Below are 144,179 nucleotides of genomic sequence, written 5' to 3' on the forward strand. Positions count from 1 at the left end.
ATTCCAATGGTTAAAAACAATTCTAAATTTCCAAGTACCCAATATATTTATAGTGTTCTGGCTGAGACCAGGTGCATAAAAAGCAGGCCAAAAATACTAAGTAAAAGTTTATGGAATTGTTACATTAATAAGTAAAATGAAAGTAGAATATTGTCAATTCATATGTTTTAATCTAACATAATCATAGAAGAATTGTACACTTTGAACTGAAATGGTCATGAACTGAATATCATGTCCAATTTTCAATTTCTAGTGGGGAAAATGATTTCTAGTGGCAAATGATTTCCATCATGATGATATGACTTATCCAAGACTACAAAAGTAATGATAGACATACATAAATGTTAATTCTATTAAAGCAGAGGAATTAAGTAGGCCATAACTTTTATGTCAAATAAATTAATCACTTAGAGATAATTTAGGCAGTGTGTATTTGTTTAAGGTGTGGTTTCTGACTATAATGGGTATATGGAAATAAACTATCTACTGAATATATTTACATGGCTGAAAATATACTTAATGTATGAATTTTAACTACACTAATTTGGAAAATGTGATCATTAATAAAAGGCTAATATGGTGTATTTCCTCATATACCTTAAATCACATAATATAGATAGGTGTGATGCTGAATTACTTAATTTATTCAGTTGTGCTAGCTTTCATGTTGAAAAAATACATTAATTTATACAACTGATATTTATTTATTAATATATATTAGAAAATAACTCCATTAGGTACTATGGTTATAAAATATATAAATCCTGTTCCTAGTTCTTAAATTCCTAATAGCATGTGTTTTTTTTGTTTGTTTGTTTTAAATGAAATATTTTATTTTTCAAAATGTGAGTTTATTTAGTGAGTGAATTAATATTTAAAGGTGTAAAAGAATACAAATTTCAAAGAGATACATTGATAGAAATGTCTGAATTAGTTCCTCTGATGAAACTAGACAGGTTTTCATAGATCTTTTTTAAATTTTTATACAATTTTTATAGGTTACTTTTCATTTACAGTTATTACAAAATATTGGTTATTTTCCCCGTGTTGTACAATACATCCTTAAACCTATTTTACACCCAATAGTTTGTACCTCCCTCTCCCCAAGCCATCTGTATATTGTCCCTCCCAACTGGTAGCCACTAGTTTATTCCCTATATCTGTGAGTCTGCTTCTTTTTTGTTATATGCACTCATTTGTTGTATCTTTTTTTCTTAATTAGTGTAAATTTCTGACTTCCTTCCTCAGAATTACCACAACAAAAGACCACAATCATGGAAATAAGAATAACTGAGCTGAAGTCTGGGAAACAGACTTTTTTTCTTGGAAATGTTGTAATGAGGAGGTAGTTTTTTCAGACTACATATGTAGATCAGAGTACAATATGGGAAATAAACTTCTAATTCTGCCCTTATTTCTTTCCTACCTTGTTTTAGGGTATTCAGAGCTTGTCTTTCAAGTCATATCTCAGCTCTCTGTTTTTAGAACAGCAGAGGGTTAAAATCAGGACAATTCAGAAGCCTGGTCAAAATGAGAAGCTGAAAAAATAAATTGTGGACTGACTAGTTTTGGAATGTACATTTCCCACTTCTAACACTCTCTAAACAAAAAGCTGAGGAATCTAATCATGGACAGTGATTCTTACACTTGGATGTACATTGAAGTTACCTGGAAAGTTTTTAAAAAAATCATGCAAAACTAAAAATGAGACTAATTAAATCAGAATCTCTGGATGAGATACTGTTATCAGTATTATTTAAACTTCCCCAGAAAGTTTCCTGGCGGTCCATTTGTTAGGATTGTGTACTTTCATTGCCAAGGGCCTGGGTTGAATCCCTGGTCAGGGAATTAAGATCCCACAAGCCACACAACCCAGTCAAAAAAAAAAAAAAGAAAAGAAAAAAGAAAAGAAAAAGTCTTCTTCATATAGTTCCAATGTTCATTGGAAAATTGAGAAACACTGAAAAGAAGTACTTCTTCTTAATGGTGTTTCTCCTTGGGAGACAGTGTAAATCTCCTTCCAAAGAACTTGTTCTGTGATATGAGGAATAATAAATAATGTTTCTTCATGCTTGTAGTTCTCTACCCCTTGTGTTATTTTAACCTAGCACTTTCTTTGTGGCTATATTCTTGATGCAGACTGCAGTGTATCCTTTGGTCCTTACCTAATTCTCACTGCAAGAAATAGGAGCTTACAAATAAATCTCTAAACTATCTAAGGAATAATTTTATTTCAAAAGAAATCAGCAAACAGGATCAATCACAGATTCAGTGAGAAGAAAATGTTTTGTAACTTATGAAGGACAAATAATAATAAAACTTCATATACTAAACACAATAAAAAAGATACATATACTAATACTATCATCTACAAACTGCAAAAGAAAAATAATAAATATAAAACCAAATTGCATAGAGCAAAAACAGAGCTGAACTAACACAGTAGATAGGGTAATTAAAGAATGTTTGCCCATGGAAAACAAATTGGAAAATTAGAATATCACAGTGAAAAATTCTTGCAGAAGTATCAAGAAAAGATAAATCAATAAAAATTATATAATAGAAATAAGGAGAAATAAAATGTAAGGTAGAAGTTTTAATATCTGGATTATAAGATTTATAAAGTGAGAGAAAATAAAAACTTGGGACTAAGAAATATTTGAATAGATTGTATAATTAAATGTCCCAGAATAAAAAAAAAAAAGTAATATACTTGTAATCTTTCAAAGTTAAAGACCCTTTAAAATGCTAAAGAGGAGATATAAGGAACATTTCAGAGCTAGATACCCATAGTAAAATTTTAAATTATCAATGACAAAAAAATTATAAAATCACAGAGAAGAAAATAATACTTCCATTAAAAATAAATCAAAATTATAAGATTTTTCAGTAACAATACTACCTAAATGAATGCAAATTGTATAAATATACGATAATAGAATTTTAATAGAATTGTTATTCAAATATGAGCTTATATTAAAAGTATTCTCAGGCATATAAGTCTCAGAATATCTGACATATATGAACAAATATTGGATAGCAATTTTGCATATTTTTACAAGAAAAGAAACATTCAAGAGATATTGGAAGAGATATTTGAAGTAAATTGATCAAATAATTTTAAAATATTTACTGTTATACTAAATATAAGCTGAGATCATTGAAAAAATACATAATAACCTAAAAAAATTTCTAATAGTATCAACCTGTATCAGTGGCAGGGAAAGAACAAAGGATGTAAGAGTATGCTAATTTCTTTTCTGGTGTGTAGAAAGAAATAGACAAAGATTTTTAAAACTGAAAAAGCAATTGGTATTACCTAGTAAAGTTAACAATGCACATACCCTGATCCAACAATTCCTTATCAGATGCACACTCTAAAGAAGCTTTCATATGTTTACCAGGAAGCCTGTAAAAGGATGGTTTTATAAATACTGTTCCCAATGGCAAGACACACAAAAAAGCACAAATGTTAGATTATATAAATTCATCCCATTTCATTCATAGAGTTGAAAATGATAAAGCTGTGAATAAATGAAAAATAAATACTACCTTCAGCAGCATAGATAAGTCTCAATAACATAATATAGAGAGAATAGAAAACAAGTTGCAGTAGAATAAGTTTAATATGATTTTATTTCAAAAATGTGTAAAGCTAAATATTATATTGTTTAGAGACATAAATGTAAGTGGTAATGCAATGGATAAAATTTAAACAAAATTATGGGATAGGATTACTACTGAGGAATGAGGAAGCTATACTCCTTCAAAAAGAGGGTACTTCTAACAATAATGACAAAAGTTTATTCCTTGGGATAATTGGTGTTTATTAATTTAAGTTAGGATGTATTCTATCACATGTATTTTAAATCAGTTTAATGAAATACATGGAGAGATAGTCTTTGGAAATACATTCAAAAGAAGAGGGTGAGTGAGAAAAATATAATAAAAATGTATAAAATGCCTATCTATTTTTTAAGTAAGGTTGGCTCAGTAGACAGTAATTGAAATTTTCTTCTTCATTTACAGGGGTAGACTATGGGCATTCAGTGTCACATTCATTTTACTGGATCACTATAATTTAAGAACACAAATAAAGCAGTTTTCTTTTACTACATTCTGAGTCTGAGTTTTGGGGCTCAGATTGGAGGTATGTACTTGGGACACAGTCAAAGGTTTACAAGTTTCCCAGTTAGAGCCATCTATGGCTATTGGCCAGGAAAGCCACCATCAATAGACCAGTGATCTAAAATGTAAACTAAATCTTAGGAAATTTTCTCCAGGCTACATTGTTGGATACTGTACATATATTTACTGTACTCCCTGCATATACTTATTATTGCTTATCCTACTTATTATAGCTTAGGTAAGATAATCATTGTTTTCATAGATTTTGGAAGTGTGCTCTTTTATTTTTCCACAATTTTCTAGGACATGTGTAGAGGAAAATAAAACAAAATCACATATATAATAATCTTTTAAATTAATGTTAAAAGACAAATTAATCTTCCTAAACCAGAGTAGGTTAGTAAGAGATTAAGATCATCAAGGACCTTAATCTTTTTTTTTTTTTCACTGTACACGGGCCTCTCACTGTTGTGGCCTCTCTCGTTGCGGACCACAGGCTCTGGACGTGCAGGCTCAGTGGCCATGGCTCACAGGCCCAGCCGCTCCATGGCATGTGGGATCTTCCCAGACTGGGGCACGAACGTGTGTCCCCTGCATCAGCAGGTGGACTCTCAACCACTGCGCCACCAGGGAAGCCCAAGGACCTTAATCTTTAATTCAATATTGAATAAATTGCATAGAATGAATAAATTAAGCTTTGAAAATTTTTATATCATCCAAAATGTTTCCTTAGGATATTACTACACTAATTCCTACAAAAGTTAGAGATTAAAATTATTTTGAAATCAATTTTACATTAAAATAACATGAAATTTAACCACAAACAATGCTTTATTGAAAGGATTTTATTTTCATGAATTAAATGTCATTTAGATATTGATTATGTTTATAATATAAAGTTGAGCTTTAACTGACTTCAAAAATGACTATTGACAGGGAGAGTCATGTGTATATATGTAACCTATGCTTAAATTTTAGAGATGTTGGAATATAGAAAAGTTATCAAGCATACATATTCTGTAATGGAACAAGCACAGCTAGAGGAATCACAACATTTGACCATAGTGTTACAAGTTTAAATACATTAAACTAAAGTGGAAATAATAGGGTTGTGTGTGTGTGTGTAGTGAGAATGATGGAAGAGTGGGGAAGTTGCAAATAAATGGTTGCCCATCATGTGTAGATTACTAAATTTTCTAAAAATTACTAATAAATTATTAATTAATGAAAACAAATTTAACTGACACAAGAGAATACTGTAAGCATTTTTTTGCCCTGTGGTTTATATTCATCAAATGATAAAACTGTGAGGTGACATCAATGAGAATAATAGAATAAAGCAGTCCAAAAATACTGTCTTCCATAAAAGGAACAAGAACAATGGAAAAATGACAGAATCAATGTTTTCAGAAATTCTGGAAATTAATTAAAGTCTTGAAGCAATCTGGGGAGAATTTATCAAGGAAAACCTTAGTAAGAACAGCAAGGTTTAAGGCATTTTACCTTGACATATTCTCATCCCCTCAACCCCAGGTAAATAGTAACTTGAAAATCAAAAGCAGTAGGTGAAAATCAACAGCCTTGCCACTGATGGAGCAGAATGGGTTAGTACTACCTCAAAGCCCCATTTCCAAATAATTGTTATTATTTCACCCTTTTACTTGTCTCCTGCATGACCTCACTTCTGTTAGTCTTTACTTGACTGATTAGATCTTGACTAATACAACAACATTTTGCCAGAAGACATATGTTGAATATAATTAGAGGCAACTGATTTAGACCATGGTTGCCTGAGATGGCAGATAATTGGAACAAACAACTGATCAGTCCAAAAGCTTAATAAAAAATACCATGTACTGAGATATTCATCAGGGGCTTTCAAACATCTGAAATATTCCTGAAAATCTAGAAGTTTATGCACGTTAATAGATCGGTGCTTTTTTTTTTGTTTTGTTTTGTTTTTTACTACCTTTATTATGCAAAAAGAGTTAGGATGCAATCATGGAATGGATTCTCCCTCAGATCTTCCAAATGGGAACAGCCTTGCTGACAATTTGATTTAAGACGTCTGGATTCCACAACTGTAAGATAAAAAAAAAAAAAAATTCCTCTTGTTTAAAGCCATAAAGTTTGTGGTAATTTGTTATGGCAGCCCTAGGAAACTAATATAGTAATTTAGAATATATACAAAATTATGTGAATTAGATAAAATGATATTAAATATATTCTTTTGAATTTTTGAATTTTATTTTATTTATTATGTTATAGAGCATGCTGTTAATAGTTATCCATTTTATACATATTAGTGTATATGTCAATCCCAATCTCGCAATTCATCACACCACTCCCACCACCACTTTGCCCCCTTGGTGTCCATACGTTTGTTCTCTACATCTGTGTCTCAATTTCTGCCTTGCAAACTGGTTCATCTGTACCGTTTTTCTAGTTTTCACATATATGTGTTAATATATGATATTTGTTTTTCTCTTTCTGATTTACTTAACTCTGTATGACAGTCTCTAGATCTATCCACATCTCTACAAATGACCCAATTTCATTCCTTTTTATGGCTGAGTAATATTCCATTGTATACATGTACCACATCTTCTTTATCCATTCATCTGTAGATGGACATTTAGGTTGCTTCCATAAACTGGCTATTGTAAGTAGTGTTGCAATGAACATGGGGGTGCATGTGTCTTTTTGAATTATGTTTTTTTTTTTTCTGGGCATATGCCCAGTAGTGAGATTGCTGAGTCATATGGTAATTCTATTTTTAGTTTTTTAAGGAACCTCCATACTGTTCTCCATAGTGGTTGTATCAATTTACATTCCCACCAACAATGCAAGAGGGTTCCCTTTTCTCCACACCCTCTCCAGCATTTGTTGCTTGCAGATTTTCTGATGATGCCCATTGTAACTGCTGTGAGGTAATAGCTCATTGTAGTTTTGATTTGCATTTCTCTAATAATTAGTGATGTTAAGCAGCTTTTCATGTGCTTCTTGTCCATCTGTATGTCTTCTTTGGAGAAATGTCTATTTAGGCCTTCTGCCCATTTTTGTTTTGGGTTGTTTATTTTTTTAATATTGAGCTGCAGGAACTGTTATATATTTTGGAGATTAATCTTTTGTCCATTGATTAATTTGCAAATATTTTCTCCCATTCTGAGGGTTGCCTTTTCATCTTGTTTGTAGTTTCCTTTGCTGTACAAAAGCTTTTAAGTTTCATTAGTTTCCATTTGTTTATTTTTTGTTTTTATTTCCATTACTCAAGGAGGTTGATCAAAAAAGATCTTGCTGTGATTTATGTCAAAGAGAGTTCTTCCTATGTTTTCCTCTAAGAGATTTATAGTGTCCGGTCTTACATTTAAGTCTCAAATCCATTTTGAGTTTATTTTTGTGTATGGTGTTAGGGAGTGTTCTAATTTCATTCTTTTACATGTAGCTGTCCAGTTTTTCCAGCACCACTTAAGGAAGAGACTGTCTTTTCTCCATTCTATATTCTTGCCTCTTGTACCATAGATTAGTTGACCATAGATGTGTAGGTTTATCTCTGGGCTTTCTATGCTGTTCCATTGATCTATATTTCTGTTTTTGTGTCAGTACCCTATTGTCTTGATTTCTGTAACTTTGTAGTATAGTCTGAAATCAGGGAGTCTGATGCTTCTAGCTCCATTTTTATTTCCCTCAAGACTACTTTGGCTATTCGGGGTCTTTTTTTTCTCCCTACAATGTTTAAGATTTTTTGTTCTAGTTCCATAAAAAATACCATTGGTAATTTGACAGGGATTGCATTGAACCTGTAGATTGCTTTGGGTAGTATAGTCATTTTCACAATGATGATTCTTCCAATCCAAGAACATGGTATATCTCTCCATCAGTTTGTATCATCTTTAATTTCTTTCATCCATGTCATATAGTTTTCTGCATACAGGTCTTTTGTCTCCCTAGGTAGGTTTATTCCTACATATTTTATTATTTTTGTTGCAATGGTATATGGGAGTATTTCCTTAATTTCTCTTTCAGATTTTTCATCATTGATGTATAGGAATGCAAGAGACCTTCTATGCATTATGTTTGTATCCTGCATATTTACAAAATTTATTGATTAGCTCCAGTAGTTTTCTCGCAACATCTTTAGTTCTCTAAGTATAGTATCATGTCATCTGCAAACGGTGACTGTTTTACATCTTCTTTTCCAATATGTATTCTGTTTATTTCTCTTTCTTCTCTGATTGCCGTGGCTAGGACTTCCAAAACTATGTTGAATAATAGTGGTGAGAGTGGACATCCTTGTCTTCTTCCTGAACTTAGAGGAAATGCTTTTAGTTTTTCACCATTGAGAATGATGTTTGCTGTGGGTTTGTCATATATGGCCTATATTATGTTGAGGTAGGTTCTCTCTATGCCCACTATCTGGAGGGTTTTTATCAAAAATCGGTGTTGAATTTTGTCAAAAGCTTTTTCTGCATCTACTGAGATGATCATATGGTTTTTATTCTTCAATTTGTTAATATTGGGTATCACATTGATTGATTTGTGTATATTGAAGAATCTTTGCATCCCTGGAACAAATCCTACTTGATCATGGTGTATGATCCTTTTAATGTGTTGTTGGAGTCTGTTTGCTAGTATTTTATTGAGAATTGTTGCATCTATATTCATCAGTGACATTGGTCTGTAATTTTCTTTTTATTTATTTTATTTTTTTTTAGGATCTTTGTCTGGTTTTGGTAACAGGGTGATGGTAGCCTCATAGAATGCATTTGGGAGTGTTCCTTCCTCTGCAAATTTTTGGAAGAATTTAATAAGGATGGGTGTAAGTGTTTGGTAGAATTCACCTGTGAAGCCATCTCATCCTCGATTTTGTTTGTTGGAAGATTTTTAATCACAGTTTCAATTTCATTACTTGTGATTGGTCTGTTCATATTTTCTATTTCTTCCTGATTCAGCCTTGGAAGTTTATAGCTTTCTAAAACTGTGTCAATTTCTTCCAGGTTGTCCATTATGTTGGCATAGAGTTGCTTGTAGTAGTCTCTTAGGATGCTTTGTATTTCTGTGGTGTCTGTTGTTACTACTCCGTTATCATTTATAATTATATTCATCTGAATCCTCTCCCTCTTTTTCTTGATGAGTCTGGCTAGTGGTTTATCAATTTTTTTTATCTTCTCAGAGAACCAGCTTTTAGATTTATTGATCTTTGCAATTGTTTTCTTTGTTTCTCTTTCATTTATTTCTGCTCTGATCTTTACAATTTCTTGCCTTTTACTAATTCTCGGTTTTGTTTGTTCTTCTTTCTCTAGTTCTTTTAGGTGTAATGTTAGATTGTTAACTTGAGATGTGTGTTCTTTCTTCATGTAAGATTGTACTGCTATAAACTTCCCTCTTAGAATTGCTTTTACTGCATACCATAGGTTTTGGACCATCCTGTTTTCATTGTCATCTGTCTCTAGGTATTTTTTATTTCTTCTTTGATTTCTTCAGTGATCTCTTGGTTATTTAATAACATATTGTTGAGCCTCCATATGTTACTTTTTTATGTTTTTTTCCCTGTAATTGATTTCTAATCTCATAGCATTGTGGTCAGAAAAGATACTTGATATGATCTCAATTTTCTTACATTTACTGGAGCTTGATTTGTGACCTAAGATGTGATCTATCCTGGAGAATGTACCATGCACACTTGAGAAGAAAATGTAATCTGCTTTTTTTAAATGAACTATCCTATAAATATCCATTAAATCTATCTGGTCTGTTTTTTTCATTTAAATCTTCTGTTTCTTTTTTTTTTTTTTCATTTTGGATGATCTGTCCATTGAGGTAAGTGAGGTGTTAAAGTCCCCCACTATTATTGTATTACTGTCAATTTCATCTTTTATAGCTGTAAGCAGTTGGCTTATGTATTGAGATGCTCCTATGTTGGGTGCATATATATTTATAATTGGATTGATCATTCTTCTTCTTGGATTGATCCCTTGATCACTATGTAGTGTCCTTCCTTGTCTCTTGTAACATACTTTATTTTAAAGTCTATTTTATCTGTTATGAGTATTGCTACTCCAGCTTTCTTTTGATTTCCATGTACATGGAATATCTTTTCCATCCCCTTACTTTCAGTCTGTATGTTTCTCTAGGTCTGAAGTGGGTCTCTTGTAGGCAGCATAGATATGGGTCTTGTTTTTGTATCCATTCACTGAGCCTGTGTCTTTTTGTTGGAGCATTTAATCCATTCTCATTTAAGGTAATTATTGATATGTATCTTCCTAATACCATTTCTTAATTGTTTTGGGTTTGTTTTCATAAGTCCTTTTCTTCTCTTGTGTTTCCCACTTAGAGAATTTCCTTTAACATTTGTTGTCGAGTTGGTTTGGTGGTGCTGAATTCTTTTAGCTTTTGCTTGTCTGTAAAGCTTTTGATTTCTCCATCGAATCTGAATGTGATCTTTGCTGGGTAGAATAATCTTGGTTGTAGATACTTCCCTTTCATCACTTTAAATATATCTTGCCACTCCCTTCTGGCTTGTAGAGTTTCTTCTGAGAAATCAGCTGTTAACATTATGGGAGTTCCCTTGTATGCTTTTGTCTTTTTTCCCTTGTTTCTTTCAATAATTTTTCATTGTCTTTAATTTTTGCCAATTTGAATACTATGTGTCTCGGTGTGTTTCTCCTTGGGTTTATCCTGCATGGGACTCTCTGTGCTTCCTGGACTTGGGTTGCTATTTTCTCTCCCATGTTAGGGAAGTTCTCAACTATAATCTCTTCAAATGTTTTCTCGGGTCCTGTCTCTCTCTCTTCTTCTTCTGGGACCCCTATAATCCGAATGTTGTTGTGTTTAATGTTGTCCCAGATGGCTCTTAGTCTGTTTTCATTTCTTTTCATTCTTTTTTCTTTATTCTGTCCCACAGCCATGAGTTCCACCATTCTATATTCCAGGTCACTTATCCACTCTTCTGCCTCAGTTATTCTGCTATTGCTTCCTTCTAGTGTATTTTTCATTTCAGTTATTGTATTGTTCATCTCTATTTGTTCTTTAATTCTTTTGGGTCTTTGTTAAACATTTGTTGCATCTTCTTGATCTTTGCCTCTATTATTTTTCTGAGGTCCTGGATCATCTTCACTATCAATATTCTGAATTCTTTTTCTGGAAGGTTACTTATCTCCACTTCATTTACTTGTTTTTCTGGGGTTTCATCTTGTTCCTTCATCTGACACATCACCCTCTGCCTTTTCTTCTTGTCTGTCTTTCTGTGAATGTGTTTTTTTTTCCCACATATTCCAGGTTTGTAGTTCTTCTTGCTTCTTCTCAATCTGTGCTCTTAAACGGAACTGTACTCATGCTTAGAGAAACCTGAAAAGTCCCTAAATTCTTACCTCTGGCTTATTTTGAGGCTCTGTACACTGACAAAGTAAATCTATGGAAGAATTTTAAATTGCTTGGCTGAGTGTTGATGGTGTGCTTCAACAAACACACTGAGACCCTCAGTTTCTCAGAGACTCATTGATAGCAAGAATTTAATGAAATCCTTGTCCCTTCACTAGCTGGCTACTAAGCTAATTGAGAGATTTTTAGTGACCACACATGACATAGAATCTACAGTTTAGAGAATTAATTCATAAAGTCACTAGAAAAACAAAACAAAAAAAAAACAACAAAGCACAACAATAGAAAATCTTGTCCAGACTATATAATCTGTTTCTAGAGGTACAACATTATAGTATTTTAAATGTCCAATTTTCAAGAAAAAATAATAAAACACAAAGAAACAAGAAAATATAGTTATATATAAGGACAAATTATAAATAATACAAGCCATCAGAACAAATACCTGGGAAAGCCCAGATAATGGACAATCTATACAAAGACTTTAAATCACCTATTTTAAGTATTAACAAACACCAAAGGAAACCATGTTTAGAGAAATAAATTATGTATGAGAATATATCACTAAATAGGGAATATCAGTAAAGATATAGACATTATAGAAAGAAACAAAATTAATGTTATGTACGTTGAAATGTAGGATGAAAGAAATGACTTTATTAGAAGCTCAACAACAACTATGTGCAGACCAAAGATAAAATAAATAAATATTAGAATGAAGATCAGTTCATATTATCTTATATGAGGAGTAGGAAAAACAAAATAGAGTAAAGGAAATGAAAGGATTCTCAAGACCTGGGGGAAATACTGAAGCATAGCAATCTATATAAATTGGAAGTCTCAGTAGAGAGGAAATAGAAAAAGAGTCAGGAGGATCATTTGAATAAATAATAGCCCCAAATTCCCAAATTTAATAAAATATATTAATTTACACTTCCAATTAGCTCAATGAATTCCAAGTAGAATAAATACAAAGAGATCCACACTTAGACATATCATAATCAAACTTTGTCAAAAGACAAGAGAAAATCTTGAAAACATCAAGAGAAAAGCAACTCATTGTTTAAAAAATATTCTCAGGATGATTAACAAAGAACATTCTATGGGAAGGACTATATGTTAGTCAATAAAAACAAGTATTAATAAATGTAAGGGAATGAAATTAGACAAAGTATGTTCTCTAATCACAATTAAATTAAATTAGAAATAAATAACAAGGAGATATGAGAGATTCACAGACATATAACATTAAACAACACTCTTCTAAAGAAAAATTATAATAAAGAAAAAATGACAAAAAAATTATAAAATAGATATTAATGAAAATGATAATACAACATGGCAAACTTATGTGATACAGCTGGGCAGTATTTATAGGGAAAATAATAGCTATAAAAACCTAAATTTAAAAGAAGGAATGTGTCTAATTAATAATCTAAACTTCTTACCTAATTATCTTAAGAAATTATTTTTAAAAAGCAGAGTAACTAAAAATCAAGAAGAAGGAAGGAAATAATAAATAATAGAATGTAAATAAATAAAATACAGAATTAAAACAAATAATAAATAAATGAACAAACACAAGTTGATTCTTTGAAAAGATTAATAATATTAAAAGAATCTACCTAGACAGACTGAGCAAAAAGTCAACAAGACTCATATTACTAAAATCAGGAATGAAAGACAAAACATTAGTATCAATGTTACTAAAAACAAGAATTATAAATACAATACACTATGAAAAATTATATGATAACAAATTAGGTAGCCTAGAAGAAATTAATATATTCCTGTAAAGACCCAAAGTACTTAAATGGACACAAAATAAATGTAAAATTTGTATAGACTTATAACAAATAATGAGTTTGTATTCATAAAAAAAAGTTATTCCATGAATAAAAACATAGAACCAGGTGATTCACTGTTGAATGTAACCGAATATTTAAAGAAAAATGTTTTAAAAACTTTTTCCAAAAAAATATAGAATGGGAGGGAAGATTTCCCAACTCATTCATTGAGGCTAGTATTACTCTGATACCAGAAACAGAGAAAGACATCACAAGAAAGGAAAACAAGGAACCGGTATCCTTCATGAATATAGATGTCAAAATACTTAACAAAATTCTAACAAACTAAATCCAAGGACATATAAAATGGCTTATACACAATGACCAAGTAGGATTTACACCAGGAATGCATGATTAGTTCAACATATATATGAAAAAAATGAATAAAATATGCCATATTATTAAGATAATGAGAAAAAATACATGACCACCTCAAGTTACATCAAAAAAAATAAAAGCATTTGGCAGAATCCAGCATCTTTTCATTACAAAAAAAAAATAGAAGGAAACGCCTTTATTCTGATAAAGTGTACATAAGAATACCCTCACTAACATATTACCACATGGTGAAAGACTGAAAACCCTTTTTCTAAGATCAGGAACAAAACAAGGGTGTCTGCCTTCACCACTTTTATTTGACATTGTGCTGGAGATTCTACTCAGGATAATAGAGCAAGAAAAAGACATAAAATGCAAACAGATAGGAAAAGAAGGTGTAAAACTCTCTCAATTTTCAGATGCCATTATTTTGTACATAGACGATCCAAGGGCATACACTAAAAAAATTATAGCTAGCACAAAAGTTCAACAACTCTGTGGGATACAAGATCAATATATAAAAATCCATTCTGTTTGTACATACTAGTAATGAAAAACCTAAACATAAAATTAAGAAAATATTTACAATAGCAGCAAAAGAGTAAGATATTTTAGAATATCATAACAAAAAGTGAAACACTTGTACACTGAAAACTACAAAGTACTGTTGAAAGAAATTAAGGAAGACTTGAATAAATGGAAAAATCCCATGTTAAAGGTTTGGAAATGTAGTGTTGTTAAGATGGCAATATTCTCTAAATTGATCTACAGTGTCAAAGCAATCTCTATCAAAATACCAGGTGAATGTTTTGCAGAAATTGACAAACTGATTATAAAATTCATATAGAAATGCAAAGCACCCAGACTAGTCAAAAATTTTTTTAAGAAGAAAAATGTTGGAATACACTTACAATTTTCCTATTTCAAAACAATACAAAGATACATTTATTATGACTGCATTTTACAGAGATGAAGATAGATACAAATAACTTGTAAGTATATGAAGAGATGCTAAATAACATTACTCATTTGGAAAATGCAAGTCAAAACTATGAGACACCACTTCACACCTATCAGGCAGGCTATAATAAAAAAAGACAAAAACAAATATTAACAGGAATGTGGAACATTGGATCCCTCATACACTAATGGTAGAAATGGAAAATATTCCATCTGCCTTGGAAAACAGTTTTGTAATTCAACAAAAATATTAAATGAAGAGTTATCATAATCCAGCAATTCTACTCTTAGTTATACACTCAAGAGATATAAAAACACTTGTGCATGCAAAAATGTGTACCCAAATGCCCATGGAAGCATTAGTTACAATAACAAATGTGCAAACAACCCAAATGTCCATCAATTGATTAATGGATAAGCAAGGTGGAAAATAAAATGGAGTATTATTCAGCCACATAAAATGATAAATTAAATGTTACAAAATGAAAGAACCTTGAATAATATACTAATGAAATATATCAGATAACCAAGGTCACATATTGCATGTTTTCATTCACATTAAATGTCCAAAATAGGCAACTTTATACAGATAGAAAATAGATTACTAGTTTCTAGGGGAAGGTGGGAGTGGAAATGGGGTGTAACTGCCTGTGGGCTGGGGATGATGAAAATATTCTGAGTGTAGATAGTGGCGATGATTGCAAAACTTTGCAAAAATAAGAAAAAAATCACTTAACTGTACACTTTAAAGATTCAATATTATTGTATGTGATTATTTTCCCATTAAAAATGGGAAAAAGATCTTGTGACTGCCAAAAGAGAATGGATTCTTAAGGTGATTTTTTCTTAAGCTATTTGAATGGTATGTTAAATGATCTACACTCTCAGAGGCAATGCAGGTAAACAATTAATGATGATAGGCACTTACATCTAATGATATTGCCAGTAATTAACCATTGCTCAGTTTTCCAGTTACAGTTGTGGAGGGAGAAAAGGAATACATTTTTTTTAATTGCAAATCAATAAAGACAATGAAGTACTAAATTACCCCCAGAAAGACTACAACATGCCCAAACACAAGGCTCTGGCATTCTTTTCCAGTTTTTCCTTTGATTTTATCTATCTAAATGTCATATCTTCTCCAAACCTCAAAAATAAAAATTAGATCTTTTGGAAGAGTACAGGAAGGTGGTATATTTAAGGTGGTGATATGAGCTGATTTGAACATATACAATTTTTATATATGTGGTCAAATTCCTTCAAACAATGGTAAAATATTAGAGTTTTTCTAGTACTAATATGTAATCTCTAACAGTAAGATATTTAAAAATAAAATAGAGAAGATAAATCATTCTTAAGCCTTTTCTTAAGGGTTGTCTCAATATCTCATTTAATGGATGAAAAGAATATACAATATGACTAGAATTAATTAAACTAGTCCTTACAGAAGAATTTCAGACATTCGTTGGAACTTTTAATAAGCTGAAAAACTAACTTAAGAATAGTATATATAGTATTAGGTATTAGTTAAAATGAATTTCAAGAAATACCTAATAAAATAGTGATTTGGAATCAATGTTTTCAATCCACAAGGTTTTAAGAGAGACTATTTCTTCTCTATTGATGTATATATATTTTGTATGTTTTTTTAATCCATCTACAACATAGTCTCACACAATATTTGTCAGAAACACAAAAGATGTCAAAACAAGAAAACATTGTTCAACAGTGTAATACCTTTTTATATGAAACTCTACATTCATTGGATTATGAACTCTTTCATATGTATGTATATACATATATATATATATATAGATATGTTTTCAAATAAAAATCAAAACAGTACCACAAGGATATCTGTGTACATGCCTTTGTACTCTTAAATCTGTGAATGATTCATATTTTTCATTTTCTATTAAACAAAGTTTTTTTTTTGTTTGCTTTTTTTTTTTTTTTTCGTCTGTATGCGGGCCTCTCATTGTTGTGGCCTCTCCCGTTGTGGAGCACAGGCTCTGGACGTGCAGGCTCAGTGGCCATGGCTCACAGGCCCAGCTGCTCCACCGCATGTGGGATCTTCCCAAATTGGTTCATGAACCCGTGTCCCCTGCATCGGCAGGTGGACTCACAACTACTGCACCACCAGGGAAGCCCAATCTGATTTCTCATATCTTCTCATCTGGTGGGAGAGACAGATAACAACATTTTGATGAGAAATGTCATGAAGAAAAATAAACCAGGTTAGAGAGGAGAAAAAGTGAATGAATAAATTAATGAATGAAAATCATGTGTATATTATGGTGTTTGGAGAGACAGTACCCTTTGCATCTCTGTGTTTTTACCCTTTTTGCCAGTTATGGCAGATTGCAAGCCCTGACTGCTTGGCTATTTATCTGATTTGTCTCTCAAGGTTGAGAGCTGAGGTAATGTTTCTACCCTACCTTGAAAAAAGAGCAGGCTTGCTAACTGACTGCTATAAAAGTAGTGGATTCCCCAAACTCAGTGCTCCTCAGCTGTGATGCAAACTCTCTGCTTGTGTAGCATCCACCTGGGTTTATCATGTTGTCCTGTGACAGACTGGGACAAGAAGGACCAATGTAAATATGCTGACACTTATGCTCCTTTCTGTACTGTGAGCAATAGAAAACTATTGTTTCATCCCTGAGACTCTCCTGTGTTCTACGGGTATACATGAAATAATAACAAGTTAGCTTAGCTTGTAAACTGAGTAAAATCAAATCCCAGACCTAAAGTACACAACTCAAGCTCGGTCATCAGGAGGATTTCCTTTCATCACTGTCTAGAACTTTAGGTCCTTAAGGACTGAATTTTATCTCTTGGAATAATCCTTACAACTATCTGCAAGTTCAATACTGTATGGTTGAAAGCACCTTAAAATGTTATTCTTAATTTCTAATTGGGCAGATTCCCAAATAAGGAATAAATTAATTAATTGGGCAGATTCTCAGTTAAGATTTTTTAAAAATATTTTTGCCTAGAAAGAGAGATAGAAATGCAATTGTATACAGACTCCTAGACTGTGACTAATGGCTGTAGAGTCAAGGATTTGGATTATCAATGGAGAAGAGTGAATATCATCCAAAGACAGTATTCTTTTCTAGGGAAAGGCTTAGTATGTTTTTGATTGCATGATGGGAAGTTGTATCTTGTAAGTGGAAGCATTCATTTGTTATTGTTTATATTTGGAGATTAAGTACTATTTAAAAAGAGATGTGTATGAGTTCCAAATTAGCAAGGAGTAGGCTGTGTGTCAAATTAGCTTGGCAAAACTGTGTTTCCCAGACTCCCGTCCTTAATATGTCTGGATAGAATGAGCTATAAGACATATATTCCTGTAAGTGTTGGAGGACAAAAGGGAATCAATCAGCACCATTTGGTAGCACACACACCTCCCAGTTACCCAGACAAACACTACTATGTTTCTATGAAGGGATTTTAAAATTATTTTAATTGCTTTTTTTAATAAATATTTATTTATTTATATTTTGGCTGTGCCCAGTCTTAGTTGTGGCACACAGAGTCTTCATTGCCACGTGTGGGATCTTCCTTATGGCATGCAGGATCTTTAGTTTCGGCATGCAGGCTCTTAGTTGTGGCACGCGGGATCTAGTTCATTGACCAGGGATCAAACCCGGGCCCCCTGCATTGGGAGTGTGGAGTCTTAACCACTGGACGAGCAGGGAAGTCCTTATGAAGGAATATTTTTAAAGTGAAAGTAAAGTCCCTAATCAGTTTACAGGCATTGCAGATATTGCAGATTTTGTTCCAGACCACTGCAATACAGTGAGTCACGTGAACTTTTTGGTTTCTCAGTGCAAATAAAAGTTCTGAATATATGATATTGCAGTCTATTAAATGTATAACAGCATTATGTCTAAAAATGTATATATCGTAATTAAAATATTTTCTTGCCAAAAATTGATATCCATCATCTGAGCCTTCAGTGAGTTGTAATCATTATAAAATATTACCATCAAAGATCACAGATTGCTATAAAAATATAATAATAATGAAAAAGTTAGAAATATTGTGAGAATGACCAAAATGTGACTCAGAGACATAAAGTTAGCAAATGCAGTTAGAAAAAATGGCTCTGATAGTCTTGCTTGATGCAGGTTTTTAACAAACCTTCAATTAGTTAAAAAAAAAAAAGCAATATCTGTGAAGCACAATAAAGCAAAGTGCAATAAAATGAAGTATGCTTGCATGTTAAATTAAAGAGAGAGATTATCCTGGGTGTACCTGTTTTAGTTAGTTATAAATTACTAAAAGTGTGATTAAGCCCTCCTCAGAGAGAAAGAGATGGACTCTCACCTGTTATGACAGCTTTGCCCCATAGCTGTGTGCTTCCATTCTGGTCTAGATCTTTCCAATTTGGGGCTGGATTTTGATACCAAAAGTGATTCCAAAGGAACAGAACTTTAAGTATGTTTTATTATAAATTTTCTGGATTTTCTGGAATTGGTTTTCTTAACTGATTCTATCTAAAGACAATAATGGCCCTGTTTCCAGTCGTAAAGAGAGAATTGATAGTACATGGTGTGATATGATAAAGGAGTTACTCAAAGTATTGCTTCTGGATACCTGTAACTGATTACCTATAGAAGAAGAGGTTCATATGAGGCTTTTAAAAGAGAGTCTAGAGGTCCAAAATGAAGGAAATCAAAGAGACTGAAACAGTATAGATGTTTTTCTGTTGGATTTGAAGGAACACCCTATTATGTTTTGGAGAGGGACACATGGCAGGATCTCTGAACCTCTTGGATTTAAGCACTTCGTTCTTATAACTAAGAAAATAAAAAAGAAATGGAATATTGCTGGCAATGTTTGAACGTTAAAGAGACCTCCAAGCTTCAGATGGAATTGTATTCATTTCCAAAATGTTGATTTCAACCTGATGAGACTGTAACTGTGAAACAATAAATTTGTATTATTTTTATTTTAAGCTGTTTAGTTTGGAATAACTGTTATACAACAATAGAAAACTAATATTAAGGATGATATCTAGGTGTTATTAATCAAATATTATATACATGATTAGAGCAATCATAAAGTAAAAATATATATACAGAAAATAAAAATGCATATGATACATATGTATTAGCAGAGAAAGACAAGAGCAAAAAAAAAAAAAAGCAGAGCAAAGAAAACATGAACTATTCATATTTTCTCCTCCTGGCCAAGGAAAGAAATTGCATTCCCCAGTGACTTGCAGTTGTGTGGGGGTTATGTGGCTGGGTTCTGCTCAACAGAATATAAGAAGAAATTTTATATGCAATATCCAGTCCTGGCCACAAAATATATTTTGAAATTTACCAAGTCCCCGTGATGGAAGAATAACACATTGTAAGGCCTCTAGAACTCTGGATCATTATTTGTAACTCTCTGTAGTTCATTCTCAGCTACAAAGGATTTGGGCTTGGGGAACGTATAGCTTCTAGCTATGTTAAGCCACAAAGAGTTGGGATTGTTTGTTGTAGAAACTAGCATTAATTTATCCAACCTTCTTCTGTATATGCATGGTACCTGAAAGACAGAATGATATATAAAATCTGATTTTTAAATTTAAAAGCCTGAATGAAATACAGGTATTCCATTTACTAGATATGGGGCTTTGGACAGGGTGTTATGCAATTATAAAAATGTATTTGCTAGAATATTTTTCATTCTCATTTTCCTTCTCCTTCCACTCCTTTTCTTCCTCTTTCTCTTCTTAGGCCTCCCCCTCTCCCTTTCTCTCACCATTTCCTTCCTCTTCTGCTTCTTCTCCTTCTCTCCTTTCCTCCTCCTTTCTTTTCTTCCTCCACAATTTGTTCTATTTGTATTTGTCTGTGTAAGTTTTACCGACTTACCTAATTTCACTGATTCTTTTCTCAGTGATGTCAAGGTTTGTAGGAGCCCATGAATAAAATTTTCATCTCCGTTATACTTTTGTTGCTTTTGTTGTCACTTGCAGAATTACTATTCAATTATTTCTCAAATTTACCTTTCCCTGTTGAAATTTATCATCTGGATATGTGTGTTATTTACCTTTTCCTTCAAAGCTTTTAACATATTATTTGTTGTTATTTTTAATTCTCTATTAGTTCCATCATTAGTGTCATATCTGAGTCTGGTTCCAATTATTACCTTTTTATCTTTTTAGCCCAATTGTTTGTACTTTCTCATATGCTTCCTTTTTTTTTTCTCTTGTCTTGAAAACAAAACATCTTGTAGTAGAGAGTAGATAATGGGATTTTTTTAATTGACATGTAATTCACATATCAAGTAATTTATTCATTTAAAAAGTATAATTTAGTGATTTGTGTTAGACACACAGCTTGTTCAATCATCACGTCTATCTAATTCCAGAATATTTTTATCACTCTAAAACTACCAGACACATTAGCTGTCAACATTTCCTCCTTTATGCTGCCCCTAGAAATCAATAACCTACTTTCTGTCTATTGATTTGTGTATTCTGGACATTCTATATAAATAGAATCACATAATATGTGTCTTTTTGTGTCATGTCTGTGAGTATTTCATCTCTTTTTTTTTTTTTTTTTTCATTACGCGGGCCTCTCACTGCTGTGGCCTCTCCCGTTGCGGAGCACAAGCTCCGGACGCGCAGGCTCAGCAGCCATGGCTCACAGGCCCAGCCGCTCTGCAGCACGTGGGATCTTCCCAGACCGGGGCACGAACCCGTGTCCCCTGCATCGGCAGGCAGACTCTCAACCACTGCACCACAAGGGAAGCCCAGTATTTCATTTCTTTTTGGGATTAATTAAAATGTGGTTTAATTATCCATTTTAATTTAATATCCACATTTTAATTATCCATTAGACTACTGATAAGCCCTTGGATCGTTTCCACTTTCTGGCTAATATGCTTAATGCTTCTCTGAATACATGTACACATTTCTTGTATACAACAGGTGGACACACGTTTTCAATTATCTTGGGTATATGTCTAGGAATGGAATTTCTGGGTCATATGGTAACTTTTTCAGTAACTGTTGCAGTTGCACCATTTTATGTTCCCATTAACAGTATATGAAAGTACAAGTTTTTTCCATATTCTTGTCTTTTGTTTTGTATAATCTCTTTTACTTACATTTCCAACTGAATTTTCACATCATTTTATCAATTTCTGTAAGAAAGACAGCTTGGATTTTTTAGGCAAATTCATAAACATGCAATATCTTTCCATTAATTTGTCTTTAATTTCTTTCAGCAGTGTTTGTAGTTTGTATTGTATGAGTTGCATTTTATTTGTTGAATTTATTCCTAAGTATTTTATTATTTTGATAGAGTTGTAAATAAAGGTGTTTTCTGACTTCATGTTCATAAGTTCATTGCTAGGGTATAGAATTATTATTGAGCTTTAAGTATTGATCTTCTATCCTGCAACCATACTGAATTTAACTCTAATATTGTTTATACTTTTGAAATTTAATTTAGCATTTATTGTCATCTGAGTGGTCACATATACATAAAAAACACTTTTCCTTGCTATATGATTTCATCCTTGTGTTAAGTATTTGCACATCATGAAAATGTTTCCCATAGCCTGGAGATCTGAGGTTGCCTTCTTGAAGCAAAGCTCTATTAGGTGGAGTTTTAAGTACAAAGGACTCAGCTCACACCAGTTATTTAATTTCACCATGTACTTATAGATTAGAAATTACTAATAGCTTCTTTAGTGTATTAAAATCTATGATTTTTTAAATCAAAGTGTTCATTTCAAAAAAGTATTCATATGTGTTATTACTGTATCATTGGTTTGAATGAGAAACAGCAGTTATCAATATTTGTATTCCTACCAGCAGAAAATTCAGCTTTTTAATAATTAATGTTTATTACAATTTATTTTCACATTTAGTAACCTAATTTAAAAGACTAAAAATGTGTGTAGCTACATTCTGTAAACTGAATATCTTCCAGGATATCAAATGAGAAACATGAAATTCTGGAGGCATTTTCAACACCATTTTATTATTTCACCTTATATAAGAGAATATCTACAATTTCTCAAATGAGGTAATGAGAATGAAAAGCAATCATCCAAGCAGACATGTTTTAAAATGGCAGCTCTTGGGCCTCCCTGGTGGCGCAGTGGTTGAGAGTCCGCCTGCCGATGCAGGGGATACGGGTTCGTGCCCCGGTCTGGGAGGATCCCATATGCCGCGGAGCGGCTGGGCCCGTGAGCCATGGCCGCTGGGCCTGCGCATCCGGAGCCTGTGCTCCGCAACGGGGGAGGCCACAACAGTGAGAGGCCCGCATACCGCAAAAAAAAAAAAAAAAAAAAAAAAAAAAATGGCAGCTCTTTTGCAAAAGAGATGTTCTAAAGATGTATGTCGAAATAAGGTAAAATCTTAACATAATGAGACTTAGGAGAGCTTAGTCTGAGAATGCATTTCAGAAAAATGTTGGCTGAGATACAATGAAACACATCTTGAGTTTTAATTTTAGTATAGATTTAGACTAGATCATACTGCTATTGCAAAAATCACCCACTGAGTAATACTACTTTGTGTGCTCCACAATCACCATCATCCCACAAAGTGCGGAAAGGCACTGTTTTTTTTTAGATTATTGAACTTTCATTTTTTCACACCTCCTTCACATGCAGCTGGAGTGGCTTAAAGTCTCAGTAATAGGTTTGACTCATTGCTGCCGCTATAAAGACTTGGCTTTCATATTTTTAGATTTTCACTAACAGAGATAAAACATATTAAGAGTTCATATATTTTAGAAGGCATTTTATAGTATTATTGATCTTTTAAAATATTCATTTATGTTTATTTAAATTGTCCTTCCTTGGAAGCAAGAATGATCAAGTAAATTATTATATTGTACATATCATTAAACTTTGTATATATGTGTACTTATACATACATTTTAAATTTAATATGCTACACATATATACTTCTATGTTATGTTATATATATATATATACATATATACAATAGTGTATATATACATATACATATCAATGTCTTATATATATGTTCATGTCTATGTGTGCATAAATAATTTTAACTTCCAAGGTATGGAATCAATTTGAATTTAAATCTAGTAGTAAATAAATATTAATCAAATATATTATATCCTACCCCAATCAGCTACAAGTCTACATCTATATATATATATATATATATATATATATATATATATATATACACATAAGAATTAACACAGTGAATAAGAAAAGTATGTTTTTTCTTTTTTATCACAACTTATTAACACCATAATCTGTAAATATCTGTCAAAGTTATGAATGAATAGGATAATCAAGGTACAAAGTTAATGCTTATATTTTTCTCTTCCATAAATGAGCTTATTAATATGCAGATTTTGTGTCTTCTGGAAGCATTCATAATTTATCTTCTACAAATTATTGTGACTGCAGACTTTCTTAGCTAATAATTTCATTTAACATTAAATTTTCATTCCTGTTTTAGCACCTATATACAAATATTAAAAGTAAAACTGTACTGGGAGAATGTGCTTTTAACTATTTATTCTAGAAAGTACTAACTTCTTTGTATAATAAGCCTAAACTACAATATTTTATTAGGTTAACATCTATGAGCTAGATTACATTAGGATATTTTCTGTAATCTGTAACTTCTACCATATTATTTCATATGAATTATTTTACACATGAATTCATATATTGAAGTATTTTATAGGTGCCCTACGCAGGTGGTATGAAGCACTGCCATGAAAAATTAGGTTCAAATGTCAGAACTAATGATACCACACACTCACCAAGAAAGTATGAAGAGATTACTCACATGTAAGGTTTCCTGGGCTCTTAAGCTGCTCTGAAAATGATTTGAGAGAGCAGGGAAGGGCAACTGGCTTTGGCTCTTATTGCAGTTACAGGGCGGGGCTGACCTGAATTCAGTTTGTAGGGCCTTGAATAGTTTTAACTTCCCACAGGTGCCAAGGAGGGAGCACTCAGACTCTCTTACCAGCTTACCTAGATGTGGGAAAGAAGGGCAAAAAGGAGTGATGGGGCTTAAAGTCTGTCAGCAGTCAAATATCAAAAATGGAGTCAGACTCTACTACAATGTGATATAAATTAACTATCTGCAATAAAGTATTATTTACCAAAAACAGAAAACTCTTTTGAATTTAACTACAAAGAACATTCTTTAAAATAGCTACTAACTCAAAATATATAATTATATTCTTTATGATGAGTAATATAGGATAATTTATGGATTCCATGCATCATATATTAAGCGAATTTAGTTGAAGAGATTTATCACTGTAAAACTCTGTTTTTAACATAGACAATATGTCTGTCTTGTTTGCTGCCAGTCTGCTTGGCATTTTCCAATTTTCTTAAGCACCTCTGTGTTTTGTCTTTAGGAAATAAAATTTTATTATTACAGTTTCTTACAGGGTATCATCATCAAATGGATTTTTACTCTTATCTATGTGGCTTCCTTTCAAAGCAGATGGTAACACCATGTGCATTTTCTCTTCAACCTAAAATTATTTTTCTTGTCTTTTCATGTCTTTCATAAACCTCCTAATAGGATAAAACATTTGCTTTACCTGATGGATATTCACAGTGATGTTTCTGCTTCTTCAAAGTATGCCAAACATATCTTCCAGGCAGTGTAAAAAAAGAAACAAAAAAACATAAATATTATCCAGATTATCAGAGTTACTTTATTTATTCATGACTTTTTTCTTTTGCAATTTGCAAAATGCATTATATGTAACGTGGCTTTTTATGATCCTACCCTCCTTAATTAGGCTGTCAAACATAGGTTGTAGGATTGATATGTTTATAAATGCATGAAAATGATAATAATCATAATTTTAATGAATCTGAACAAATTATTTATAGTAACATGAACAGTTAAATTAGTAAAAACTGTCAAAAGACACACTTAGAGATAATTTTACCATACTCTTATTCTTATGAAGTTACCATTTCTTAAAAATATTTCTTTCATAACATATATCCATATACATTTCAGAAAAAAAGTCAAGGAGATATTATTCACTTAGACCTTATGTTGTTAATAATAATAATTCTGTATTTTTAATCAGCACTTCACCTGAATTGTCTCTAATTAGTATGAGAGAACTAATACTGATAAATTTTAGATTAGGAGCAGGTGTCACTGAATTATCCTTTGTTCCTTTCCTCAGGGAGAGGAATAATTGACTAGACATGGAAAAGACTAAAGACAGTGACTTTCTAAGCAGGGGACTTCAGGACAATGTTCTATTTGAATGCCAGGGAAGATAGCACTGGTGAAAAAGTCCTAAATTTACATACAGAAAGTAGTCCTTTAGTAGATAAAATGGCTATTTGAGAATAGAGAAGGGAAGGACACTGGTTAAGATTATTAACAAGAAGATTCTGACAACCAATGTATGAGATCAGCCTAATATTATTCAATAATCAGAACCACAGAAGGAAAATTCTCAGTATCATTTATGCTAAACAGAAGGCTCTTCACTCATATTTCCATTTCACTCCTATCTCCCTAAAAAAGTGCTGTAACAGATATGTTGGGTGAAATGGATCTAGTGTCTAACTGAACCTAAATATTTCTATAATTTGTTAGATTTTATCACCATCATGGGGAAGGGTGGTTTTAAGAACTTAACAATTCAGTGAAAGAAATGAAGACAGACAAATTGTTTTCTTTTTCTTTCTTTCTTCTTCATTAATCAAGCACCATTTTAAATGGGAATATTTAGGGATTTCAAGTTAGAATTTCAAGTTAGAAACATAATGGAATTCTGCCTAAAAAGAAACAATTAAAATAGACATTTAGCAATTTTTCCTCCAAGAACACACTACCTTCTTCAATTAGTCCTTTTCCATTCATATAGTTTCCAAAGAGCTAATGGTTTCACGTATGATACTCATCCTGTGACTTACGTTAATTGGTCCAGGGGTCAGCAATACATAAGAAGGCTGGGATATTAATTTGTTTTCCTCAGATTTTGGAACATGGATTTGATAGTAACTTTTTTAGTGTTTCATTATGAGGTAAATATTTTGGGAATGATTGAAATTTATTTTTCTGACATGTGCTCAAAGTCAGAGGAAAAATGGATGAAAGAAACAATTAGTTTAGAAGTTTGAAAACAAGATGATTATCAAAGTAGAGATATGTATTAATATTGGGGTAGGAGGATAGAAAAATATAACCTGACTGATTAAGTAGAAAATTATTGAGTGGGCAGTATTCTGGCCAAATTTTAAAGGATACATACACTTTCGCTGAAGAAACAAGAGAGGACAGAGAACAAACTATTTACCAATATAGAAAAGTTTGATAAAATACTGTATATTCACAAGTAGTTCAGTATTGTGGGAACAAGAAATATATTTAAATAAGTGACTGGAATTAAAGTCAGATAGGTAAAGAACTCTGACATTATAAGTGGACCTCTATGGGAAGTTAAAAAAAAAAATCAATACATTTAACTTGAAATGAGAAATGACATAAAAATATTTCATGTGACTAATACCATCTTAAGGTCAAGGATTAAAAATGGTGAATCCTGAAACTGGGAGACTAGAAATGAGGCTTTTGAAATATTCTAGAAAGAGATAATTTTCCTTTAAATAAGTAAGTGATTTGGGAATAGAGAGGAGGATGGAATATTATAAACACTTAGAAAGTTATAATTTGGAGGTTTTATTACTTGTTTGTGTGTAGGATATAAGATGAGATAATTGGTATAATATTCATGATTTGGGTGCTAAAATTTTAGAAAAACTTGTTTCTAACCATGAGTCTAATGTTAGACACATATAACTTAGTAGTTGCTAAGATTTCCAAGGTAATTGTAATGTACTTCTTTCATGCTTATAACATGTGAGTTAGAAATTTGTAACAACTCTAACTATAGCAACCTTGCCACAATGACATTTGTGACCAGATAATTCTTTGTAGTGGGGGGATATTCTTTATATTATAGGATGTTTGGTATCTTCCCAGGTCTCAACCCACAAGGCGCCAGTAGCTCTGCCTTCTGGTGTGGTAAATAAAAATGTCTATAAGCATTGCAAAATGTCCCTTGCAGGGAGAAGAAAAATCATCCCTGGTTGGGAACCACTGAGTTAGAGTAACAGCATAATTCGTAGGCATGTGGGTAATTGTTACATGGTGACTATAGAATAAGAAAAGAATAAACCAAAAGGCAGAACTCTGAAAACCATGGAATGGTAAAGAGCGGTGTCTTTGTTCAGATTACTAAAAAAAAAAAAAAAAAAAAAAAAAAAAAAGGCATAAACTGGGTGTTTATAAATAGCAAAAATATATTATCGTTGTATTCTGTCTTCCTTTCTATCCCCAAATCATTTACTTATTTAAAGAAAAATGATCTCTTCTAGAATATTTCAAAAGCCTCATTTCTGGTCTCCCAGTTTCAGGATTCACCATTTTCAATCCTTGACTGTAAGATGCTATTGGTCATATGCAATATTTTTATGTCATTCCTCACTTAAAGGTAAATGTAGTGATTTTTTTTTTTTTAACTTCCCAGAGGCTGGAAGTCCAAGACCAGAATGCCATTATGTTCAGGCTCTGGTGAACACCCTTTTCCGGGCTATAGACTGCTTACTTCTCCTTATATCCTTATATCCTTACATGACAGAAGGGACAAGGGAGCTGTCCAGGGTTTATTTCCTAAGAGCACAGTTCCATTTATGAAGACACAACCCTCATGAAATAATCACCTCCCAAAAGTCCACTTACTAATACCATCACTTTTGGCATTAGGTTACAACACATGGATTTTTAGAGGAACACAAAATTTCAGATCATAGCACCAAGGAAAGAGAATCTGAAAGATGACTGGAAACAAGCAAATATTTAAGCATGAGGTGGTTGAAGACAAAGTGATAACACAAAAACCAAAGGTGAAGAGAGTCAGCAGTATGCCAAAAAAAGGAATTATATAAATATTAAGTTAGAGATAAGACTCTTCTAAGAAATATTTTTAATGAAAGTATAATTTCAAAAGTACTATGTTCATATCTTTCAGTCTCTAGATGTGATGACGGAATTTCATGTGAGGAGGTAACCAGTGTTGCAAGGGAGGAATAATTTTCAGGAATCACATGATCATTTTTACGCCTTGAAATGCTTAAATTATAATGTTTAGTTACTTTTAGCAGCATTTTAAAATTCTAAAATATGTATTTCCTATAACAAGAATAATGCTAGTTAATAATATACTCAGAAACAAGTGGGAGGAAATCATAAACAGCTTCAGTGAACAGCTAGGTAGTATATAAAAATAAGTGGATTTTTTTGAAATGTTGAATTAAATTTTAAAGAGAAAATAACTACAGTTGAAGTGTATAAGATAGAAGTATTTTAGGTATCAACTTTACATTATAAAAGGCATAGCTTTGAATATTTATACTTCATTTAGTAGAATTCATGCAAGTAGGTCTCTCAGAAAGAAATCCAGAAATATTTCAGTATAACAAATGCATTAAATAACATTTGAATATGCATTTTTGCACTATGCTTTGTAAGAATCAATTTTATTGTTTTAAGACAATAGTAGAAAAATGATTTTCTAGACAAACTACCAAAAAAAAAAAGACAAAACTAGTTAGATATCTTGAACTCCTCTGTTCATAGGGGACAGTGAAGCAGTGGGAACATGAAAACTTGCTGTAAAACAATCTCCTCTGATACGGAAAAGGAGTGGCCCCAGTAAAGACTTTGGTGTCTGTCTGTTTATTTGGCACCAAGCAGGACATGAATCCCAGTTTCCTCCGTAGCACCCACCCTTTTTAAAAAATAAATTTATTAATGTATTTGTTTGTTTGGTTTATTGTAGGGTTTTTTTTTATTATTTTAAACTGACTTTATTCAGATATCTAAATAACATTTGAAGGAGGAATGTGAAGTTGATAATGTAGAATGTGTGGCTCCCATTTTAGTATTTCTGATGGAAAAGGCAGAAGAGAAATTTAACAAAAAACAGCATAATGGGAGCTCTCATTGTGACGCTATTAGAACACATGCACAGAACTTTCTCTAATCAAAAACACACACACAAAAAAAACTATTTTAGAGAAAATCTTGTAAATATACAAAAGTAGACACTAAAAGAGAATATTGAACCCCCTTATATTCATCACTCAGCTCAACAATTATCAACACATGGTTATTGTTGTTTTAACTATATATCTACTTCATCACCCTTTTCCAGATTATTTTTTTAACATCTCTATTGGAGTATAATTGCTTTACAATGGTGTGTTAGTTTCTGCAGTATAACAAAGTGAATAAACTATACATATACATATATCCCCAAATCCCCTCCCTCTTGCATCTACATGCCACCCTCCCTATCCCAGCCATCTAGGTGGACACAAAACACTGAGCTGATCTCCCTGGGCTATGTGGCAGTTTCTCACTAGCTATCTATATTGCATTGGTAGTGTATATATGTCCATACCACTCTCTCACTTCGTTCTAGCTTACCCTTCCCCCTCCCTATGTCCTCAAGTCCATTCTCTATATCTGCATCTTTTTTCTGGTCCTGCCCGTAGGTTCTTCAGAACCTTTTTTTTTTTTAGATTCCATATATATGTGTTAGCAAATGGTATTTGTTTTTCTCTTTCTGACTTACTTCAGTCTGTATGACAATCTCTAAGACCATCCAACTCACCACAAATAACTCAATTTTGTTACTTTATATGGCTGAGTAATATTCCATTGTATATATGTGCCACATCTTCTTTGTCCATTCAGCTGTTGATGGACACTTTGGTTGCTTCCATGTCCTGGCTATTGTAATTAGAGCTGCAATGAACATTGTGGTACATGACACTTTTTGAATTATGTTTTATTCAGGGTATATGCCCAGTAGTGCGATTGTTGGGTTGTGTGGTAGTTCTATTTTTAGTTTTTTAAGGAAGCTCCATATTGTTCTCCATAGTGCTTGTATCAATTTATATTCCCACCAACAGTGCAAGAGGATTCCCTTTTCTCCACATCCTCTCAAGCATTTATTGTTTGTAGATTTTTTGATGATGGCCTTCTGACTGGTGTGAGGTGATACCTCATTGTAGTTTTGATTTGTATTTCTGTAATGACTAGTGATATTGGGCATCCTTTCATGTGTTTGTTGGCTTCTTTGGAGAAATTCCTAATTAGGTCGTCTGCCCATTTGGATTGGATTGTTTGTTTTTTTGATATTGAGCTGCATGAGCTGCTTGATATTTTGGGGATTAATCTTTTGTCAGTTGCTTCATTTGCAAATATTTTCTCTCAGTCTGAGGGTTGTCTTCATCTTTTTAATAGTTTTCTTGGCTGTGCAAAAGTTTTTAAGCATCATTAGATCCCATTTGTTTATTTTTGTTTTTATTTCCATTTCTCTAGGAGATGTGTCAAGAAGGATCTTGCTATGATTTATGTCATAGAGTGTTCTGCCTATGTTTTCCTCTAAGAGTTTTATAGTGTCTGGCCTTACATTTAGTTCTTTAATCCATTTTGAGTTTATTTTTGTGTACGGTGTTAAGGAGTGTTCTAATTTCATTCTTTTACTTGAAGTTGTTGAGTTATCCTAGCACAACTTATTGAAGAGGCTGTCTTTTCTCCATTGTATATCCTTGCCTTCTTTATCAAAGATAAGGTGACCATATGTGCGTGGGTTTATCTGACCATGTGTGTGTGGGTTTATTTCTGGGCTTTCTATCCTGTACCATTGATCTATATTTATGTTTTTGTGCCAGTACCATGCTGTCTTGATGACTGTAGCTTAGTAGTATACTCTGAAGTCAGGGAGCCTAATTACTCCAGCCCCATTTTTCTTTCTCAAGATTACTTTGGCTATCTGGGGTCTTTTGTGTCTCCATATGAATTGTGGAATTTTTTGTTCTAGATCTGTGAAAAATGCCATTGGTAGTTTGATAGGGATTGCATTGAATCTGTACATTGCTTTGGGTAGTATAATCATTTTCACAATGTAGATTCTTCCAATCCAAGAACATTGTATATCTCTCCATCTGTTTGTATCAATTTTAATTTCTTTTGCCAGTGTCTTATAATTTTCTGCACACAGTTCTCTCACCTCCTTATGTAGGTTTATTCCTAGGTATTTTATTATTTTTATTGCAATGGTAAATGGGAGTGTTTTCTTAATTTCTCTTTCAGATTTTTCATCACTAGTGTATAGGAATGTGAGAGATTTCTGTGCATTAATTTTGTATCCTGCTACTATACCAAATTCATTGATTAGTCCTAGTAATTTCCAGGAGCATCCTTCAGATTCTCTATGTATAGTATGATGTCATCTGTTAACAGTGACACTTTTACTTCTTCTCTCCCAATTTGGATTCCTTTTATTTCTTTTTCTTCTTTGAGTGCTGTGCCTAAAACTTCCAAAATTATTTTGAATAATAGTGGTGAGAGTGGGCAACTTATTTTTGTTCTGGAACTTAGTGGAAATTGTTGCAGTTTTTCACCACTGAGAACAATGTTGGCTGTGTGTTTGTCATATATGGCCTTCATTTTACTGAGGTAAGTTCCCTCTATAAGGTTTTTTATTGTAAATTGGTGTTAAATTTTGTCAAAATATTTTCTGCATGTATTGAGATGATCATATGGTTTTTATCCATCAACTTCTTAATATGGTGTATCACATTGATGGATTTGGCTATATTGAAGAAACCTTGCATTCCTGGGATAAACCCCACTTGGTCATGATGTATGATCCTTTTAATGTGCTGCTGGATTCTGTTTGCTAGTATTTTGTTGAGGGTTTTACATGTATGTTCATCAGTGATATTGGCCTGCAGTTTTGTGTGTGTGTGTGTGTGTGTGTGTGTATGTGTGTGTGACAATTCTGTCTGGTTTTGGTATCAGGGAGATGATGGCCTTGTAGAATGAGTTTGGGAGTTTTCCTCCCTCTGCTATATTTTGGAAGAGTTTGAGAAGGACAGTTCTTAGCTGTTCACTAAATGTTTGAAATAATTCACCTGTGAAGCCATCTGGTTCTGGGCTTTGGTTTGTTGGAATTTTTTTTTTTTTTTTTTTTTTTTTTTTGTGGTACGCAGGCCTCTCACTGTTGTGGCCTCTGCCATTGTGGAGCACAGGCTCTGGATGCACAGGCTCAGTGGCCATGGCTCACGGGCCTTACCACTCTGCAGCATGTGGGATCTTCCCGGACTGGGGCATGAACCCACGTCCCCTGCATCGGCAGGCGGACTCTCAACCACTGTGCCACCAGGGAAGCCCTGTTGGAAGATTTTTAATCACAGTTTCAATTTCAGTGCTTGTGATTGTTCTGTTCATATTTTCTATTTCTTCCTGATTCAGACTCAGAAGGTTGTGTTTTCCTAAAAATTTGTCCATGTGTTCCAAGTTGTCCATTTTATTGTCATATAGTTGCTTGTAGAAATCTCTCATGATCCTTTGTATTTCTGCATTGTCAGTTGTTACTTCTTTTTCATTTCTAATTCTATTGATTTGAAGCTTCTCCCTTTTTTTCTTGATGAGTCTGGCTAATGGTTTATCAAAATTGTTTATCTTCTCAAAGAACCATCTTTTAGTTTTATTGGTCTTTGATATTGTTTCCTTCATTTATTTTTTCATATATTTCTGATCTGATCTTTATGATTTCTTTCCTTCTGATAATGTTGGGTGTTTTTTATTTATTTATTTATTTATTTATTTATTTATTTATTTATTTATTTATTTGTTCTTCTTTATGTAATTGCTTTAGGTGTAAGTTTAGGTTGTTTCTTTGAGATGTTTCTCCTTTCTTGAGATAGGATTGTACTGATATATACTTCCCTCTTAGAACTGCTTTTGCTGCATCCCATAGGTTTTGGGTTGTCGTGTTTTCATTGTCATTTGTTTCTAGGGTTGTTTTTATTTCCTCTTTGATTTCCTCAGTGATCTCTTTGTTAATTAGTAGTGTACTGTATAGCCTCCTTGTGTTTGTATTTTTACAGTTTTTTTCCCATAATTGATATCAAATCTCATAGTGTTATTCTTTGAAAAGTTACTTGACACAATTTCAATCTTCTTAAATTTACCAAAGCTTGATTTGTGACTCATGATATGGTTTATCCTGGAGAATGCTCAATGAGCACTTGAGAAGAAAGTGTATTCTGTTTGTTTGTTTGTTTTTTGATTCAATGTCCTATAAATATCAATTAAGTCCATCTTTTTTAATATATTATTTAAAGTTTGTTCTTCCCTATTTATTTTCATTTTGAATGCTCTTTCTAGTGGTGAAAGTGGGGCATTAAAGTCCACTACTTGTGGACTTTAACTTGTGTTACTGTTGATTTCCCCTTTTATGGCTGTTAGCATTTGCCTTATGTATTGAGGTGTTCCCATGTTGAGTGCATAAATATTTACAATTTTTATATCTTCTTCTTGGATTGATCCCTTGATCATTATGTAGTGTCCTTCTTTGTCTCTTGTAATCATCTTTATTTTAAAGTCCATTTTGTCTGATATGAGAATTGCTACTCCAGCTTTCTTTTGTTTACCATTTGCATGGAATATCTTTTTCCCTCCCCTCACTTTCAGTCTGTATGTGTCCCTAGGTCTGAAGTGGGTCTCTTGTATTCAGCGTATATACAGGCCTTGTTTTTGTATCCATTCAGCCAGTCTATATCTTTGGTTGGAGCATTTAATCCATTTACATTTAAGGTAATTATTAATATGTATGTTCCTATTAACATTTTCTTAATTGTTTTGGGTTTGTTTTTGTAGGTCTTTTCCTGCTCTTGTGCTTCCTGCCTAAAGAAGTTGCTCTGGCATTTTCGTGTACAGATGGTTTGGGTGTGATGAATTCTCCTCGCTTTTGCTTGTCTTTAAAAATTTAAATTACTCCATTGAATGTGAATGAGACTTTTCTTGGTAGAGTAATCTTGGTTGTAGGATTTTCCCTTTTATCACTTTAAACATGTCCTGCCACACCCTTCTGGCTTACAGAGTTTCTGCTGAAAGATCAGCTGTTAAGCTTATGGGGATTCTGTTGTATGTTTTTTGTTGCTTTTTTCCCTGGCTGCTTGTTTCTTCTTTCTTTCTTTTTTTTTTTTTTTTTTTTTTTTGTGATACGCAGGCCTCTCACTGTTGTGGCCTCTCCTGTTGCAGAGCACAGGCTCCAGACACACAGACTCAGCAGTCATGGCTCATGGGACCAGCCACTCCGTGGCACGAAGGATCTTCCCAGACTGGGGCACAAACCTGTGTCCCCTGCATCGGCAGGCAGACTCTCAACCACTGTGCGACCAGGGAAGCCCCCTTGCTGCTTTTAATATTTTCTTTGTATTTAATTTTTGATAGTTTGATTAATATGTGTCTTGGCATGTTTCTCCTTGGATTTATCCCATATGGGACACTTTGTGCTTCCGGGATTTCACTGACTATTTCATTTCCTTTATTAGGAGAGTTTTCAAGTATAATCTCTTCAAATAGTTTCTCAGTCCCTTTCTTTTCCTCTTCTTCCTCTTTGACCCCTATAATTTGAATGTTGTTGTGTTTAATGTTGTCCCAGTGGTCTCTGAGACAGTCCTCAATTCTTTTCATCCTTTTTTCTTTATTTTGCTCTGCAGTAGTTATTTCCACTTTTTAATCTTCCAGGTCACTTATTTGTTCTTATGCCTCAGTTATTCCGCTATTGATTCCTTCTGGAGAAATTTTAATTTCATTTATTGTGTTGTTCATCATTGTTTGCTTGCTCTTTAGTTCTTCTAGTTCCTTGTTAAACGTTTGTTGTATTTTCTCCATTCTATTTCCAAGATTTTGGATGATCTTTACTATAATTACTCTGAATTCTTTTTCAGGTAGACTGCCTATATCCTCATCATTTATTTTCTCTCATGGGTTTTTACCCTGCTCCATCATCTGCTGTGTATTTCTCTCTCTTCTCATTTTGCTTAACTTACTGTGTTTGGAGTCTCCTTTGTGCAGGCTGCAGGTTTGTAGTTCCCATTGTATTTGGTATCTGCCCCCAGTGAGTAAGGTTGGTTCGGTGAGTTGTCTAGGCTTCCTGATGCAGGGGACTGGCATTTGTGTTCTGGTAGATGAGGCTAGATCTTGTTTTTCTGTTGGGCAGGACCACATCTTGTGGTGTGTTTTGGGGTGTGTTTGCGTGGCCCATTATGAAGCCTCTCTGCTAATGGTTGGGGTGTTTTTTCTGTCTTGCAAATTGTTTTTCATGGGGAGTTCAGCACTGGAGCTTGCTGGTCATTGAGTGGAGATGGGTCTTAGCATTGAGAGAGATCTCTGGGAGAGTTCTCACCCATCGATATTACATGGAGCTGGGAGGTGTCTGGTGGACCAATGTCTTGAATTCGGTTCTCCAATCTAAAAGGTTCAGGCCTGATATCCAGCTGGAACACCAAAACCCTGTCAGCCACAGAGCTCAGAAGAAAAAGGAGAAAAATAATAAAGAAAGAAAAAATAAATAAATTAAAATAATTAAAATAAAATATAAAAATCTTATTAAAATAAAAAGAAGTAAGAAAGAAAAGAAAGAGGAGAGCAACTAAACCTATAAACAAATTCACCAATGATAAAAAGCACTTAAAACTATACTAAAAATATAAAAATGGACAGACAGAATTCTAGAACAAATGGTAAAAGCAAAACTACAGTGACAGGCTTCCCTGGTGGCACAGTGGTTGAGAGTCCCCCTGCTGATGCAGGGGACACGGGTTCGTGCCCCAGTCTGGGAAGATCCCACATGCTGTGGATCAGTTAGGCCTGTGAGCCATGACCACGGAGCCTGTGCTCCGCAATGGGAGAGTCCACAACAGTGAGAGGCCCATGTACCAGAAAAAAACCAAACCAAACCAAAAAAAAAAAAAAAAAAAAACTACAGTGACAAAATTACACAAAGACACATACACACTCATAAAAAGAGAAAAAGAAGGAAATATATATATATATATATATATATATATATATATATATATATATATAAGGAAGAGAGCAACCAAAGCAATAAACAAATATACCAATGAAAATAAACTCTAAATATTAAATTAAGATAAACATAAAATCAGAAACAAATAGATGCAGAAATCAAACCCCAGGTCAGTGGTTGTTCCCAAAGTCCACTGCCTCAATTTTGGGATAACTGTTTACCTATTCAGGTATTCCACAGATGCAAGGTACATCAAGTTGATTGTTGAGATTTAATCTGCTGCTCCTGAGGCTGCAAAGAGAAATTTCCCTTTCTCTTCTTTGCACAGTTCCTGGTGTTCAGCTTTAGATTTGGCCCCACCTCCACATGTGGGTCACCCTCTGGCATCTGTTCTTCACCCAGACCGGAGGGAGTTAAAGTAGTAGCTGATTAGGGGGCTTTAGCTTACTCAATCCAGGGGGGAGGGAGGCATATGGAATGCCACTCAAGCCTGTGGTGGCAGAAGCCAGAGTGATGTTCCACTAGCCTGAAGCACACCCTGTGTTCTCCCGGGGAAGTTGTCCCTGGATCATGGAACCCTGGCAGTGGCGGGCTGCACATTCTCCTGTGAGGGGAGATGTGGATGGTGACCTGTGCTTGCACACAGGCTTCTTTGTGGCTGCAACAGCAGCCTTAGCATTTCATGCCCGTCTCTGGTGTCCATACTGATAGCTGCAGCTCATGTGTATCTCTGGACCTTGTTTAGGTGATGTTCTGAGTCATGTCTTCTAACTCACACCAAAACATGGTCTCTTGCTTCTTAGACAGTTCCAGGCCTTTTCTTGAACTTCTTCCCAGCTAGCTGCAGCACACTAGCCCCCTTCAGGCTGTGTTTTCACAGCTAACCCCAGTCCTCTCTCTAGGTGCTGACCTCCAAAGCCTAAGCCTCAGTTCCCAGACCCCATCGCCCAGGTGGCTGAGCTGACAAGCCTCTCAGGCTGGTGAGTGCTGGTCTGCCCTGATCCTCTGTGTGGGAATCTCTCTGCTTTGCCCACTGCACCCCTGTTTCTCTGCTCTCCTCTGTGGCTCTGAAACTTCCCCCCTCCTTCCTCCCGTCCCTGCCAGTGAAGGGGCTGCCTAGTGTGTGGAGAATTTTTCTCCTTCACAGCTAGCTCCCAGAGGTGCAGGTCCCACCCTTATTCTTTTGTCTCTGTTTTTTGTTTTGTTTTGTTTTTTTCTTTTCTTTTGCCCTACCCAGGTACATGGGGAGTTTCTTGGTTTTTCGGAAGTCTGAGTTCTTCTGCCAGCATTCAGTATGTGTTCTATAGGAGTTTTTCCACATGTAGATGTATTTCTGATGTATTTGTCGGGAAGAAGGTGATCTCCATATCTTACTCCTCCGCCATCTTGAAGGTCTCCCCTGTTTATTTATTTTCATTATTGGCTGTGTTGCATCTTCGTTGCTGTATGCAGGCTTTTTCTATTTGTGGCTAGCTGGGGCTACACCTTGTTTTTGTGTGTGGGCTTCTCATTGTCATGGCTTCTCTTGGTGCAGAGCATGGGGTCTAGGTGTGCAGGCTTCAGTAGTTGTGGCATGTGGGCTCAGTAGTTGTGGTTCTCCGTCTCTAGAGTGCAGGGTAAGTAGTGGTGGAACACAGGCTTAGTTACTCCGTAGCATGTGGGGTCTTCCCAGGCTAGGAATCGAATCCATGTCCCCTGCATTGGCAGGTGGATTCTTAACCACTGCACCACCAATGAAGTCCTCTCATTAGCCCCCTTAATCCTACTTGAAGCCCTCACTGTTAGATATTGAAAGATGTATCTACTTCAAATTGCCTGGCTCTCCTCTACACATTTGGCCACATTCTCTTTTTAGTATTGACAGCTTATGGGAAAAACATATTGTGTACAACTTTCCACCTTTTGCCAATGAAATAAGTGACTATCTCATAAGAAAAAAGTGTTTGTTTACCTTTGTAGTAGGCAATCCACCATTTTAATTACATTTTGTGGGGAAGGGAGGAAGCTATATTTTTAGTTTGGTTTATAAATATTATTTTAAAATAAATATGCTTCCAGGGACTTCCCTTCCTGTCCAGTGGTTAAAACTCTGTTCTTCCACTGCAGAGGGCATGAGTTTCATCCCTGGTAGGGGACTAGGATACCACATGCCACGCCACAGAATCAGAATCAGGCTTGATCCTTGAATCAACCCTACTCCCTTCCCACCTTTAATAGAGGAATCAGAGGAAAGTTTCCCTGGACCAAAAAGACTCCCCAAAACTATTATTTCTCATGCTGGAATCCTGAAACCACCATTCCCATTTTAAGTACTTAATAAAATTTGTAGGGTACATTCAGTTAATTGTGGCAGATGCATGTATATATTGACCTCCACTGACTATAAAATGCCACTAAATAAGTAAATAAGTAAGTAAATAAATAAATAAATAAATAATCTTCCAACATTATTTACATAATGTTAGGATAAAGAAGTAGTACATAATTTAGTTTCTATACTGAAAGTTTCACATTTCTGGGACACCTAAAGACCTATATTTTTATTTTTTTAAAACTGTTTAATTGCAGTATAATTGCTGTACAATGTTGTGTTTGTTTCTTTGTTGTGAATCAGCTGTATGTATACATATATCCCCATATCTCCTCCCTCTTGCATCTCCCTCCCTCCCACATTCCAAATTCCACCCCTCTAGGTGGTCACAAAGCACAGAGCTGATCTCCCTATGTGATGCATCTCCTTCCCACTAGCTATCTATTTTACGTTTTGTAATGTATATATGTCAATGCTACTCTCTCACTTTGTCCCAGTTTACACTTACCCCTCCCTGTGTCCTCAAGTCCATTCTCTATGTCTACCTCTTTATTCCTGATCTGTCCCTAGGTTCATCAGAACTTTTTTTTTTTAATTCCATATATATAGTGTTAGCACATGGTATTTTTTTCTCTTTCTGACTTACCTCACCCTGTATGACAAATTCTAGGTCCATTCAACTCACTACAAATAACTCAATTTCATTTCTTTTTATGGCAGAGTAATATTCCTTTGTATATATGTGCCACATCTTCTTTATTCATTCATCTGTCGATGGACACTTAGGTTGCTTCCATGTCCTGGCTATTGTAAATAGTGCTGCAATGAACATTGTGGTACATGACTCTTTTTGAATTATGGTTTTCTCAGGGTATATACACAGTAGTGAGATAGCTGGGTGGTATGGTAGTTCTATTTTTAGTTTTTTAAGGAAGCTCCATACTGTTCTCCATAGTGGCTGTATCAATTTACATTCCCACCAACAGTGCAAAAGTGTTCCATTTTCTCTACATCCTCTCCAGAATTTACTGTTTGTAGATTTTCTGCTGATGGCCATTCTGAGTGGTGTGAGGTAATGCTTCATTGTGGTTTTGATTTGCATTTCTCTAAATATTAGTGATGTTGAGCATCCTTTCATGTGTTTGTTGGCAATCTGTATGTCTTCTTTGGAGAAATGTCTGTTTAGGTCTTCTGCCCGTTTTTATATTGGGTTAATTATTTTTTTGATATTGAGCTGCATGAGCTGCTTGAATATTTTGGAGATCAATCCTTTCTCAGTTGCTTCACTTGCAAATAGTTCCTGCCATTCTGAGGGTTGTCTTGTTATCTTTTTAATGGTTTCCTTTGCTGTACAAAAGCTTTTAAGTTTCATTAGGTCCCACTTGTTTATTTTTGTTCATCAGTGATATTGCCCTGTAGTTTTCTTTCTTTGTGACATCTTTGTCTGGTTTTGGCATCAGGGTGATGGTGCTCTCATAGAATGGGTTTGGGAGTGTTCCTCACTCTGCTATATTTTGGAAGATTTTGAGAAGTATAGGTGTTAGCTCGTCTCTAAACGTTTGATAGAATTCACCTGTGAAGCCATCTTGTCCTAAGCTTTTGTTTCTTGGAAGTTTTTGAATAACAGCTTCAGTTTCAGTGCTTGTGCTTGGGTTATTTATATTTTCTACTTCTTCCTTGTTCAGTCTCAGAAGGTTGTGCTTTTCTAAGAAGTTGTCCATTTCTTCCAGGTTGTCCATTTTTTTGGCATAGAGTTGCTTGTAGTAATCTGTCATGATCCTTTGTATTTCTGCAGTGTCAGTTGTTACTTCTCCTTTTTCATTTCTAATTCTGTTGATCTGAGTACTCTCCTTTTTTTTCCATGATGTGTCTGGCTAATGGTTTATCAATTTTGTTTATCTTCTCAAAGAACCAGCTTTTAGCTTTATTGATCTTTTCTATTGTTTGCTTCATTTCTTTATCATTTATTTCTGATCTGATCTTTGGGATTTCTTTCCATCTGCTCACTTTTTTGTTTGTTTGTTTGTTTTGTTTTCTTCTTTCTATAATTGCTTTAGGTGTAAGGGTAGGTTGTTTATTTGAGATTTTTTTTTGTTTCTTGATGTAGGATTATATTGCTATTAACTTCCCTCTTAGACCAACTTTTGCTGCTTCCCTTAGGTTTTGGGTCATCATGGTTTCATTGTCATTTGTTTCTTGATTTCATCTTTGACTTTTTCAGTGATCTCTTGTTTATTTAGTAGTATATTGTTTAACCTCCATGTGTTTGCAGTTTTTACCATTTTTTTTCTTTCTTGTAATAGGTATCTAGTCTCATAGTGCTGTGGTTGGAAAAGATACCTGATATGATTTCAATTTTCTTAAATTTACCAAGTCTTGATTTGTGACCCAAGATATGGTCTATCCTGGAGAATGTTCTATGAGCACTTGAGAAGAATGTGTATTCTGCTGTCTTGGATGGAATTTCCTATAAATATCAGTTAAGTCCTTTTTGTTTAATATGTCATTTAAAGTTTCTCTTTCCTTATTTATTGTCATTTTTGATGGTCTGTCTTTGGTGAAAGAGGTATCTTAACATCCCTTACAATTCTGTGTTTCTGTCGATTTCCCTTTTATGGCTGTTAGCATTTGCCTTATGTATTGAGGTGCTCCTATGTTGGGTGCATATATATTTATAATTGTTATATCTTCTTCTGGGATTGATCCCTTGATCATTATGTAGTGTCCTTCCTTGTCTCTTGTAACATTCTGTATTTTAAAGTCTATTTTATCTGATATAAGTATTGCTATTCCAGCTTTCTTTTGATTTCCATTTGCATGGAATATCTTTTTCTAACACTCACTATCAACCTGTATGTTTCCCGAGGTCTGAAGTGGGTCTTTGTAAAGAGCAGATATACGGGTCTTGTTTTTGTGTCCATTCAGCCAGTTTGTGTCTTTTGGTTGGAGCATTTAATCATCTTACATTTATGTGATTATCAATATTTATGTTTGTATTACCATTTTCTTAATTGTTTGGGTTTATTTTTTTAGATCTTTTTCTTCTCTGTGTTTCCTGCCTAGAGAATTTCCTCTAGCTTTTGTTGTAATGCTGGTTTGGTGGTGCTGAATTTCTTAGCTTTTGCTTGCTTGTATAGGTTTCAATTTCTCCAATGAATCTGAAAGAGATCTTTGCTGTGTAGTGTAATCTTTTTATAGCTTTTTCCCTTTCATCACTTTAAATACGTCCTACCACTCTTTCTGGCTTGCATAGTTACTGCTGAAAGATCAGCTGTTAAGCTTATGGGCCTTTTTTTGTATGCTATTTGTTGTTTTTCCCTTGATGCTTTTACATATTCTTTGTATTTAATTTTTGATAGTTTGACTAATATTTGTCTTGGCATGTTTCTCCTTGGATTTATCCCACATGGGGTTCTATGCCCTTCCTGGATTTGATTGACTATATCCTTTCCTATGTTAGAGAAGTTTGAAATTATAATCTCTTCAAATATTTTTTCAGACCGTTTCTTTTTCTCTTCTTCTTCTGGGACACCTATTATTCTAATGTTGGTGTTTTAATATTGCCCCAGTGGTCTCTGTGACTGTCCTCAGTTCTTTTCATTCTTTTTTCTTTATTCTGCTCTGTGGTAGTTATTGTCACTGTTTTATCTTCCAGGTAACTTATACGTCCTTCTGCCTCAGTTATTTTGAAACCAATTCCTTCTAGAGAATTTTTAATTCCATTTATTATGTTGTTCTTTATTGTTTGTTTGCTCTTTAGTTCTTCTATGTCTTTGTTAAACGTTTCTTGTATTTTCTCCATTTTATTTCCAAGATTTTGGATCATCTTTACTGTCATTTCTCTGAATTGTTTTTCAGGTAGACTGCCTATTTCCTCTTAATTTGTTAGGTCTGGTGGGTTTTTACCTTGCTCCTTCATCTATTCTTTGTTTTTCGGCCTTCTCATTTTGCTTAATTTACTGTGTTTGGGGTCTCCTTTTTGCAGGCTGCAGGTTCGTAGTTCTTGTTGGTTATGTTGTCTATCCCCAGTGGCTAAGGTTGATACAGTGGGTTGTGTAGGCTTCCTGGTTGAAGGGACTGGTGCCTGTGTTCTGGTGTGTGGGGCTGGATCTTGTCTTTCTGATGGGCACGGCCAAGTCCTGTGGCCAAGTCCTGTGGTGTGTGTAAGTCCTGTGGTGTGTCTGTGAACTTAGTATGACTTTTGGCAACCTCTCTGTTAACGGGTGGGTTTTTGTTCCTGTCTTGCTAGTTTCTTTGTGTGTGTGTCATGGGGTGTCCATCACTGGGGCTTGCTGGCCGTTGGGTGGAGGTGGGTCTTAATGTTGAGAAGTAGATCTCTAGGAGAGCTCTTGCCAATTGATATTATGTGGGGTCAGGAAGTCTCTGGTGGTCCAATATCCTGGATTCAACTCTTTCATCTCAGAGGCTCAGGCCTGACACCTGGCCAGAACACCAAGACCCTGCCAGCCACATGGCTTGTAAGAAAAGGAAGAAATAAAAGAAAAGAAAAGAAAAAAAAAGAACCTATAAATCCGAAACCAAATGTTAAAAGTAAAACTAAACAGACAAAATCACACAAAGAAAAATATAAACATACATTCATAAAAAGAAAACAACCAAAGAATAGTCAGTGCCCAGGAAAAATGGTAAAAGCAATCCTAAAGAGACAAAAATCACATAAAGAAACATACTAGTATACACTCAGAAATAGAGAAAAGGGGAAAAAATGCAAAATATTAAAAAATAATAAAAGAAAAAAAAGTAAATTAACAAAATCAATAAAAAAATCCATGAATAATAACAAGCACTAAAAACTAAACTAAGATAATACAAAAACCAGACACAAATCAGATGCAGAAAGCAAACCCCAAGTGTACAGTTGCTCCCAAAGTCCACTGCCTCAATTTTGGGAATGTTCATTGTCTATTCATGTATTCCACAGATGCAGGGTTCATCAAGTTTATTGTAGGGATTTAATACGCTCCTCCTTAGGCTGCATGAAAAATGTTCCCTTTGTCTTCTTTATTTGCACATCTCCTGGGTTTCATCTTTGATTTTGGACCCACCCCTCATTGTAGGCCACCCTCAGACATCTGTTCCACCTCCAGACAAGAGGGGGTTAAAGCAGCAGTTGATTAGGGCTGTCTTGCTCACTCAGGCTGGGGATAGGGAGGGTTACAGTAGTCATAATTGGAATGAGGCGTGAGCCTGCACCGGCAGAGGCCAGCTTAACATTGCAACACTGTGAGTCATGCTCTGTGACCTCCTGAGGACGTTGTTGCTGGAGCTTGGGACCCTGGCAGTGGCATGCTGCACAGGCTCCCGAAGGGGATGTGAGTAATGACCAGTGCTTGCACACAGGATTCTTGGTGAAGGCAGTGGCAGCATTAGTGTTTCATGCCTGTCTCTGTGACAGCTGATAGCCATGGCTGATGCCTGTCTCTGGATCTTACTTAGGTGGTGCTTTGCCTTCTATGGGTGCACAAAACAGGAATCCCCTCTCCTCGTGCATCCTGAAACAATTGTCTCTTGCCTCTTAGGCAGTTCCAGACTTTTTCCCTGACTCCCTCTTGGCTAGTTGTGGTGTGCTAAACCCCTTCTGGATGTCTTCATGCAGCCAACCCCAGTACTCTCCCTGGGATCTGGCAACCAAAGCCCAAGCCTCAGCTCTCAGCCCCCACACACCCTGGTGGGTGAGCAGACAAATGTCTCAGGTCAGTGATTGCTGGTCAGCACCAATCCTTTGTGCCGCAATCTCTCCTCTTTGCCCTCTGCACCCCTGTTGCTGTGCTCTCCTCCATGGCTCTGAAGCTTCCCCCACTGCCCAGCCCCTGTCCCCATCAGTGAAGGGGCTCCCTAGTGTATGGAATATTTTCCTCATTCACAGCTCAGTCCCAGATTTACAGGTTCTGTTTCTTTTCTTTTGTGTCTGTTTTTTTTTTTCTTTTTCCCGACCCAGGTATGTGGGGATTTTCTTGTCATTTGGGAAGTCTGATATCTTTGCCAGAATTCAGTAGGTGTTCTGTAGGAGTTTTTCCACATGTAGATGTAATTTTGATTTATGTTTTGGGAGGAAGGTGATCTCTACGCCTTACTCCTCTGTCATCTTGAAGGTCCCCTCTCTAATGTCATTTAAAGCCAAGTGAACATTTTATTCTCTTATAGTCAGCTTTCCTGTTCTAACATAATACAGAAGTCTATTGATTCATTATAACACATTAGATTTACGAAGTTTAAATCATGGAAATGCTGAAAGAAACTAAGATTGGGATATTAATTAGACTGGATGAATACAGTAAATTCAGACATGTAAGGAATTATGACAGATATGTAATTACCAAAGAAATGAAATGGAGAATATGAGTGCCAATGTATGAGAATGACTATTTCACTCCACATATGAATACTTAGGGATATTTGAATAACTGTTGAAATAGTTTTGTATTTTTTTATTTTAATTTTGGTTATGGGTTATACAGGGCAGTATTACATGTTATTTAACCATTTTATGGTTTCTCTCTTTACCTTCTTTACCTAATACCTTCTTTTTTTCTTTAAAAAGTTTGGTTTGTTTATTTATTTATTTATTTATTTTACATCTTTATTGGAGTATAATTGTTTTACAATGGTATGTTAGCCCCTTCTTTATAACAAAGTGATTCAGTTACATATATACATATATTTTCATATAATTTCCCTCTTTCATCTCCCTCACTCCATATCTCAACCGTCTAGGTGGTAACAAAGCACCGAGCTGATGTCCCTCTGCTATGCGGCTGCTTCCCACTAGCTATCTATTTTACGTTTGGTAGTGTCTATATGTCCATGCCATGCTCTCACTCTGTCACAGTGTACACTTCCCCTTCCTCATATTCTCAAGTTAATTCTCTAGTAAATCTCTGTCTTTATTCCCATCTCGCTCTTATGTTCTTTATGACAATTTTTTTCCCTTAGATTACATATATATGTGTTAGCATATGGTATTTGTTTTTCTCTTTCTGACTTACTTCATTCTGCATGAGAGACTCGAGGTCCATCCACCTCACTACAAATAACTCAATTTTGTTTCATTTCATAGCTGAGTAATAATATTCCATTGTATATATGTGCCACATTTTCTTTATCCATTTATCTGTTGATGGACACTTAGGTTGCTTCCATGTCCTGGCTATTGTAAATAGAGCTTCAATGTACATTTTCGTACATAACTATTTTTGAATTATGGTTTTCTCAGGGTACATGCCCAGTAGTGGGATTACTGGGTCCTATGGTACTTCTATTTTTAGTTTTTTTTTAATGAACCTCTATACTGTTCTCCATAGTGGCTGTATCAATTTACATTCCCACCAACAGTGCAAGAGGGTTCCCTTTTCTCCACAACATCTCCAGCATTTATTGTTTGTAGATTTTTTGATGATGGCCATTCTGACTAGTGTGAGATGATATCCCACTGTAGTTTTGTATTGCTTTTCTCTAATAATTAATGATGTTGAACATTCTTTCATGTGTTTGTTGGCAATCTGTATATCTTCTTTGGAGAATTGTCCATTTCGGTCTTTTGCCCATTTTTGGATTGGGTTTTGTTTTTGTTTGTTTGTTTGTTTTTTTGATATTGAGTTGCATGAGCTGCTTGTAAATTTTGGAGATTAATCCTTTGTCAGTTGATTCATTTGCAAATATGTTCTCCCATTCTGAGGGTGGTCTTTTGGTCTTGTTTATGGTTTCCTTTGTTGTGCAAAAGCTTTGAAGTTTCAGTAGATCCCATTTGTTTATTTTTATTATTATATTTTTTACCTCCATTTCTAAGGATATGTGTCAAAAGGATATTGTTGTGATTTATGTAATGGGGTGTTCTGCCTATGTTTTCCTCTAAGAGTTTGAAAGTGTCTGGCCTTATATTTAAGTCTTTAATCCATTTTGAGTTTATTTTTATGTACGGTGTTAGGGAGTGTTCTAATTTCATACTTTACATATATCTTTCAAGTTTTCCCAGCACCACTTTTTGAAGAGGCTCTCATTTCTCTACTGTATATTCTTGCCTCCTTTATCAAAGATAAGGAAACCATACGTGCATGGGTTTTTCTCTGGGCTTTCTATCCTGTTACATTGTTCTATATTTCTGTGTTTGTGCCAGTACCATATGGTCTTGATTACTGTAGCTTTGTAGTATAGTCTGAAATCAGGGAGCCTGATTCCTCCAACTCCGTTTTTCTTTCTCAAGATTGTGCTGGCTATTCAGGGTCTTTTGTGTTTCCATACACATTGTGAATTTTTTTTTCTAGTTCTGTGAAACATGCCAGAGGTCCTTTGATAAGGATTGCATTGAATCTGTAGATTGCTTTGGGTAGTCGAGTCATTTTCACAATGTTGATTCTTCCAATCCAAGATCATGGTATATCTCTCCATCTATTAGTATCATATTTAATTTCTTTCATCAGTGTCTTATAATTTTCTACATACATGTCTTTTGTCTCCTTAAGTAAGTTTTTTTTCCTAGATATTTTATTCTTCATGTTGCAATGATAAATGGGAATGTTTTCTGAATTTCACTTTCAGATTTTTCATCATTAGTGCACAGGAATGCAAGAGATTTCTGTTCATTAATCTTGTATCCTGTTCCTTTACTAAATTCATTGATTAGCTCTACTAGTTTTCTGGTAGCATCTTTAGGGTTCTCTATGTATCATGTCATGTCATCTACAAACAGTGACAGTTTTACTTCTTCTTTTCTGATTTGGATTCCTTTCATTTCTTTTCCTTCTCTGATTGCTGTGGCTAAAAATTCCAAAACTATGTTGAATAATAGTGGTGAGAGTGGGCAACCTTGTCTTTTTCCTGGTCTTAGTGGAAATGGTTTCAGTTTTTCACCATTGAGGATGATGTTGGCTGTGGGTTTGTCACACATGCCTTCTATTATGTTGAGGAAAGTTCCCTCTATGCCTACATTCTGGAGGGTTTTATCATAAATGGGTGTTGAATTTTGTCAAAAGCTTTCTCTGCATTGATTAAGGTGATCATATGTTTTTTTCTCCTTCAATTTTTAATATGGCGTATTACATTGATGTCTTTGCATATATTGAAGAATCCTTGCATTCCTGGGATAAACCCCACTAGATCATTGTGTATGATAATTTTAAAGTGTTGTTGGATTCTGTTTGCTAGTAATTTTTGTAGGATTTTTGCATCTATGTTCATCAGTGATATTGGCTTGTAGTTTTCTTTGTGACATCTTTGTCTGTGTTTGGTGTCAGGGTGATGGTGGCATCATGTAAAGAGTTTGGGAGTGCTTCTCTGTTTTATTTTGGAAGAGTTTGAGAAGGGTAGGTGTTAGCTCTTCCCTAAATATTTGAGAGAATTTGCCTGTGCAGCCATCACATCCTGTGCTTTTGTTTGTTGGAAAATGTTCAAACACAGTTTCAATTTCAGTGCTTGTGATTGGTCTGTTCATATTTTCTATTTCTTCCTGGTTCAGTCTCAGAAGTTTGTGCTTTTCTAAGAAGTTGTCCATTTCTTCCAGGTTGTCCATTTTATTGGCATAGAATTGCTTGTAGTAATCTCTCATGATCCTTTGTATTTCTGCAGTGTCAGTTGTTACTTCTCCTATTTCATTGCTAATTCTATTGATTTGGGTCCTCTCCCTTTTTTTCTTGATGAGTGTGGCTAATGGTTTATCAATTTTGTTTATCTTCTTAAAGAACCAGCTTTTAGTTTTATTGATCTTTGCTCTCATTTCCTTCAACTCTTTTTCATTTATTTCATATGTGACATTTATGCTTTTTTCCTTCTCTTTTTTGTTTGTTTGTTTTTGTTCTTCTTTCTCTAATTGTTTTAGTTGTAAGCTTAAGTTGTTTATTTAAGATGTTTCTTGTTTCTTATTGTACACTTGTATAGCAATAAACTTCCCTCTTAGAACTACTTTGGCTGCATCCCATAGGTTTTGGGTTGTCGTGTGTTCACTGTCATTTGTTTCTAGGTATTTTTTAATTTCCTCTTTGATTTCTTCAGTGATCTCTTGGTTATTTAGTAACGTATTGTTTAGCCTCCATGTGCTTGTATTCTTTACAGATTTTTCCTGTAATTGATATCTAGTCTCATAGCGTTGTGGTCAGAAAAAAGATTCTTGATATGATTTCAATTTCCTTAAATTTACCAAGGCTTGATTTGTGACCCAATGTATAATCTATCCTGGAGAATGTTCTATGAACACTTGAGAAGTATGTGTATTCTGTTTTATTATTTTTTTTTTGGATGGAATGTTCTATATATATCAGTGAAGTCTATCTTTTTTAATGTATCATTTAAAGCTGTGTTTCCTTATTTATTTTCATTTTGGATGATCTGTCCTTTGGTGAAATTGGGTGTTAAAGTTCCCTACTATGATTTTGTTACTGTTGATTTCCCCTTTTATGGCTTTTTGTGTTTTCCTTATGTATTGAAGTGCTCCTATGTTGGGTGCATGAATATTTACAATTGTCATATCTTCTTCTTTGATTGATCACTTGATCATTATTTAGTGTCCTGCCTTGTCTCTTGTAATAGTGTTTATTTTATAGTCTATTTTGTCTGATATAAGAATTGCTACCCCAACTATCTTTTGATTTCCATTTGCATGGGATATCATTTTCCATTCCCTCACTTTCAGTCTGTATGTGTCCCTAGGTCTGAAGTGGGTCTCTTGTAGACAGCATATATATGGGTCTTGTTTTTGTATCCATTTGCCAGTCTATGTCTTTTGGTTGGAGCATTTAATCCATTTATGTTTATGGTAATTATTGATATGTATGTTCCTATTCCCATTTTCTTAATTGTTTTTGGTTTGTTATTTTAGGTCTTTTCATTCTCTTGTGTTTCCTTCCTAGAAAATTTCCTTTAGCATTTGTTGTAAAGCTGTTTTGGTGGCGGTGTATCCTCTTACCTTTTCTTGTCTGTATAGGTTTCAATTTCTCCATCAAATCTGAATGAGATCTGTGCTGTGTAGAGTAATCTTGGTTGTAGGTTTTTCTCCTTCATTACTTTAAATATGTCCTGCCACTCCCTTCTGTCTTGCAGCCTTTCTGCTGAAAGATCAGCTGTTAACCTTATATGGATTCCCTTGTGTGCTATATGTTGTTTCTCCCTTGCTGCTTTTAATATTTTTTTCTTTGTAATTAATTGTTGATTGTTTGATTAATATGTGCCTTTGCATGTTTCTGCTTGGATTTACCCTGTTTGGGACTCTCTGTGTTTCCTGGACTTGACTAACTCTTTCCTTTCTCATATTAGGAAAGTTGTCAACTATATTATCTTTCAAATATTTTCCCAGTCCTTTCCTTTTTTCTCTTCTTCTTCTGGGACAATTATAATTCGAATATTGGTGCGTTTAATGTTTTCCCAGAGGTCTCTGAGACTATTCTTTGCATTCTTTTTTTTCTTTATTCTGCTCTGCAGTAGTTATTTCCACTATTTTGTCTTCCAGGTCACTTATCCGTTCTTCTGCTTCAGTTATTCTGCTATTGGTCCCTTCTGGAGAATTTTTAATGTAATTTATTGGGTTGTTCATCATTGTTTGTTTGCTCTTTAGTTTTTCTAGGTCCTTGTTAAACTTTTCTTGTATTTTGTCTATTCTATTTCCAAGATTTTGGATCATCTTTACTATCATTATTCTGTAATTTTTTTTCAGGTAGACTGCCTATTTCCTCTCCATTTGTTAGGTCTGGTGTGTTTTTACCCTGCTCCTTCATCTGCTGTGTGTTTCTCTGTCTTCTCATTTTGCTTAACTTAATATGTTTGGGGTCTCCTTTTTGCAGGCTGATGGTTCATAGTTCCCGTTGATTTTGGTGTCTGTCCCCAGTGGCTGATGTTGGTTCAGTGTGTTGTGTAGGCTTTCTGGGGAGGGGACTAGTGCCTGTGTTCTTGTGGATGATGCTACATCTTGTCTTTCTCGTGGCAAGTCCACGTCTGGTGGTGTGTTTTGTGGTGTCTGTAGCGTTATTATAAATTTACGCAGCCTCTCTGTTAATGGATGTGGTTGTGTTTCTGTCTTGCTAGTTTTTTGGCATAGGCTGTCCAACACTGTAGATTGCTGGTTGTTGAGTTAAGCTGGGTCTTGGCTTTGACATGGAGATCTCTGGAAGATTTTCACCCTTTAATATTAATTGGAGCTGGGACGTCTCTTGTGGACCAGTGTCCTGAAGTTGGCTCTCCCACCTCAGATGCACAGCCCTGACACCTGGCTGGAGCACCAAGAGCGTTTCATCCTCTTGGCTCAGAATAAAAGGGAGAAAAATAGAAAAAAAGAAAGAAAGAAAGAATAAAATAAAGTTATTAAAATAAAAAATTAAAAAAATTATTAAGAAGAAAAAAAATTAAAGTAAAAAAAATGGGCAGACAGAACCTTAGGAGAAATGGTAAATGCAAAGGTATACAGACAAAATCACACAGAGAAGCATTCATATAAACACTTACAAGAAGATCAAAAGGGAACAAAAGATATATCTTCTGCTCCCAATGTCCACCTCCTCAATTTGGGATGATTCATTGTCTATTTAGGTTTTCCACAGATGCAGGGTACATCAAGTTTATTGTGGAGATTTAATCCACTGCTCCTGAAGCTGCTGGGGGAAATTTCCCTTTCTCTTCTTTGTTCGAACTGCTACCAGGGTTCAGCTTTGGATTTGGCCCTGCCTTTGCATGTAGATCTCCTGAAGGCCTCCGTTCTTCGCTCAGACAGGATGGGGTTAAAGGAGCAGCTGATTCGGGGACTCTGGCTCAGGCTGGGCAAGGGAGGGTTATGGATGTGGGGCAAGCCTGCAGAGTCAGAGGCTGGCGTGATTTTGCAACAGCTGTGCATTATCCCGGGGAAGGTGTCCCTGGATCACGATACCCTGGCAGTGGAGAGCTGCACAGGCTCCCGGGTGTGGAGGTGTGGACAGTGACCTGTGCTTGCACACAGGGTTCTTGGTGGCTGCAGCAGCATCTTTAGCATCCCATGTCCATCTCTGGGGTCCTTGCTGATAGCCACAGCTTGCACCTGTCTCTGGAGCTCCTTTATAAATGGTGCTTTTAATCCTCTCTCCTTATGCACCAGGAAACAAAGAGGGAAGAAAAAGTTTCTTGCCTCTTTGGCAGCTCCAGATATTTTCCCGGACTCCCTCTCAGCTAGCTGTGGTGCATTAGTCCCCTTCATGCTGTGTTCATGCAGCCAACACCAGTCCTATCCCTGGGATCTAATTGAAGCCTGAGCCTCAGCTCCCTGCCCCCACCCACCCCGGTGGGTGATCAGACAAGCCTCTTGGGATGGTGAGTTCTGGTCACCACCCATCCTCTCTACAGGAATCTCTCCACTGTGCTCTCCACATCCCTGTTGCTGGGCTCTCCTCCATGGCTCTGAAGCTCTCCCACTTCCGCCACCTCCAATCTCCACCCGAGAAGGGGCTTCCTAGTGTGTGGAAACTTTCTTCCTTCACAGCTCCCTCCCAGTGTTACAGGTCCCATTCTTATTCTTTTTTCTCTGTTTTTTCCTTTTTCTTTTACCCTACCTAGGTATGCGGGGAGTTTCTTGCCTTTTGAAAGGTCTGAGGTCTTCTGCTGGGGTTCAGTCAGTGTTCTGTAGGAGCTGTTCCACATGTAGATGTATTTCTGATGTATTTGTGGAGTGGAAGGTGATCTCCGCATCTTACTCTTCCGCCATCTTGAAGCTCCCCGAGGTTGGTATTTTTGTTAATTTTTCTAAAGGTAGGTATTTACATAGCCAAATCAGAAAATAAATAAATAAATAAATAAATAAATAAGTGAGAGTATTCTACCTAGGCAAAGGAACAGCAGGAGGATTGGGCATTATATCCTAATTTGATAGTGATGACTTTGGTCTGGCTAGAATCAAGACTGTTCACTGGCAGAGAAGGACATTAGTTGTATGGAGAAGGTAAGATCAAAAGAGTCTTAAAGAAAATTTTTCCAGATATGAGTCAATGGATATTACAACTATAAAAGATTTAGAATAGAAAAATTGATCTAAGGAAGGTAGTCTTATGATAAAGTAAAGTGGTTTTGAAAAGAGGAAATTGTAGACTGGGAATCCAACTAAAGAAACATTGAGTCAGCAATTCAAGGTGAAGGTCATCAAGGTCCAGAAGAGTGTGGTAAATATACTTATGGCCCCCTAAAAACATATCCTCTTCCTAATCTATAGAACCTGAAAATATTACTTTATATGAATAAAATTAAAAAGAGAAAAAAAAGATTTGCAGATGTTAAGGATTTTGAGATATGGAGATTATCCTTGATATCTGAGTAGCCCTTAAGTGCAATTACATATATCCTTAGAAGAGGGAGGTAGAGGGGTATTTGATATTCAGGGGAGGAGAAGGCAATGTGACCACAGGGGCCGAGAGCAGAGTGATGTATTCAAAAACCAAGGAATGTCATTGACCTCTAGAACCTAAAAGAGACAAGAAATAACTCTCCCCTAGAACCTCAGAAGAAACCATGACCCTGCTAATACCTTGATTTTGAACCAGTTAAACTTATTTAGGTTTTTCAGTGTCCAGAAATGTGCAATTAATTCTGTTGTTTAAGCTAGTCTGTGCATGATAATAATTTGTTAAAGTCATTTTAGGAGACTGATACCAATGGGGTGTTATTTAATTGCTTATTCAGAAACAATGCTCACAATCTCTTATGGCAACTTTGTCATAATGGTTGTATTAAAGCATTCAAGAGCAGGCACTTTGAAATATATCAGATATTTTTAAAATGCAGTATATAACCTACCTTTGGAACTTGGGACAGGTTTTTAATGTCTCTAAACATTAGTTTTCTCACTTGTACAATGGAAATACTGATCCTTAGCTCACAGTATTATCATGAAAAGTAAATAAGAAAGCATATGTGATATACTTTGTAGAGTATAAATGTCTCCCATATTGTAATATAATTATTATTATAATATTATTATTTTATATCTATTTTCACTTCTCTTAATTTCACAAAGAGAAAACTGTGCTATTTACTTATTTATTGTACAGCTGATGTTCAATACATTTATATTTGTATAGATAGATGAATAGGGAGAATGAATAATAAAAATCAATTTTTTTCAGAATTTGGTTACTAATTAATACCAGATGGAAGATAAATATTTAATTTAGTTTTTTGCATTTTGTTTTTCTTCAAAATATAATTTTCTGATTTTTTTTAAAGCTTATATGAATACTTCGAATTAACCATAGGGAAAAGTTACATTGAGTTCTTGGGATTTACTTAGTTTTGCAAATGGTGAAATTCTAAGATGAGGGGGCATGATAATACACAGGTAGGGGACCTGATACTAGATTTAAATCAAGTTTTGGTCATGTAAGAAATGTGGAAAGAGCTATATAAATATATGCCAAAATCATGTTGCCTATAGTGCCACTTTAAATGATATTTTACTGTGTTTATACTGATTAGATTTGTTTCTGGAAAATTACCAGATGCTCATAACGTTAAGGTCAATTCAATGTTTATTTTGTGTTGAGGAGGCCATGTGTCAATCCCAGTTTTCTACATTCTTTCTTTGGGCTTTGCTTGCACTTGATAAATTTTCCATCTACTGTTATATTTCTAATTAGTAAATGTTTTGCCAACAGTGTACATAGCACATCTTCACACAGTTAAGATTTTCTGGTAGTTCTGAAGCATAGCCTGAACATATCATGCTGCATGCAGGCCTTGTGAATACATATGCTCTGTGTTATCACTCCCTTGCTTGTTCAAATTATTTCATTTTAGATTTACAGATAATGTCATGAAGCACTGACTTTTCTTTTTCTATCACCTTTCCAAATAGTAGTGTGCAGTAAGAGTTATTTTATCATCCTGGTGAAATGTTGTTAAGATGGAATGCAACTGTTTTGAGCTGTGTTATAAGCAACAACCGATATCTATCACAATCAGAAGTGAAGTGGATGAAGAAAATGACACACAACTATATTCAAACAATTCAGATAGTTATTTGATAACTCCCTTTATCATTACCATATTTCTTTTCTTCATTCCCATATACAATTTTTCACATGCATTATGACATGTGTTTCCTGCTCTGAAGGGACTAACATAAATTAATATCTAAAAATGAAATGCTGTCACATTATTTACACTAAAATATCACACATTAGAATTATTTCTAAATTAGATTAATGTTGCTGAAAAAGAATGATTTTATTCAGTCTTATAACATATACAAGTCTATACAGAACATTATAGTTCTTATAGAAATTTTCTTGCAAATTATGGATCATATAAGATCTACAATTAACAGTGTCTGTAATATAAACTTGTAGCTTTACTAAAAGTTGTTGAGTTCTTGAAAAATGACATTTCAGCCAGTCATTGATATTTGTTAATTATTAGAAGAAAATACACTAGTTGAGAAACTTGATGGCTAATTATAAACTGTTTAATTTATAAAGCATGCACTGTATTCCATCATTTAGTGTTTGTAACATATTCCTATAAGTAATTATACACTAAACTACTTTCAGCTTGTTAAAATAAGCACTTTCATAACAGCAAGATAAATGCCTTTATGTGGACTCAACCTTATTTTTAAGTCTGCATGACTCATTTGTTTGAACTGAAATAAAGTCATTTCAAAACAATGTTGTCACAAGATCAACATCTTTGAAAATGTGCTGTGGCTTTGATTGAGCATTTTTGTAGAACCAGAGCCCATTATCTGGTGATAGGATGCCAGATCTACTGACATTTACTTTCAGTTTTAAACATCACCATAGTAATTTCCACTGTTGTTACTCATTAAATATTACACTAATACTGTTGACATGTGAACCATTATTACTTTGTCTTGATTGACTTATTTATAGAGATATGCTTCCTCAATATTATTTCTCTGCTCAGTTTCATACAATCACATTCAATAAAGTATTTATGAATTATATAATTAGAGAATGATCAATATAAAATGTTTATTGGACAGCAATTATACGGAGAATTCATAATCTTGATGGAGAGGAAACAGTGTGAGACTCTTGAGTCCTTAATATCACTGCCTTGACACCAAAGGCATGCATCTGATGTGACTCTTACCTAAATATTACTGTCCTCAACTCTACTTTGTGACTCAGTTTTTGATCATTCTAATTCTCCTTGAAAATGCTCACTAGGGTACCAGTGGTATGTCTGGATATCTTTTTATATATGTAGCCTGAAATCCTAAACCTAACTCTGTTCTTGGACCAAAATACCATTGTTATGGTGTTGTTGATAGTCACTGAAGAAACTACAGGCAACTTAGATCTCTGTTTTCTGTTTTTCAGGATTTTCTTTCATCTTCTTAATCATCCCCTTCCAGATATGGATCTGTGTTCTCACTTATAGCCTCTTTTTCTCTGCCTCATCTAGAATTTTCATTCCATTATTAACATAAATCCCATTCTCATTCTTTTTATGGAAATGTCCATCTCCTTCCATGCTTAATTAAAACTTGGCTCTCTCTTATTGATGCTTTTCTCCCCATTTGTCAACAAGAAACTGTGCTTTCTTCCATATCCTACTTAATAAAGAACCCAGAATTAAAATTATCTTAGTATTATTTGCAGACCACTACTTCTTAATTCAGAAAGAATAAACTCTGGTCATCTGGATTTTATGCAATCTGATTCCATCATTTCATTATGTGCCATCCTTGACATATTTTAAATTTCAGGGTCAATTCTCTATGTTCCTTGAGAACATAGGTACAAAGAATTTCAGTTTTATTCCCTTCCATTAAGTATGTGATTACCCAGGACTGTTTGAAAACCCACTTAGAATACTAATTAAAATATAAAGGGAGAAGTTCCTGGATTTCAAAAATTTTGTTATTTTCACTTATATTCTATAGTAGTGATAATGCTCTATACATTTTCAACAAAAACAACTATGCCACTTTAAAAATTCTAAAATTCACTAGCCAAATATTTAATATGATTTCTTGTCTTTTAATGATTTTCTTTCTTTATATGTGAAAACTACTGTTCTTTGACATTCTCAAGGCCATCATTTTCTTATTCATTTTTTGTCAGTATCTCACAGCCTCTTCTTGTATTTATATAAGGTCTAAGTATCATCAACACAATATTCAAACTCATGCATTAAGTTTTACATAGGATAATGAGAGAGACAAAGTCAAGGAAGACATAAGACCTACAACATATTCATGGGTTCATGAGCTGATTGGGAGAGAATATTCTGTTGAAAAGTAAACTGATGATGAATGTGGACATTTTTGTTAAGCTGGGTAGAGTAAAACAAAAACAAAAACAGACAAAGTATTTCAGACATGGGTTTAATAAAGGGAATTGTTTGAGTTTTTGATGGGCTAAAACAGCAAAAATTGTGGTTGCTGAAGGAGCAGATGAAAAAAAAAGTAATAGTATTTGACCAGCAAGCTGATTGTACATTTCAGCTGGAGCTCAACACCCACACTGCCCACTTTACTGAGAATATTGATCTCTCAGGGTTGGAACCACTGAAGAATTATTTTTGCTCCTGTCAACATTCTTACTTCTCCATCAACTTCCTGTATCCACTTCTGCTATTGGAGTTCAAGTTAAGATATTTATCTTTCCTTTCTGATTTTTTATCTCCCAACAGAGCCTCAAATCAGCAGAACCTAGTATGAATCCATCAAACAGTGGAGACTGAGAAATGTAATTTAAAGATTTTTCAGTTCTAGATCTACAAAATTTAGCACACAGAGGCATGTATGGTGCTTAGTAGACATCAGATGTATAACCAGCATTAAGAAGTGATTGAGAAAGTGAGTAGAAGTAAGATAAAGAAAATTAAAAATGCATTTGTACATCTTTATAAGTTTTCAGAGTTTATCTAAATTTTCTCTTTTTAAATTTCTTAACATAATCATTTCTTTCTTTTTTTTTTTTTTGTAAGTGGTACTTCCTCTATGTAGGCACCATTTTACATATGGGAATCAATGGAACTGTGATTTGCAGTTGGTGTTTTTACATGGCATAACATCTTGAGTCCTTTATTCTTTTAAATTCATAAAGCATTCAGACTAAAGTAATGGCATATAGACCTTAAAGGGAACATAATTTGCCTTAAATAAATGAACTTGTGTAAAGCAACCTAATTTTACAGAAAATTTCTTCTGGAATAACATCCTACTGCATATTAATGAACAAGTTTGCAACAGCATTAGAAATCGCACTGAAAAATTAGAGGCTGATGGACTTTGCTTGATACCAGGCATGAGAAAATAATTATCTTATCATCCAACTCTTCCAGTAGAAAATTCATTCTGATATTCCCTTTTGATATCATTGACATGAACGAGATATTCATAAAGCTATCTTTAAAGGTTCAAATAGGCCATTAATTTACTAGAATGATTTAGTTTTATACAATAAGTGTAACTAAAGTATGTATAATATCTCTTTTCATCTCTCTCTCATTATTCCCATTATATTTATCTATTTATTCTTAATGTTTATATGTATTTTATTTTCATTGAATAATAAGGAACTCAAAATAACAATAGTGTCACCAATTAGGCAATATTATATATATATATATATATATATATATATATATATATAATTCAATACTGTGTTAATAAATAATTCAAATAATTGAATTCAAATTATGAAATAATTCAAAACTGTGTGCTAATTTTCTGAACTTTAGAGGCAAATATGTTAAAAGTGTTTCATATATGTAATTGATATTTTTTTCTAGGTAGCCTATGATCTGATTGTTTTCCTAGTAGAAATAACAGGTTTACAAGGATCAATCTAATATCTAGCTCTGAAAAGATAGACTCAGTTCCCGAAAAAAAAGAGGAAACCATGAAACTCAGTTCAGGTATATGAAAAAGCATGAGAAATAGCTCCATTCAGAACCTTAGCTACAATAGAGTATGTGAGGTCCCTGGGTGCTCACTTATTCATAGATTTTTCCTCATTTATTCTCAGTCCAGGAATTCTCCTGAGAGAACCAGACCTGAAACTGCATGAGAAAATCATGATTTCCAGGAAATATTTTAAAAATCCCAGTCAGAGTCTAGAACTGCTTTCTCTGATGCATTCACCACTAGCTACATGCAGCAATTTAAATTATTAAAAATTAAATAAAAGTACAATATTACTCTACCCAGCAAGATTCTCATTCAGATTTGATGGAGATGGTAAAACCTTTACAAACAAGCAAAAGTTAAGAGAATTCAGCACCACCAAAACAGCTTTACAACAAAAACTAAAGGAAATTCTCTAAATAGGAAACACAAGAGAAGGAAAATACCTACAATAATAAACCCAAAACAATTAAGAAAATGGGAATAGGAATATACATATGGATAATTACCTTAAATGTAAATGGAATAAATGCTCCAACCAAAAGACATAGACTGGCTGACTGGATACAAAAACAAGACCCATATATACATCATCTACAAGAGAACCACTTCAGATCTAGGGACACATAGAGACTGAAAGTGAGGATGGAAAAACATATTCCATGCAAATGGAAATCAAAAGAAAGCTGGAGTAGCAATACTCATATCAGACAAAATAGACTTTAAAACAAAGACTATTACAAGAGACAAAGAAGGACACTACATGATGATCAAGGGATCAATCCAAGAAGAAGATATAACAATTGTAAATATTAATGTACCGAACATAAGACCAACTCAATACATAAGGAAAATGCTCACAGCCATAAAAGGGGAAATCGACAGTAACACATTCATAGTAGGGGACTTTAACACCCCACTTTCATTAAAGGACAGATCATCGAAGCTGAAAATAAATAAGGAAACACAAGCTTTAAATGATATCTTAAACAAGATGGACTTAATTGATATTTATTGGACATTCCATCAAAAGAAAACAGAATAAACATTGTTCTCAAGTGCTCATAGAACAATCCCCAGGATAGATCATATCTTGCATCACAAATCAAGTTTTGGTAAATTTAAGAAATTTTAAATTGTATCAAGTATCTTTTCCAACTACAATGCTATGAGACTAGATATCAAATAAAGTAAAAAATCTGTAAGAAATACAAACTCATGGAGGCTAAACAACACACTAGTTAATAACGAAGAGATCACTGAAGAAATCTGAGAGGAAATTAAAAAAAAATACCTAGAAACAATTGACAATGAAAACACAATGACCCAAAACATATGGGATGCAGCAAAAGCAGTTCTAAGAGGGAAGTTCATAGCTATACAAGTGTACATTAAGAAACAAGAAACACCTCAAAGAAACAACCTAACTTTACTCCTAAAGCAATTAGAGAAAGAAGAACAAAACAACCCCAAAGTTAGCAGAAGGAAAAAAAGCATGAAGATCACCTAAGAAATAAATGAAAAAGAAATGAAGGAAAGGATAGAAAAGATCAATAAAACTAAAAGCTGGTTCTTTGAGAAGATAAATAAAATTGATAAACCATTAGCTAGACTTATCAAGATGAAAAGGGAGAAGACTAAAATCAAGAGAATTAGAAAAGAAAAAGAAGTAAAAAATGACACTGCAGAAATAAAAAGGATCATGAGAGATTACTACAAGCAACCCTATGCCAATAAAATAGACAGCCAGGAAGAAAAGGACAAATTCTTAGAAATGCACAACATTCTGAGACTGAATCAGGAAGAAATAGAAAACATGAACAGATAAATCACAAGCACTGAAATTGACGTGGTGATTAAAAATCTTCCAACAAACAAAAGCCCAGGAACAGAAGGCTTCACAGGTAAATTTTAACAAACATTTAGAGAAGAGCTAACAGCTCTCCTTCTCAAAATCTTCCAAAATATAGCAAAGGAAGGAACACTCCCAAACTCATTCTACGAGGCCACCATGACTTGGATACAAAACCAGACAAAGGTATCACAAAAAGGGAAAACTACAGGTCAATATCACTGATGAACAGAGATGCTAAAATCCTCAACAAAATACTAGCAAACAGAATCCAACAGCACATTAAAAGGATCATAAACTATGATCAAGTGGGATTTATCCCAGGAATGCAAGGATTCTTCAATACATGCAAATCAATCAACGTGATACATCATATTAACAAATTGAAGGAGGAAACCCATATGATCATCTCAATAGATGCAGAGAAAGCTTTTGACAAATTCAAAACACATTTATGATAAAAACCTTCCAGAAAGTATGAAAAGAGGGAACTTTATTCAACATAATAACGGCCATATATGACAAACCCACAACCAACATCATCCTCGATGGTGAAAAATTGAAACCATTCCCACTAAGATCAGGAAGAAGACAAGGTTGCCCACTCTCACCACTATTATTGAACAGAGTTTTGGAAGTTTTAGCCACAGAAATCAGAGAAGAAAAAGAAATAAAAGGAATTCAAAACAGAAAAGAAGTAAAGCTGTTAGAGTTTGCAGATGACATGATACAATACGTAGAGAATCCTAAAGGTGCTACCAGAAAATGACAAGAGCTAATCAATGAATTTGGTAAAGTAGCAGGATACAAAATTAATGCACAGAAACCTCTTGCATTCCTCTACACTAATGATGAAAAATCTGAAAGTGAAATAGCAAACACTCATTTTTTACCATTGCAATAAAAAGAATAAAATATCTAGGAATAAACCTTCCTAAGTAGAAAAAAGACCTGTATGCAGAAAATTATAAGACACTGATGAAGGAAATTAAAGCTGATACAAATAGATAGAGAGATATATCATGTTCCTGGATTGGAAGAATCAACATTGTGTAAATGATTCTACTACCCAAACCAATCTACAGATTCAATGCAATCCCTATCAAACTAACACTGGCATTTTTCACAGAACTAGAACAAAATAATTCACAATGTTTATGGAAACACAAAAGACCCCAAATAGCTAAAGCAATCTTGAGAAAGAAAAATGGAGCTGGAGGAATCAGGCTCCCTGATTTCAGACTATACTACAAAGCTACTGTAATAAAGACAGTGTGGTACTGGCACAAAAACAGAAAGATAGATCAATGGAACGGGGTAGAAAGCCCAGAGATAAACCCACACACATATGGTCACCTTATAGTTGATAAAGGAGGCAGGAATTTACAGTGGAGAAAGGACAGCCTCTTCAATAAGTGGTGCTGGGAAAATTGGACAGGTACATGTAAAAGTATGAGATTAGATCACTCCCTAACACCATACACAAAAATAAACTCAAAATGGATTAAAGACCTAAATCTAAGGCCAGACAACATCAAACTCTTAGAGGAAAACATAGGCAGAACACTCTATGACAGAAATCACAGCAAGATCCTTTTGGACCCACCTCCTAGAGAAATGGAAATAAAAACAAAAATAAACAAATGGGACCTAATGAAACTTCAAAGCTTTTGCACAACAAAGGAAACCATAAACAAGCCTAAAAGACAACCCTCAGAATGGGAGAAAATATTTGCAAATAAAGCAACTGACAAAGGATTAATCTCCAAAACATACAAGCAACTCATGCAGCTCAATGTCAAACAAACAGATAACCCAATCCAAAAATGGGCAGAAGAACTGAATAGACATTTCTGCAAAGAAATATGCAGATTGCCAACAAACGCATGAAAGAATGCTCAACATCATTAATCATTAGAGAAATGCAAATAAAAACTACAATGAGATATCATCTCCTACCATTCAGAATGGCCATCATCAAAAAATCTATAAACAGTAAATGCTGGAGAGAGTGTGGAGAAAAGGAAACCCTCTTGCACTGTTGGTGGAAATGCAAATTGATACAGACACTATGGAGAACAGTATGGATGTTCCTTATAAAACTAAATATAGAAGTACCATACGACAAAGCAATCCCACTACTGGGCATATACCCTGAGAAATCTATAATTGAAAAAGGGTCATGTACCATAATGTTCATTGCAGCTCTATTTACAATAGCCAGGACACAGAAGCAACCTAAGTGTCCACCAACAGATGAATGAATAAAGAATATTTGGGGCTTCCCTGGTGGTGCAGTGGTTGAGAGTCCGCCTGCCGATGCAGGGGACACAGGTTCGTGCCCCGGTATGGGAAGATCCCACATGCCGTGGAGCGGCTGGGTCCGTGAGCCATGGCCGCTGAGCCTGCGCGTCCGGAGCCTGTGCTCCGCAATGGGAGAGGCCACAACAGTGAGAGGCCCGGGTACCACAAAAAAAAAAAAAAATAGAATATTTGGCACATATATACAATGGAATAATATTCAGCCATAAAAAGGAACAATACTGAGTTATTTGTAGTGAGGAGGATGGACCTCGAGAGTGTCATACAGAGTGAAGTAAGTCAGAAAGAGAAAAATACTGTATACTAACACATATATATGGAATCTAAAAAACAAAGAAAAAAAATGGTCATGAAATACCTAGGGGCAAGATGGGAAATAAAGATGCAGACCTACTAGAGAATGGACTTGAGAATACAGGAAGGGGTGAATGGTAAGCTGGGACAAAGTGAGAGAGTGGCATAAACTTATATACACTACCAGACGTAAAATAGATAGCTAGTGGGAAGCAGCCGCATAGCAGAGGGAGATCAGCTTGATGCTTTGTGACCACCTAGAGGGGTGGGATATGGAGGCCTGGAGGGAGGGAGATGCAAGAGGGAAGAGATATGGGGACATATGTATAACTGATTCACTTTGTTATAAAGCAGAAACTGACATACCATTGTAAAGCAATTATACTCTAAGATGTTAAAAAAAAGAAAGAAAATAAATAAATAAATAAAAGTAAAAATTCAGTTGCACAAGCTACAGTCTCTTGTGCTCCATAGTCATATTTAACTAGTGGTGATGACTATTGGATAGGACAAATGAGGGACACCCCATCATCTCTAATAGTTCTATTTGATAGTGCTGTTATGAAACAAGATAAAGCGGGAAATGGTAGTTTTTCAATTGTGACCAAAGATACTCATCAGTAATGAGTTTTCTCATAATAACTAATAAATACGGTCTCAAACAAAACACAGGATGTGCTTTCAATACCTACCAAGAAATAAGCTTATCTTTGGTATAGATAGTAATAGAAATAGGAGATATTAATGTCAGAATTTAGTTTGACAATCTATTGCCTATTCTGGAAAAATCGAAACTTCCATATATTTTTTAAGAATATCTTATTTCTTTAAAAGAGATAGAATTGACACATATACACTATGAGATGGAATCAAAAGAGAATAAATGACATACAAGGACTACAAATCTTAGATTTTCTCTATTTTTTTTACAAATTTATTGTAGTATAATTGCTTCACGATGGTGTATTAGTTTCTGCTTTATAACAAAGTGAATCAGTTATACATATACATCTGTTCCCATATCCCTTCCCTCTTGTGTCTCCCTCCTTCCCACCCTCCCTATCCCACCCCTCCAGTCGGTCACAAAGCACGAGCTGATCTCCCTGTGCTATGCGGCTGCCTCCCACTAGCTCTCCGGTTTGGTAGTGTATATATGTCCATGCCTCTCTCTCACTTTGTCACAGCTTACCCTTCCCCCTCCTCATATCCTAAAGTCCATTCTCAAGTAGGGCTGTGTGTTTATTCCTGTCTTACCCCTAGGCTCTTCATAACATTTTTTTTTTCTTAAATTCCATATATATGTGTTAGCATAGTGTATGTGCCTTTCTCTTTCTGACTTACTTCACTCTGTATGACAGACTTTAGGTCTATCCACCTCATTACAAATAGCTCAATTTAGTTTCATTTTATGGCTGTGTAATATTATATTGTATATATGTGCTATATCTTCTTTATCCATTCATCGGATGATGGACACTTAGGTTGTTTCCATCTCCAGGCTATTGTAAATAGAGCTGCAATGAACATTTTGGTACATGACTCTTTTTGAATTATGGTTTTCTCAGAGTATATGCCCAGTAGTGGGATTGCTGGGTCCTATGGTAGTTCTATTTGTAGTTTTTTAAGGAACCTCCATACCGTTCTCCATAGCGGCTGTACCAATTCACATTCCCACTAGCAGTGCAAGAGTGTTCTCTTTTCTCCACACCCTCTCCAGCATTTATTGTTTCTAGACTTTTTGATGATGGCCATTCTGAATGGTGTGAGATGATATCTCATTGTAGTTTTGATATGCATTTCTCTAATGAGTAAAGATGTTGAGCATCCTTTCATGTGTTTGTTGGCAGTCTGTATATCTTCTTTGGAGAAATGTCTGTTTAGGTCTTCTGTCCATTTTTGGATTGGGTTGTTTGTTTTTTTGTTATTGAGCTGCATGAGCTGCTTATAAATTTTGGAGATTAATCCTTTGTCAGTTGCTTCATTAGCAAATATTTTCTCCCATTCTGAGGGTTGTCTTTTGGTCTTGTTTATGGTTTCCTTTGCTGTGCAAAAGCTTTGAAGTTTCATTAGGTCCCATTTGTTTATTTTTGTTTTTATTTCCATTTCTCTAGGAGGTGGGTCCAAAAGGATCTTGCTGTGATTTCTGTCATAGAGTGTTCTGCCTATGTTTTCCTCTAAGAGTTTGAGGTTGTCTGGCCTTTCATTTAGGTCTTTAATCCATTTTGAGTTTATTTTTGTGTATGGTGTTAGGGAGTGATCTAATCTCATACTTTTACATGTATCTGTCCAATTTTCCCAGCACCACTTATTGAAGAGGCTGTCCTTTCTCCACTGTAAATTCCTTCCTCCTTTATCAACTATAAGGTGACCATATGTGTGTGGGTTTACCTCTGGGCTTTCTACCCCGTTCCATTGATCTATCTTTCTGTTTTTGTGCCAGTACCACACTGTCTTTATTACAGTAGCTTTGTAGTATAGTCTGAAATCAGGGAGCCTGATTCCTCCAGCTCCATTTTTCGTTCTCAAGATTGCTTTGGCTATTTGGGGTCTTTTATGTTTCCGTATAAATTGTGAAAGTTTTTGTTCTAGTTCTGTGAGAAATGTCAGTGGTAGTTTGATAGGGATTGCATTGAATCTGTAGATTTCATTGGGTAGTAGAGTCATTTTCACAATGTTGATTCTTCCAATCCAGTAATATGGTATATCTCTCCATCTATTTGTATCATCTTTAATTTCTTTCATCAGTGTCTTATAATTTTCTGCATACTGTCTTTTGTCTCCTTAGGTAGGTTTATTCCTAGATATTTTATTCTTTTATCTTGTAAAGTCTTTTGTTTCTTTAAAAATAGAATAGTTCCAATGAAACATGCCTCACCACACCACATTGGTATGATAGAGCAGATATAAAGAGTAGCCAGTTCAAATAGAGTAACTTATTATAAATGTAATCCCTAAGTGATCACAGACTATCCAGTTGCAATTCATTTGGTTTTCTAAAACTTGATCTTTACCACTAACATTTGAGGAGTTTTTGTCTTTCTTTTGGCCACTGGTTTATTGTTTGCCCTTTATTCAGGTGCCTTTCTCTATAACAAAATATGAAGACATAATCCATGACTCATGCAGATGCCTAAACTTTTTTGGATTTGATATTCTCTTTAAAAGTATTTAAACAGAATATTAGAAATTTGATAATCCAGAGGAATTCTTCCTGAGATATTTATAGTCAACAACTTGTTTACTACTATTAGATGTCCATTTCCTCAGTTCTGAAATAAGGAAAATCGTCATAGTATCCTCTTCATGTGATTATTTGGGGAAATTAAATTAATACTCCATCAACTGAAAACAAAGTGAAACAAATGATAATCTCCTTCACTTTGTAATTATCTCATATAAGCCTAAGAGACTGAAAATAATGAATTATGTATCATAGATCTTCAAGAATATTTTTGAATAACTCAAAGCAAAAGGGTTAAGTTAATAAAATTGTCATGTAAATTTCACAAATATGATTTAGTGGCTACTCATATCATACAAATCAATATAAACCAGAATATAAACACTGGTCAGAAGTGTGGCACAAAGTTTAATATGCATTAAAGATACCTTCTAAACAAGTAAAAAAAGCAAAAACAAAAAGAAAATATTTTTCTCACTAGGAGCTCTGGTCTGAAGCACTGGGTGCAAGATCTCCACAAACAGCACACTACGAACAAGTGAAATTGGATGAACTACAAAGGAAAAAAAGGGTCCTTTGAAGCACAAAAGTTTTGAATTTTGATGAATTGTGATTTTGCATTTTTTTTCTTTTTTTTTTTTTGCTTGTGCTTTTGGTGTCACATCTAAGAATCATTTGCCAAATCCAAAGTCATGAAGATCTACACAGAAGAGTTTACTTTTATAGAAGTTTGAATCATTAGGCCTCATATTTAGGTCTTTGAATCATTTTGAGTAAAATTTTGTATACGATTATCCAATGTCCTAGCACCATTTGTTGGGGCATCAATTATCTTGATATTCCTGTCAAAAATGAACTGACAGGGCTTCCCTTGTGGTGTAGTGGTTAAGAATCCGCCTGCCAATGCAGGGGACACAAGATCGAGCCATGGTCTGGGAATATCCCGCATGCAGTGGAGCACCTAAGACCGTATGCCACAACTACTGAGCCTGTGCTCTAGAGCCTGGCAGCCACAACTACTGAAGCCCGTGCACCTAGATTTCATGCTCTGCAACAAGAGGAACTGCCACAATGAGAAGCCCAAGTACCGCAATGAAGAGTAGCCTCCGCTCACTGCAACTTGAGAAAGACCACACACACCAATGAAGACCCAAAACAGCCAAAAGTAAATAAATAAAATAAATAAATAATTTTATTTTTTAAAAAACTACTTTTTTCTGTATAAAAATTTTTATTTGTACTAATGCTTAGAATACAGTAATTAAGGAAAGAAAGAAAGAAAAATATGACACCTCAACTGCAAAATGACAGTGAATTAGGGTCTGCCCACAGCGAAGGGGAAGGACACCCAGGGTGTCCTGGCATGGACCGTCCCCCCACTACTTAATATCAGTGACACCAGGAAGAAAATTGAAGAACCAGGGTGTGAAGACCTTAGCAGATGCTAGCAAGTGTGCAAGGGAAGAAAGGGATGTCTATGTGGCTTCCCCACCACCCAGGAGCCAGGATACACAGATCAGGAGGCAGAGGCTCCCAATTCAGTTGAGAGCAGGAGCTGAATGCCCAGGTCCAGGAAGAACAAAAAGGGGACTTCGGTGGTAGGCTTTTGCATCGAGTTAAAAAACAGGCACATTATCCAACATCTCTCTGTGGCTCCCAAGCTGTTGGCCTGGGCCCCTTATACTTCCTCTCTCCCTACAGAAACAAAGGGAATAAGGAGGGGAAGCAGAAGACAGGAAATAACAAGAGTGTGGAATGCTTCAGTCACTAGAGACCATGACCTGTGAGAGTGAGCCAGGCGAGCACAGGAAGAGTCAGGGTGAAGTTGCTAATTGAAGCTGTCCTCTCCATTGGAAATGGCAATTAGGGTCAGATTACCATACACTGCCTTTAGAAAAACCACGTCCTTCTTGCTCTGGCAGCCCATCTAGGGCATGAGCCTTGTGACACTTGGGTCTTGATGGTAGAAAACGGCCTCATAGGAGAAGTTAATGCCATGGACTGGACAGCAGAGGGACTTTTGCTCAAGGTGTCTTTACTGCCAAACTTCTGTCAGCACTTTATCAGCTGTAATCTTCACAGTCTAGTACAATAGAAGGTGCATCTTGTGGTTTATTCTTCCCAGGGATGTTTCATTACAGCAGTTTTGCTGCCACTCAAGGGAATGACAAGCCTAACAGTGATTTACAGCCAGCATTTGGAGAACTGTGGAAGCTTGATCTCTTCGGATGTGTTATGTTCTGCCTTTTCAATAAATATGAGCAATACTTCAGCCAAAAAAAAAAAAAAAGCTACATTTTTTTTTCCTTTTTCACATTCACGCTTTTCCTATTGGAACATTCTTTCCTGGGAGCCAGTCCCATGTAAAGAAGATTAGGCTAGACTCCTGAAGGACCAGAGGTCAAGTGGAGAGAAGTACTGGTATATGAGAAGCCATCCTGGATGTTCCAGTTCAAAATGAACTTGGGCTGAATGCAACCACGAGTGATCTTAGCTACACCATGTGGAGCAGAAGAACTGTTAAGCTGATCCCAGTCAACTCACAGGACAAAAATAATTTCTCTGGCATCAGCGCAATTGGTTGGTGCATGACTGCTGGATCTGATTCCATAATATTGGAGCTCCTTGTTAGACTACAGAATAAAACAACATTCATGATGATGATGAAAATGTCAAGAAGAATGGATCCATGAAGGTTATTTTTACACTTGAATGTTCTATAAAAGGAACCCTTCAATTATCAATGCATTTGGGTCCTTGTTTCTCTATTAGTTGTCTGTACAACTATGCTTAATATGCATTAAATTCCATGAATGCTCACTGAAGGAGATATATGGATTGCAGCTGTCAGTAATATACACTCAGGAACTGAATAAATTATGGGACATTTCCATTTGAAAAAAAAATCATATGATTATCTACATGTGTAGCAGTGAGGAGTAAAGTCTACAGTGTATGTAGTTTATATCTCAAAAGACCAAGTTGAGTATAGCAGTAGACATGCATGTTCTGTTCTTTTCAGTAAAAGTCCTTTTGTCTTTCCAGCCACCATGTGGAAAAAAAAATAAGTTGTGTCTTGATTTACAAATTTATTTCAATATCCCTGATCTATAAATGTGTTCCTTCTTTTGAACATCTTTTGAACAAGTTATAAAATCTACCTGGTTCTTTATCATGAGTTAAGCAACATCTTTAACAGACATTTATTTTTATATCTGCATGATATCTATAGTTTTTATTTTTTCTGAAAATTATTTTTGCAATAGTCACTAGTAAAGTCAGTATCCTTCCACTAGGGTGGTTTTTCTGCATGAAATGGGAAATAGAGGCATTTCAATGCCTTGTGGTGCCTATAATGAAATCTGCTTCTTCCTTTCCTTTGGTGTCATGAACAAAGAGTTAGCCAAAATACTGCTTCATCTCTTCACAACACCCTCACCAACTGCTGGCAGAAATCAACAACACAGTTTTTCACTAACTATAAATAATAAAGAGTGTGTTGTCTGCATTCATTAGTAATGAAAAAATATATGAATAAAGTTAAATGGTTCTTTATTTGGGAATCCCAGGTACTTTGTTGGGAGTACTAGAAATTGGAATTGGATGTCAAAATCATTAATTCCTGTATAAGTGATGATCATTTCCTCAAAAACCTAGGAAGGATTTTTGATGTTTCTCTATTTCTTATTGCTTGATGAGACTTTCTAGAATAATGAGAACATCTCCAGCTTATCTCATCACCAGTAAATACTTCAAATTGAGTGTGGAGCAATTCCAACAAGCATCTGATTGCTTGTAGAGATTAGGTACATTTAAATAATTTTTTAAATGTATTAAATAAATAAAATAAATAAATTAAATAAATAAATTTAAATTAAAGACTTCTATCATGTATATTGAGCACTGACTCTGCAATATAAGGTTCTAAGTACTGAGGTTATAACCATAAACAAAAAAGAAAAAAAGAAAAAAATTAATGATAAACAAATATAGGATAATATATAATCAAGTAGTGCTAAATGTTATAAGGAAAAATGTAGTATATAAGTAATACCTAGTGTTATGTGTAGGGCAGATCTTAAATTCAGGTGATCAAGAAAGTCACTGAAATCATGTAATTTGTACATAAATTGAAATGAAAGGTTTGAATATACTTAATAAGAAGATTAAAGGCAACAGCTGATTAAGTGTTTCTTGTCTTTATTAGTTCAAACAGAGAGAAAACATACTGAAAATTACATAATAGACCAATTCTTAGTCATGCTTCATAATGGGACTGAGCTAATCCAACTGCCAGCTTCCCACTGATTTCAAAGGATCTCTATGCCCAGATCAGCTCCGCAGAGATGCAGAGCTAAGTGAGAAATTGAATTAAACATACTTGACATCCAATATGCTTGATTAGGTATTTTTAACATAGATGAACATAACATTCTCTCAGGTTAAAAAAATTAAAAATGGAGAATATTTGTATGGCACTCTTGAACTTGAAGTTGTTTTGCAGATTTCCCACTGGTGAATTTTTTAGTAAATAATTAAAGAATTCTTATTTTTCTTCAGATAATGTGTTCCTGAAAACTTTCATGGGAATAGAACCACTCTGCCTCACATATCTTAAAAAAGACTTTTTACATACTAAGAAAAATAAATGATTGATTTACAAGTCTAAAAGATATAATTGGATCATTTGATATTATTGTGCAGTACAAAAAAAATACATGTGGATAGTTAGATATAGTTCAGAAATTCTTTATTTTATTTATTTTTTCTGTTTTTAAGTAAATCTACTGACAGTGGTAGATGCCTGATTGAAGAAAGTGTATCCACTAAATTACACAAATATCACATGAAAATTCAGGTTCATCCTCAAACATAATAAAAATCTCAGCATATATCCTTTATTTAGAAAAAAAAGATTAAATTTTAGTCTCCATCATTAGGTATGTTTCACATCACTGCAGAGCCTTTCCTTAAAGAAACATAGTAGGTTTGAAACACACATAGGCATCTATAAATATCATGTTTCAATACATTCTCTTAGGGGTAGAATCTTCTTAGATGAAGAGTTTCAAAAGATGCCAAATGATTTTCCCTCAGCCATAATTATCATCATATACACTATTTGCTTCTGAAATTCTCCTAGTTTTTAACTTCATTTATACCTCTATATGTTTTTTGTCTTATTCTATTTGTAAATAGGCCTTGAGAGCACTTATCACAACAAAGATTCTCATTGTTTGAATCCTGGGTTATCAGAAACATGTTATCAAACACCTTTTACTTATCACATGAATAAAGGAATAAGACTTAATCCCTAGGAATTCATGTCTAAGTCTTAGATATATAATTTGTGATTAAAATAATAAAAAATATAATCAGTATACATTTTGCAATTATAAATAATATGATTTAATTGACACATAACTCTAGTATCATAGGCATACACACATTATATATCTGTAAGATATAGATGTATTACTTGTTAAGCATTATCAATCATGTTTTTCATCTTATCTATTACAAACTTTTCTTTCCATGTTCAATGTACATTCCCAAATAATAGTTTATATTTAAAAAAATATGACAGGTTGTTGTTTACCAGAAAAATTTTATTCTTCACAAAAATGAAGGGAATGTTTTCTGTCTTGATCTATCTTTCAAGAGAGAAATCCTACTGATTGTATGATGAGCTTCAAGAGGCACAGAGCAAGATGAAACAAGCCTAGCACTACTGAAATCTGCCAGCCTGCAGGCATGATTTGGTAAACCACTGTGGTCTCTTAAAAGAGAACAATAATGTATGGTGTTTGGGAAATTAATACTATGAATTTCCTTCTGCTTATACTCACAGTGATATTTTTTGTGAGTGACTTTCTTGTTCCTGAAACAAAATTCATGATGACTTGCAAATTGTTTTAGTAATGAAACTTATTTTTGTAACTCATATAAGAAAGTAACATAGGAAACATAACAAGTTATATCTGTAGATTAAATAATTTGTTGCATTATTTAGGATAAATTCCATATTGTTCTGGAAGTGTGTTTTTAGCCATGCACCCCAAAATTTAATCATTCAACCAACTTTTCTGTAAAATTGACCAAGCTCTTTATATTGGACTAAATATGAAAGATACAAAGGTGATTTAGACAAAGTTTATTCTCTATGAATGTTTACAACCTGGCATGGAGAATTAAAAAAAAAAAAACTTGGTAAATATGTAAAGTAGGGCTTATCAATACAACTTTGGGCAATGATAGAATTATTGAATGTCTGTGCTGTTCATTAGAGCACCCACTAGACATGTGTGGCTATTAATCACTTGAAATGTAGCTAGTATAACTAATAAACTAATATTTAAATTTTATTTAAATTTAACTAATATAAAATAAATAGCCATATTTGTTTAGTGCTCATCTTATCGGACAATGCAGATATATGATGACATTTTAAATGTTATTTTATATTGGGAAATAAGTATACATTATACATTTTCATAAAAAAAAGAAAACTTCTGATTTTTGAACATCTTCCTTCTTTGGACTTGGCACTTTTTTAGAAGATGGGGATATATCTGAGAATAAGACATAGAGAGTAAAGAAGTTCATTTCTAGAAGAGTGAAACAGAAAATAAATAGGTCTGGTGAGGTAACTGTTATGATCAAAGAAGTTAAAAGAAGGTAAGATAATAAAAAATAAGGTAAGATAATAAAAAGTGTCTACAAGGTACTCCTTATATGTGGGGGGCAACTTAGGATTTTATGATAAATTAACATTTGAGTACAGATTTCAGCAAAATGAGAGTAGCGAATCATGTTGATATTTGAAGAAAAAAATTTCAGGGAAGATATAATAATGACAGGTGCAAAGACCCTGTGGCAGACACACTCTAAGGAAGTTCCATGATCCTCAATTCCTGATATCTAATGTCCTTGTTTCATCTTGAGTGTCGGCAGAAACATGACCTGTTATTAATTAGTAGAATAATGCAAATGTAATTGGATGTCACTTCTCTAATTATGTTGCAAAATGTTGTAGCATCTACCTTGTTAGAACACTATCTCTTGGACTGGCTTTGATGACACAAGTAGCTATTTTGAAGAGGCTCACGTGGCAAGAAGCTGAGGACAGCTTTCAGCCAGCAACCAGCTAGGAAATGAGGGCAGCCTCTGGTAGAGAGCCAGGTCTGTCAGAGCCACTGAAGAAACCAAGGTTCTCAGACCAAGAAGCCTCAAGGAACTGATCTCTGACAACATCTGAGTTTCAAATCAGATCCTTCCAAATCTAACCTCATTGAGACTGCCACCACAGCTATGTTGCTTGCAGCCCTGTGGAGCCCTGAAGAAGATGACCCAGTTAGGTCATGCCTGGACTCGTGACTTTCTGAGGCTGAGATGTTAAATGAGTATTGTAAACTGCTCTATATTTATGGCCATTTTGTTATGCTGTAGTAGGTAACTAATACAGACCTTAAGGAAAGACCACATTTTGCATGTTCTAAAGCAGAATGGTAGTGAAGAGGGTCAAAGAAGAAAAAAAAGTCAGAGTCTCGGAACTAATTTGAATTTTGATTTAACTTGATTAAGAATAAGATTATAGCCATTTAAAGTGATTTATTCAGAAGCTTATCATGCTGTGCATTTAGAAATATCCGTATAGATACTGGGTGAAGAAAAGTCCACCAGAGGTGTGGAGGGGCAAACATAGTAACAAGGAGGCCTGTTACTTGGCTATTGGGAAAATTTGGATGAAACATGAAGATGGCCTGAACTAGAGTAATAGCTGTGAAAGTGCTGGGAAGTGGAAGAATTTTTAATAGTTTGGAAAGCATGGCACAAAGGATTTGCTATTACTAATGAATTGGACTGTGGATTATGAAAGAATGAAAGAGATTACAATGACCCTAAGATTTTTGGATTTCTAGCTTTGTACAGCAATTTTCATTGAACACATCTATTTGTGATATTTTTAAATATAATTATTCAAAAATATATTTTGATTACTTAGTTCAATTGTACCTATATTTAAATGCTTACTTACTATATGTCTATATGTCAGAGTAAAGTAAATGCCATTACATATACATGTAAACACAAATTGGGCAGGCCTACCAAAATCTATTACCAAACTTGTGTGTTTATATATTTTGCTTCTTACTGTTTTAAGAGGGATTATTAATATGAAATCAGTGGATTTAAACCATAAAGAAAAGGAATGTGAATATATTATAATGGTATATCATTGAGGAGGAAAACAAGTGCAAAAATTATTACATTTTTACTTGCTTATTAATTCATTACAATTTTCCATACAAGTAATAAAATATGTTCTATCATCTGTTAAAATCTTTACATAGTTGTTTTAGTGTTATATTTTAAAATCAAATTCAAAATCTAAAATGCAGTGAAAAGTGGCCGCATGATTCACTTTTTCTAAGAACAACAAACTACTGAATACAAATACAAACATATTTACATAAATAAACACAAAAAGTATTTTAAAGTGTATAAACCCCCAAATATATCATGGATACATATTTTTGGCTTCATTTGTATAATCTTGTGTTATTTTTGTTCAACTTTCTCTTTTCTTGCAAACACAGAACATGTACAAAATTTTCAGTAATAGAAAATTAGATAATTAGAATAATTACATAATTATAAATTAAATGAAATAGTCTTTACAAAATAAGTAAAATCATATTTTCCTAAACAGGCATATTTAAAACCATTCTTTTTAGGCTCAGCCCCATTATCTCAGGAAAAGAGATGAACTGCAATAGTAACTTAATGATAACGTATGAATAGCATAGGCAAGATTGGTCTTTGATCATGCAAGAGTCACTTCTTTTATGAAGTGGCTTAGTATTTCTTCTTCAAAAAATCCTCAACACAATACAATAGAGTAAAATCAAATAATATTCTTAATATCTTTCTGACATCTATCAATCTATTTATCTATATATGTATAGTCATACACATACATATATGTCTGGTTCTAGGTTTCGTGAATTTATTTCTTGAATGGATGTGTTTTCATCTTTGACTTATTTAACAAATAACAGTTTTAAATAATTCACACATGATTGTTGCAGAATAGTTATTACTTATTTAATAAAGTTTAAGTACACTGGAAATAAAGCATAAAATTATTTGTAGTACAGACATTTGAAGATTAGTAGCTCTTAAAAAAAACTCACATCTTAAGAAAAGCAGAGTAAGATTTTTACCCATGATATCTCAGCCACATGTGTAATTCATTGGCCGAGAAATATTATGGTGGTAGATCCCTAAATCACTTGACTTTGGATATAAATATATTACTGATTAGTGGAATGTGTTGTGTGAGGTTACAATGGGAGGGATAAATTAGGCAAAATCAAATGTACATGTACCCTTTATGGATAAAAATGATGTAATAGACTAAATTAACTTTAAAGTGTATTACATGGTATTTTGAAAAGCATCATAAAGTTTTACAGAAATAATTCAAATAACATACTTCTAAGAATAAATTTTTTAAAGTATAATGAGCTGTGTCCCTTTCTGCATTTCAGGATCTCTTAAATATAATATTTCAGTGAAAAATTACACATCATATTTTATTTCTCTAGCAATAAATTGAATCTTTTCAAACCATTATTTGTGTTTAGTATGTTTCTTTAGATCTTTTTATTTCTCTTTTAAAATGTGGTTATATATGATGCTTATGGAAATCAAGAATTATAGATACTCAATCTGGAACACTGGTGCCATTCTTTCTCTCCTTTAATCATGAACATAAACAGAAAGAATATAGACTCAGCCACTTACAATGAAGTTACATGTTAGGCAGTAAGTAAATAGTTTTCATATGTAATCTCACTCACAGGTTATAAAATAAAGTGCAAAATGAAATAAAATTGTTGATAGAAAGTGTGCCAATGAACAAGTGACCTTTTTTTGTCTTTCCCCAAATGTGGTCTATGAAAATTCTGATGAACACCCACTAATTTATTATTTCTGAGCATTAGATTTGGACATCTGTATTTTAACTCAATCGTTATGCACAATAACATTCAAAATACACTTAGCTTTGTTGTCTAAAATATAGACTATTTGTAAATTGGATTTTATAATTTCATAATGTTACCTTCCTAGACTCCCTTGTTGCTCTTTGTTTTATGATTAGCTTGAAATAAGGAGTCTCATAAATGGGGAATGAGGGAATTAAGAAATATATGCTTCTACCAAAATACCATGAATCTGAAATATTATTTACAGAGCATCTTATTTTGTTATGAAATTATCATGTAATTAAAGATAACATGTAAACAATGATTATCTTTGTGAAAATCAAAGAATAAGAAAAAAAAGTATGCCATTTAAAGCAGCTGACTTCCTTAAAGGAAACAATTATTTCTGAATGTCTTTATATTTGAGTAATATTTGTCTCTATTGGGAAAAAAATTCCTAATGTACTCCCTCCAGGGAAGGGTTATCAAATGTTTATTTAGACATTTTTTTATTTGAGTAAACTCTTATTTAAAAAAAAGAAGCCTACATAAAATGCAGACAAAAGCATTGTGCCACTTTCTGCAGCCTCCCTTAAATCACCCTGTGGAATTCTCCATGACTTTACAGAACACAATTTGAAAAACATCCTTCTAAGCACATAAACAAACTAAAATTCCTTCAGTGTATGTAGATAATGAAAACATGTGATAGGAGTTAGATGTAAGATAATAAGTGTGATATTACTCATGCTGCAATAAACCATTAGAATGTTTAGACACACTGCCTTTTAAACACTGTAACCAGAAGCTAAAAAATGCACAGGTCGGGGCAATTCATGGCATTTGCTACCACCACTTCTCTATGTTCTAGAGAATGTACCGTGTCTGAAGTTTTAACAAACTCAACTACTACTTTATAACCATTGCTATTGTTAAGTTTCTTACAAGTGTTTAATCTGAAAATTATATTAATTTTGCTTCTCCAGAATCTCCAAGCTGATGATATTATTCATTTACTTACATTCAACTACAAGTAACTGGATTTACCTTTGAATCTGAAGAAAAATTGTCTTCCAGAGTGAAAGCCCAGGTTATAATCATCATAGTTAAAAACTCTAACAATACTGAGTAAAAGATTAATAATCTTTCTTAATGTTAAATATTTTTGCAAGTAAAATTATGAACTAAGTTTATAAGTAGATATAGAGGTGGATATTTTTTAAGGGTATTCAAAATTGATTTTATTTTCCTAATATATGTGAATACATGTTTTCAGATTTGTACTTTTCTTAATAAAAAATAAAAATATAAAGCTTAAATAGACAATGTTCAAATGTACACTCTAAGAGCAAGTAGTTACTATAGAATGTAACTTCCTTAAAAGGCAGAAATATTATTTAATAACCACAAGTGTATCTTATCTAATAGCAAAAATGAAAAAGGAGTTTCATACTCAGTAAGAAGCTAGAAGACAGCATTTGCATTTGCCACACATTACTAAGATGTACCGAAATTATATTTACAATATCCACCCAAAGAAGAAAGGATATGATTGCCAACTACCATTTTATTCTGAAAAATTCTGAAAAATATGGATACTGTAATTAACAGCTACTTAATGTCACCCCAAAGAAGGGTACTTAAGAAAACCACGACTCATAAGACTAGAGCTGACCTATTTGTCATACCTGTGATGGTCATGTATTAAAAATAAAGAAAGAAAGAACTAGAAAAACAGCACTGTCTCTTCATTCAACTTTTGGCAATTTTCAATGCTTTTAAAAAGTGTCTTTTCTGCTAAGTCTAATCAGTAGTCATTTTCTAGCTGGTGTACTAGGGACCCAGCTAAAGCATTCTCTCCCTAAATGTGATTATAGGGTCCCCTGTATAGGTAAAAGACATCTTGCCATTTCTCTTGTTTGACTTTTAAGCCAATTTTAAAGCCCCCCAAAAGATCTAAAAAACAAGTATTATTTGATAATTCCAGTTCTATCTATGTTACTGAGTCCAAGCTCCTACTACTTGCTGCACATCAGGACAATAAATCAAGAGATTAGTTGCTGAGGCAAGGGATAGCAACTTTATTCAGAAGGCCAGCAGACTGAGAAAATGGTGGACTAGTGTCCCAAACAACCATCTTTCCCAGACTTGGATGCTAGTTTTTTTTATAGAACAAAGAGGGGGATGTAAAGAGGTAAATTTAAGAGTTGATAAGTTGTTGCAAAAATTTCCTAGTTCTGGCCAGACAATGAAAGGGATATGTTACTTTCTTCCTTCCTGCAGGCATTCACAGGTGGGCCTGGTAAGGATGTTTCCTGTGAACTTAAACAATGGCATTTTAGCTTAACACTCAGGCAGTGGAGGTATGGTTTCCTGGAGGTGTGACATTATGTATACTTTAATCTACAGGCAACATTCCTTTAGTGATTAACTTAGACCACAAAGATTATAGTAAAAGAAAAGAACCAATATGGAGTCAGATTTGTTCTTCCCTATTACAGCTACAGGTATAGGAAGGGAATAACTTAGAATGTAGTCACCAACACAAAGAGCCACAGTGTTTCTCTGCAGTGGAGTTACAGAAAGCCCAGCACCACATTTTAATACAAAAACAGAACAACCCTTTTGAGCAACTGTGCTGGACACAATGAATCCAGTAATTAGAATGGCACAGTGCTGGATATTAATATTTGCAATTATACTGACAGAAGAAAATATGATTTTATCATGCAGTGAAAATAAAATGTGTACTAATTTGTTCACTTAGTCATAAAGAATCTCTTTAGGTGATACTGTGATATATGAATGTGCCTCTCATAAAATGACACAGAAAAATGTGAAAAAAGAAAATGTTAGCACAGAAACCATATATCTAGAAAGGAGAAACTGCATTAGACTTAAATTTTCCAGATGTCTGAATATTTTGTGCTTTAAATCTAACATTAAAAAAAAAAAAGAAATTTCAGGAAATGAGATGATTTTCCCTTTATCCACACAATATTTAATAATCAGGAAATTTGTTTTATATTACATATAATATAAGCATGTTTTATATACATATAGGTTGAAGACACAATATTTTAGTATATGGTATATGATTTTTTACCTACAAAAGGAATAAACAACACATTAATATTGCTTGATATATATATATATATATATGTATATGTATACATATATTTTTAGGACAGCTCTAGTGAATTGCTTATATTGGTTCAATTTCCATCTGGGCGATGAAGGTGACCATCTTCACTTTCTCTATCAATTTGAGCACAGGAAGATCAGCTCGGTGCTTTGTGACCACCTGGATGGGTGGGATAGGGAGGGTGGGAGGATGGGAGATGCAAGAGGGAGGATATATGGGAACATATGTATATGTATAACTGATTCACTTTGTTATAAAGCAGAAACTAACACACCATTGTAAAGCAATTTTACTCCAATAAAGGTGTAAAAAATATTCATTCCAGTTAAAAGTAATGTTAAAAAATTTCAACGTCCAGCATTATCTTTTATTTCAAAGTATTGTGCATGATTTAACTCTACATAAAACATGCTTTAAAATAATAAAATATTTCTGTTTCTCTTACTCTAACTAGTTATTTGGAATAGCTACAGAATTTCAAATGTACTGACAAGCCAGGAATGCTAAATATTGGACTTGAGGAGATTTCCTTGCTATCTGCTTGTCTGCTGGTTCCTTCCTGTATTAAGGCATTTAATTATGGAAAAACAGATCATAGACCAAGTGAGTGCACTAACCCCAAGTATCTGGGGTTCAGTCCTTAGTATACCCAGGACTGCCTTCTATGATGACCATGTTCAGGCATTCATCCTTCATGGATATATTTTTTCTATTTTCTTTTTTGTTTGTTTTACTTTTTATTAAAAAAATAGATTCACTGAATCTAAAAATTGCAAATATAGTACAGAGAGGTCCCATGAACACTTCACCCTGTTTCTCCCAATGATTGTATCTCATATAACTAATATTTAGTATTAAAACTAGGAAATTGACATTGATAAATGTGTGTGTATAGTTCTATGCAGTCTCTCTTGTGTATAGATTCATGTAAGCACTAGCACAAGCAAGATGCATGACTATTTCCATCACCACAAAGATCTATCTCTCTAGCCACCACTCTATGTACTTCCCCTCCACCATTCCTAACCCCTGTCAACCAGTAATTTATTCTCCATATCTATATATGTGTCATTTTGAAAATGTTATATAAATGGAATCATGCAATATGTGACCTTTTTAGATTGGATTTTTCAGTGAACATCAGTGCCTTTGAGATCCATCCAAGTTGCTATATGTAATTATAGCTCACTCCTGTTTTTTCCTGAATATTTCCTGGAATGGATATATCACATATTGGATAACCATTCACCTACTGAAGGAAATCTTGGTTGTTTCCTGTGTTTTGACTATTAAATATGAATAAGGCTACTATAAACATTAGTGTCAGAATATTTTTTGGATATAAGTTTCATTTCTCTAGGATAAATGACCAGGAGTGTGATTGTTGAGTTGTATACAATTGTATGTTTTCCAGACAGCCAAACTGTTTGTCCAGAGTGTTGTCACAATGTACATTCCCACCAGCAATGTATGAGAGATCTAGTTTCTCTGTATTTTTGCCAGCATTTGGCAGTATCACATTTTTTTCTTTTTTCTTTTTGGGCAGTTCTTATAAGTATGTAGGAATTGCTCATTGCTGTCTGAGTTTGCATTTCCCTATTAGCTACTGATATTCAATACCTTTTAATGGTTCCACATACCATTTTGATGAATCAATGAAATGTCTCTTCTTTCACCACTTTTCTAATTGGATTTTTTTTATTGTTGAGTTTTGATCATTCTTTCCATTTCTAGATATTACTCTTGCATTTGTGGGATAGATCCTAATGGTTAAAGTATGAAATTTATTTTATTTATTTCTAAAACCTTTTTACCAATAGCTTAAGGATTGTTGTGTCTATATTTTTGAGGGATAATCGTCTTTAGGTTTTTTTTTTTTCTTTTTGTACTGGTTTTGATATAAAGATAATACAAGTTTCATAAAATCATTCCACATGACTGTCAACTATTAACTTTTGAATAGAATAAGTTACCAAATGATCCAAAATTTTCAAATGTCACTTTTTCTCTTTTTTTGATGAATTTGTGTACATTAAAATTTTTAAGACTTTATATTTTTAAAGCAATTCTAGGTTCAGAGCAAAATTAAGGGGAAGGTACAGATATTTCTTATATATCCCTAATCTCTAGCCAGGCATAAGCACTCCCATTATTAACATTTCCCACCAGAGTAGTACATATACTACAACTGATGAACCTACATTGACACATCATAATTACCCAAAGTCTATAATTTACATTGCGCTTCAATCTATGAGTTTGGACAAATGTTTAATGACATGTACCCAAAATTATAGTGTTGTACAGAGCATTTTCACTGCTCTAAAATCTTCTGTGTTCTGCCTATTCATCCCTCCTCCCCAGCACCTGGCAACCACTGATCTTTTCACTCTCTCCATAGTTTTCCCTTTTTCAGAATATCACATGGTTGGAATCATACAGTATGTATTCTTTTTTAGGTTGGCTTCTTTTGCTTAGTAATATGCATTTAAGATTCCTCCATCCATGCATTTTAATTGCTTGATTTCATTTTAGTAATGAATAATGTTCCATTGTCTGGATGTACCACCGTTTATGTATCCATTTACATACTGAAGAACACCTGAGTTGCTTCCAAGCTTTTACAACTATGAATAGATCTATTACAAACAACTGTGCAGGTTATTGTGTGGATATAAGTTTTTCATTACTTTGGGTAAATACCAAGGAGTATGATTGCTGAATCACATAGCAAGAGTATGTTTAGTTTTGTAAGAAACTGGCAGTCTTCCAAAATGACTGCACCATTTTGTATTCCCACCAGCAATGAATGAGAATTCCAGTTGCTTCTCTGCATCCTCACCAGCATTTGGTATTATTGGTGTTCTGGATTTTGGCCATTTTAATAAGTGTGTAGTGTTACTTTACTGTTGTTTTAATTTGAATTTCTCCAATGACATATGATGTGGTGCATCTTTTCATATGCTTATTTGCCATCTGTATGTCTCCTTTGGTGAGGTATCTGTTAAAGGCTCTGGTTAATTCTTAAATCAGGATTCTTTTTTTGTTTTATTTTATTATTGTTGAGTTTTAAGAGTTCTTGTGTATTTTTAATAACCATCCTTTATCAGATGTGTCTTTCACAAATATTTTTTCCCAGTCTGTGGCTTGTCTTCTCATTCTTTTGACATTGTCTTTCACAGAGGAGAATTCTAATTTTAATTAAGTCTAACTTATCAATTATTTCTTTCATGGATATTTCTTTGGTAATGTATCTAAAAAGGCATAACCATACCTGAAGTCTCTAGGTTTTCTACTAAATTATATTCTAAGATTTTTATTGTTTTATGTTTTACACATATGTATGTGATTCATTTTGAGTTAGTTTATTTGATGATTGCAACATCTATGTCTGGATTCTTTATTTTATCTTGATGTGGATGTCTACTTACATGAAATGTTTTTAATATTTATCTGTAATATAGCCACCAAATTACTAAAAAATACTTAACATCACAAGAAAATATAACATTTATAACTGAATACACAGTGAACATTTAAACATTATTTGTATAAATATATTTCCTAAGATAGCATAAGTGTATATATAAACAAAACCCTGTCTTATATATTACCCAGAATATATAAACATACAGGATAATAATTACTACACATTTATTAATACATACTTGGCAGTTATTTATGAAGTGTTTTGAGTTAAAATATACCTGTTTTATTATTAAAAATTACTGTCAGTGAAGAAAATGCCAATGCTATACATAGATACAGTGGGCTTTTTGTGCTTATATATAGAGAAAATTAAGTTAAATTTGCACTTGCACTCAATGATATATAAAATTAAAGCACTGTGTTTATTTAAATAAGAACTTTGATTCTGAAATTATTTCCACTCTTTCCTGTGACATTAATTTTTTTCAATCATGAATTATTTCTATTATCATAAAGTTGTGCTCCAAATTTCCTATCTTAAAACAAAATTCCCTGAAAAAATTATCTCTTACTCCTATATTTCCTTTCTGTGATACTCCTTACTATACTCTACACAACAAAAATTCTGAGACAGTTTTCCAGAGTTTTTCTCTCGACACTTTCACGTTTAATTTTTTGTCAACTACTCTACTTGCACTTTGGCTCCTACTACATAACTGAATTGTATTTATCAGGTTATAAAAAGCATCCCTATTGTCTACTCCTATGTCCATTTCTATTTTTTTCTCTATTTAATGAGTTTCAGCCATTTGCCCACAACTGCCTTCATGAAATATTTTCTTCTCTTGGCTTCATCCCCAAATCCATAACTGCCCTCTAACCATGTGAAAAAATCAGAAAAACTCCAGTAGAGAAATATCATACATATTGAACAGTATTTTTCAAAAAGGGAGAATGTCATCCAATCGAGAGCCCTGAAATACATTCACACAAGTATAGTCAGCTGATTGTTAACAAAAAAAAAAAAAAAAGGAAATAAAATTCAATGGAGAAAAACATAAGCTTTCAATAAATAATGCTGGATGTACATATGGACAATTGGATGTCTATATGGGGAAAAAAAAGAACATATATACAGGCTTTATACCTTTCACAAAAATTGAATGAAAATGGATCACAGACATTAATCTAAAATGCAAATTATAAAATTTTAGACGAATACACAGAAGAAAATCTAGGTGATCCTGGGTTTTGCAATGAGTCTTTAGGTACAACACCAAAAGTATGATCCATGAAAGAAAATAATGATAAGTTATAATTTATTAAAAATATAAATACTTATTTTTGAAAGATACTGTTAAGAGAATCAAAAGCTAAGCCACAGACTTAGAGAAAATATTACAAAACATGTACTTTTATACAAAGTAGGTCAATGGATAAACTGTGGTACATCCATACAATTGCTTATTATTTAGAGATTTAATTTAATGGGGTATCAAGGCTCATTTAATTAAATCTCTAAATAATAACCAATTATTATAATAATAATCCATCAAAGAGACATTTATGGATTGAAAGAAACAAGTCTGCATCCCTTCACTGTCCAAAGTAGAATGCTCTCATGAAAAAGTTTAGCACACAAAAAAGTAAGTTATATGTTACATCCATCTGAACTTTAATATGTGAATGTTTGCTATTTACCACACTTGCCTACAACAAAACAAAAATTTTCATGAACAATTCTAGTATTAGTATGCTTGGGTAATAGTGAATAACTTGGTCAGGTTAGTTGCTAAAGCTATCTTCACCTTTTTTTTTTTTTTTTTTTTTTTTTTGCGGTATGCGGGCCTCTCACTGCTGTGGCCTCTCCCGTTGCGGAGCACAGGCTCCGGACGCGCAGGCCCAGCGGCCATGGCTCACGGGCCCAGCCGCTCCGCGGCATATGGGATCCTCCCAGACCGGGGCACGAACCCGTATCCCCTGCATCGGCAGGCGGACTCTCAACCACTGCGCCACCAGGGAGGCCCTATCTTCACCTTTTTAATCATATTTATTTTTATAAGATTTACACATTTTCTTTGTTTCATAATGATCAGTCATTTGATCAGGATTGGTACAGTATCTGTTAAGAGTTTTCATTAAAATTTGGTATGTAACTTAAATTTCTCAAGTCAAATGGCTCTACAAATCACTGTCAATGAGCTTATTGACACTATAACTAATTTGCCACACATTATTTATTGATTAAGAATCTTAGACAGGGAGCCAATAAGATTTAGAATTCAGTATACTTTAAATAGTTCTGTATATGATTACAATACATAGCCAGATTCAAGAACTTGCAGGAAACAATAAAAACTTCATATACGGAAAAACTTTAGAATACATTCCTTTTCTGTGACCTGCAATAATTAAACTGAGATCAAGTATTTGACATCTCCAAATCTCCATTTCTCTATTTCTTTAACATTCAAACACTGTGAGTGCTCTAGGTAATTTTATTCATGCTTTTCTCTTTCCTCCATTCCCCTTCCCTCTTATCTCTTTCCCTTGCCTCACTTTTGTATTTTCTCTCTCTTCCTAGGTGACCACATCCAATTTTATGGGTTTAATTACCACTTATATGCCACTAATTCAAAAACTCCAGCTCAGAGCTTTTCCAAAACTTAACAATCTTATTCAATATATTTTTTGCCTTTTTGACATTTCCACATTGATAAATTTATAAATACCCCAAATCCAACCTGTAAACAAATGAATCTCTGGTTATCTCCTTCCCACTTTTCCTCCCACAATTTTCCATCTCTCCATCCTTCCAATTTCTCAAGTCTATAATCTTGAAGTATTTCTTAAATTAACTCTTTTTGTCACACTCCATATCCAGTCTACTTGCAAATTATTTATGGCACTATCTTCAAAATCTATGAAAGCAGGCACTTTCATCCTAATCATCTACTAATTCCTGAAGAATCTCTCACTTAGACTATTTCATCAACATCTTCACTGGGCTTTCTGATTCTACTGTGCCTCTCCCAATAGTCTACTCTTCATAAAGGAGCCAGATCTAGTCATCTGAATTATATTCCTTTTTTGTTTTTGTTGAAAGCTCAATGGGTTCCCAACACACTGAATGTGAAAGACAAGATATTTACATTGATTCCCGCCATTGATCACATCTCTTATCTGACTCCCTAGCTTATTGTCCTCAAGGTACTCTGACTTTCTTGCTATTCGTTGACCATGCCTTGCACTTATTATTTCTTCTTACCAGGGTACTCTTCATAGATATGTTTGGCTTGCTTCCTGAATCCTCACATCGCACTCTTTCTGGACTCTCTGATCACTTTACACAAAATAACATCCTCCCAATCTTTAATACTCTCTACCTCCTTTAATCATTCTTAATTCTTCACCATGATACTCATCATCAACTGATGTACAATGCATGTATTTGTTTATATAATGGTTGTCCACCAATCCCCACAAAACTATAAGCTGTAACACTGAAGGGGTTTTAGTTGCTGAATCCTCAAGACCTAAAATAGCACTTGGCACGTGGTAGGCTTTCATTAAATATTTGTGAGATGAAAAAGATACTATTTTCATCCTTTATATAAAGTTAAGAATTCTAAATTACTGGTTGTCAGTGAAGTTTAAATTATTCCCTTGATACATGATGGATGATCAGCAGATATTAGTTTATTTCTTTCACTCTCTGAATTGCTTTACCTTCATATTATATGGATAATGTTTATTGAATATGTATTTATAACAGTATTTACTACTCTTGCAAATTTGTCAGAACAGGAATTCAGGCATTGTTGAATTACAAGGAATTCTTTCTTTGATTACATATTCTAAAGTGTGTCAGCTGCAATTGCCTGTCTCTTTGCACTGGCTTCTTTCTGTCTCATCTGTGTAGTGGCCATGAAGTGATTTTACCCTTTAATTGACTCAATTTTACCTGAAGAAAAAAATTGAAAGGCTTATAATTATTAAATATATTTATTTCCATACAGTTCATTTTGTTGTTTGTTCATTTTTAATGATCAACTCTTCAAAATTGTATTTGGCCGTTGAAGAATGGGGTTTGTTTGAACAGATTACATGTACTGTAGTATAGACTACACCTGCAGCAGTTTTCAACTCCTGGATAAAATCATTGAAAAATTAACTGGTATTGCATGTCCAAAGGGAAATCCACGATTTTAAATATCTATGAAATGCCTACTATTCCTTGTGTTACATATAGCGGGCCGAGGCTTTTGCTTTCATTTCTGTATTTTATGATTACTTTTAACTATTTGAAATGAAAAAAAGTTTTCTTCATTTTAAAATCATCAACACTGAAGTTATACATTTATTTAACAATAAAAACTTACTTTTGATGTAAAAAGGGGAATCTACTGACTTTTGAAAAGAAAACATTGTAAAATCTATTTATATTTACTTTACTTCCTATTTCCCTAATAATTTTTATCTTGAGGGTAGCATATGAATAAAAAAATTTGAAATAATACACATGTTTATAATATCTGTTATAATCATTCATTATATTTATATTTATATTATATATTTATATGTTAATGCTAAAAGTGCAAGATTAACAAAATTTGAAGACCATTACTCTAGACTATCTGTCTAAAACAGTGCCTGACACACAGTAAACTTTTAATATATATTTGTTAAATTTAATTGGAATCAAATTTCCTTGCTTTGTCTTATTTCTGCACTCTGAAACATTTTGCTTATACCTCTAAACCAGAAAACTTATCATTTCCTCTTGTATTTATTCCTTAATTGATTAGACAAATATTTGTTCTATGAACTCTCACTATGTTAGGAATTTGGTATGCTAAGTTGAATAAAATATAGCCCTTGCCTTTAAACAGTTTATATCATATTGGAAAAAAAATTAATTCTGCACAGCAAAAGAAACAATCAAGAAAATGTAAAGGCAACCTACATAGTGGGAGAAAATATTTGCAAACCATATATCTGATAAGGAGTTAATATCCAAAATATATAAAGAACTCATACAATTGATTAACAAAATAACAAACATTTTAAAAATGGGCAGAGAAACTGGCATACAAATGGCCAACAAGTACATGAGAGGTAGATATGTAAATTGGTGTAGCCACTTGAAAAACAATATGAAGTTTCCCCTAAAATTAAAAATAGAACTACCATATGATCCCACAATCCCAGTTCTGAGTATATATACAAATGAAATTAAAACCATATTTTGATGTTAGATCGGCACTCCCATTTTCATTACAGGACTATTCAGTAGAACCAAGATTTGAAATAAACTAAATAAGAGTCAAGAGATGATTGGATAAAAAAAAGATGTGGTATATGTGTACAATGGATTATTATTCAGCCATAGAAAGAAGAAAACCCTGATATTTGTACCAACATGGATGGTCCTTGAGGACATTAGGCTAAGTGAAATAAGTCAGACAAAGACAAATACTATATGATATCACTTACTTATGAAATCAAAAAAACAAAATCATAGAAACAGAGTAGAATGGTGGTAACCAGGGTCTGGGGAATGGGGGACATAGGGGGATGTTGGCCAAAGGGTACAAACTTCGAGTTAGAAGAAGAGGAAGTACTGGGAATTTACTATTGTGATTATAGTAAATGATATTGAACAATATTCATAAAGAAACATGGGGAAGAGATATAATAAAACCGGAGAAGTGTTTTTCCTGCCTTCAGTAAGGGGATATTTGTGTTCAGTAGTAAATTTAATTTTAAATGAATCACCAACAGTTAATAGATATGAGAAAAAGACCATTCCATGCAAGGGAAGCAGTATATGCAAAAAAGTACAGATCTTTTGACAGATTCAAAGTAAGGTTATTTTATTTGGGCTGGAGTATATAATATAAATAACAATAATCACAATAACAACAATTATTTTTGCTTTTACTGAATGCTTTGCTTCCTAGCTTTGTTTTATCCCAGTCATATACCCAATTTTATTTGTTTGCTTAGATTAATTTTCATGGCAAGTGTTAAGTACATTTATTAGGGATTTTTTCTTAATTATTTCTATTTTTCTTAGGAAAAAGGCCACATTTGTCACCTTATCTCTACAAAGAGTAATAGTTGTGTGAATTTTAAGATTCAGAGTCAAAGGCTTGAGAGGATGTTCATAATAAAACCAGGACATCATGTTGTGATAACTTTGTAAATGTTTAGTTTTATAAGCAGAAATAAGGATTTGAATATATGTAAATTACAATCCTTTTACTTTCATTTGCAAAGTTAAAAAGAAGGCAGGCTGGTTGGAGTAGTCATTTTTTTTTAAATCACATCAATTCAATAAATATGATAAGCAATTTTGTTTGAATTGACTCATATTTGTTGATGACCCTAGGTAACTTTTTCAAAAGTAGGCCTATTGTGCTTGCACTCAATTCTTATTTTCACTTATGGATTCCATTACCTGAGAAGTGTTCTATTAAATAAAGCATAACCTGTTAATATTTATCCATTCTGCTAACAAACATTTCTTGAGAACTGGCAATGTGCCATATTTTTTTAATAAATAGTGGTGAATAAAGATGGCTGCATTTTTAAATATTATTTTTAAATTTGAACACGTTTGAGGCTCAGATAGAAGCATCTCAATTGGGGAATCTATAGGTTGTGAGAAAAATGATGTGAGAACTCTTTGGGACTGGGCTTTTTTCCTTTTCTCTTTCAATAATGTCATATAGGTTATTAACACCTCCCTCTACTTACTAGACATGATTAATCAAGCACCTGCAGTTAACTACAGGTGATATCACAGCTTAGTTCTTGTTTTCAGAGATTTTACACATATTTTATTAACATAGTATCTGTGTGCAGAAAAAAATTATAGGCACAGACTCAGTCTATTGAAGAAAAATAGAATTAATGTAATTCATAAAAATGGTTGAACTGGTTAATGAGGCAATAAAACTAGTTCTAATGGCAGCAATCTATTTATCTCAATAAATAAAGTGCACCTCTGCTCATCATAGTAAATTAAATGACCGTGGCTAATGAAAGTTTTAATTCTTATTTAACTGAAAACTTGAAACTACACCCTGCTATGCATTATTGCTATTTAAGATGACCATATATCACATACAAATCCCTTTCTTGATTCCTATTTGACAAAAAATTCTGTTTCATTTAATTTTTTCTAGGCAGTTGGAAATCTTGAGTATCAGGTTAAATATTTTAAAATTATAAAAATAACTGAGTTGAAAACAAAGTTAACACAATATTTCTAAAATGAATATTGCTGAATCCTCAAATATACTATTGGGTCAGTGTTTAATGACTTTAGAAACAGTACTGGATTTCTCCTAAATAACAATACAGGGTTGCAGGAAATGTGAAAGCAAACTGTATTCTCAAGATCCCCAAAATAGTCAGGCACAAGAAATTGAAAAAGTCATGGGATGTTAAATCTCCTGCTCACTAGAACTTGATCATCCAACTTGCCTCCTAAATGACTGTTATAACAATGAAGTAGTGAAAATATTAGAGAAAGATTTAATTATAGTAAGTTTTCCTCAATGATTAAGCTTAAATCCAGGAAAAATACAGAGGGCGAGATCCAGATGTATAAGTTAGAGATGTTAGAAATACACAGATAAGAAATACAGGTCTCTAATAGCTTGTCATTATATCTAATGTGGAAATATATAGAAAACCAATTTCCTACCTCAGAATAAAAACTCAGTAGGGGATTCAGTAAAGAACAGGATTTGACAATTCCTTCCCTGAGATTGAGCCCTCCTATCCAGTCACTGCTGGAGCCAATGGTAACTTTGATTGTCAAGTCATCTATTTTCAGTTTTCTAATTCCCAGCGTCTGTTCCAGGTAATCTGATATTTAATCAAAAGTCAGTGTACATTCCTTTAAATCATTTTTTTAATGCTAATGTGGATATTGGGTGTTACATTACTATTAGACATAGAATTCAGCTACCTCCCAGGTTAATCAGAGTTTTCTGTGTTTCTCCTGGGAACATATTTCCATCTATAATTAGATATCCATAATTAAAATGTTTTTCTTTTTTATTCAAGTAACATTTTCCCCTTAAAAGTTATTCAGAAATAGTGCTGCACCATTCATGTATACAAATACAAAAACAACAATTAAACTGCAAAATAATGTGTGTGTTTGTGACTATATATTTATTGCATATAAACACAGACTCATATATACATCTGTGCATATGTGTATATGTAATAAGAGGTACATGAATTTGTGTGTGAGTGTGTATGTGTAAAGAAACACACACTCACATATACACCTATGATATTTTTGTGTAACACATAGATTTTGGTAATATAAAATGGTTAAAGTTGTAAAATATTCATTTTCTGGTTGTATATTCAGCACCATGTTCCTCCATACAGATGCAGTAAACCAGCTTCACCATAATTTGCAAGTTACAAATCTAATTGAATTACACATACCATGTTGAACACAATGCAGTTAAGCAGTGCAAATTCAAGCTTAGAAGAGGAGCTGTTCTTGGAGTTTTTCAAATCAAATTTTCAGGGGAATGAAAGCAATCAGAGAAAAATAAACTATTTTTCCACATTAGAAATATAAACATAAATATACATATATATAGATAGCAAAGGAACACGTTTCCTTAAACTAGCAAGAGCTAAACATTATTCATAGACTATGAATATCACACTCTAGTTATTTTAAACCACAAACCATAATATATATATTGCTATATAATCTAATCTTACTAAATATAAGATAGAATGCCCAATTTTTCCATTTGTAAATACCATTACCATAAGAAGCATGTCCAATTATGTAAATCAGCTGAGAAAAGTGACCTACTCTTTGGAACTCAGCAAAGCTGGTTATTTACAACCTCAGGCACTCCTATCAATCAAAGACTTTCATGCCCAGAAAATAAAGATGAAATTTTCAGGTTACTGTGTAACCAACGAAATGTGATCATATGATATTGTTCATGAATAACTAAAGTGTTATTGCAGACAGAAAAAGCATCTCTCAATTCATGCTGAATAATCAACTTTAAAAGGAAAAAAATAGCGAGCCCAATATTGAAAGTTCAAGTACTAAGAACAAGTCTTCAACAATCAGCAAAAATTCAATAAAGATACCATTTTTCTTTCATTATAACAGCTATTGATATCATTTCAATACCCCAATTAAAATTAAGAGCATAACATAATACTATTTTACAAAAAATCTGTACAGATGTACACTAAAAATACTGACCTAATAGCTCTTAGTAACTTCAAACAAGAATAAAATCTGAAATAAGAGGAGGTGCCCCCTTTATAGCAATCAATTGACAATGCCTTATGGCAGGGGCATAGAAAAGAAGTACAACTGCTATGAAATTATTCGCAAGGGTAGCTGTGTCATGAGATTGGAACTATTCATTAAGGGAGCTTCCAAAATCACATAGTATTTTACCCATTATAATGGTGATGAATTTCAAAAGAAAGTATAAACAGCATGGTAAAGGAAAGACTGTTTATATATATATATATATATATATATAATCAAACTTAAATTGGTATTGCATATAGGATAGGCAGAGATTAAGATTTCAGGAACTTTAAAATTTGTACATTTTCTTCTAACATGAACATAAGAAAGAGACTTCACCAGATGTCTCAAAAGTGTGTGCATGCACAGACACACACACATGTATTTATTAAATAGCAATAGTAATATACATGATATGGCAGTAATATATATTATCTATACATATATAAACAGTTCAATTACTTACTAAAAGCTTGCTTTTCACCTCAGTGACATAAAATAATATGACATTTTTTACTTATCTCATGATATATTTTAGTTTTAATACCTTAAAGAAAATCTAAATCTTACTGAATAAGAAACTATAGTATAATATATGGCCAGGCAACCAATTAATCAGTGCATACTGAGTGCCTTTTATTTAATTCTAAAAAAAAAGTTTCTAAACCAGGAACTGCAAGATATAAAAAATAAATAAATAAAATCTGAATTATTCTCCTGGAATTTTCAAGCTATTTGAAAATGAAGAAAAAATAGAACTTAAAAGTTTGAATATAAGCATTATATTATTATGTGTTAAAATATAAGTCAAAATGGAGCTCAGATGGAAATTATGTATTCAGTAGTTGAAGAAGTGCCAATACAATAGGTCCTTAATTAATAAATGTTGTTGAATACATGACTGAAAAATTATAAGAGAAGGAACATGCAAGAGTAGGGAGGTAGGAGGGAGGGAAGAGAGTGAAAAATATTGACCATTTTTAGCTATATTTTAAAAGATGAATCAATTTACCATGAAAATGAAGTTGCAAAAATGGTATTTTTAAGGTTTAATTGAAACACACAGGAAACAAAAGTCAGTACAATATGCGTATAAAATATGTGATAAATTTCTTAGAAGACCTGAGTGAAGAGTAGTAAAAATAAATATTGAATATATACAAAATGGTGGCCAGAATCATAGCAATAATAAAGGTTTTACACAAATAGAGAGTCTAGAAAATTCATATGGGCTCTTTATTGGTGTGATTTACAGTTTAATTAGAGAAATATTAAACAAAACACTGAGATCATAATTCTCTTTTAATATGAAGATCATTTCCATATAAATTGTAGTGACATACTTAGCCAGAACTTAAAAATAATATAATATGATATAATGGGGAAAAAACTACTAAAGCAAAAAAGCTTGGCTATGTTCTTCCCTTGGTTCTTCATTTAATAACTCTTTATATGCAAAATTAGCTGCTCAAAAGTTGTTAACTGTATCTACTAAATCAACATATTTGTGTTTTAGAACCTCCATTTGCAAAAGAGGATTTATAATGCTTTCTTCTTCTATATAAGATTGTTTTATGGATTAAATTAGATAATTAATATAAAGGAGTTGGAATTTAGAACACCACACATATCTGGCACATAGAAAGTACTTAATAAGTGTTATGTTAAAATTATTGATAATCACATTATCTCCACCACCACTTTCCTTCATTTTGATTAGATTTTTAATTTTGTCTCTAAACTGTTGTCCCATTTATTTACATCTTTTCATAGGAGCACTTCCTCCACATTCCTATGAATAACTTACAAAGAAAAACAAACATGCACTTGAAGACAAATTGTGTGGAAATGTAGCTCTGAAAACTGGTACAAATTTTAAGAAAAAAGAAGTCAGCAGCAACATGTATTATATGCTAAAAGACAGCTCATATATCTTGACCTGGTATCACTACTACAGAACTATTAATAAAAATGTGTGGGAGTTATATGCAAAATGACATACAAGTATTAATTATAATATAGTACTATTGGAAGCAATTGAAATGTTCATGTAGATAAATGGTTAATTAAATTATAAATTATGGCACATCTTCCTAATGAAAAACTATATGCCTATTAGAAATGGTAATTAGAAAAATTATGAAGTACTATTGAGAAAAATGAGTATCATATGTTAAGTGAAAAAATAGACATTATAATATGAATGTACATTAAGAAGGTAATTTTGCAAAGGATGTATATGCATAATAAAAAACACTGAAATGGGATGCATACAAAATAAAACATTAGCTATGTTAACCTGGTGGAACCAATGATTTTTTCCTATTTTATGACACCCTGTAATGTCTAAATACTTTTCAAATAAAAATTATTCCATTTTCCCTTGGTTGCTTAAAGACTCATTGCTAATTCCATATTATTCAAAAAGGAAAATATCAAGTTCTTATCATATCAGGGAACGCATATCACCAATTTGTCATAATCTACTTTGTAGGCTCATATCCTGTTATTCCAGTTCTTGTGTATGATTTTTCTATTATTTGAAGTTTCTTACTATTTCTCTAAATGTCATGCATAGAAAGTTCTGCTCTTGAAGGGAGTGAATTATGGATTAACATAAATATGATAATAATACGAATCACACTGTGGGATTTCAAACATGATATGACTTAATACACATGCTTAATTTTGCTCAGGTGTAAAATAGGGATGATGTGATAAAAGTATGTACAACATAGACTTGTTAGTATTAAAAGAGTTAATACAAACAGGACACTTAGAAAGCTTACTGGCATTTGATCAGTGCCATCAAAAAAGTAATTTTTTGCTTTTAATTTAGGTTCAATCAAAAATAGCTAAACTCATTCAACACTTACACTTTGTGTTTTTTCTTTCTTATTAAGCAATTCCATGTATGATTTTGTTTAACCCTCTCAAGAATTCTATGATAAGGATGCTATTATTATGCTGATTTATATATGAGGAAACCAAGGCACAAGTGAGTTGAATAACTTATCTGTTATCAAAGAGCTAAGGAGTACACAAAGGAAGAGGTTCTTTACTTAATACTGGACATATTTTGTCATTATTTTTGCTGTTATGAAATTAAGAACCAAAGGAAGAGCATAGCCAAGTTTTCTGACCTCCAATCCAATTATTTTCCATTATATCATACTATATTATTTAGCAGTCCTGGAAAAAATGTCATTCTAATATGTTTGGATATGATGTTCATATAAAAAATGATTTATAATCTGTTAATTTTTATTAAATTATTATCTAATAAAATTCTAGTTAATTCTTATTTTCAGAGAATGTTTTTAGGTAGTAGAAGCTCTAAGTGCCCTGGGTAATACATGAACTTCTGTTCCTCAAAGTTATAATTTTTTTCTCCAAATATAGATAAAAGGAGGTATGGAGTTTTACCACTGTAACCTTTTTTTTTTAATGTAAAGTTTAGTGGTATTAAGAACAAACGTACTGTTGTGAAACCATCTCCCCCATCCATCTCCAGAATTCTTTTCATCTTGCAAAACAAACTATAACCATCAAACAATAACTCCACATTACCTACTCCCTGCAGAACTTGGAAAACACTATTCTACATTAACTCTGTGAATTTGATTAGCTACTTTACACAACAGAAAGCATACATTATTTGTCCTTTTGTGTCTGGTTTATTTCACTTAGCATAATGTCCTTATGGTTCATCCATGCTGCAGTGTAACAGAGAAGAACAGATCCGTATTAGATCTATTCCTTTTGCTCTAAGCTTTGTGCTCTGTTGCCTGTGCTTAGCCACTTGCTCTGCATCTTTGTAAAAGAATGTTGCCCATAGCCTGAAATATACATGATAGCACATACTCAAGGCTCTACCTACCAGGCTTGACCTTTAAAGGCATAACACTTTTCATTCATATAGAGATAAAAAGTTGAAAAACAGATAATTTATTTTTGTTGGATGTTTATAAGAACATTGTAACCAGACAAAGTGGACAGCTATAAGAACAAAGGATTCAGGCACCAAGACCTTTGCAATAACCAGCCACACCCCCTCCTCTTTCAGTATAAAAGAAGCCTGAATTCTAACTCAGGAGAGATGGATCTTTGGGGCATTAGTCCACCATCTTCTCAGTCTGCTGGCTTGCCAAATAAAGTCACTATTCTTTTCCCCAACACCTCATCTCTCAATTTATTGTCCTCTCATGGGGCCAGCAGTATGAGCTTGTGTAATACTGTAACAGTAGCATGTATCAGAATTTTTTTTCTTTTTTAAGGCTAAATAATATTCCATTATGTGTATAAACCACATTTTATTTATCCATTTATCTGTCAGTGAACACTTGATTCACTCCCACCTTTTGGTTATGGGGAATAATGTCACTAAAATACAGGTGACACATATCTCTTTTGAGCCCTGCTTTTAATTGTTTTGGGTATATACCCAGAAGTGAAATTGTTGTATCATATGGAAATTCTTTTTTAATTTATTGAGGAAACATCACACTGTTTTCTATAGTGACTGCACCATTTTACATTTCCACCAACAATAAGCAAGACTTCCAATTTCTCCAAATCCTTGTTGACACTTGTTATTTTCTGGGTTTTGATAGTAGCCATCCTAATAGATGTGAGGTACTATCTCACTGTAGTTTTCATATGCATTTCCCTATGGTTAGTGATGTTGAACATCTTTTCATATAGCTGTTGACCTTTTGTATATGTTCCTTGGAGAAATGACTATTCAAATATTTGCCCATTTTTAAATCAGGTGGTTTATTTTCTTATTATTTCGTTTTAAGTGATCTCTATATATTCTAGGTATTTACTCTTTATAAGATATATGATTTAAAATATTTTCTCCAATATGTAGGTTTTCTTATGATGCACAGATTTTTTTTTTAATTTTCATCAAGTCTATTTTTTCCTTTTCTTTTCTGTGACTTTGGTATCATATACAATATTTTTTCTATTCTTTCATTTTTATGTCTTTAGATCTAAAGTGAGTCTTTTGTAGATAGTAATTGGGGTCATGTTTTTTATCCATTGGGTCCAGTTATATTTTTATCCACAAAATGAAAACTTACACATTATTTGTTTTCTCAGTGTTATTGAGTTATAGTTGATAATTAAAAATTGTATATACTTAATGTATATAAATTAATGATTTGATATATGAATACACTGTAAAATATTCACAACAATCAAGCTACTTAACATATCCATCACCTCACATAGTTAACTGTTTTTTTTAGTGAGAACACTTAACAACTACCCTTTTTGAATATTTCAAGTATTCAATACCATATGGTTAATTATACTCAAATTATTGTACCTTAGATCTCCAGAGCTTACTCACCTTGGATTACTAAAACTGTGTACCCCTTGATCAACATCTCCCCTTTTTTTCATTTTTCTTCCCTCAGACCCTGGTAACTACCATTCTATCAATACTTTTGGGTTTTATGAGTCTTACTGTTTCAGATTCCACATACGAGTTCATGCAGCATTTGTCTTTCTGTGTCTGCTTATTTCACTTAGCATATGTCCACCATGTTCTGATGGTGAGAATGTAAGTTGGTAGATATTATGGAAGATAGTATAGTGGTTCCTCAAAAAATTAAAAATAGAACTACATTATTATGATCCTTGTGAACCACCTTACCTTCTGAGTATATACACAAAGGAAATGAAATCAGTATCTTGAAGAGATATCCTCACTCCCATATTCATTTCAGCATTATTCACTGTAGCCAAAATATGGAAACAACCTAAATGCCTGCTGATGAATAAATAAAGAAAATGTATATGTATATACACACATATGTTTTGCATTTATGACAACATGGGTAAAACTGGAGGATATTATTCTAAGTGAAACACACATTTTCCATTGCCCTAGTTAATGTTTGATATATCTATATCTATATATCTATATCTATCTATCTATCTATCTATCTATCTATATATATAACACTCAATACGTTTTCAGATGCAATATTTTCTTTAGGACTTAGATAGCTTCCACAAACTGCAGTTCACTTCTTCAGTTTCCTGAGGATGTACAAGGAAGTTCTGATCTGAAACAGCATCATGATTGGGCTAAATATTTTCAGAAATCTCCTTCACTACTGAAATTTTCTAAGTTACTAAGTTGACTAGAGGAAGTTTCTTGGTGACCTAGTGTTAAGATTCCTGACTTTCACTGCCATGGCCCGGGTTCTTGTTCTAAGGCTGAATATTGCTGATGGCTGATGTAGAATTTCAAAGAAAGAGATTCTAGACAAAGACATCCATCTAGCTAGGTCCCCACAAGATGGAAAGGACTTATTCACAGTCAGGATCATTGATTCAGCTAACAGAATAAATTCAAGTAAATTAATGAATACAATAAAATGTTAATTTTTCCAATGCTAGATATGACATTCCAAAGAGGGTCTTCAGCCTGACCAGCCCACTCTATTCCTGTGGATACGCTACATGGAAAGCCAAACACTCATGACTTGGTTTGGTGAACAGAATTTGAAAAAAATATGTATTGTTAATAATGCAACTCAAAGTTATAATGTCAGGCTCTGGAAGACTTATGTACATATCTTTGCCATAGGATTATACTTGGCAGGCAAGTCAGGTGATGGCTTCAGTCTGGCAAGCCATTCTTTCTCCTACACAGGGCTTGAGTGGATAAAGCCCTTCTGAATAATTTAACATTTTAGTTTAGACTCTGTCTTTGAATATTACATTAACTTAAAATTTTATTTGCACTATGTTCTTGATTTAGTTCACAGATTTGTGTTCTTTAAAGATAGTCCTTAATACATTTGTACTCAAAGAATTTTGAGTATAAATATATTTAAATCTCCAAACTACTTGAATATTTTTAGATTCTGATGTGATTTGGTTATTTGTGTCATTTAATTTTTCTGTACTTTTATGATATATCTGTAAAACTAGCTGCACACTGGAATGCTGTCATAAGTTACATATGTCATTTTCTTCACTTATATGAGGAGAGAGTAGCAATATTGATCATCATTGAGTTTAAATAAGTGTTTGAAATGTAACTGTACCGTGTGTGACAATAAGCAATGTGGGTTCTATAGAAATGGGACAGAAAGTGCACTTGTTCAACTTATGGAAGGATAATTACTGAAATACAGGATGAGTCAATTGGAGGATCACAGTGATACCCATATCTTGGCTGCTGAGGGCTCTTGAAGCTTTGAAAATATCCCTCCTCTACACAGTAGAAGAGAATACCTTATGCAGGTCACTCAGTTTAATATGATAGACCAAATTGAGCACTTTCATTTTCAGACTTATCTACACTGATGAAACATTCTATAATAGGGTATTACTAGTGTTTGAAGCCATGAAAATTGGTCCCTGTTTTCAAACCAGATAGCTTATCCTAGCTGTTACAGTCTTCCTCCTCAAGTTGGTTTTATTTAAGCAGTTTAACAGTAATAGACTTATTTGAGCAAAGGCTGTATTTGAGGTTGATGTCTGCTCAGAAGTCATTTCAATATAACATGTTCTTGTCTACTTCAAGCATATGTTTTAAATAGTTCAGAAAAGAAAGAGCTACAAAATCTATGGCTAATTAAAAGCTATTGAGAAGTTATAGATTAAGGCTCAGTCATCCATATCTACCCAATTAAAAGAGAGAGCTGAAAGGAAGAAATCCAGTTAATTGACTAATTGGGAGACAAATAAATAGACAAATAGATAGATAGATAGATACATACATACATACATATGTATGTGGCCCTGATATTTATTTCCTTTATCTGACTAGTTATTTATGACTCTATGTTAGATAATATTTTTTACCCTGCTCTTTATTCTTTAAAAAGTTCAGATTTACAAAGTGATAGTAAGTTTGAGAATTAGTTGATGTCAAAATTTTTGATTGGCAATTGTGGCCCTATGAACTGGTTCCCAATTTGGCTTTCCACAGAAAGAGCATAATTATTAAAATCAGTAACAAAAAAGAAAAAGAAAAAAATTATGGCTAAAAGGATAACATGTAATTTTATTGACATAAATTTTAGAACTAACCAAGTTTACCCTAATAGGAAAATGTTTCTACTCATATAGCATTTTCTAAGACATTATTGAATTGCATTACAGTAGTTCTTTATTATAATTTACAATCATTCTTGAGGTTCTGTTATATAGGCACATTTGTCCATAGTGTTATAATTACTGTTTTCAAAGAGTTTTTTTAAAAATAAATTACTGAGAAAAGTATGATAAGGAATTCTCACCTAAGCCCTCACATAATTCAATTCATTATTTATACTTTGAATATTGAAGTATTTAAATATTACTTTAGAATTATGAGACACTACAACCAGAATATTGAATTGTTTCCTCTGTGCTAAGCCTCAAAAAATTTTAAATCATCCACAGTCATGTTAATAAATGCTATTTATGTATTTAAATTTTTATGCAATTTTGAAAGGTTACTTTCCATTTACAGTTATTATAATATATTGGCTATAATCCACTTGATGTACAATGGATTCTTGAGCCTATCTTATAGCCAGTACTTTGAACCACCAACTCCCCCATTCTTATATAGCCCCCCCCCACCACTGGTAACCACTAGTGTGTTCTCTATATCTGTGAGTATGCTTTTTTTTTTCTGGTTATATTCATTAGTTTGTTGTATTTTTTATATTCCTCATATAAGTGATATCATACAGTATTTGTCTTTCTCTGTCTGACTTATTTCACTTAGCATAATGCCACCCAAGTCCACCCACGCTGCTGCAAATGGGAAAATTTTGCTCTTTTTTATGGCTGAGAAGTATCCCATTGTGTATATGTAAACATACATATATATATACATACACACACACAAAACATCTTTATCTATTCATCTCTTGATGGACACTTAGGTTGTTTCCATATCTTGGCAATTGCATATAATGCTGCTGTGAACATTGGGGTGCATGTATATTTCCCACTTAGTGTTTTTTTTTTCAGATATGCAAAATATATTCAGGAGAAGACTTGCTAGATTATATGGTAGTTCTATTATTATTTTTATTTTTTTAACTAACTTCCATAATGTTTTCCATAGTAGTTGCACCAATTTACATTCTCATAAACAGTTAATGTGGGTTTCCTTTTCTCCACATCCTCACTAACATTTGTTATTTGTAAACTTGATGATAGCAATTTTGACAGACATGAGATGATATCTCATTGTGGATTTGATTTACGTGTCCCTGGTGATTAGTGATGCTGAACATCTTTTCATGTGCTTGTTGGTCATCTGCATTTACTCTTTGGCAAAATGTCTATTCAGTTATTCCGCCCACTTTTAATCAGGTTTTTTTTTTGATGTTGAGTTTTATGAGCCATTTATATATGTTGGATATTTATCTCTTATTGAGCATATAATTTGCAAATATTTTCTCCCATTCAGTAGGTTGTTTTTTTTCATTTTGTTGATGGTTTCTTTTCCTCTGAAAAAGTTTTTTTCATTAGGTCCCATTTGCTTATTTTTGCTTTTATTTACTTTAGGAGACAGATCTAAAAAAATATATTTCTGTGATTTATGTCAAACAGTGTTTCCCTCTAGGAGTTTTATAGTATCCAGTCTTGCATTTAGGTCTTTAATCCACTTTGAGTTTATTTTTGAATATGGTGTTACAGAATGTTCTAATTTCATTCTTTTACATGTAGCTGTTCAGTTTTCCTAGCACTATTTATTTAAGAGACTATCTTTTTCCAGTTTATGTTCTTTTCTCCTTTGTCATAGATCAATTGGTCATAAATTTGTGAGTTTATTTCTGGTCTCTATATCCTGTTCCATTGATCTATGTATCTGTTTGTGTGCCAGTACCATACTGTTTTGATTACTGTAGCTTTGTAGTATAGTGTGAATTCAAAGAGTGAGATTCCTCCAGCTCTGTTTTTCTTTCTCTAGATTGTTTTGGCTATTCAAGTTCTTTTGTGTTTTGATACATATTTTAAGATTATTTGTTATAGTTCCATGAAACATGCCATTGATATTTTCATTGTGCTTGCATTGTATCTGTAGATTGCCTTGGGTAGCAGGTCATTTTAACAATGTTGATTCTTCCAATCCAAGAACACAGTGTATCTTTTCATCTGTTTTTGTTGTCTTCAATTTCTTTCATCAGCATATTTTAGGTTTGGAGTACAGATCTATCCTTAGGTAGCTTTATTCCTAGATATTTTATTATTTTTGATGCAGTGGTAAATCAGATTGTTTTCCCATTATTGAACATTTATTATTTCCCAGAAACTCTAAATGCATTGGGGCCTTATAATTCTCATACCAACCTAATGAACTTGATAATATCCTGACTTTGCAGATGAGCAAACTGAGACTTAAATCAGCTTCCTAAAACTGCAGTTTTTAGGAAAGAGTACCAGGGATCAAATCCTTGGCTGTTTGATTCAAAAGACTATATTTGTTTTTATTACCTGTGGCAAAAATGAAATTAGAACACTATATAACACCATACACAAAAATAATATCAAAATGGATCAAATACCTAAATGTAAGGCCAGACACTATAAAACTCTTAGAGGAAAATATAGATAGAACACTCTTTGACATATATCACAGTAATATATTTTTGATCTACCGTCTAGAATAATGGAAATAAAAACACAACTAAACAAATAGGACCTAATTACACCTAAAAGCTTTTGCACAGCAAAGGAAACCATCAACAAAAGAAAAAGACAACCCACAGAATGGGAGAAAATATTTGGAAAAGAAGCAGCATGACAAGGGATTTATTTCCAAAATATACAAACATTTCATGCAGCTCTATGTCAAAAAAAACCAAAGAAACCAATCAAAAAATGGGCAGATAATCTAAATAGACATTTCTCCAATGAAGACATACAGATGGTCAAAAAGAACATGAAAGATGCTCAACACCACTAATTATCAGAGATGCAAATCAAAGCTACAATGAGGTATCACCTCACACCAGTCAGAATGACCACCATCAAAAAGTCTACAAAAAATAAATGCTGGAGAGGTTGTGGAGAAAATCGAACCCTCTTACACCGTTGGTGGGAATGTAAATTGGTACAACCATTATGGAGAACAGTATGAAGTTTCCTTAAAAAACAAAAAATAGAACTACCATATGCCCTAGCAATCCCACTCCTGGACATATACTTGGAGAAAACCATAATTCAAAAAGTTATATGCACTCCAATGTTCAGTGCAACACTATTTACAATAGCCAAGACATGGAGGCAACCTAAATGTCCATCAACAGATGAATGAATAAAGAAAATATGGTACTTATATACAGTGGAATATTACTCAGCCATAACAATGAATGAAAGAATGCCATTTGCAGCAACATGGATGGACCTAGAGATTGTCATACTGAGTGAAGTAAGTCAGAGAAAGACAAATATCATATGGCTTATATGTGGAATCTAAAAAACATGATACAAATGAACTTACAAAACAGAAATAGAATTTCAGATGTAGAAAACAAACTTTTGGTAATCAAGGGAGAAGTGGAAGAGGGATAACTTTGGAGATTGAGATTGACATATACACACTACTATATGTAAGACTGATAACTAATAAGACCTACTGTACAGCATATGGAACCCTACTCAATACTCTGTAATGACCTATATGGGAAATGAATCTAAAAAAGAGTGGATGTATGTATATGTAAAATTGATTCACTATGCTGTACTGCAGAAACTAACAAACACAACATTGCAAATCAACTATACTCCAATAAATTTTTTTAAAAAAATATTATATTCTCATCCCCTGGATTCTACTGTTTTCTGGTTATTTAGTCTGAGTAGAATTATGCTATTTAAAACACTGTTAAAGTCAACTACAGGACAAAGTCCATATAATACACAATTATATTCTTTCTGCTGACACATAGCATGTACTTCGTCAATATATCTGATTCCTTGTTCCTTACAGATGGTGTATCAAAGCTCTCCCCTACTACACTCCTCAGGCTGGTCATCTCTATTTGATAGAGTCACACAAAGAGTATCCAATTTAGTATGTACTCTCACAGATGAGGCAAATTTAGTACATAAGTCTAAAACATAGACAACAATAATCAATATAAGATGTGATAAATATACAAATTCTATCAAAGCTCTAAGAAGTAATTCATTCTGCATGTGAGGGTAGGGAAATGCTCCCAGAAGTCTTGCAAACTGAGGAATGAAGCTTAGAATTGTTAGTTAATTAGGTTAATTTTACTAACTGGTTTGTTAGAAAAGACCAATCTAATTGTTTTTTAAAAGATATACCTAACTGCCACAGAAACATGTTTTGGTTTGTTAAAAATCTACATGTTTTTAGTAGCATAGTTGCCATACCAAAAAAAAAAAAGTGAGCATTTTGTCAAATATACAAATTCTCCTAATATTAAAAAACAAATGCTAAAACAAGAATCCAAGAATACACAAAGTGAGCTCATTCTTGCTTATGATTTTCTATGAAATAATTAAAATAGGTAGGGGGCAAAAGGGATAATGTTGAACACATGCCTATTCAGACAGAATGCAGTTAGAGGGAAATGCAATCTCAGGAAGCACTTTATAGCAGGGTCAAAAGTCAAAAACTCAATAGAGATGAGTGCCTTAAGGTTATTGCCAAGATCCTAAGGCACATCTGAGCTGGTGGACCAGAATCATATATATTGTTACACAGAAAATAAAGTAAAAGGAAAAATTAAAAAGTCAGAAAACACTCTATTGTTGAAACATTCTTTTTTATGTAACCACATAGTTTTTTTTCCCTATTTGCAGTAGGTCCTGACTCTTAAAGGTTCTAAACTATGCTTTTTTTTTTTTTTTTTTTTACCTCTGCATCACTTTTCAATGAAGTCATCTAATTCAATTTCCTCTCAGGGTATTCTGACAAGGCTGGAGTCTATTATGAAAGACATAAAATAGACATATTTGTTATGTGATTTGTTCTCCTTTCCTGTTAAACATGCTGTAATGGCTAACTGAAACTAATGCCTGAACAAGCATCCCCTGGGCACAATTGCACCTTTTCTTTCTTCAAACAGACTAGCCTCTTGTTAGCTTCATACATTTCTTTCATTTTACTGTAAGTTACATTATGGTACTTTCGTGCCTCCTCTTTATTTTTTCATTTTTATACATTCATCTTGGTTTGCCCTTCATGTCTATTGATTCCTCCATATATTTAAAAATATAAGTTATTAAAAAATTAATTTTTTATTCATTCTTGCTTCTCTTTTATCCCTTCTAATCCATTTTTGTCTTTTTTTTCTATAACTTCTCTTATGCTGCCTCCTTGTCCTCTTTTCTGATTCTGCAATTTATTGTTTTTTATCCTCCCTACTTTCCTTCTTAAAAATACCTTCTAATGTCTTTCATCTTTGATATTTCAATACTGTTTTATCTTTGTTCTTATATTGCTTTAACAACACTGTTCTCATATATTCATGTTGTTTAGTCTTGTCCATTGCTTATTGCTATAAATATGGAAGAAGACAAAATGAACTATATGTGTTTTCTTGCCTCATATTTATTAATTTATACCACCTTGTCAGCCTGACCACTATTATTCACTATTTTGAACAGACTGGACATGAGCTGGTAAGATTTATTGGACTCAGATAAGGTAAGTGATATTTTAATTTAGCAATCATAAATGACAGATACAATAGATTGCCTTTGTTACTAAAAATGAAATTGCTTCATAAGAGTAAGTAAGAGATACAATTACCCATGTTAACCCTATTGTTATAGAACATGCTATGTACTATACAGAAACAAATTAAATTTAGATTGAGCCTATTTAAATCTATGTCATGTTCTATTGTAATTAGGAATTTCTCTGGAGGTCTAGAATTAGGATTACTATTTTTATTTTAAATAATTGCCTGAACGTGTTAAAATTTCATTGTCCTATGCCACTGTGATGTAAAAAATAGTCCATATAGAAGAATACATATTAAAGAGAACACCAAACAGCTTTCTATAGATTTTTGGATATAGGATCTTATCCAGTGACAAGTGAGTGAATAATAATACATGGGAAAGTACAGGGACTTGGAAAACTAAAATGTGTTTTATACACAGAATCAAGTGATTCATTAATTATTCAGTTATATATTCAAAGTAGGAGTTTATAAAAGTTGTCAGATATTTGAAAGATTAAAAAGCATATAATGTAAACAATTGTACCTTGTAAAACATAATGCATGAAGTGAATGTTTATTATTGGTATGATAACAAAAAAGGAAACATTTGCAAATTCTTACTTAAGTTCCAGTTAGACATTGTAACCTCCACAATTAAAGACCTATCATTCTGTGTGTTTTTATAATAGACTAATGGGATTATTATAAGGCTGTGTATGCTTTGGAAATATATGTATTCACTTTATTTGTATTATATAAATAATATCCATTTGGTAAAGAGAATGTCATAGGAATCAAATAGCTTAAAGGACTTTAGCCAGACTGTTGAAAAATTCCAGATCATTATTTCTCATGTGTTAGAAAACATTATGCAAATATGGCACAAATTATAAAAGCAATTATTTTTCAAAATATCAATGTTAGTTTTCATATTTTTAGCAGGAGTCAAGCTATCACATTTTGTTGACAAAAATTTCTAGTAATATGATTGTTTTGAAACTCAATCCTCAAATTATAGTCACATTTTGACAGCTTTTAAACAGCACATGACCCGCTCAGAATAACGTAAATACAGCTTTTACTCAACTTTGTATTATTTTATTGGATATAATTTAGATAATTTCCAAAATAAAAAAGCTCATTATCGCTTATACATAGGGAAAATGTTGATTAGGCCTTGAATAATGCTTTTAGTTCCACAGAAGAAACAAAAAAATAGACTATCTAATATTCACATAGTCATTGAATCTTGACCTTTTCCTTAGGTATATGGAAAATATCAACTATCCTTATTTTTCACAAATTAGGTATATTTTGATGCTTAAATCTTATCTGTTTGGTTTGGGGAGAAATTTTGAGTCTTTCCTTACCCAGAGTAGTACAAAGGCCTGGAATCTATTGGTACATATTACCTTAGATATGATCTTTATGTTTTCATTGGTCTATACCAGTTTATTGACAAAATAACTATTATTCTAGTCTACAGAGTGACTTCAGTTCTATGACTCTGTTCCTTTTATATTGTTAGTGGGGCACATGAATCTTTTGTGAGGATCCACTTTGTGGGATAGGTTGTTTAGTCATACCACACAAAACCAGTGGCTACCTCTTTTCAGTATTGTAACTGAATGGTCTTCACACTATGCAACTTGCAGGACCCTAGAAGTTTACATTCTTCCACCATAATGTCACAGGATGAGTGCTGTTTTTGTTGTTTGTTTGTTCTATTTAGTTTTGTAGTAGAGAAAAACAAACCTGATGCCATATTGGATCTATTCCTTTAGCTCTAACCCTTATGCCCTGTTGCCTGTGCCTAGTTATGCTGGTTCTTTGTAAAAGAATGTTGCCTATAGCCTAAAATATATATGATAGAAAGGTATAACACTTTTCATTCATATAGAGATAAAAAGTTACAGAACAGAAAATAGCATTTGTCTTGTTAGAGGTTTACAGGACTATTGTGATCAGACCTAAGTGGACAGCTGCAAGACCAAGGAATTCCTGCACTAAGAAGTTTGAAACAACAAGCTACGACCCCTCCCCTTTTAGTATAACGAAACCTGAATTCTAAATCAGGTAAAATGGTTCTTTGGGACCATAGTCCACCATCTACTCAATCTGCTGGCTTTCAGAATGAAGTCTCTATTCCTTGCTCTAACACCTCGTCTCTATTTATTGGCCCATTGTGCTTGTGGCAAGTCTGGATTTGATAACAGTTCCAGTTAAAAAGAATTACTGACTCACTTTATATTTTTTCTCAAAGTCTGCAATCTAATCTTTTACACCAGGATATATAGCACAATGTCTTAGAGGTTTAGTTTGAATCTTTTGCACAAGGCTCTTCTGAGGGAAGTGGGCCATGAGGAGGATCAGAAAGTAATCATAAATTTGACACCCCTCACATATGCTTTTATTTTTAAAGCAGGGTTCTTTGCATGCTGCACTGAATAGTAACATAAGTATGGCATAGAGACCTGTATTTCTATGCTAATTGCTCCCCGTAAGCATTTTTGCAAGTTAGAACTTCTGATGTAATATTTGTGAGAAAATCTAAGAGCAGAAAGAAAGATGAAGTAGAGTATGTTGGGCCTTGTTTGATTTATGTTTTCAATAATTTTATGAAGTAAATTATTTTATAGGTCATCTTGTGTCTATCTAGAGAAAGTTAAGTTTTAAATTGATCTTTTCACCCATCCCTATGATATTGGCATAAATATTATCATGGAAAAATGATTTCTTATTTAGATATTATTTTTCAACTTGAGGCTATAGGAGGTTTGCAAGCCTTGCTGTCTACATTCTAAGTGACTATGTTTAAACATGACATTAATATATTAATTATTTCCAGAAAACATGTGTTCTTACATTAGACATTTTCAATCATTAGTCAGCCAGTTGGATCATATGACAATAACCTGGAAATTCAACTAACAGTTTATGTTTCTCTATCTGATCTTATCATAATCCTTTGTTTTCTAGTGGAATATCATAGTAGAAGAGAAGCTTCAGAATATGAGCAGGAACAATATTATGATAGCTCCTCAAATAATGAATAAATGTTTTCCTTTGAAACATTAAATATGTGTTGTTGTTTTATTTTGTTTTGTTTTGATGAATGTGTAGGTGTATGTGGGGTCTATGTTCAGAGGAGAGGGAAATAGCATGATGATAACATTAAGAGTTATCCACCTCCCTAGCTCCCCAAATAACTCTATTTAGGTGGGTGCTAATGTTGCAAATAAGGAAAAGACACTCAATCATCACCTAAAGAAATCTCTACCATTGTCTATTTTTAAATCTCTGACAGGTCCAAAAATCCAAATAAGTGAAGGCTGGTTTGAAGAAGGTACATAAGAAATAAAGTAGTTTATATAGATATAGGAAATAAATTAGGAGGCAGCTGCAGTAGTCCAAGCCAAATATATATATATATATATATATATATATATATATATATATATATATATATATATATATATATAATTGAAATAGCATTGTAAGTAAGAATGTTAAGACTGAAAGAGGTGTTGGACTTGGCAGGATGTGGGAAAATAAAAGAACAAGCAGACCAGATTATAAACAGCAGGATTTGTTGACTAATTTAATATGGAAGTAGGAGAGAGGAGGATATGACAGAGTTTAGGAATAGTAGTACATTAATGGTGACATAACTACTGACTAGAATCACAAATATGTTACATATTTACAATATTTTGTTTTATCATGCAATATGATCTAATTGTGATTTTAGGCACAAATAATAAATATAAAATATTCCCCAGTTTCTGTCTTAAAATTAACTGGCTCGTATCTAAGTCCATGAGAATTGTGAACAAACTTTCCTGTGTTTCTCTTCAAGCCCCTGTGTTGAATTATGTTTTGGTCATTGTGACCTTATTTACTGGACTGTGAAGGCAGCCATCCTAGAAGGACACATTTGAACAAGCTGTAAACTCTGCACTTTGGACAGTCTCACATTTTCAGAACCCCTCTAGTTCCCCGAGAAACACCATGTTTAGGGTCAGGACATGATGATTCACCCTAAAAAACTGGTTTCTTACCATTCTCTTAGGAGAGCCTTTTCCTCATGTTCTCAGAAACTACTATATTTCTCAGCATTTAAGACATGCAGGCAATAAAGAGTTACCAAAATAGGTATAGGGAAAATTCTGACAAAAAATAAAACATCAGCACTTTTTTTTTTTTTTCGGTATGCAGGCCTCTCAATGTTGTGGCCTCTCCCATTGCGGAACACAGGCTCCAGATGCACAGGCTCAGCGGCCATAGCTCACGGGCCCAGTCACTCCACGGCATGTGGGAATCTCCTGGACCGGGACACGAATTCGTGTCCCCTGCATCGGCAGGTGGACTCTCAACCACTGTGCCACCAGGGAAGCCCAAAACATCAGCACTTTTTAAAACAGGTTTTGAAAGTAATTTTAGAATTACTTTGTTATGAAAACATATTTTGTTGATATAAATATAATATAATATACAATGAAATCCTATAGTAATGCATGAGTTTTATATAAGCATTAATATTATACTAGCACTGAAAAATAATTTAAGGTTATGTAATCAGAAACACTCATGTATTTGTATACTGGAAAATACTAGGCTACAAAACCCTGTATAAGCTAATATCATAATATATTTGGGTAATGGTGGTAACTAGAAAGCAAGACATAATATACAATAAATTTGAATGTATTTCTACATAGCTCATTCAGACTCGGTAAATATCAGTAAACATTCATATAAAGCAAGCAGGAAAATATAAGTTTTAATGAATTCTTATATAGTTAGCCTCAGTACATGTAGACAAATATTTCACTAAAAATAGTTCCCAGTGCATAAAAAAAATGTATTTGAAGGAATTATAATGGCATTCCCATTGAGTCAGTGAAAGTAAATATAACTAAATATTAGTTTACTGTAAACAGTAGGAAGTATTTAAATTAATGTTTACTAGTAACAAGTGTTAAGGAATATCATAGCTTTATGACAATAGCAACAAGATCCTTTAAAAACGATCTCAAAGATTTCAATCTTTATTTTTAAATCTAAGAAATCACATCAGCAAAGCCAAGTCATCATACCATTAAGGCCTGAAACTGCGGGTTTACACTAGCCATTTTTGTCAAAGGATTTTATAGCAGGAGGGGATCTGGTCCACTCTTGGAAAGGTCTCATAGAATGTCTCCAGACCTTTTCTGGAACAACTCCACTCCCTCAAAATTCTTCATTCAAAATCCAGAACTGGAGGTTGGGGAGTATGCAGGATTAACCAGACTCAGCATAACAATTAGTGTCTGTAATAAATAGCCATTTGATGTAGCATACTTTTCATCTCTTTTCTCCTGGGTGGGAGGGGAATTCCATTTTCCATGATTGTAAAGTATATACTTAATGCTGACATATGTGATTTCATTTTTTGATACTCAGATCTTGGAACTCTTCAAATATCTCAATCAAATATGTAATGGCCCCAGTACAAGCAGTGGGAATTATACCTTCTTCTTCTCTTCATGTGTAGTATCAAACTGAGTGTATCTTTAAACTTGAAACTCTTTGTTACTTGTATTCTAAAGGAATAGAGCATTTAGAATAGCAATAGGGTTGCAGCTCCTCTGCTATTCCTGTTGTTGGAGACACAGGGAATGGTGGTAAGAAACCACTAAGGAAGAAAATCTGCAAGAGATTGGAGGGATATTCATTCCAGCAATTTAGATGAGTTCATTCCATCTATTTAGAAAAGCTTTGTCCCATTCTTCTTCATTTTCGTATACTTGCCTAAGATAGAAGATCCTTGAGCAGCAGATACTTCATCAGTAATATTGATTATCAATTTACACAAGTGTTAATTTCTTTCCCTTTTCACAGTTTTCTGTTTGCTGTATAATAAACATATCTTATTGGTTTCTGCATCTTCATTGCTCAGACTATCATAATTAGAAGAAATCCTAAAACTGCTGTATATCCACAGCCTCCACCAAATAAACTGAATACCCTTTTCATCCACTGTGATTACTAGCAATGACACTGAATAAATACTTTATAAATAAGTATAATAAGCTCTTCAATTTTAAATCTTTCCCCATGCTGAGCTTTCAACTTGACTGTCCGGCTTGTTGTAGACAGCCCGTCTGTCATTAATAGTAATCTGTCACCTACAGGCATAGAAGCTTAGAGCTTCCAAGCTCTTGGACTTGACAGAGTCCTAAAACTATAGGTATATCCATAAGAAGTAGCTGAGTAAATATTTATGCTGATACAATTTTAACTGTTTTGCCCCACCCCCAGCATCAGTTACAGAAAACAATCATGTTTAGTTATCCTTCTCCTGGTATGGCTCCAACTTTCACTAAGTGTATCCCAAAGGAGTGAAATGATCTTAGAATATTCATATTATCATTTATTTCAAAATGTGCTATTTGATAAGAATATTAAATTGTTTGCTGTTTATGTATTTCAAATATTATAATTGAATAAGTTTATTCCAATAGCCATGCCGGATCATAGATTAACAACAAAATACCCCTTATACTGTGAACAAGTAATACAGCCTTACATATGATTCTTCTTAGCTGACTCCTGGGCGGCATTGAATGAATTGTTAGTGCTGATTCATAGGTGGTAAGACTGGGGTAAACAGAGACTGCCAAGTTTTCCTGACAGAATGAGTTCTTCTTTTTACAGGATAATAATCAACAAGTATTTCTTTAGAATCTGCTCTATGCAGCCTATTGGATTAAATATTATAAGGATATAGAGAAACAGTGGTACTTATATTGTAGTCATTATAATTATGCTAGGGTCATAAAGATTAAATGTCCGTGAGTAGATAAGAAAAGATCAGATAAATAGGTTGGTTAGAGAACCTTCATAGGAAAGCAAGCTTTGAATTAGTTTCTGTTGGAAAAGATGGAAAGGAATTGTCAGAGCTGTGGAATAAAGTTTGTTTTTTTTTTCTTTTGAGAAATAGTGTGAAGAAGGGCATTCCAGGAGATAGTAAGTTGTAGAAGACACATTTGTATAGAATTATATTTTCTAGTAGGTATTCTTTAATAAAGTATTCACTAAAGATGATGTTTTCTCCTTAATTTAGCTCTCTCTTATTTTGTAGCAGAATCTATGTTAATATTTCTTGCTCTATTCTTACAAAACTGCATTAATATCTTATAGATTACTTCAAAAGATATTAAAGTAGCACCATCTCTACAAGGAATAAGACTAAATTTTACCCATTAATTAACAAGATGCAAGATAAGAGAAACAATGAATCTTGTGGGCACATTTATATGTAAAGAAAGTCAAATGACTGTGGGATGGTTTGGAGAAACCTATATCCTATATTTTGGGTGGTTAAAAGATAATCATCAATATAGCTTTCAAGCACATTAGATCTGTTATCTGGGGTAATTAGTGAAATAAATTTAATCAATTGATAATATTTGAAATAAGACACAAATAAAATGTTTGTTATATATTTTTTGCAAATAATCATACTATGAATATTCTAAAATATAAGGTAATAATTACACTTTACAAATTCAAAAAGAAAAAAAGAGGCTAATAAGTATATAAGCCATTTTTAATTCCAATAGTAGTCAAAGAAATCCAAGTTAAATTAAAATGAGACTCTTATTGAAATGCTGAATATTTTAAAAATGATAATGTTTAGTGGTGATATGCTGAAGAAGTACTTTTATGAAGATGAGAGTAACAGAAGACTCAACTAACAGAGGATAACAGCTAGGTATTTATTCCTCATAAAACAAAAAGACTGAGGTCAGGCTGTTCAAGACTAGAATAAGTTTGAAGATGTCACCCACTAGGAATCTCAGCTTTGCATCTCCTTCTTCTCCACTACATGAATCCTTTGTCTTCATGGCCATCATTTCAAAATCACAAGATGGATGCAGCAGAATTTAACTGCTGCATAGTTTTTTTATTTATAAGCACTATAATTATTATTTTTATCATGTGCATTTTACAAAAAGAGTTCTAAGTTATGTCTTATAATCTTGCTATTTTGACTCAATTTTATATTAACTTTTACATTCGTTGTATCTAGTTGTTGAATGAAGCTAGGTTCTTTCTTCTTACTATATGATTCACTATGAACCTTCTCACTTAAGTATCTATATCATCTCTCTTTTACATATTTTCCATCCCTTTATGTCTGTATTTCCTTCTTAATAATATTGTTAGATAGTTCTTCTAGATTATTAATTCTCTTATTAGCTCAGTTTAAATATGCTATTTAATACATATCATGAGGCTGTAATTTAAATGTTTATTTTTTATAACTAGGAATTTTGTTTTTGAATAAAGCTTAGTATTGTCTCATATTTTCAAGTCTTCTTTATAATTTTCAGCATATAAACCATATTAAATTTATATTCTAGGACTGATAATTACAATATCTGTAGTTTTGCACTCCTGATTCTATTTTTGTCATTAAAGATTTGTGTGTCTTTCCTTAAATGTTTTGTGATATTTGATGATGAAATGCTTATTTCCTGTAAAATTTGCCTGCTAGATTTCTTTGAGTCTTAGTATGGAGGTAGATTCCTCACATAAGTTTAACATTCATTTTTTTTAACATCTTTATTAGAGTATAAGTGCTTTACAATGGTGTCAGTTTCTGCTTTATAACAAAGTGAATCAGTTATACATATACATATGTCCCCATTCTCTTCCCTCTTGCATCTCCCTCCCTCCCAGCCTCCCTATCCCACCCCTCTAGGTGGTCACGAAGCACAGAGCTGATCCTCTTGTGCTATGCAGCTTCTTCCCACTAGCTATCTATTTTACACTTTGTAGTTTATACATGTCCATGCCACTCTCTCACTTTGTCTCAGCTTACCCTTCCCTGTCCCCGTATGCTCAAGTCCATTTTCTAGTAGGACTGCATCTTTATTCCCGCCTTGCCCCTAGGTTCTTCTGACCATCTTTTTTTTTTTTTTGGTCCCATATATATGTGCTAGCATATGGTATTTGTTTTTCTCTTTCTGACTTACTTCACTCTGTATGATAGTCTCTAGGTCCATCCACCTCACTACAAATAACTCAGTTTTGTTCCATTTTATGGCAGAGTACTATTCCATTGTATATATGTGCCACATCTTCTTTATCCACTCACCTGTTGATGGACACTTAGGTTGCTTCCATGTCCTCAGTATTGTACATAGAGCTGCAATGAACATTTTGGTACATGATTCTTGGAATTATGGTTTTCTCAGGGTATATGCCCAGTAGTGGGATTGCTGGGTTTTATGGTAGTTCTATTTTTTTTTTATTTTTTTATATTTTAAGGAACCTTCATACTGTTCTCCATAGTGGCTGTATCAATTTACATTCCCACCAACAGTGCAAGAGGGTTCCCTCTTCTCCACACCCACTCCAGCATTTATTGTTTGTAGATATTTTTGAGGATGGCCATTCTGACTGGTGTGAGGTGATAACTCATTGTAGTTTTGATTTGCATTTCTCTAATGAATAATGATGTTGAGCATTCTTTCATCTGTTTGTTGGCAATCTGTATATCTTCTTTGGAGAAATCTCTATTTAGGTCATCTGCCCATTTTTGGATTGGGTTGTTCGTTTTTATGATATTGAGCTGCATGTGTTGCTTGTATGTTTTGGAGACTAATACTTTGTCAGTTGCTTCATTTGCAAATATTTTCTCCCATTCTGAGGGTTGTCATTTCATCTTGTTTATGGTTTCCTTTTATTTGCAAAAGCTTTTAAGTTTCATTAGATCCTATTTGTTTATTTTTGTTTTTATTTCCATTTCTCTAGGAGGTGGATCAAAACACATCTTGCTGTGATTCATGTCATAGAGTGTTCTATCTATGTTTTCCTCTAAGAGTTTTATGGTGTCTTGCCTTACATTTAGTTCTTTAATCCATTTTGAGTTTATTTTTATGTATGGTGTTAGGGAGTGTTCTAATATCATTCTTTTAGATGTAGCTGTCCAGTTTTCCCAATTCCACTTATTGAAGAGGCTGTCTTATCTCCACTGTATATTCTTGCCTCCTTTATCAAAGATAAGGTGACCATATGTGAGTGGGTTTATCTCTGAGCTTTCTATCCTGTTCCATAAATCTATATTTCTATTTTTGTGCCAGTACCATACTATCTTGATTACTGTAGCTTTGTAGTATTGTCTGAAGTCAGGGAGCCTGATTCCTCCATCTCCGTTTTTCTTTCTCAAGATTCCTTTTGTTATTCGGAGTCTTTTGTGTTTCCATACAAATTGTGAATTTCTTTTTCTAGTTCTGTGAAAAATGCCAGTAGTAGTTTGATAGAGATTGTATTGAATCTGTAAATTGCTTTGGGTAGTAGAGTCATTTTCACAATGTTGATTCTTCCACTCCAAGAATGTGGTATATCTCTCCAACTCATTGTATCATCTTGAATTTCTTTCATCAGTGTCTTATAATTTTCTGCATTCATGTCTTTTGTCTCCTTAGGTAGATTTATTCCTAGATAATTTATTCTTTTTGTTTTAATGAGAAATGGGAGTGTTTTCTTAATTTCACTTTCAGATTTTTCATCATTATTTTAAGGAAAGCAAGAGATTTCTGTTCATTAATTTTGTATCCTGCTTCTTTACTGAATTCATTGATTAGCTCTAGTAGTTTTCTGGTAACATCTTTATGATTCTCTGTGTATAATATCATGTCTTCTGCAAACAATGACAGCTTTACTTCTTCTTTTCCAATTTGGATTCCTTTTATTTTATTTTATTTTATTTATTTATTTATTTTTTCTTCTCTGATTGCTGTGGCTAAAACTTCCAAAACTATGTTGAATAATGCTGAGAGTGGACAACTTTGTCTTGTTCCTGATCTTAGTGGAAATGGTTTCAGTTTTTTACCATTGAGGATGATGTTGGCTGTGGGTTTGTCATATATGGCCTTAATTATTTTGTGGAAATTTCCCTCTATACCTACTTTCTGGAGATTTTTATCATAAATTGGTGTTGAGTTTTGTCAAAAGCTTTCTCTGTATCTATTGAGATGATCACATGGTTTTTTCTCCTTCAACTTGTTAATATGGTGTATCACGTTGATTGATTTGCATATATTGAAGAATCATTTCATTCCTGGGATAAACCCCACTTGATCATAGTGTATGATCCTTTTAATGTGATGTTGGATTCTGTTTGCTAGTATTTTGTTGAAGATGTTTGCATCTATGTTCACCAGTGATATTGGTCTGTAGTTTACTTTCTTTGAGATATCCTTATCTGGTTTTGGTATCAGAGTGATGTTGGTCTGGTAGAATGAGTTTGGGAGTGTTCCTCTCTGTTATATTTTGGAAGAGTTTGAGAAGGATAGGTTTTAGCTCTTCTCTAAATGCTTGATAGAATTCGCCTGTGAAGCCATCTGGTCCTGGGCTTTTGTTTGTTGGAATATTTTTAATCTCATTTTCAATTTCAGGGCTTGTGATTGGTCTGTTCATATTTTCTATTTCTTCCTGGTTCAGTCTCGGAAGGTTGTGCATTTTTAATAGTTGGTTCATTTCTTCCAGGTTGTCAATTTTATTGGCATATAGTTGCTGTAGTAATCTCTCATGATCCTTTGTATTTCCTCAGTGTCAGTTGTTACTTCTCCTTTTTCATTTCAAATTCTACTGATTTGAGTCTTCTCCCTTTTTTTCTTGGTAATCTGGCTAATCATTTTTTTTTATCTTCCCAAAGAACCAGCTCTTAGTTTTATTAATCTTTGTTAGCATTTCCTTCTTTTCTTTTTCATTTATTTCTGATCTTTATGATTTCTTTCCTTCTGCTATCTTTGGGGAATTTTTTGTTGTTGTTGTTATTTTTTCTCTAATTGCTTTAGGTGTAATGTTAGGTTGTTTATTTAAGGTGTTTCTTGTTTCTTAAGGTAGGACTGTTTAGCTATAAACATCCCTTTTAGAACTGCTTTTACTGCATCCTATAGGTTTTGGGTCATTGTGTTTTCATTGTCATTTTTGTTAGGTATTTTTTGATTTCCTCTTTGATTTCTTCAGTGATATCTTGGTTATTAAGTAGTGTGTTGTTTAGCCTCCATGTGTTTGCATTTCTTATAGTTTTTTTCCTGTAATTGATATCTACTCTCATAACATTGTGGTCAGAAAAGATACTCGATATGATTTCAATTTTCTTAAATTTACCAAGGCTTGCTTTGTGAACCAAGTTATGATCTACCCTGGAGAATGTTCCATGAGGACTTGAGAAGAACGTGTATTCTGTTGTTTTTGGACAAAATGTCCTATAAATATCAATTAAGTCCATTCCATATAATGCTTCACTTAAAGCTTTGGTTTCCTTATTTATTTTCATTGTGGATGATCTGTCCATTGGTGAAAGTAGGGTGTCAAAGTCCCCTGCTATGATTGTGTTACTGCCAATTTCCCCTTTATTGCTCTCAGTATTTGCCTTTTGTATTGAGGTGCTCCTATGTTGGGTGCAAAAATATGTACAATTGTTATATCTTCTTCTTGGATTGATCCCTTGTTCATTATGTAGTGCCATTCTTTTTCTCTTGTAATATTCTTTATTTTAAAGTATATTTTCTCTGATAAGAGAATTGCTATCCAGCTTTCTTTTGATTTCCATTTGCATGGAATATCTTTTTCCATCACCTCACTTTCAGTGTATGTGTCCATCCATTCAGTGAGTCTATATCTTTTTGTTGGAGCATTTAATCCATATACATTTAAGGTAATTATCAGTATGTGTGTCCCTATTACCATTTTCTTAATTGTTTTGGGTTTATTACTGTCGTTCTTTTCCTTCTCTTGTGTTTCCTAAATAGAGAAGTTCCTTTAGCATTTGTTGTAAACCTGGTTTGGTGGGGCTGAATTCCCTTAGCTTTTGCTTGTATGTAAAGATTTTAATTTATCTGTTAAATCTGAATGAGATCCTTGCTGGGTAGAGTAATCTGTGTTGTAGGTTTTTCTCTTTTATCACTTTAAATATGTCCAGCCACTCCTCTCTGGCTTGCAGAGTTTCTGCTGAAAGATCAGCTGTTAACTTTATGGGGATTCCCTTATGTGTTAACTTGTTGTTTTTCCCTGGTGCTTTTTTTTTTTTTTTTTTTTTTTGCGGTACGTGGGCTGCTCACTGTTGTGGCCTCTCCCATTGTGGAGCACAGGCTCCGGACGCGCAGGCTCAGCAGCCATGGCTCACAGGCCCAGCCACTCTGCGGCATGTGGGATCTTCCCGGACCGGGGCACGAACCCGTGTGCCCTGCATCGGCAGGCGGACTCTCAACCACTGCGCCACCAGAGAAGCCCTCCCTGGTGCTTTTAATATTACTTCTTTGTATTTAATTTTTGATAGTTTGATTAATATGTGTCTTGTCATGCTTCTCCTTGGATTTACCCTGTATGGGACCCTGGACTTCATTAACTATTTCCTTTACCATATTAGGCCAGATTTCAACTATTATTTCTTCAAATATTTTCTCAGTCCCCTTCTTTTTCTCTTCTTCTTCTGGGATCCCTATAATTTGAATGTTGGTGTGTTTAATGTTGGCCCAGAGGTCTCTGAGACTGTCCTCAATTATTTTCATTCTTTTTTCCTTTATTTTGCTCTGCAGTAGTTATTTCCATTATTTTATCTTCCAGGTCACTTATCCATTCTTCTGCATCAGTTATACTGCTATTGGTCCCTTCTGGAGAATTTTTAACCTCATTTATTGTGTTGTTCATCTCTGTTTGTTTGCTCTTTAGTTCTTCTAGGTCCTTGTTAAACGTTTCTTGTACTTTCTCCATTCTATTTCCAAGATTTTGGATCATCTTTATTATCATTATTCTGAATTATTTTTCAGGTAGACTGCCTATTTCCTCTTCATTTGTTAGGTCTGGTGGGTTTTTGCCTTGCTCCTTCTTCTGCTGTGTGTTTTCTGTCTTTTCCTTTTGCTTATCTTACTGCATTTGGGGTCTACTTTTCACAGAATGCAGGCTCGTAGTTCCCGTTGTTTTTGGTGTCTGTCCCTAGTGACTAAGGTTGGTTTAGTGGGTTGTGTAGGCTTTCTGGTGAAGTGGACTAGTGCCTGTGTTCTGGTGGATGAGGCTGGATCTTGTCTTTCTGGTGGGCAGGTCCACGTCTGGTGGTGTGTTTTGTGGTGTCTGTGGCCTTATTATGATTTTAGGCAGCCTCTGTGCTAATGGATGGAGTTGTGTTCCTGTCTTCCTAGTTGTTTGGCATAGGGTGTCCTGCACTGTAGCTTGCTGGTCATTGAGAGGAGCTGGTTCTTGGCGTTGAGATGGAGATCTCTTGGAGACTTTCACCGTTTGATATTAAGTGGAGCTGGGAGGTCTCTTGTTGACCAGTGTCCTGAACTTGGCTCTCCCACCTCAGTGACACAGCCCTGACACCTGGCTGGAGCCCCAAGAGCCTGTCCTCCACACGGCTCAGAATAAAAGGGAGAAAACAAAGAAAGAAAGAAAGAAGATAAAATAAAATAAAGTTATTAAAATAAAAAATAAAAACATAATTTTTAAGAAAAAAACATTTCTAAGTTAAAAAAAAAAAGACAGAACCCCAGGACAAATGGTAAAAGCAAAGCTATACAGACGAAATCACACACAGAAGCATACACATACACACTCACAAAAATACAAAGGGAATAATATATATATATATATATATATTGTTGCTCCCAAAATCCACTTCCTCAGTTTGGTATGATTTGTTGTCTATTCAGGTATTCCACAGTTGCAGGGTACCTCAGGTTGACTTTGGGGATTTAATCTGCTACTCCTGAGGCTGCTGGGAGAAATTTCCCTTTCTCCTCTTTTTTCACACAGCTCCTGGGGTTCAGCTTTGGATTTGGGCCTGCCTCTGCGTGTAGGTCGCCTGAGGGCATCTGTTCTTTGCTCAGACAGGACTGGATTAAAGGAGTAGCTGATTCGGGGGTTTTGGCTCACTCAGGCTGAGGGGAGGGAGGGGTATGGATGCAGGGTGAGGCTGCTGCAGCAGATGCCAGCATGAAATTGCAGCAGCCTGAGGCGTGCAGTGCCTTCTCCTGGGGAAGTTGTCCCTGTATCATGCGACCTTGTCAGGGGCAGGCTGCACAGGCTCCCATGAGGGGAGGTGTGGAGAGTGTCCTTTGCTTGCACACAGGCTTTTTGGTGGCTGCAGCAACAGCCTTAGAGTCTCATACCCGTCTAAGTGGGTCAACCTGATAGCCGCGACTCTCGCCTGTCTCTGGAGCTCTTTTAAGCAGTACTTTAAATCCCCTCTCCTCGCGTACCAGGAAATAAAGAGGAAAGAAAAAGTCCCTTGTCTCTTTGGCAGCTGCAGACTGTGTTCACGCGGCCAACCCCTGTCCTCTCCCTGGGATCCAACCGAAGCCCGAGCCTCAGCTCCTAGCCCCCACCCATCCCGGCGGGTGAGCAGAGAAGCCTCTCGGGCTGTTGAGAGCTGGTCGGCACCCATCCTCTGTGCGGGAATCTCTCTGCTTTTCCCTCCACAACCCTGTTGCTGCACTCTCTTCCGTGGCTCAGAAGCTCCCCTCCTCCACCACCAGCAGTCTCCACCCGCGAAGGTGCTTTCTAGTGTGTGGAAACCTTTCCTCCTTCACAGCTCCCTCCCACTGGTGCAGTCCCTTCCTTATTCTTTGTCTGTGTTTTTTCTTTTATCTTTTACCCCACCCAAGTACGTGGGGAATTTCTTGCTTTTTGGGAAATCTGAGGTCTTCTGGCAGTGTTCAGTAGGTATTCTGTAGGAGTTGTTTCACATGTAGATGCATTTCTGATATATTAGTGGGAAGGAAGGCAATCTCCGCGTCTTACTCTTCTGCCATCTTGAAGCTCTTCCCATATTCATTTATATTAGCTACCTAGTTGACGACTCCAGGACCCCTAAAAATAAATTCTGATCTTGAGAATTTTGGAGCATAGTGGTAGTGTTTATTTGTGCTACAAACCCATATCCAAACTAGATTGTAGATAGAAATTCTCAGGAAAAATGATTTGATTTGATGTTTCCCATTTCCACTTTTGAGGATAGTAATTTTTATTTCAGTCCTCAAGGAGGGCTTAGTTAGAGGACATGTCATTCCTTATTCACTCTTAGGGGAGGGCTAGTCCTATGGAAGAACAGTTTAGGGAGGATACTTAGTAGCCTACCCACCTTAATGATTGTCTCTTGGTTTTGTTTCCTAGCCTTTGATTCTTGTGAGAGAGATTTTGTGCTAACTTGTTTGGTGGCCAAACATTTTTCAACTGATTTTCAGTTTAACAATTTATTTAAGGCATTTTTTACTGTTGTTTATTCAAGATTTTTAATATATTTCATCAGGAGAGTCAATCCAGGTATTTAATCTAAAATACAAGGAATGGATCTGTGTGCAGTGACTCAACAGAGTGTAGAAATAACTAGCTTTGACTGGAAACAGTGTGGAAAGTAATAACACTGGCCTATTATTTAAAAGCCTAAGAATTAAATTTTGGCAATATTTAATAATATTTTCTAACCATAATTCATATTATAAATATAGTATATTTTTATTATTTTGGTTTTTTATATTAACTATTTTAAAACTAAATTATTATTATTATATTAACTATTTTAAAACTAAATTATTATTTATTTTGAAACTAAATTATTTTTAAGGACCTATTACATTGTTTGCCTCAAGTAACAGCTACTTTTATTTTCAAATTCATAGACACAAATTGTATATGATGTTGATATTGATTTACCTAAATTATTCTAATCAATTTCAATCACAATAACTTCATTTTAAATGTTCATTTTTAAATTAATTGGAAGATAAGACTTGAAAAAATGTTGATTTTCAAGCCCAAAACTAAATTGGTAGGATTTGTTTTAATTTATTTGGGCCAAATTTCTAGTTTCTGTTCAAAATGGAAAGAATTAAATTTTTGCAAAACTAATTTGTACAAATTAGCCAAAATATATATATAAAAATAAAAATAAAATTTCAAATACAGACAAAAGTATTTAAACAATCTTAAACAGTTTTGTAATGCTAGCAAAATATTTCCTAAGGAAACACAAATAATACATTTTTGATATTCAACTCAGATGTACACAGCAGAGTATCAAAGAAGGGTCCTTTTTTATTAGTAATATTTCACTAAAACTTGGAATAGAGTCCATTTGTCTTTTTAATCTATTCAGAATTTATTTGGGAACAGTAGGTGAAAGAAGACTACATAGAGGAATTATCCAGCTCTACACTGTATTTCAGTGCCGTTCAGATGGGAAACAGCATTTCAATGTGTGTGCCATTTGTTACTGCATCCAGCTTATGGTGTCTTTCTTTTATTACAGCTGTGCTCTGGAATTCTAGAAAGAGGCTATAAGAAAGATGTGGTAAACAAATAGTGTTAGAATGGTGAATAAATACTTACTCCCTACTTCCTTCTGTTTTCAGGAGGATCTCCACCAAAATGAACAGCCCTAACTGTCTCAGTCCACCTTATGCATACCTCCTCTTTCCTACTGCAATTCTGCATGTATCTGTCATGCTGTTGATTTTATAAGAACAGATATTTCCCTGGTTGAGTGAAGCTTGCAGTAGTCTCACAATGGCTGTTATTGTGTTCAAAGTCTAATCCTTATGTTCACTATACAGGATGCCTACATACTTAGCAATGCCCTCCACTCTATACTTCATCTATAATAACATTCATATTTGTAGGACTTCCTTGGTTGAGCAGTGGTTAAGAATCTGCCTGCCAATGCAGGGGACATGGGTTCAAGCCCTAGTCCAGGAAGATCCCACATGCTGTGGAGCAACTAAGCCTGCATTCCACAACTACTGAAGCTTACACACCTAGAGCCTGTGTTCTGCAACAAGAGAAGACAACACAATGAGAAGCCCATGCACCACAAGGAAGAGCAGCCCCTGCTCTCTGCAACTAGAGAATGCCCACATGCAGCAATGAAGACCCAACACAGCCAAAAATAAATAAATAAATAAATAAATTTTAAAAATATAGAAAAAAATAATGGATTTCACCAGTTTTAGAGAAAATGTCAGGGCTTCCCTGGTGGTGCAGTGGTTGAGAGTCTGCCTGCCAATGCAGGGGACATGGGTTCATGCCCTGGTCCGGGAAGGTCCCACATGCCGTGGAATGGCTGGGCCCGTGAGCCATGGCCGATGGGCCTGCACGTCCAGAGCCTGTGCTCCGCAAAGGGAGAGGCCACAACAGTGAGAGGTCCAAGAACCGAAAAAAAAAATCATGTTTTTTTATCTGCTACACTTATCTTCTGTTTGTCTCTTCATTGGTTCTGAGTTTGGGTAGAAAATGTGGTCAATATTCATGTATTTGTTCCCTCTCAAACCCCAATATGATATAAATATCAATATACAGAATTTCAGGACTTAAAACTTGTACTAAATATCTTATTGAAACAACAGGAGTTTATTTAGAAAATAGATAACATAGTATAATCCTCTAGCATCTAATTTATGTATTACAGTTACCAAAAGACAGAAAACTGTATAAAATAACTTTTCCATATTATTTCTGGCTAATTTCTACTTTTAGTCATTCTGTTTTTACATAAATTATAGGGGAAAGAGTCTACTTTAAGGAAATGCTTTATTTTGTGGAAAATGCAAACAAGCTTAAAAACTGTTTATAAATATTTCTTCAATATTCATGAAAGGAAGGTAGCCTGTTAGAAAATAAGTATCATAAGTGAAGGACATAATAGCTGAACAGAGATAAGACGTCTAACACTAATTTGATTTTACTTTATCTAGTCATCTGATATTGCTGAGAAATTATTGTTTCTAGTAATACAAAATTTGCAGAAACATAAATTCTTTTTTCTTTCTGTATTTATTTATTTTATTTTATTTTTGTTGTTACAAAGCCTATATGTTCTTGGACATATTATTATTAAAAAAAAAAATCTTTGCTGAGGAGGAGCAGGACTTATTGTCCAAAGGAAAATCTTGAGAGAAATTTCTCCCATAGCCAAGATTCATGGGTCCAGGAATCAAGGGGTATAAATAAGAGTGACACCACTCAGTATTACCCCTAGTGGTCCTCTAACAATTTTTTTTTGTTTCTTGTTCTCACAACTTTATGTTCTGCTGGTCCAGACGTCTTAATTCTAAAAGAAAGTATGCTGTCATTGGACAACACAACAGTGATTGTATTTAACTGGAAACTAATACTGCCACCTGGCCTGTTTGGGCTTCTTCTTTGCATCATAGTATTTAAGTTACAGGACATCAAGGAGAAGAGTGAACATCACCCATGGACTTTGTATCCTTTGATAGGGAAAGAGTTACTGCATAAGCAGGACAGTTGTATCATTTTAGGTAAAAATATGACCATGTTATTGTCTTTATGTGGAGATGAATTATGGTGGAAGGAGGTATATATGTGTGGCAAGTTAAAGAGTGGACTGTGATGATTAATTTTATGTGTCAACTTGGCTAAATTACGGTACCAACTGTTTGATCAAACATCAGTTTAGATGTTGCTGTGAAGGTGCTTTATAGATATGATTAACATTTAAATCAGTAGGTTTTCAGTTAAACAGATTACCCTCCATAGTTTGGGTGGGCCTCATCCAATCATTTGAAGACATTAAGAGAAAGGTCTAAGATTTCTGAACAAGAAAAATTCTGTGTCTAGACTACCTTAGTACTTCAGGTTGCAACATCAACTCTCATGGAAATTTCCAGCATGCTGACCGGATCTGAAAATGTTATTGAATTGGTTCAGCTGCTTACTTCTTATCAATACTCACAAACATTGATAGAAAGGAAAGTGGCCTTTAATCAGAGTGTTGGCAATCTGGTGAGATGGTGGACTCATCATCCCCCAAAAACCACCTCTGAAGATTCTGCTCAGCCATGAAATCTTTCATAGGGAAACAGGGAAGTAATCTCAGTTAATCATTGAGATAGGGGGTCAGAGTTGTCTCCATCCCCTACTGTTTTCAGGATTCTGTGCAGGTTTTTCGACACCTCATGATCTTTCTTTAGACGATATCTTGTTCACACAGTTTGCAAGATTACTGAAGGGGAAGCTACGGAAGAGACCTAGTCATCCGTTAATTACTTATTCTTCATTTCTACCTCTTTGATCTACAGAAAGAACCAACATGTTAGGCAAATATTATGTGATCAAAATATGTGAAAGATGTGTCAGGGCTGGAACTGAGTAGAGCATTGGGGTGTCTGGTTTAAGGTTATTGTAAAGACAAAGGGCTGCCTCCTGCAGAAAGCTCTTTCTTTCAGAGAGCTTTTTCCTGCCAAAACTGCTTACAAAAATGTCTGACTTGCCAACCCCACAATCACTTGAGCCAAGTACTTAAAGTCAGTTGACAGATAGATAGATAGATAGATATCTGCAGAACCCTGACTAATCCTCTGGAGAACTCTGACTAATGCATAAGGTAATACTTAAATAGCATATTTTGTATGACACTTTATTTGATGACTGAATTTAACTATTTAAAATCATAGAGAATGAGTCATATGTTTTTGCAGGCTACCAGCATCTATGAAAATCTAGAGTCTTAGAGAGTTTTGGAATATTTGGTCTAAATTCTGTAAAGTTTACCAAAAGAAGAAAAACAGGTACACATTAAAATATGATGTTTTCAAGGATCATAAAATTTGCCAACAGATTTGAAATAAAAGATTCAAAGACTTTTTTTTCTTCTTTAGCTCTGACTCCAGGACAAGTGTCGCCTTTTTTTTTTTTTTTTTTTGCTATACGAGGGCCTCTCACTATTGTGGCCTCTCCCATTGCGGAGCACAGGCTCCGGACACGCAGGCTCAGCGGCCATGGCTCACGGGCCCAGCCACTCTGCAGCATGTGGGATCTTCCCAGACCGGGGCACGAACCCGCATCCCCTGCATCAGCAGGCGGACTCTCAACCACGGCGCCACCAGGGAAGCCCAAGTGTCACCTTCTTAAAAGCATTAAGTTATCTTCAGTCAGGCAAGCATCCTACACAATAGCCTTCTTAAGCACTTTGTCTGAGCTTTTTAGTAATAAAAAAAAAGCCCTAAAGCGTCTCACAAAGTGTACATGATTTTTAAAGCAAGAAGAATCTTCTGTATGGTTTGAAATTGAAAATGTAAATTACAGGGAAGTGGTATTTTTAACTTTTCCATGAAGATGGAAAATAAAATCCAGAATTACTTGATTAAGAGATAAACAGATTAATGCTTTATTGCTATAGTTAAACATGTCAAATATGTACAATTTGGGGAAGAAAATTATCTTAAAATAATTTTGTATTAAATATCATCTGCATATTGAGAGAGTGTGGTGTGGTTTATATGAGGGGTGTGTTCTTAACATTTTGGGGTACTTAGTCTTTCATTTAGTTTAAGGTCCATGTAGGAATCTACAATGCTCTGAAACAAACTGGCCATTCTTCCTTCTTACCTCCATATTTGAGTGACATCTATGTTGGTTATAATGTCCAGGGTTCTCAACTATATTTAGTGGTAGGATGAGAGAAAAGTACATCTATTTTGCCAGAAATAATAAATCCTTTCATGCTATTTAAAACTCATACAATTTATTTTGCATACAGCCTGTAAATGTAAATAAAACATTTTTTTTCCACTTGGAAAGAGCAGAGACCATTTCATCCCTCTCTATTTTCTTACACTGTTTCCTTAGATACATGTTATATTTGGATCCTTACTCTAACCTTCGGAAAATATGTAAATCTCTAGGGATTAAGCCTTGTGTCAAATTTTTACAATGTAAAAAAATCTCCAAAGTCATGGTCCAAATAACCTTTACATATGTAAACACACACCTCTAGAGTTAACTCAAAGCTCTTTCTACTGAGATGGACAGGTGACTGCTACATGGTATAGCCTTTGTCTCTTGAGGAGATAAGAGAAATTAATGTACTATTGCTACCGGGTTGGCCTGCATTGTGTCAAAATACCTTCAACTGAGGAAGTCATCGAAAGACCCAGACCAGCAATCTCGGTCCTTTTGACAGCAAGCAAAGAATTGCAGAATACCACTTCAAGCTTAAGTGCAAAGCAAAGTTTTATTAAAGCGTAGTTATACTCTCAGAGAGGGAGAGACAGCAGGCTATTTCTGCGAAGTGAAACCAGCATTTCTGTGGGGACTTAAGGGTATTTTTAAGGAATGTTCTGTGAGGAGGCGGGGTGTAATCATGGGTGAGTGACAGGGGATCATTATTTGATTGACAGTCCTGAGCTATGTTACAAGTTCATTATTGCACATGTCTTTACTCTTGATTTGCTAAGAACAGCCCACATGGGGGGCGGGGCAAAACCACATGCAGATTTTATTATAATGATGGTATAATGAGTTTGGGTTTACTATAGGTTATGTGCCAGTCTGGGTATGCACAGCTTGGGGAAGTTCCCTTGTGTTACCGTGCTCCCTTTTTATCAGGATAATTTGCCCACTACATGATCATCATTTTGCTTATTCTGGGTGGGGTCAGGGGAGGGTCCTCAGATGGTTGGGGGTGTAACTCGACTACTCCTCTCTTGTCTTTTCACCACAGTCACCTCCTTGCTGCTAATGTCTGACTAATTACCTAACATTATCTTCTACTTTGCTGTATAAATTATGTGATTTTGTAGTCAGTTTCATGCTACCTTACATGCATATGATCTATGATTGTTTACTGCCAAATAGAAATTGTCACTTGCCATCTGCCTCTAAAAGGATTAGATCACTAGCCATTGCAGTCACTGACCTGCTGATCTTCAACACACCTTGAAAGGAGTTCAGGGTCGAGATCAGGAATGAGGCACTCCATGCTCTGGGAAACATTGACAGAACAGGCCTTCAGAGTTAGACATTTTCAGAAGTTTTTATGGGCCCAAATTCTTATATTCTTACATCTAGAAAAGCACTAAAATCATTAAGGGAGACATCTGTTTCTTGTGACTAGCATCAACCCTCTGCCAAATGTGTGCTTGATGGCACTTATCCCCCTTCTCTAAATTCGTATATAATGCTGACCTTCCCTGCTTACTTCTTTGGAGCAGTTCCTCAGAATTATCTGTGAGGCTGTCTCCCAAGTTATAGTCCTCATTTTGCCCCATATAAAACTTAACTCACAATTCTGATGTTATGCATTTTTTTTTCAGTTGATATTACTCAACAATAAATTGTGTCTTCTCCCTTTTCCATAGTGAAATGAAGTAGTCTTTTTATTGGCAGGATTGTTTTATTTGTCCAACAGTGTTTTAATATGAATGGTTGTCTGATAGTTCCTGAATTGAGTGGACCAGTTGAAGGTTTTTGTGGCCACTCAACAGTCAATGAGAGAGAATGAATTATAAAAGTAGATCTTCTAGCTTTCTTTTCTTTAGGGAATGCTATCCATACGGTGAATAGTCCTCTCTGAACTTTAAATTTTATTATTAAATATGTATGTTAATACTGGCTCATCAGGATTACTATTAGTTTTAATGTTAAATGCTGATACATCTCTGTCATGTTAGGAACAGGTATATATATATATATATATATATATATTATGTGGAAAAGGAAGTGCAGGGATTAAAAGTATCTTCCCTCTCTGAAGTCTGGAACCCTGTTCCCTTCTATGATACCTCTGCTCTTCTCAGCTCTATGTCTTCATTTCTCTCTGCCTGAGGTTGAACCCTCGGGATGGGAAAGCAAGGATCTTTTAGATGGGCAATTCCCTTTCTTTGGAGGGTTCCCTACAGGGAAGGCTGGGGGTTAAACTGCTTTAACAGGTGATGAATTACCACCTCAGTCTGAGGATATTGGATGAAGCATCCTGGCTCAGATTTCGCTTAAAAAAAGATTCCTTTCACACACCAAGTAGCTGAAGAAGCAGAATTTTAAAAAAAAGAAAAAGAAAAAAAAAAACCGTTCAAGCAGAGGATAAGTGAGAACCTGCACAGAAGACAGTGATCCTGTATAAATATATCAGAATGGAAAGTAGCTGTGCTACTCACTTGGAAAAGAGAACAAAAGTGTAGTCAGACTATATATACTTCATGGAAAAAAAGAAAAAGATAATATCATATAACTCTACATTTTTCTTGCTAAAATGAAAGGAAAGCAAGCTTTTTAAATTTGGATCACCAGTGAATATGATGCAATTAAGAAGCTACCAGAGGTCAACTGGAGGAACTGAAATCTTAAGAGTATATATGCCTTATCTCCAGCTGATATCACCAATTTAACGTTTTCTTTCCATGCTCCAGGGAGTGCTACTTGAGTCTGCGGAAACACTCCTCAGAGTGATCTCTGGTGGCCTTGGCCTGCAGCAGCTTGAAGCAGGGTTTCGGTCCAGGACAGAGTTCAGGCTGTGGCAGTGAGATTACCAAATCCCAGCCACCAGACCACCAAGGACCAGTGGCCAGTCACAAGACCCTGGCCCCTCAGCTGTGTAGAAATAAATTTCCACATAGAGATAGAAAGTAGTGAGGCAAGTAAAGTGTTTATTAGAAGGAAAAAGAGTACAATACATGTGGATAGAAAAACGGGAGCTCTCAGAGAGAGAGTCCTGCCCTCGTGGTAGTTTGAATCACTTTTATGGGCCATTTCTTCCAAGTTTCCTTTGACCAATCACCTTGTTTTGCCTGGTTCTGAGTCTGTAATTGGTATATCTCAGGGTCCTCCCCTGTGTGTGCACCCATCTCTTAGCCAGGTTGGATTCTAACAAAGAGGCCTATAGGTAGTTGACATCACTTACTATGAGGTGACGCCTCCTCCATTTTGACCTCCAAGGAGCCTTTCTGCACATGTGTAGTCGGAGAGATCTCCTTGACTTCAAGAATGAGGAATATGTGGTCTTTTATCTCTTAACTGGGCAGTGCCCAGCCTCCTCCATCATGCTGCTTTTATGGAGTTTCTGCTATTATGGAGTTTCCGTCCATAGGGGAGAAACTGTTGAGACTAGCTTCTGCCTCAAGAGTGTTTACACCTCCATACACACACTACAAGGTTATATGTGCTGACACACACACCTACTGTGTTGAATCCTTCTGACAAAAGACTTTGCTTGTTTATTGATGCAAGCACTTTAGGGGCCTAGTAATCCAACACCCCAGGAGATGCCATAGCCACAAAAGTTTAATTATCCATCAACCCTGGAAATGAAGGCAGGGATAAAAGCACAGGGACCACCAAGGAAAATTGCAAACGACTATACTTCAAGCCTTTCTGCAAAATGAGAGCTGAGAAGAGTGCACCTTTGTACTCAGTAATCAGGTGAATTCCCCACTAATTTTTGCCAGTGGTTTGTTGACATTTCCTCATACTTTACAGGAATGGATCCAGGGGCAGGTAAAAATTTCCTTCTGGTTTTGTCTACTCTCTTTGCAGCTCTTTTCAACTCTTTTTGTGCACTATTCTACTTCAAGTTATTAAAAAAAATAAAAGGTTGGCAGGAACAAAGATTATTGCTAATGGATGTAACTCCTACTCTGGTCAACCTATGAAGGGAAAGAAGGAAGTGGAAAATTAATGTGTCACTATTGTAGCAAGCTAGGGTTTTGGAAAATAGATTATAAAAAGAAGATGCAGGTGCTATCAGAAAAACCAAGAGACAAAGCCACTCAGTAGGGAATAATTGAAAAATGGCTCAAAATTGACAGATTGGGAAAGTCTTGGAGTTAGGAACTGGTGAACCATATGTTTCTATAACTTTTCCTCTGGTTAAGCTTTCTTACCTTTCCTGATAGATACTTGTACTCTGACATTTCCACTGAAATTTCTCTCTTTTTCCATCTAATGACAGATCAATACAGTTCCTTTCTATTTCTGATTACCTTTCTCCTTGTTCCTTTTTCACCATGGTTCCTGTACAGATAAATAGGACCACTGAAAAAGCGACGTGCTTTCTTAACTTCTCTTGATTCTCCTGTATTCTACTGAGGAAAAGCTTAGCATGAAAATTAAAAGCTACCATATTCAGTACTCAGGAACATGAAGCTTGATTTGGATATTAGGTGCCTTCATTTTAAAAAGTGGGGGGACTAGGAGTAAGAATCTCATTCCAATCTCAGGTGCACTCTGAGCTGAAACATCACTTTGGGCCCTAGGGGATGATGATACAGGCTTACTATTTCCATTGTACAGCAAACTGATTCACCTATATATATATATAAATATATATATACATTCTTTTTTAATATATTTTTCCATTATGGTTTATCATAGGATACTGAACATAGTTCTCTGTGCTATACAGTAGGACTTTGTTGTTTATCCATGATACAGGTTTAATTGCAGATATTGAGCCAATAAAGTAGCTTATCAAAAGGATAAACTATGGACATGTCTAAACAATATCCTGTGTCAAAAGCTCAAATAGAAGGAATCAAATCAATTATAAAAGAATTAAAAATAAAAAGGATACAAAATCTTAGGGCAATAAGTAATTTTGTAATCAGTTTCAATAGTTCCTTTATTCCACATAAAGTATTCTTTTTCAATTATCCTTTGAACAACTTATATTATCTGCTGATTCATCCACATCACATAAATAAAATACAAATTTAACACTTGTACATTTTCATGATTTTCTCCTTTCCTGAAAACTATCTCTTAATATGTTTAGAGGTTTTCCATTGGGATGCCCACTGGATTCACCTACGAGAGCCTGGTAAATTTTGTCAACATGGAAGCACACGTTCTGGGTGGTATTAAACCTCTTATCATTTCACAATTTCTAGAGGTGAATCGAAAGCAGCAATAGAATTCTGACTGCCTCTTTTGCAAATTTTAATTTTCCACTTCACTAATTTTGTTTTTGTTTCTTCAAAATCTAATAAGTCAATCCCCATTTAGAATTGGTTCTAGGTTCTGTCACTTCATGATCTCTGTAAATTGATTGGTGATTTATGGACATCTATTTTCTGTTTGGTAAGAAATGACAGAATCTTTATTTTTTTTATATATTTTCTGTTTGACAACTTGCCTCTTTTCATCACAAATCAATTAAATCAATTTTGTGCCCACTAAAAAGACTCACTCACAAAACTACTTCATTGGTGAGTTTTGTATTTCTGTGTTTGTATTTGACTCATGGCTAAAATTTTAGAACTGAAAAAATAAGCTGTCTTTCCCTGTCTTTCTGTCTCTTTTTATGTTCATAATTCAGAAAGATATTACCCATTGTGTGAGCATGTATTATTTTCCTGCCTCCTGATGATATTTATAAATTAGATTATAAAAGCTTCTTAAAGAAGCACTACTCAGATTGACTTATTGAAATAAATATGTGATTTATAAATTGAATATTACTAAATTTCCCAGAAAATAACAAAGTTGTACTTATAATACTTTCAATGTGCTAGGAAACTATTAACATAGAAACATTCCTAAATATTTTAAGAATCGAAATTCACATAATTTAGGTAAAATTTTTGCTACTGAGACTTTAATAATTTTGGTTTACTAAAAATATCTATGTCATATCTGGTTATCAATGTTATATATAGTACCAGCATACATTTGTATTCTAGTTGGATACTTTCTTCTTACTGATTAACCATGCCTATGTAATGTTTCAATTTAATGTTTAAAATTATGAGAAAAAGTATGTCTGTATTTAACTAAGTTAAATTGTTATTCTGATGACCATTAATACAATAGTAGTTATATTCTTAGTATATAAATTTAAAAAGAATTTCTAAGAGTTGTAGGTAGCTTAAAATCATGGACTACTATTAAACTGAGTTTATGTCACCCATTATTAATACCTAGGTTATTTTTAAGTAAGAAAGAATACTGAAACATGAATTGGTAAGTACAATTTTGTATAATTTTACTATTTATTTTTACACTAAATAGAGGTTCTGTATTTGAGTCTGTAAATAAGGGTTATTTTTTGTCACTTTGAGAATGTGATAATACTAAGAGGTGGAGCCTTTGGGAAGTTATAAGGATCAGGTAAGGTCACAAGGGTGGAGGCTTCGTGAATGGGATTAGTGTCTTTAGAAGTCACAATGGAGCCTGTTTCCTCCCTGTGCTTTCAGCAATATGAGGATGCAAGAACATGTTGGCAGTCTGCAACGCCGAACAAGGCTCTCACCAGAACCTGACCATGTTGGCACCATGATCTTGGAGTTCCAGCCTCAAAAACTGTGAAAAATAAATAGCCACTCAGTTTATGATATTTTTTTACAACACCCTGAACTAAGACAACAACTTTATCTAAAACCTTGTGGCAAAAGACTTTAACATGTACAGAAGCTAGGAGTTTCCACTTAGTTATGGCTTCAGGATGGCCTGACATTATTTCCTACTCAAAAGCAGATTCTTAAAGGGTGGTAAAGTCTCTGTTGACAGTCACATTTCTTTGGGAAGATAAGAGCAAATCTTTTATTTCCAATATTACTCATAAATTTCTCATTAATTTTATTTATTTATTTATTTATTTTTGTTGTTGTTGGGGGTAGGAGTTTTATTAATTAATTTATTTAGTTTTGCTGTGTTAGGTCTGTTTCTGTGAGAGGGCTTTCTCTAGTTGTGGCAAGCGGGGCCCACTCTTCATCGCGGTGTGCAGGCCTCTATCGCGGCCTCTCTTGTTGCGGAGCACAGGTTCCAAACACTCAGGCTCAGTAGTCGTGGCTCATGGGCCTAGTTGCTCCGTGGCATGTGGGATCCTCCCAGACCATGGCTCGAACTTGTGTCCCCTGCATTAGCAGGCAGACTTTCCAAAACTGTGCCACCAGGGAAGCCCACTCATTAATTATAAATTATATAAATGTTTGCAAAAGTATTTCACTTAGCATAATTCCCTCAAGGTCCTTCCATGTTGTTGCAAATGGAAATACTTTATTCTTTTTTTGTTTAAATAATATTCTATATATATATATATATATATATATCAATATATCAATATATCTATCTATCTATCTATCTATCTATCTATATATATATATCACAATTTCTTTATCCATTCATCCATCACTGGACACTTAGGATGTTTCCATATTTTGTCTATTGTAAATAATATTGCAATAATCCTGGGGGTGCATATACTTTTCCAAGTTAGTGTTTTCATTTTCTTGGGACAAATACTGAGAATTGGAACTGCTGGATCATAAGGTAGTTCTATTTTTAATTTTTTGAGAAACCTCCATACTGTTTTCCATAATGACTGTATCAATTTATATCCGCACAATCAGTGCACAAGTGTTCCCATTTCTCTACATCATCACCAACACTTACTTCCTTTTTGATAATAGCCATTCTAACATGTGTGAAGTTAGATCTCATTGTAGTTTGGTTTTGACTTGCATTTTCCTGATGATTAGGGATGTTGAGAATCTTTTCATGTACCTATTGGCCATCTGTATGTCTTCTTTGGAAAACATGTTTATTCAGGTCTTCTGCCCATTATTTTTTTAGATTGCTTTGGTGTTGTAGTCATACTACTTAATTTCTTATTGCTTTATATTTTGCTATCGACTTGCTAGGTATTTCTATGGCTACATGTTGTCCAGGGAAGAGTAAATATGACAATGAAAACCCTTAGAAAATTGTAATGTTGCCATAAAAAGTAACAAAAGAGCAATTGTAAGGGTAAATGAAAATGTTTTTCTTTGTTTATAAAGGGCAAAGAGATGAATTCCCCTGCCTTTTCTGAGTGTTTCCTTGGAGACACAGTAAATCTGATTTTTCCAACATTGGAAAATAGAAAACCTCTCTAGGGCTTAAGGCCAGCCTCAATTTTCTACAATTTAGAGATATATCCAAAGTCACATGCTAACTAATCTTTAGATATGTAAACAAGTGCCCCCAAAATTAAATCAGAATTTTCTCTCATGAGGTTGATAGGAGACTGTTGTAAAGTACAGCCTTTGTCTTTTCAGATGAGATAAATTATTGTTCTGTTTTCTAATTTAGTGTATAAATTGTGTGAGATTGTGTCCTAATTTGTAGTCATTTTCTCACTACCTTACATGCATGTGATCTGTTAATGTCTACTCAATAATAAATTGTTTGTTCTCTCTTCTATATTGGTATGGAAGGATCTTTTTGTTGCCAAAATTGCTTCATCTTCCAAGTAAATTCCACTAAATTGTGTTTGTAAATGCACTGCCTATATACTTAATAATGGTTTTTGAAGAAGGTATTTTCCCTCTCTAGGAAAATGTATAACCACATAGATTTTATTTATTTATTTAAAAACTCATGACATATACTTATTGTCTAAACTGCTCCCCACCCCCAACTTAACCATATAACTAACTAAATTACAGTCATGACACAACTCATAAATAATCTTACATACATGTTTAAAATATAAAGATATTCTCCTACATTACTCCAATAGCACTGTCATACCTTACATTATCCATAAATACATGATATCATCTAGTACTATGCCCACAAGCAAGATTTTTTTTTCAATATTCTCTATAGTTCTATATAATCCAATTATCCCTTCTTCCAACAAACTAAATATTTTACTTGCATATTTTATAATCTCCTGCACTAATTAACATCTTTAGAATGCTATTACACTAAGTTCCCTACATACGAACCTTCAAGTTGTGAAGTTTCAAAGATGCAAACATGCGTTCCAGCCCCTGTATGCCAGCTGTTGACTATACTACTGTACTTTTCAAGGTACTGTACTGTAAGATTAAAAATGTTTCTTTTTTTGTGTTTGTTTGCTTTTTATTAATGTATTATTTGTGTGAAAAGTATAATAAACCTATTACAGTACAGTACTATAGAGCTGATTGTGTTAGTTGGGTACCTAAGCTAGATTAGTTGGACTTAGGAACAAATTGAATTTACAAATGTGCTCTTGGAATTGAACTTGTTAGTATGTAGGGGACATACTGTACTTCTTTTTCACCCACTTCCAAATTATTTTGTTCAGTTTAAATGCCATTGAATATATACCACCAAGGGATTTTTAAATTTTATTATATGGAAACTTTAACACGGTCCCTGTCCACAGATTTATACTAAATTTAGAATAGCTATATATTTAACTTTAAACATAACTACATGTTCTAAGTATAATTAGTCATAATGAAAAAATAAAATAAAATTTTTGAAGTAAAATTTATGTGTGATTATTGAAATATTTTTAAGCCCTTTACTTTCCCAGTCTTAAGATTTATGAGCTGAATTATTTTTCATTACACCAAGAAATAGGCAACCTAAACAGATTTACTCAAAGAGTCTGTATAATTGGTTTATGTTTTCTCTTTATGCAGCTCATTAGATATATTTATAATACTATTATAAAGAATGTGGTATGGTGGGAATACCTTGTTATAGTGATTTTATTTGTCTCTCATTAACATCTCCCTGACATAAAATAAAATAAAATAAAATAAAATAAAACCATGAATGAAAAGTCATCTACTTTCTTCCTCCTTTTCCCATGGAGTATGTTTTTTCTACATAGAACATTATAAAATTTTTAATTTGATATCATTTATATTATTTTTGCCATCAGCAAGATCATGTCTTCAATTTACATATGCATATAAGTATGCATTCATTCAACAAGGATAAATGTTTAAAATCAGAAGATGTACATTGTTCTTCAGAATAATGAAAAGTTCACCAATTTTACTTCTTTATTTTTCTCTACACAATCATCAGTTCACATACTCTAGTTTTGCTTTCTGGATCTACAATTATATTATTAATGTATTACACTCCCTTGATTTTTGTTTCATATTTTTTTAACTTTTCACTTATTTCTATTTTATACATGTTATGGAATATTTTTTCCGATTGAAGCCTCCAAAACAATAGTGTTTTTATTAAAATAAAAATTTTATGAAAGTAGAATTTAAATCTAAATAATCAGATCATAAATATTCAGCTGAATGAGTTTTGACACTTGGATATACTCATGTAATCACCAGAAAAAACACAAACATTCATTACATGTGATAGACTATGAGAAAATCTTGGTAGTAGGGACTGTGGGTGGGACTTTCTTTTTTTTATAATTGTAGTTGCTTTACAATGTGGTGTTAGTTTCTGCTGTTCAACAAAGTGAATCAGCTACATGTACACACATATCCCCTCATTTTTTGGATTTCCTTCCAATTTAGGTCAACACAGAGAACCCAGTAGAGTTCCCTGTGCTATACAGCAGGTTCTCATTAGTCATTTATTTTATACATAGTAGTGTATATATGTCAATCCCAATCTCCCAATTAATCCCACCCTCTCTTCACCCCCTGGTATCCATACATCGATTCTCTACATTTGTGTCTCTATTTCTGCCTTACAAATAAGTTCATCTGTATCATTTTTCTAGATTCTACATATAAGCAATATTATAGGAAATTTGTTTTTCCCTTTCTGACATACTTCACTCTGTATGACAGTTTCTGGGTCTATCCACATCTCTGCAAATTGCACATTTTCATTCCTTTTTATGGCTAATATTCCATTGTATATATGTACCACTTCTTTATCCATTCTTTGATGGACATTTAGGTTGCTTCCATGACCTGGCTATTGTAAATAGTGCTGCAATGAACATTGGGGTGCATGTATCTTTTTGAATTATGGTTTGCTCAGGGTATGCTCCCAGTAGTGTGATGGCTGGGTCATATGGTAGTTCTATTTTTAGTTTATTAAGGAACCTCCATATTGTTTTCCATATTGGCTGTGTCAATTTACATTCCCATCAATAGTGCAAGAGGGTTCCCATTTCTCCACAACCTCTTCAACATTTATTGTTTGTAGATATTGTTATGATGGACATTCTGACTGGTGTGAGGTGATACCCCATTGTACTTTTGAGTTGCATTTCTCTAATAATTAGTGATGTTGAGCATATTTTCATATGTTTGTTGGCCATCTGTATGTCTTCTTTGGAGAAATGTCTATTTAGGTCTTCTGCCCATTTCTGGATTTTTTTTTTTTTTTGAACCACATGAGCAGCTTGTATATTTGGGAGATTAATCCTTTGTCAGTTGCTTCATTTGCAAATATTTTCTCCCATTCTGAAGGTGGTCTTTTGGTCTTGTTTATGGTTTCCTTTGCTGTGAAAAAGGTTTTAAGTTTCATTAGGTCCCATTTGTTTATTTTTGTTTTTATTTCCATTTCTCTAGATGTGTCAAAAAGGATCTTGCTGTGATTTATGTCAAAAACTGTTCTGCCTATGTTTTCCTCTAAGAGTTTTCTAGTATCTGACCTTACATTAAGGTTTTTAATCCATTTTGAGTTTATTTTTGCTTATGGTGTTAGGGAGTGTTCTAAATTCATTCTTTTACATGTAACTTCAGTTTTCCCAACACCACTTATTGAAGTGACTTTTCTCTCCATTGTATATTCTTGCAGACTTTGTCATAGATCATGTTACCATAGGTTCTTGGGTTTATCTCTGGGCTTTTTCTCCTGTCCCACTGATCTATATTTCTGTTTTTGTGCCAGTACCATTCTGTCTTGTTTACTGTAGCTTTGTAGTATAGTCTGAAGTCAGAGAACCTGATTTCTCCAGCTCCATTTTTCTTTTTCAAGATTGCTTTGGCTATAAGAGGTCTTTTGTGTTTTCATACAAACTGTACAATTTTTTTGTTCTAATTCTGTGAAAAATGCCATTGATTATATCATAGGATTTTATTGAATCTGTAGATTGCTTTCTGTAGTATAGTCATTTTCACAATATTGATTCTTCCAATCAAAGAACATGACATATCTCCATCTCTTTGATTCATCTTTTGTTTATTTCATCAATATCTTATAGTTTCTTGAATACAGGTCTTCTGCCTCCTTAGGTAGGTTTATTCCTAGTATTTTATTCTCTTTGTTCTAATGGTAAATGTTTTTTTTTAATAATTTCTCTTTCTGATCTTTCATTGTTAGTGTATAGGAATGCAAGAGATTTCTGTGTATTAATTTCATATCCTGAAACTTTACAAAATTCATTGATTGGCTCTAGGAGTTTTCTGGTGACATCTTTAGGATTTTCTATGTATAGTATCATGTCACCTGCAAACAGTGACAGTTTTAATTCTTCATTTCCAATTTGTATTATTTTATTTCTTTTTGTTCTCTGATTGTCATGACTAGGACTTCCAAAACTATGTTGAGTTAAGGTGTTAGAGTGCAGACCCTTGCCTTGTTCCTGATCCTAGAGGAAATGCTTTCACTTTTTCACCATTGAGAATGATGTTTGCTGTGCATTTGTCATGTATGACCTTTATTATGTTGAGGTAAGTTTTCTCTATGCCCACTTTGTGGAGAGTTTTTATCATAAATGCATGTCGAATTTTGTCAAAAGCTTTTTTTGCATCTATTGAGATGATCATAAGGTTTTATTTTTCAGTTTGTTAATGTGGTGTGTCACATTGATTGATTTTGCATATGTTGAAAACTCTTTGCATTCCTGGTATAAATCCTACTTGATCATGGTGTTTGATCCTTTTAACTTGCTGTTGTATTCAGTTTGCCAGTATTTTGTTCAGGATTTGAGAATCTATGTTCATCAGTGATATTGGCCTGTAATTTTATTTTTATTTTATATATTTGTCTGGTTTGTTTATCAAGGTAAGAGTGGCCTCGTGGAATGAGTTTGGGAGTATTCCTCCCTCTGTAATTTTTTGGAAGAGTTTGAGAAGGATAGGTGTTAGCTCTTCTCTAAATGATTTATAGAATTTGCCTGTGAAACCATCTGGTCCTGGAATTTGGTTTCTTAAAAATTATTAGTCACAGTTTCAATTTTGTTACTTGTGATTGGTCTGTTCATATTTTCTTTTATTTTCCTGGATCCATCTTGGAAGGCTATACCTTTCTAAGAATTTGTCCATTTCTTCCAGGTTGTGCTTTTTATTGGTATATAGTTGCTTGTAGTAGTCTGCTATAATCCTTTGTATTTCTGGGATGTCCATTGTAACTTCTTCTTATCTATTTCTAATTTTATTGATTTGATTCCTCTCCTTTTTTTTCTTGATGAGTCTGGCTAAAGTTTCATCAATTTTGGTTATCTTCTCAAAAAAACAGCTTTTCATTTCAGTAATCTTTGCTATTGTTTTATTTGTTTCTATTTCATTTATTTCTGCTCTGATTTTTTTGATTTCTTTTCTTCTAATAATTTTGTGTCTTGTTCATTCTTCTTTCTCTAACTGCTTTAAGTGTAAGTTAGGTTGTTTATTTTAGATTTGTTTCTTGTGGTGGGATTCTGTTGCTATAAACTTCCCTCTTAGAGCTGCTTTTGCTGCATCCCATAGGTTTTGGGGTGATGTGTTTTTGTTTTTACTTGATTCTAAGTATTTTTTTAATTTCCTCTTCGATTTCTTCAGTGAGCTATTGGTTATTTAGTAGCATATTGTTTAACCTCCGTGTGTTTTTGTTTTTTACAGTTTTTTTTTTCTGTAATTAATTTCTAATCTCCTCACATTGTGGTCAGAAAAGATGCTTGATATGATTTTACTTTCCTTAAATTTATGGATGCTTGGTTTGTGAGCCAAGATGTGCTCTATTCTGGTGAATGTTCCATGTGCACTTGAGAAGAAAGTAATTTTCTGCTGCTTTCATATGGAATGTCTTATAAATGTCAATTAAATCTATCTATCTTGTCTAATGTGTCATTTAAGGCTTGTGTTTCCTTATTAATTTTCTGTCTGGATTATTTGTCCATTAGTATAAGTGGAGTGTTAAAGTCCCCCACTATTATCATGTTACTGTCAATTTCCCCTTTTATGGTTGTTAGCATTTGCCTTATATATGAGGTGCTCCTGTGTTGGGTGCATAAGTATTTACAATTGTTATATCTTCTTCTTGTATTAATCCCTTGATCATTATGTAGTGTCCTTCATTGCCTCTTGTAATAGTCTTTATTTTAAAGTCTATTTTGTCTGATATGAGAATTGCTACACCAGCTTATTTTGATTTCCATTTCCATGGAATATCTTTTTCCATCCCCTTGCTTTCAGTCTGTATGTGTCCCTAGGTCTGAAGTGGGTCTGTTGTAGACAGCATATACACGGGTCTTGTTTTTGTATCCATTCAACCATTCTGTGTCTTTTGCTTGGAGCATTTAATCCATTTACATTTAAGGTAATTATTGATATGCCTGTTCCTATTACAATTGGAACTTTTCTTAATTGTTTTGGGTTTGTTTTTCTAGGTCATTTTCTTCTCCTGTGTTTCCTACCCAGAGAAGTTCCTTAAGCATTTGTTGTAAAGCTGGTTTAGTGGTGTTGAATTCTCTGAGCTTTTACTTGTCTGTAAAGCTTTTGATTCCTCTGTCAAATCTGAATGAGATGTTTGCTGGTTAGAGAAATCTTGATTGTAGGTTTTTCCCTTTCATCACTTTAAATATATCTTGCCATCCCTTTCTGGCCTGTAGAGTTTCTGCTGAAATATCAGCTGATAACCTTATGGGAATATCCTTGTAAGTTATTTTTTTCCCTTGCTGATTTCAATATTATTTCTTTGTAGTTAGTTTTTGTTAGTTTGATTAATATGAGTCTTGGTGTGTTTCTCCTTGGGTTTATCCTGTATGGGACTTTCTAAACTTCCTGCACTTGTTTGGCTATTTTATTTCCCATGTTAAGGAGGTTTTCAGCTATAATCTCTTCAGCACCAGATCCTACAGGCAGTTAGCTGGACCTGGGTCTTAGTGTGGGAGATAGAGACCTCTGGAAGAACTGAAGACGATAAATATTCACTGGGGCTGAGAACTCTCTGGTGGCCCAGCTTCTTGGACTCAGATCTTTTACCCTGGAGGCTCAGACCTCACCCCTCGTCAGGAAACCAAGACTCTGCAAGCTGTGTGGTACAGCCAAAAAACAAAAGAAAAAGGAAGAGAAGAAAAGAAAGCAGACAAACAAAACCCAAGCCAAATGATAAAAGCAAAACCAAACAGACAAAAAAAGGAAAATAAAACAAGAAAACAACAAAACAAAATATCCCAAAACCAAAGCAAACAATAAAAACAACACTAACCAAAAGAAAAACAGAAAGCAAACTAAAATAAAACAAAGAAAACTTAAAACAAACACACATAACAATCAAAAAACAAAACTAAACAAAACAAAAAAAGCAAAACTTTCAGTTATACATATATATTATGTTTCAGATCATTTTCCATCATATATTATTACAAGATATGGAGTATAATTCCCCTTGCTATACAGTAGGTCCCAGTAGGTCCTTGTTTTTTATCTATTATATACATATATATAATATCTATTATATACATATATATAATATCTATTATATATATATATATATATATATATATATATACATATATATATATATATATATATATATATATATATATTCCCCCCATTCCACTTTGGTAACCATAAGTTTGTTCTCTACTCTATTAAAAGTTTTCCAGAGTAGATGGTCTTGTTCTTATGTGTGCAATTGTAAATAATCACCCCAACATAGTAACTGAATTGTTCAGTAATGTGAGAACTTTGGGCTACTAAATGACATTTAGGTTATTCTGGGTTATATTTGGCTTGTAACACAGAGCAAAAATTTATACAATACTTTTTCCAAAGTTTCCTAACTGTTCTAAACTAAAAGCCTATTTTATAAGTCTAAATTGATGTCTAATTACTTAGAAGTCATGAGAAGTTTCATGTTTTCAATTGCTTTTTTTGATTTTCTTTCAAAGTGCCACTTAGCAGGTGTGAACCCACACAAATCAAAACAAAAAAGAAAAGGTGTTTGCACAGAACCTTTGGAAACTGAGATGCATGGTACTCACAGCTTTATTCAGCGACTCAAGTGGGCCAGTATGTCCAGAATTGCAATCTATCACATTTAACAAAATGGTGACTCCTCACGCAGTTGGAATAAAATATTTTAAAACTATAGAGTGAAGAAACCATTTAATGACTCTTGTGTTTATGACTTCTGGCTTTACAACTTCTGTGTGTGTTTTTGTTTTTAACAAGGATGGATGTGTTCTTTATAAAGAAGAGAAGTTTTGTAAAACCCCAAATGCTCAGGTTAAGACCCAAGGATGAGAAAATGTCTTCCTCACAGAGTATTCTTACTTTAAAAAAATGATTTTGAGTACAATGACTGAGAAACTAGTTTCCACTTGTCTAGATAATGCAGTTTGGGATTGAATGGTAGATCTTTAATATCATGTCTGTTTTACTTGTGTTATATGGTTAATATCTTTAAAAGGGCCACTTCAGAGGTTTTGTACACATTGTCTTTTACTTTGTGTCTGTTTCATGGTCAATAAAGTTTGCCTATTAAAAAAAGCAAAACAAAACTAAACAAAAAAAGGCAAAAATCAAAACAAAGAATGAAAACAAGAAAAAACACAAAACAAAAAAATAAAATTAAAAATAGAAAAATAAA

This window comes from Mesoplodon mirus (genome assembly GCF_964341445.2).
Source record: "Mesoplodon mirus genome assembly, chromosome: 17".
In the NCBI taxonomy this organism is placed as follows: domain Eukaryota; kingdom Metazoa; phylum Chordata; class Mammalia; order Artiodactyla; family Ziphiidae; genus Mesoplodon; species Mesoplodon mirus.